The sequence below is a fragment of the Lynx canadensis genome, chromosome B2 (genome assembly GCF_007474595.2).
Source record: "Lynx canadensis isolate LIC74 chromosome B2, mLynCan4.pri.v2, whole genome shotgun sequence".
In the NCBI taxonomy this organism is placed as follows: Eukaryota; Metazoa; Chordata; class Mammalia; order Carnivora; family Felidae; genus Lynx; species Lynx canadensis.
In genome coordinates, this window is record NC_044307.1 from 132,162,585 (window position 1) to 132,306,763 (window position 144,179).

The 144,179-nt window shown below is 37.2% G+C and overlaps 1 protein-coding gene across 3 annotated transcripts; it reads right to left on the reverse strand.

Moving 5' to 3' along the window:
* Positions 1-5,307: 5,307 nt before the first annotated feature.
* On the reverse strand, positions 5,308-102,337 carry SHPRH (SNF2 histone linker PHD RING helicase). Of its 3 annotated transcripts, XM_030316532.1 has the most exons (31): positions 102,144-102,337; positions 94,540-95,210; positions 91,662-91,791; positions 89,064-89,282; positions 86,482-86,560; positions 85,411-85,561; positions 83,776-83,884; positions 82,887-83,143; positions 80,149-80,808; positions 76,115-76,366; positions 75,212-75,290; positions 71,480-71,643; positions 71,113-71,369; positions 69,840-69,961; positions 56,957-57,045; positions 54,790-54,882; positions 52,335-52,442; positions 50,658-50,800; positions 47,231-47,404; positions 46,709-46,771; positions 45,513-45,738; positions 43,563-43,706; positions 42,105-42,206; positions 34,627-34,698; positions 31,168-31,356; positions 14,947-15,039; positions 14,052-14,138; positions 13,122-13,300; positions 8,530-8,610; positions 7,189-7,316; positions 5,309-6,203 (listed from the first exon to the last, which is right to left on the reverse strand). In XM_030316532.1, the coding sequence occupies exons 2-30, from the start codon at positions 95,176-95,178 to the stop codon at positions 7,220-7,222; spliced, it is 5,058 nt and encodes a 1,685-aa protein (XP_030172392.1). In that variant the 5' UTR covers positions 95,179-95,210; positions 102,144-102,337; the 3' UTR covers positions 5,309-6,203; positions 7,189-7,219. The 3 variants fall into 3 exon arrangements, with proteins under 3 accessions (XP_030172390.1, XP_030172391.1, XP_030172392.1); XM_030316530.1 differs by having other exon boundaries at positions 5,308-7,316; XM_030316531.1 differs by lacking the exon at positions 102,144-102,337 and adding an exon at positions 101,934-102,088 and having other exon boundaries at positions 5,308-7,316.
* Positions 102,338-144,179: the final 41,842 nt, after the last annotated feature.

Below are 144,179 nucleotides of genomic sequence, written 5' to 3' on the forward strand. Positions count from 1 at the left end.
AAATCAAGAGTTGGACGCTTAACCGACTGAACCTCTCAGGAGCGCCGAATTTCTCCTTTATAAATAATCCTTCCGCTCAATATAAGTTCCAATACCTTCTTTCCACAGCTTCATGGATCGCATTGCCTGCTCCCGGAATGCGTGCCTGCCACACTGGATGCCGTCGTGGACACCGGTGGTACTCATCTTAAAGGCTCCCCCCCCCCCCCCCCCCGCAAACTTTAATCTATATCAACATTCAGGTCATGTCTAAACATTTTTGGGTATATTTTCTAAGACATATTACAATGTTATTTAAAAATGGCACCCGAGGGTGATGTGTGAAGGTTCGGTCAGAGGAAACAAAACCAGTGGGAGAGACATTAAGGGACCTGTTGCAGGGCATCGGCTTGTGGTTGCGAGGCTGGTTTGGCAAGTCCAAAGTCTGTAGTGCAGGCAGGAACTCTCAGCCATGAATGGAAGCTGCTGTCCACAGATGGAATTTGGGGGGGGGGGGGGGGAAGTTGCATTTATTTTTATTAAAAAAATTTTTTTCTTTACTGTTTATTTTTGAGAGAGACAGAGTGTGGGGGAGGGGCAGCGAGAGCGAGAGGGAGACACAGAATTCGAAGCAGGAAGCAGGATCCAGGCTCTGAGCCATCAGCACAGAGCCGATGCGGGGCTCGAACCCACAAACCGTGTGAGCGGATGTTGGATGCTTAACGGTCTGAGCCACTCAGGCGCCCCTGGAAGTTTCACTTCTTCTCTAAAGGCTCCCTCCTTTTTTGTTAAAATTAAAAAAAAAAAAAAAAATATATATATATATATATATATATATATTTAACGTTTTATTTATTTTTGAGACAGAGAGAGAGACAGAGCATGAATGGGGCAGGGGCAGAGAGAGAGGGAGACACAGAATCGGAAGCAGGCTCCAGGCTCCGAGCCATCAGCCCAGAGCCCGACATGGGGCTGGAACTCACGGACCGCGCGATCGTGACCTGAGCCGAAGTCGGACGCTTAACCGACTGAGCCACCCAGGCGCCCCGATGTTAAAATTTTTAAAAATGTTTTTATTTTTGAGAAGAGAGAGACAGGGCATGTGCGGGGGAGGGGTAGACAGAGGAAGACAGAGAGTCCGAAGCAGGCTCCAGGCTCTGAGCCCTCAGCACAGAGCCAGAGGAGAGGAGGGGCTAGAAGGCACAAGCCGTTAGATCATGACCTGAGCTGAAGTTGGACACCCAAACGACTGAGCCACCCAGGCGCCCCCTCTAAAGGCCCTTTTACTGATGGAATCAAGCCCATCCAAGTCATCCAGAATAATCTCCCTTTAGGTTGGCGAATTATAGACTTTAATCATATCTACAAAATACTTTTGTAGCAACACAGAGATCCATATTTGACTGAATAACAGACGATGGCCTAGCAGAGGTGACTCATAAAGCTCAACATCACAGGTGAGAATTACCTCTGTGATCACAGAGTATCACTGTTTATTTCATATTCATATGGAGACAGCATTTGGCTTAAAAGTCAGCGGCTGTATGCAAATCAACCATTTTTTTTTTTAAACAGTGCATGATGCAAAATTAAATGGAAGACCTTGTTATACAAGGCCCATCAAACTTGCAAACACTGCTGCTGCTGCGGCTGTGGGGGTAGGTCTCTTTACCAGGCACTTTGACTATGCTCCATGAAAAGGTACATACAGCAAACTCACTCCAAGCATGGCTAGAAAAATTTGGCCCATTCCCTGCCTTGTTCTTAACAAGACATTGAAGACATTTTATTTTTTTTAAGCTTATTTATTTTGAGACAGAGAGAGAGAGAGAGAGAAAAGCACGTGCAAGTGGGGGAGGGGTAGAGAGAGAGGAAGACAGAGGATCCGAAGTAGGCTCTGTGCTGACTTGAGAGAGCCGGATGTGGGGCTCGAACCCCCTCATCGTTGAGATCATGACCTGAGCTGAAGTCGGATGCTTAACTGACAGCCACCCAGGCGCCCTGAAGATACTTTAAAAATAGGCTACTGTAGTTCTCAAACTTTTTGGTCTCAGGACCTTCATATGCATCAAAATTACCGAGGACCTTAGGGCTTTTGTTTCTATGGGTTGTGTCTTAGTTTGGGCTGCTATAGGCGCACTGAATTCTCTCCAGGGAGCTGCAGACTGTGTACCATTCGGGGAGGGGCGTTTGCCCTTGGAAGCTCATCTAAGGAGTTTCTCCCACCCCGGAAGTGCACGGACTCCAGCTTAGGAGTGTTTGGGCAGGGGTCTGATCAGTACCCTTTTATGTAGCAGTGGATAAACGGCTTTTCTGATACTAAGACATAAGAACAAAACAGGAAGAAAGGTAGGAACCGTGGAAGGAAGGAAGGAGAGAATTAAAAAGTGGTTTACTTAGTAAAGATCTTCATCTTAATGCTTGAAAGACCAAAACCATTTAAGAGGGAAACTTGCTAATCTTTTGCTGTATGCATAAAGATTGTAAGTAAAAGAATCATCCCTTTAAAAGAACTTATTGCATAAATTAGATGTCTGCAATAGGAAGACAGAAGTGCTATGTATTTATTTGTATTCTATCACGCCGGTAAGCAATCATGTGGGAGCGGGGTGGAAACGGTCACCTGCAGAATAAAAGCAGTAACCTGTTATCAGTTAGAGACTTAAAAAGTGAGAAGCATTGAGGAGTTTTAAGTAAGTACGGCATTCCACAATGATGCTTAACAGTTTATACTAATTGCTGATAAACTTCTGATACAATAAAGTGAGATCAGGCATTGAAGTACATTCTCTTCTTAAACATAGGTTTGCATTTACCAAAGATATCATTTTGTGACAGCCAAAGGAAAATCTTTTCAACACAGTCAACAGGGAACAATGCTCTCATCTTAATCAATGGACATTTTTTTTTAAGTTTATTTATTTTGAGAGAGAGAGAGAGAGAGAGAGAGAGAGGCAGGCAGAGGGGTAGAGAGAGAGGGAGAGAGAAACCCAAGCAGGCCCCATGCTCAGGGCAGAGCCTGATATGGGGCTTGATCCCATGAACTGTGAGACCGCATCCTGAGCCAAGATTGAGTTGGACGTTTAACCGACTGAGCCACCCAGGTGCCCCAGTCAATGGAAATTTTTAAGAAGAGTCTGAAAAGATAACTGGCTGTAGCACTCATTTGATTATAGGAAGCTGGGAAACAGAAGGGGCATAAGGTGCCTTTGTAGTTCCGAGTACAGAATTAGGGAAGTGGTAAATATAAACTAAATGGTCTTGAAGGAAGATAAACACGGATAGTCTCAGTAGACATACTCTAAATAAATTATTAATAAAGCGACGGGGAACTAGATTTCTAAGGAAATTTGGGCATAAATGTTTTCTCCAGAAGGCACCGGAGGGGTTGTCAGTGATCAGTTTTATACTGGCATACGAATCACAGATCTGAAAAGACTTCACACGTACAAAATTGGTCCTTGGACAAAACTGTTCCTTGACCAGGCTCTATCTGGGGTGTGGAGCACAAGTAAGAACACGTTTCCGGGCTTTGGAGAAACAGCCAACGGGCGTTGGAGAAAGACTAAGAAAATACTGAAGGGACGGGTTGGGAGGAAGAAAGAAAAGGTTACTGAACAACTTAATAACAATAGACACCTGTACAAAAGATCATCATACAGATAATGGAGGCTAAATTTTATTTCCAGCTTGCCAGAAAAAGAACCTGCATACATAGGCGGCAGCACAAAGGATTCAGTTTCAATGTAAAAAAGTCTGTTTTGAGTCACTGATACTAAATAATGGGATAGGGTCCGCAGGATGGTGTGGGACCTTCAAAGACAAGATATGTGTGTCCCTGAAAGGCTGGCTGAAGGGAAGACTTAAGTTCCCGTATTTTCTGTATGTGATACTGCGTGTTCTCTAACTCAGACGCAACACCGCACACCTATCATGAGATCCGGAGTTCCCCTGGGGTTATCAATTATCCGCACAGCCCTCCTCTAACGAAAGGCTTGTGACTGGTTCATATTCAACCCTTAATGTGATAGCACTCTTGTGGGCTTCACGATGGAACAGAGGCACATGGGGATTCTCATAAATTTTATAAAATATAGTTAATTGATCCCACTTTGAAGAAATTTTATGAAAGATTAGATTTTCTTTATCAGAATAGATAGGTTCAAGATGCATTTCTTGCACTGCACTGTTTTAATGACATTTCATTTTTATTTGGTATGCCAGTTAAAAATTATGAATTGACATATTACTGGGGGATTTTGTTTAAATTCTAGAAAACCTGGAAGACACTTTTTTTTTTAAAGTAGGCTCCACACCTAATATGGGGCTCAAACTCAAGACCCTAAGATCAAGAGTTGCATGCTCTACTGACTGAACCAGCCAGATGCCCCTGAAAGACACTTTTTATTCGGTTTATTTAAGCCTGAGGTCATTCAGCATAGGTGATTTTTGCATTTCACAAAGGTTATTCTGTAGTTTAATAAACATTAAGAATTCAAGCACACTAAATCTTTAATATACTAAATCTAATAGATGAGAGAAGATTTAAAAGACAATATGTTCCTTTGTCCACTTGAAAGCGTTGCTTAAGTTGATGACTAATTAATCTTGCATTGTTAAATTCCATTCCTAAATATTTTGATGAGTACTGTTAGTTTGATAACTATTTGTAAAGTATTTGTGGTTACGTGTTGAATTCTCATGTCAATAGTTTTTAGTCTGTTATTATTAATATGACATGAAAAGGATGAATTCCTAAAAAACCAAATGGAAGAATCATTCTGCTAAAATCACGTGCAAAGAGAAAAGCTGAAGCTACAATAAACATAGCAAAGCTATCTGGGTTTGAATAAAAGATTATGGAATTAGGCACATGTCTTTTACACTGTATGTAACTCTATCTTTTCAGTCCTAACAAGCTCACTTGGATTCATTCTTCCTCAGATCCAAATACGTTTAAGCTCTTTAAGGATTGGTACTATCTCATTTTTTCTCGCTGGTTCATTAGTACAGCACCCACTAAAGAACAACTACTGTGAGCACAGTGATAGTTTAGAAAATATAAAATGAAAGAGGATGGAAGCAAAAAAGCCCTTTGCTTGCAGCCAAGAAGACGTGGGGATTAAATATGTATTTCTTTTGAACAACTGTCTGGAAGAATTTCCACAACTGTTTTGAAGAAATAAATGTCTATAAAATATGGAATTCTATAGTATAAACAATTTTGACATCTTTTGTTGAGAGACCAAAACAAAAAACATAGTGTATGTTCTGCGGCTCAGAAATTAATAAATCCCCAAGTTTCAATTTCCACTAAAATATTTATTTAATTAATGATATCTTACAGAAATAAATAAGAACGGTTTTTTTTTCTAATACAGATAGGTATATTTATATATATATATTTTTTCTTTTTTTACAAAATTGAAGCATATCAAATTGTTTTCCCTAAAACTTTAGCTCAAAAAGGAATACTAGGAAACAAACAGAAATACTGAAACATGCTCATCATTAAATTACAACCATGGGCCTTCTGAATCTCAGTATGACACAGGATTTACAGAAAGACCATGAGATGTGGAGTAGGGGACCTGGGTTCCACTGCTTCCTTGCTACGTGTCACAAGCATGGCTCTCTGTATTTCTGAACCTTGGTTCTCCAACTTCAAAACAGGAATGATAATAGTTATATCAACTTCACAGGATTATTGGGCAAATTAAAGCTGAATGTGAATGTGTAGGAAAGCTCTTTGTAACAAGAGCTACAAAAATAATAGTTTTGTTTAATTTCATATAAAAGAATTGATGCATATCTTCCTTCAACTGAGGAATAAGCACCAAAAACATGTGTGTGTTTTCTTCAGTTGAATTATGTCACCCTATAAACCTAGAATAAGAAAATGCACCTTAACTAAGCACCAAAGCTTCTTGGACAAATATGATATAAGGGATATTTCTATTACAGTTTTCTGGGCAGCTGAGTAGGAGCTAATGAGTCCTGAGGGTCATTTAAAACTCTGAAGGCTCAAAGAAAACAAAACAAGAACCTCTGTATTACATCAAATGGCTAGGATAAAACAAGCTACTCCTTCTTTAGTGACTTCAAAGTCCATTAATTCTTCACAGAAGAAGAAACACTCAGTTGTTATCAGTTGCAATTATTTGCTTATGTAAATATGACATTCTCTTGTTCCAAAGATCAAATACTAGTCCTTGAGAGAAGTCCTAGTGAAATAAAATAACAAATTATCACAAAGTTAGATACCAGTGGTTAAAAGTCTAGTTTCCCAAGAACACGGGAAAGGAAAAGAACCCAAAACATCAGTATAATAATGATAAAAAACAAAACAAAAAAAAAACCTAAAAAAACCCCACAAAACCCTGCCATAATTTCCATGTTATAATGATTAAGAACTAAAATTATAAAACTTGCAATATTTACAGACACATCGATCTTAAAACAAGTAAAAACTTAACGATAAGAAAAATTAAAAGTAGAGAAAGCAGTTTAGATCATTTTACGGTAAATATGAATATACTTAAAATGCTAAAGTTCACTGCTTACGCTGACACTACCTAACACATCATAGAAATAAGTGTTCAATGTTTCAATTTTTAGTAGCAACACACAGAGAAAGGAATTACTTGCCTAATATTAACTTATTGTTAGGAGTTGTATTACTGTAAAGTTACTATGCATGGAGTTACAGTCTAAAACTACTCAAATAACTAGGAGTTAATATAATTCACCATGTACTTTACATACTACTAGCAAGATATTGGTGAATCATGTGCTAAAGATACCGAAGGCCCTTCCAAAACTGAGATTTATGTGGGTCAGATATACTAGGTCATTATAAAACCAGATCACTTTACTTTTTTCCCTTCCTCCAACTCTTTTTAAGACTGATCTTATAAAAAAAAAAAAAAAAAAAAAAAAAAGTACACGTTACCTCTCTTAATTCCCTCGCCTTATCAGATACAGATATTCTTTGGGGCAAAAAATAAATGTTTTATTAGGAGTGTAAAATTAAAAATCTTTATAGATCTTTTGGAAACAAGATATTGGAAAGGACTCAGTAACTGCTAGGACACTGTACAACTAAAAAAAAGAAAGAAATTCATTCAATGAAGAACAGTGTATTTACTGACATCTACTGGAGTTTTTACTTATAACTTTGCTCTATAAGCTATGAAAAAATTTAAATACATTAAAGTCTGTGGACTGAATCAAGTGTACTTCATTCAAGTTCTTCAGTTTCTTTGGTAAACAGGTCTGCCAGATCAGCCAAGGTTAAGACAGAGGCCTCTGGATGCTTCACCGATGAGTTCGTGTGACTGCAGGATTTTCCAAGTGAGTAGAGTCAGAAAGAAACCAAGGAATAAATGATTATATTTGTCTTATATTTCGCTCTAGTCCTGTAATAATCTAAGACATTATGAGATAAGAATATAATATTCTTATAATGTAAAACCGTTATTTGTTGATAAGTGTTTGTAAGTGAGCCAGAAACTCTGAGTAGAAAGTTGGTGACAGGATCATTATTACTTCTTGTCAAACTTAGGGAAGCCTTCCATACAGTATTTTCAGGCTTTGTTATAAAATGTCTTTTCTCTCCATGATTAATAAAACAAAGAAATAAAACCCATGCCAACAGCTACGAAGGCTCTCACCTTACAATTTACCTTCTTACTATCAAAAGTTAGTGTATTTCAAGAGAATTTCAACAGCTCTTCTAACTGGTATGTCATTTAAGTGGCTTAACTATAATCACTGAATTCTGTTCCACATGGAAACATGAACAAAAAGCCTTCATGTCTGATGCAGACGGCTTTCAAGGCAGACTCTTCCCTTCCCATTAAACCACAGATGGAAGGAAACTTCTGGTTTCAAATGGTTTCTTTGCTATGCACACTACCTCTGTAGAGACACCCCTTCTAGGGCAATTATTCTTTTGTATCTTCCAACCATTACCTATTTCATAAGGATGCAGTAAGCCATTGGTTTATATTTTCAAAATGACTTTATAGGAAATTATAGAATCAATATTAGAAAGTTTTATAATTCTAAAGTTAAGTTTTTAAAATTAAGGCTACTCTGGTCTCTCTGCTTCTGTTGTGCCTTTGGAACTAATCTCACAATTCCCAGCTGAGTTTTAAGTCCAGATCTTCCTCTGTGTATGTAACTAAGTTGTGTGATGTATAAAGAAACACTATAAGTTTCCTTTCACAGATACCAGACTAAGGCTGTCAGGTGGGGCATAAAGATAGATTTCTTTAAAAAGTAATCCAGTACGGCAAAGAAAAGTAGGACGTTTAAATATTTTTACACATTACAATCCCTATTAACAAATTAAATCAAATATAGGATGCCAGAGCATTAACTGGGACATTTTACACGGGGTAAAATGTCCCATCTTGCTTTTAAAAAGTATTTGCACTTAATATTTTTTGGTTGACTAAGTGGTCATCTAAGTGAAGAAGTCCCAAACACTCACACGATGTCATGTAAACAGGAAACGCCCAGGGGCTTGGATAAAGCGTTACCTACCTCTTCTCAGCAGTTTTCAGCATGGCTTGCATCCTTTCTTCTATTGTTGCCTTAATTAAGAATCTGTGTACAATAGTAGGTCTAGAAGGTACATAACAATGATACATTCAAAAACATCTTAAAACTAATTAGGACAAACAAGATTTCACATATTATATGCTACATTCATCAGTCACTTAGTGCCACCTGGCAGGTACTCATCAGTGTGCTGGGGGGGGGGGCGGTCAGCGGTGAATAAAACAAACTAGCCTTAATGAACTGACATTCGAACAAGGGGAGACACACAATAAACACATAAATCAGATGGTACAGATAATGACACAAGGCAGCTGAGACATATGAGTTAAAACATGACCGATGGGAAGGAGGCCACTCAGCAAAGGAGAAGCAGGAAGAGCATCCAAACAGAAGAAACAGTAAGTAAATGCAAGCTCTTGAAACACGCTTGAAACAAGCCTAAAATGTCTGAAGGGCACAAAGAAGGCTGGCGTGGCGGAAGGGTACTGTAATGTAGGGGTAGAGAGTGGAAGTCAGATTGCAGAGGTAGGCAGGGACCAGATCGTGTAGGGTCTGGAGGGACATGGCAGGAATCTGGATTTTTATTGTGGTTATGGGGGGAAGCCATCCATGGGTTTTAGGCGTGATTTCATTTGTACTCGCTTATACTTTAGACATCTCTTTGGCTCCTGCATGGGGGATGAACTATTAGGTAGCAAAGGTTAAGGAGTTCTGTAAGAGTCCAGGTAAGGGGTGGGCTGTACTCTGGTTGGGTCAGTGGCAACAGTACGTAGCAGAAGATTTGGAATATCTGGCAAGATAGAGCTGGCAGGTAGAACTGGCAAGACTTCAGTGATGGTGTGGACGTGTGGACAAAGAGACAAATCTGGAAGAGTCCTAGACCTCTGGTCTGAGAAACTACACACGAGAGAGGCAGACTATAAGATGGGGAGGGCTTGGGGTGGGTGGGAGCGCAGCCTATGGGAAACCAGAGTTTTCCATAAGCTAGGTATCCAAGGGGAGGTGGAGTCCAGATATGTGTGAAGTGGCAGAACTGGGTGTGTGGGTCTGAGACGGGAGCTGAAGGGGCATGTCTGGACCAGGGACATGCGTCTGAGAGTCATCAGCGCATAAGTGCTACTTAGAGCTCTACGACTGGATGAACTCATTTAGGAAGCATAGATGAGAAAAAAAGAGCCCTCAGGGACCACTGGCACGAAGTAGGTCATTAACAGCATTTTGAAACCTTATTTTGGTGGCACGGTGAGGACCAAAACCCCACCAGAAAGGCCGAGAGCGGAGGGGTAAGGAAGTGGATGGAGGTGGAATGCAGGGGAGTGTTTCTACAGATGGGTGATACTAAGACATATTTATGTGGTCATGTGTTACAAGAGGAATGCCCTTGAGAGAGTAGGAGAACGGATGGCACCCATGACAAGTGGAAAGGCTGGCTTTTGAAAGAAAAGGGACACTCCCCCGGCTGTGACAGAAGGGAGGGAACATACTGTGCCTTCCTGCTTTTTGCTACTGAGGAAGCATCCCAATGCCCACCTACGACCAATGCCTACACTTCAGCGTTGTTTTACACTCTCTCCTCTCTTGCTTTACTAGTTGTTCTGTCTTTAATGAACCATTCCTTTATTTCTCCCATATGAAAGGAAAAACAACAAAAAACCCCTCTTGTTCTCATACTCTTCCTTTTCTCTGCTCTTTGCAGCAAAACTGCTCAAAATACGAGTCCTACCAGGGTGCCTGGGTGGCTCAGTCAGTTAAGCTTCCAACTTCAGCTCAGGTCATGATCTCGCAGTTTGTGAGTTCGAGCCCCGCGTCAGGCTCTGTGCTGACAGCTCAGAGCCTGGAGCCTGCTTCAGATTCTGTGTCTCCCTCTCTCTCTCTGTCCCTCCCATGCTCACGCTCTGTCTCTGTCTCTCTAATAAATAAACGTTGCTGCAAGTCCTACCAGCAATGCAGAGGCAGCTGTGTGCTGTGCTTACAAGCACGGACTGGGGAGGCAGAGCAGCTGTTTGAAACCCGCCACCACTTTTGCTAGCTATGTGACCTTGGACAAGTGACTTAACCCCTCTGTGTTAGATAAGTGTTTGTTCATAAATAAATAAAACCCTATTCTCTCTTACCCTCGAATCAGACCATCTCCTCCCCTACCGGCTCTCTGACTTCATCTCCTACTTCTCTCCTCTTTGCTTATTCTACTTTAGCAAACCTGGCTCCTCGCTATTCCTCAAATGTACCCAGCACACCTCTGACTTAGGGTCTTTGCACTGAGTGTGCTTTCTACGTGAATATTACTCTCCATGACACCTGCTGCATGACTTTCACATCTCTTTCAACTCTTTGTTCAGATGTTAACTTCTCCATAAAAATATTGCATGCCATCCTGCCCAGCCAATGCCCTCTTAATCCTCCTTACCCTGCTTTACTTTTCCAGCTCCTAACTTAGTAGATGTTTTACTTCTGCTTATTGTTTACCATCTCTCTACCGGCTGTCTTATAACTAGAATTTAAGTTCCACAAGGGCATCTCAAATACTTAGAACAGTGCCTGGCACACAGAAGGTGCTCAATGACAATTTGCTGAAGGAGGCATGTGGGTACCGATGCAGGCAGACGGCTCAGGTTGGTGATGGAAAGATGAGATGCTTCAAATCTGAGGTATCTGTTTTGCACATGTGAGGCAAGACTGCCATCAGTGGGGAGCAGGAAGATACAGAAGACTTTTAAGACCATCTCTTCAGAAAGTGGAAAAATCTATTTACTAGGGAAGTATAGTAAGATGAGTCAAGTAGTGTTGAACGGTCTTTTTAGACTGTGGTCTTACATATGAGCTGCGTCTAGTCTATGCCTTGGAAAACACTGAAAAGACGAGAGGTCAATGTTTAAAAGTGTAAGAAAAAACAAACCAAAAAAACAACATAATAAGACATAACTGCATTTTAAATGATACTCAACAGGGCTTAGAACAAGCATGCATTTATCAGTTATGTTACCTTGCCATATTTTACTAAGGGTTTATTTGATGAACATGTCTCTTGCCTGCTAAAAGTTAAAAGCCCTCATTTGCTCTCTTGGCTATTGCTTACAAGGCCCTTCAGCGTTTTGTTTTTTTTTTTTTCAACGTTTATCTATTTTTGGGACAGAGAGAGACAGAGCACGAACGGGCAAGGGGCAGAGAGAGAGGGAGACACAGAATCGGAAACAGGCTCCAGGCTCTGAGCCATCAGCCCAGAGCCCGACGCGGGGCTCGAACTCACAGACCGCGAGATCGTGACCTGAAGTCGGACGCTTAACCGACTGCGCCACCCAGGCGCCCCGCCCTTCAGCGTTTTGAGTAGGGCACATAAGATCAGATCCCCTGCCACTCCTCTCCGCAGGCTCTATACCCCAGCAATCCCAAACTCCTTCCAGTTCCTAGGAATATCATGGCGTTTATCTGCTCTGTGTTCCTGCACATGCAACTCTCTTTGGTTGTGAGATCACCCTTTTCTAGCCCAACGTTGAAATAATTATTTCTTCAAGACTCTGAAGCCTTCTGTGACTTTCTAGGCACAACCGATCAGCCCCTTTTGTTACACGGTACTTCTAATGTATTTTTGCACACTCTACTGCAGTATGTCAAATCTTCTGTTTCTGGTACTACACAGTGATTTCCTTGGGGGAGTAGGTTATGTCTTACTCAGTTTGAGTCTTCAGTATCTAGAATAATGCATGACATATAGTTGCTGCTCAATCAACATTTATTTAATGAGTACTCAGTATGGATTTTTTCTAAACATTCAAGGCATCTAATATCTAGGAGGTAATACATCTAAGAGGTCTTATGAAGGATAGTTTTCTATCCTAATATTTGAATAAAAGTAGTAGATATTACATAGTATTCACTATTAGGTTTGCTTTGGGTCTAAACTAAATCTAATTATTTCTCAGAGTGGACCTATGGGACTGTCTTTCCCTAAGGGGAAGAATTTAAAAAAAAAAAACAATTTTTTTTAACATTTATTAATTTTTGAGACAGAGAGAGACAGAGCATGAACGGGGGAAGGTCAGAGAGAGAGGGAGACACAGAATCTGAAACAGGCTCCAGGCTCTGAGCGGTCAGCACAGAGCCCGACGCGGGGCTCGAACTCACAGACGGCAAGATCATGACCTGAGCTGAAGTGGGACGCCCAACCGACTGAGCCACCCAGGCGCCCCATTAAGGGGAAGAATTTAAAAGGGGTCATGAATGAGATCTGCCTTCTTTTAAATACAGGCTACTTTAGACAATCAAAAATCAATTCTTCTCAAAGTCACAACGGATATCTTCAACTCTGCAGCTGTCTTAAATATTTTAAGAAACTGTTTTGGTAAAGTGATCAGGGTAGAGTTTGAAGACAAAAACTGGGAGAATTTGGGATTTGCTCGAGTAGGGAGGGCTGGAAATCGCAAAACGTCTGTTGGTCATATAATGATACTTGGAAAATTTAATACATAAGGAAATAATTAATGATAGGTTTAATGAACATAAATGAAGAGCTTAAACACTGATTTGTATCTTAAAAACTTGAAGCAAAAGTAAGTGATGTTAATTTTAGTCCTTACTTGGTCTGTCCAATTCGGTGCACCCTCCCAATGGCCTGAAGCTCGTGGGCAGGGTTCAAAATGGGCTCCACCAAGAGAACATGAGTTGCTTCAATGATAGTTAATCCGTTAGAACCTGTGTGCAGGGGCAGCAGCAAAATATTGATTTGGGGATCATGTTTAAATGCTGAGAGGTTCTCCTAAAAAAAGAAAGGTACATTTAAATTTTAGCTGCATCATTTAAAAATAAGAGCGGTATATTATAGCTCATATTAAAGAAGACTAGTGGTATCCAGGTCATTGTGAAATGTCATAATTAAGACAAGTAAATGTAAAATTATTAATTTTAGAAAATGTAAACTTGTTGTTTGACTTCATGAAGAAAAGTATCACATAAGCCCTCTTGTTCACTGGGATACGGTGGAGGCAAAAGATACATGTATGTGATGGATACAGATTAAACTACATGAGCTTCCAGGAAAGAGAGAGAGGAGGAATGTGTTAAGAGTGAGGATGAGGTCAGAGGTATGAAATCTGCTACATTTTCACTTGGTCTTTTTGTTTTTTGACTCTCAGGGTGTGTGCCTGTCATGCTGAGTGTCATGTAAGGACTTGGGCCATATAGTTTTGCCTGATGCAGTGTCTTGAGAACTTAATCCTGGCAAGATGGCCCTGTCCATTCAAAAGGTGAATCACAGGCTGTCTCCTCTATTAAAGCCAACACCCTCAGGTCAGAAGATCTTAAAAAAGAAAAAAAATGATCTTGCTATAGGTATAACTGAACAGATAGAAAATTATAGTTTCTCCATTTTGCTTTTGAATGTTAATTTTATAATCAATAACTCAAACCCTTACACAAGACAATAAATGGAAGTAACCTAGTTAGCAGCAGTTTAAATTTGCAACTAAATCCCCACCTCCCCAAACGCAAGTAAAATCTTCTTGACATACCTGAAATGTCTTAACACGGCTGATCTGAGCAAATTCCATGTTGTTGTCAGTGAGGGCTTTTGAAATAATATCTAATACGTCTTGCCACTAGAACACACAAAACAATAAGAAAACAAATATTTACACATAGCTTTCACATAAAAAGGAGTTGAAAAGGGACTAAATGAAAATAACTTTTGCACCTCAGAATTCAGAAAAAAAAATCTTCAAATGTAGTACCATCAATATTATTTAGTTCTATAGTTTTTTTTTTTTTTTTTTTTTTTTTGTTTGAGATCAAATGCTGGTTAAAGACAGGGTAAAAAACATGACTGCCTTTGGGAAATGAAGTTAAGATAAAGAGAAATAATATCAAATAAATAATGGAGTGCTTAACGGATATAGTTGCTTACCTTTTAGAAATGAAAACTAGAATTTTTACTCATATTTTTTTTAATGAGCAGCAGGCAAAAATTTAATTATTAGAATATAAGAACAGAAAGGAAGAATAGTATGAACGCTCTTTTTACAGAGAGGGGACATTCAAAAGTGAACGCCCCTTTACTCAATATTTTATTCAGCAGATTTTTTCTTAAACAACCAATTTCATTTGTGAAATGAGACTTTCGAGGTTATAGGTTCTAATTTTTAACATATTAATACCAGAAAATCCTCATAAACCACAAACAGGACGTGTAGCTGTAGAAATTGCCTTGTGAAGCATCACCAAATTCCTCTAAAAATAATTCTATCCTATGCACATAGGAAAATAAAACATGAACATGGAAAATCTAACAGTAATTCTAAATCTCTACTATATGAGGGTAAACATTAAACATGCATTCTCAGATATAAGCCGATTAGAGCCAGAAAGCCAGTGTGAGCCAAGACGAAGGAAGAGCATGGTTGACTGTACCGTTGAGAAGACCAGTGCTTTAGCGCCCGGGTCTCTGAGCTGGATTCTCATCAGAGTTCTGACCACAGCTTCCACTTTGGTAGAATGGCTGCCCTTTGAACACAAACAAGAACACACGTCACTGCCAAATTAAATCTAGTTTATAATGGAAAGGAAAACCAATATAAGACACTTTTATTACCAAAACTACAGGTGCATCAAAACAAACTATCAGGTACATATGTGTCTACTCTTCTTTATTCTGTATTTGCTGGAAGTTTTCTTTAGCCTCAAATTGTAGAAGTTATAGAATTTACACCCAGAGAAAACTGGAATATGAAACACACCAGGAAGTTACAAGTGATATGATCCTGAAGAGAAGATTCTTAGGTTAAAGTGGTTAGGTTTTGTAGTTGCAAGATTTTGTTATTTTAGATAAGCAGAATTGATATAGAAAACACTCTATATTTATATGGATATAAAGTATATATATAAATATACATATATATATATATATTTTATATAAATATATTTATATATATTTTTATATAAATATATATATTTATACAGATATTACAGCATTAGAAATGTTAAGAATACAATGAATCAAATTCCAATGCAAGCAAACTGCGAAGAATCCTTTCTTGCAAGGGAATTACAAAGGACAGGGACAGAGGTACAAATGACAGCCACCTGGACAGCAGCAGATTTCTACAAAGCTAGATAAACACTCAACGAGTGGTTTTTGCATCTTCTGGAACCATTTCCATCATAAAAGTAGAAAAATGCAAAAATAAAAATGGGGAAATAACAAAATGAGGAAATGAGCCAGTGTTTTTATGGCCTTCATAGAGAAACTTCCTCCTGGAATGCTCTGGGAGATGGCATGACATGAAGAAATTAAGGGCACGGGATTCTGAACGTGATAAATCTAAATTCAACAGCCAGTTCTGCATCTCGCTAGTTATACAGACTACCCTTTCTGAGCCATAGTTTCATCATCTGTCAAGCAGGAATAATTTTACCTACTTCCAAAGATTGCTGTGATGGTTACATGAGAAAATACATGTATAACATTGAACTCAAACCTGGCAAAGAGGACTCAATACCTTATTATCTTTCTAAAACATTACATATGAGCACCATAATGACACAGATAATCCCACAAGGGCGCAGAGCTAACCAAAAAGAGTAAACCGACTCTACTCCGCTTTTACACAGAGACACTCAAAGGTAAAATATATGAACAGATCAAGAAAGAAAGGCATAGCATTTTTAAGTCAGCAAGACAGAATCACAGAAGTTTTAAAATTCTAGTATTAAAATCCCAAGTCTACATATGCAGATTTTCAATTATACTTAAAAGTTTGCAGATTGTCAATTATACTCGAAGGGTTAAAAAATAGAAGGGATCTGTTTCAGTCTAAAAACTGTCTTAAACAAGAGCAAAATTATCTCAAATATGAGAAAACAGGAAATCAGCATAAAGCTTAGACAGAAAAATCCATATCCTTGCAAGGTCTCGTGTTCAAAAATATTTTCAAGTGAAATATCATGATAACTATAAAACCTTCCATCTATTAAGCTGCTTTTTTATGAAAAGTTTAAAAGAAAACATAATAATCTTCTATAAGCAACATTCTAAACCGGAGTGCTAACTCTCTGAAGGAAAAGACCAGAACATTCGCTTTGATCAAAGTTTGGCCAGTTCGGTGGTAGCTCTCAATGAGCCCTTGCAAATGTCACAGCTTGGAACCATTTGGTCCTAGTCCAGTTACTTCCACTATTAAAGAAAAGTAATAAGGAAGTCTAACAAATCCAAAACTCTGCTTGGCAAAAAGCTACATGGGAAGTGAGACTACCTTAATACCCTTTCCTTCCAGATGGATAGAAAGTGGCTACTGAGAATGAGAACAATAGAGGAAGAAGTGGGTGGCCCACATATATTGGCAGGTTTTGGTTTGAGCATGCAGGTCCTGCATAATGAAAAAAACCCAAATCCAATAAATGCAAAATCCTTTCGTGAGGCCAATATGTTAAGGTAGTTTCTGTCAAGATGAAAGATTCATGTTTTAGACTACTTGAAGACATTTATCATAAATGGTCATTGAAAATGTTGCCTCAAGTCACAAGAGGATATGTTGAGTTTATTTCAAGAACAATTCCTAATTTGTTGCTAAATGAAAAGAAAATACTATGAACAATGAAGGATTACTGAGCTAAAAAGTTAACAGAGAAACGCAATAAACTGTAGGAGAAAAACTGAATAGAAGTTAGATAAGGATCTGGTTTCTATCTTACCTACTAGATTTATCACAGGCACATTTTAGATAATTTAGACTTAGGCATTTTAGAAGCCTACATAAAAATGCATACATACTCCAAAATATTTGTAAATATGTTTTATAAAATGGCATTTTCACTTAACATTGTATCTTAGCAATCTATTTACATAGGACCTTTATATTTACCTGACCTCAATGGCTGCACAATATTTAGGGTACAACAATTTATTAAACATTTGCTTATCAGTATACATTTAGGCTTCTTGTTCAGTACACATTAGGCTTCACATTTAATGCATTCTTTCTGGCTATTATAAACAGTACTTTAATGATCCTTGTGCTTACAGCTTTGGGTACATGTGCGAGTACTTTGTTGGATAGGCACTTCAAAGTAGAATTAATTGTTGGTCAGAGGCTCAAAGAACTTTTTTTTTTTTTTTTTTTTTTTTTTCCAACGTTTATTTATTCTTGGGACAGAGAGAGACAGAGCATGAACGGGCGAGGGGCAGAGAGAGAGGGAGACACAGAATCGGAAGCAGGCTCCAGGCTCTGAGCCATCAGCCCAGAGCCCGACGCGGGGCTCGAACTCACGGACCGCGAGATTGTGACCTGGCTGAAGTCGGACGCTTAACCGACTGCGCCACCCAGGCGCCCCTCAAAGAACTTTAATTAGATACTTGGATTTCGGTAGATTTTGGTATATCAAATTGCCCTCTAAAAATGCTGGAAGTTTTAACAACCAACAGTTAAAAATACTTCCTTCTTTGCACGCTTGTTAAAATTTATTTTTTTGCCAGTCTCATAGGTGAGATGAGGGGTCAAATTTTTATTTAGTCTACATTTCCCAAGGGTGAATTTGAATATCATTAATTGGTTATTTAGAACTCCTCTTCTGTGAACTGTACTCATATCCTTTGCCAATTAAAAAAAAACTAAGTTTTCATTTCTTACTGATTTGTACGACCTCTCATATATTGTACATGCTAAATTTATGTTGTGAATGTTTTCCAACCTCTCTGTATGTAGTTCACACAGTTTAGTGTGTTAAATGCACTAATGTCAGCAAAAGTGCTATATTAATACACATTAGTTACAGTAACTCACAAATGTTTGATGAATGACCACTGGATTTAAAAACGAGGTGTTCTTTGATTTATTCTTTTATTAGATTCTTCTATGCTTGACATTTACTTAGTCTTTCATAAGGGAAAGATGAGAGATTTTATTTGGAGAAGAGCAGCTTTTTCCTCAATTAATTGCCCTGCCATGGTTCTTTTTTTATTTTTATTTTAAGTAGGCTCCATGCACAATGTGGGGCTTGAACTAATGACCTTGAGATTATGAGTCACATGCTTACCAGCCAGGTGCCATTGTCATGGTTCTATATAATATGACTTCATATGATATTATATCATATCTCAGAGTATAGGACACTTGTCAGTATCAGTCAATATACTGTTTGAAGACAAGGACCAAATGGCATTTACTTTTATATCACCTAGAGCCTGGCATCATCCTTTGTAAACCGTATACACTCAGTCAGCTTATTTAATGAAAAAAAAAAAAAAAAAAAAAATTACATATAGGCTTCTCAATCCCAAATATGCTGAGTAAAAAAATGAATAAAGGGGCGCCTGGGTGGCGCAGTCGGTTAAGCGTCCGACTTCAGCCAGGTCACGATCTCGCGGTCCGTGAGTTCGAGCCCCGCGTCGGGCTCTGGGCTGATGGCTCAGAGCCTGGAGTCTGTTTCCGATTCTGTGTCTCCCTCTCTCTCTGCCCCTCCCCCGTTCATGCTCTGTCTCTCTCTGTCCCAAAAATAAATAAACGTTGAAAAAAAAAAAAAAAGAATAAATAAAATAAAATTAAAAGGGGGTTAGAATACAATTTAAAACTCCCAATGTAGTTTTTATTGGTTCAGAATGATCAACAATAGGCAAATCAAATCTTGTGATTAATCTCTGGCTTTCCCACCTATACTAGCTAGAGACTCAGACAAGAGCAGTCAAGAAAGACAGGGGGGATTTGATCTAGCACAAAGCAGGCTCTAGGTGGATTCTGTATTAGATACTAGGTAATGAAATCACTGGAACTGGTCTTAAAAGAAGCCTGCAACTGGAGGGTGGTACCATTTCATTATATAGGTTGATAAACACTAAAAAAAAAAATTTTTTTTTTTAACCGAACTATCAGGAGCTACAGGAGAGGTTAATAAAGTTGGCAATCCCAGTAGGCTTTTATTTTCAATCTTTAGAATCTCAGATTCCCATTACATTATGCCCTGATTCATGAACTTTTCTTCTCTTTCCTGCTTGTGCTTTTTACTTCCAAATGAAAAAGCAAGAGTCCCAAAATAATACTGAAAAGACTATGGTTGTTCTTAGAGCAAAGTCAATGGAAGTGAACAAAGAGACAGGGCAGACTTTCTTCTGCATTTTCCTCATAACTCAAGTCCCTCCAACATTTAAAGTCAGTTCATATTGATTATTCAAATCATTCATTTATTTATTCAACAAAAATTCCAAGAACTATATTAGGCACTGGATATACAAAGATCAAAAGATACACTCTGTTACTCTCCCAAATATACAGTCTAATGCAAGTTACAGAATACAGAGGAAAACAAAAAAAGATGGTTTATACTGCTGGTTTGGCCTGGGTGCAATTTAAGTGAATGTTTTATTATACTGTCTTAATGAGTACTACACATATTCTACTACTTATTTATTTATTTGTTTGTTTGTTTATTTATTTAAAATGATTATTTTTTGAGAGAGAGGGACAGAGAATGAGTGGGGAAGGGGCAGAGTGAGAGGGAGACAGAATCTGAAGCAGAGGCTCCCGGCTCTGAGCTATCAGCACAGAGACTGATGCAGAGAGCTCAAACCCATGACTGGATCATGACCTGAGACAAAGTCGGATGCTTACCCGACTGAGCCACCCAGTCGACCCTCTACTAGCTTTTTAATGTTTCTGTCTCAATGCAATAACGAACTTTGGCTCAAACTGTCAGTTTCTGAGAAGACTATTCAATGTTGCCACAGCTACAGAAAAGAAATCTGTTAAAAAAAAAAAAAACAAAAGAAGGGGATGGGTTATATGACAGGCAAGCCTGGAGGGGATCACAGAAGAGGCACACAAAGAGTAAGGATGAGGCGATGTGGACACCAATCTATCCTTACGCAAGGTGTTAACAAAGTATGAATATTCTCGCCAGGTAAAATGGCAGCCTCAATCTAACTTGGCTATTTATTTATTTATTTTTTTTAGCTATATCAGTAATATATACAGATGCAAAGATAGGTTGGAATATGATTTCTTGAGGAGGGTACATGGAGAGAGAAATCCCGCAAGACTACTAGATCACTTAAATATTAGGTTGATAAAGTTGCATTTAATTATAAGCACCTTTGTCCTCTTCTGAAATTTTTGTCCCTTTTCTCATTACCATTCTTTCTTGATAGTCTCTTCGGTTTTTTCCAGATACATATCCACCAAACCTGACTTTGTGATCAATGCTTGGCTTTGATCAGTTTCTGAAACATTAGTGATGAAGGCCCAGCTTTGGAGTAAGATAATCGTCTGTCCCCTGCCTTCCCTTGACCTTATCTTCGTGGTTGCTCTCCCTAACAGCACTAGTTCTAAGATCAACTAGAGAGCCAGGATGGGAGACATACAGAGTACCACCAGTCAGATCAAGTCAGTACCTTTCCTGGTGTTCCACTCAGAGATAAGCAGCCAAGAGTTATAACAGTTAATGAAGAAAAGGATGGAATTTTTCTTCTTTACAGCAAAAGAATCACAAAATGTTCTTTATGAAAATCTTTGCTCCCTTGCTTGTAATTTAATCAACAAAATCAAATAAGGTCTCTAAACTACATATACAGGAGGACTTTCACTTTCTGGAAAATAACTGCAAAGTTAAAAGTTCTAGACTTTGGGTAGGATGTCAAGGCAATGAAAACATAGCAGATACCCATTGCACCAAAGGCCAACAAAGACTATTGCTTATGAAGTCTGGCTTAGAAGTTGTCTAGTAGCATAACTAAAGATCAGAAATGTCATGTACCTTATCTACTCTAAGTAGGTGCAACTAGCTTATTTTCATCACAGAATTAAAATTCAATGGAGTAGGAAGCCCTATAGTCTTAGGTTCCTGTTTTAAAATTCTGAGAACCTAAAGTTTGAATTAAATTGTTTACATGTGTTAAAGGATGGAAACTCACTTTTGTTTCTTATCATATATCAATAGATTGAAAGAATTCTTTTTTTTTTCTTTTTTGATGTGATTTTTGAGAGATAGTGTGAGGAGAGGGGCAGGGAGACAGGGAGACACAGAATCCGGCTCCGAGGTATCAGCAAAGCTGAGGCGTGGCTTGAACTTGCGAACTGTGAGTCATGACCTGAGCTGAACTGGACACTTAATCGACTGAGCCACCCAGGTGCCCTGAAAGAATTCTAATAATAAAGTAACCAAGGAGTATCCGACTTAGACTTTGAGCAACCCTTCCCTCAAGAATGTGATTAAATATCTCACCAAGTCATTCTTAGAGTGAAATACTGCTTTTCATTGTCTGAAGTCTTATTACTGGGGAAAGAGGTGGGAGCAGGTAAAATTCTACAGTATGGTGTAGAACATATGCAGGGTTGGCTTTAGTCTATTCCCTTCACATCCATTTCCTGTTGCTGAGAATCCTTATTTAGGGAAGGTAGGAAAGGAAGGAGAACAGACAGGAGATCTCCCTAGTACAGCAGCAACGTGCTACTTGCACTTGATTTTATAAATAAAACTAGTGTTCTATGACTGGAGGTTATTATTGCTTTGTATTATATTCCTTTGTCATCAGTCTTGCCTTTCTCCCTTGAGCCCTCTATATTCTATTTACGTAATCTCTCCACATTACATCCCACTTTTTCTCTGCAATATCTAGGATTCTCATGGTCATGGTTTGCCATTAGTAGAATTAAGGGCTAAAGTGGCTGCTGGGTCCTGAAGAACATAAGAAAAAGTCGAACAGTGGAGATGATGAATGCACTCAGTCTTATTTTCATCAAACATTAGAGAGAATATTCATGTTTAGAGACTACTTTATGTCAACACACAGGGCATATCTTTAGAGATTTTACATTTAATGTATTCCATATATGTGAAATACATACACACTAGTTTATGGGAAACGTTTGCAATCAGTCTACATCAAAGGGTGCTGTCAGTCACTTATCACTCTATAGTGAAGTCAAATTGAAGTCATTTTTTGAAATTTGCCATTTACACACTCATCCTGCTAAAATTTCTTGAAAGTATAGCACAGTGAAAAAAAGAATATTACAATGATTACAGGATATTGGTGCCAGATGAAGTTGACACAGAAATTAAGGAAGATTCTAAAAAAAGTTCAAAGTTTCATTAGATGGGGTGCTTGGAAGGTTTTTTTTGAAAAGCAAATTTAAATCTACAGGATTAGAATTATATTCCTTTCCACATGTCTTCAATCACTCTACCTGGTTCCACAGTGAAAATACTGTTCACTATTTACTGACTTCTTTGATATGGAAGACATATCTACAATTAGGTAATAAAAGGTGCATGATACTGTAACAGAGATTAGGATGTGGAACAGAGAAGAAACATTGAAAGAGGAAGAGATGCGCTAATTTCCGCATATTGTAAAGTGAGGAGAGAGCATATACTGTCTATGGTCTCTGGCTAGTATTTTAAGTAAGAAAATCTATGTGTGTTACCAGAAGTCATATAGGTGACCTTTACAACGAACAACAGAAATGATCACTGTGGTAAGACAAAGAAGGGAGAAGGGAGGACAGCATTGCTTTTCACCGTGTGCCATTCCACTTGATTCTGAACAGATTTTTCTTTCTTTCCTACCCTTATTTCTTACAGATGGACAAGAGATTTAGGGGGCTGGAGGAAGACCTGTAATTCTGGGACCTTTTTAACTTGTTCGCTCCACAGTACGATCAGCACTGTGCTTATCCAAGCGAACGGGCTCTCTGAACGTGAGTACTCTAGGCGGCGTGCTACTGCACCTGCAGGCCTCTTCCTGCCCGAGGGCCAAATGGATGCCTAGCCTGTGCTGTCTGCCACAGATGAGGGGTTTCAGCTTTGGGAGAGGTGAGACATCACGTCTAAACAGAGCACAGATTTTATTTCATCTTTCAGTTATTAGATGGATTGATTTTTGCAATCTTTACAACATTCTACATGCAAGAGTCAATCTTAAGATTAGAGATTTTTTGGAGATTTCATCTGACTGAAAAACACCACTTTCAAGAAGATAAATTTACACTACTTAGCCAACCCCCACCACCCACGAAAAAGAACTATGTTCTCTAATCAGTAATATGACCAACTAGGATTACAACATGGTTATGGTGACAAATAATACATTTTTTTCTTTAGGTTTCCATGGTGGGCTTGTAACTTGCAAATAACCTGAATATTCAGTACAAAGAAAGTCATTTCTGTCTTGGTATTGCCTGACATTGAGTACTTTTATTCTGGACGTTTCTTTTTAAAAGAGAACTAATTCTTTGAATGCACCTGTGCTGTCCATAGTAGTTTCTGCTGAGTAAGATCAGTTAACATTGTTTTATTTCTGTCTGCACCTGTTCACCATGCTAAAAACCCATGTTGGTAGTGGCAGATATAATTTAGTGCAGTTACACAGCTTGGTCTGATTGGTCTCATGAAGTAGGAGTGTTTCTCAAGCACATGTCTGGGGCAAATGTTGGGTTCTTCAAGCATTCACATATTACAATAAAGTTCAATGGAAACACCACCTATGCTGTGGGAAAGCTTACAAGTGCACTAGGCCACCAAAGTATCATTCTGTCCCTTTAACTACTTTGCATAAGGATTTCAAAGACATAGGTTAGCAACTGCAAAAAAGTTAAAAATTTGGGTGCTCCTGGGTGGCTTAGTCGGTTAAGCATCCGACTTTGGCTCAGGTCATGATCTCACAGTACATGAGTTTGAGCCCCGCATTGGGCTCTCTGTAGTCAGCACAGAGCCTGCTTCAGATCCTCCTCTGTCCTCCTCTCTTTCTGCCCCTCCCCTGCTCATGCTTGCTCACTCACTCTCTGTCTCAAAAAAAAACATTTTTTTTTAAAAAGTTACGAATTTTGTTATATCCAAAGGCTTTTAGGGATATTATATGTAAATACTATTCAACTATTTATGTCCATCTGTCTGTCCATCCATCAGTCTATCCATCCCACTATCCACCTACATACTCAGTACCTGTTAACATACCAGGCATTGTTCTAGATGCTGGGGATACAGTAGCGAATAAACCAAAAGTCCTTACCTCATGAACAGTGTCCTTTCCACATTTTAATGACGTGTATACCCCACAAAGTGTTAAGTTTTTCAGAACAGTAATTTCATAAAGATAATTTATAATTTGTATCTTAGAAGTCTCTATTATGTGCTTGATGTTTGTAAGCTATTGCTAACTTTAACACAAGACTCACTAACAGTTCAGAATTACAAATGCTAACTTGGCCAGTGAATATAAATTGCTTTTTGTGACCATAATTATACTTACTCATGACATTTTCTAACAAAAATAAATTAATGCCTTCTAAAATTATCAGTTAATGTTCATATAAAAGTATCTTATATAAAAGTATTTAGGTAAGTATATTGAAATATAATTGCTTGTGGATTATATTCACCAAATTATTTTAGGATCAGCCAGAATTCTGGAATCAGTTTTTTCCCATCCAGATGTTTAATTATATTAAGAAAGTGTAAGATAGACTTCACAACTCATCCTTGAATCAACTGAACAAAAAGTCAAAAAAAAAAAAAAAAAAAGAAAAGAAAAGAAAAGAGGGGTGCCTGCGTGGCTCAGTCAGCTGGTTAAGTGTCTGATACTTGATTTCGGCTCAGGTCATGATCTTACAGTCATGGGATCAAGCCCCGTGTCAGGTGTCAGGCTGTGTTGGGTATGGAGCCTGCTTAAGATTCTCTCTGTCTCTATCTGCTCCTTCCCTGCTCACGCAGGCTCTCTCTCCCTCAAAAAAGAAAAAAAGAAAGAGAGAGAAAACAAACAACAGAATGCTACACATACAGTTTCACACATGATATCGCTAAAATACTCTGGGAGTCTGAATGTAGAAATATAGTTATTTTTGTTTTCTCTACAAAGAGGCTGTGTAAAGACATCTCTATTATCAATAAATTTACTTGTTAAGGATGCAGATTTCTGGACCAGATTCCAGATCTAATGAGTTAAAATTTAAATGGGAATGGGGCGGGATAAATATGTTTTTTTTTTTTTTTTTTAAGAAGGAGGCCAATTATTAGACACTCAAACGTTCGGGAATCTGAAACGGTTGTGCACCTGTGCAGGACGGTGGGAAGGCTGCCGTTTCACTGTGGCTAATACCCATGTAGTGTATTTTCTCCTGGGTAGAAACTTCGCATGACATAAAAACCTTGCCCATCATAGGGACAGGGTTTCCACTGACAAAAATGCTTTGTATGAAACCTCTCCAAACTTAGAACACAGGGAACATGCCACGTGGGGCATATGTTCTGCCAGGAAGCCTACTTCACCATCCAAAATGCCTGGCAGTTGTCAGAACTTGCAAGGGGAATTTTGTTTACTTTGTGAAATGCCCAGTAGGTTCCAAGGGTCATTTAGGAATACTGTCACAAAGCCGTTAGGGTAGATACAGTCTTTAACTTAAGTGCATCCACTAAAGGGAACACCGATCAGTTGTTTCTATGGTCCATCAAAAGGATTCCTCTATTGTGAAATACCAGTAGAAAACAGGTCTATGTTATTTAATACTATTTTTGTTTGTCAAATATCTCTTACTAAGACCAGCTACATGTTAAGCACTATGTAGGATATACTGTCTACTCTGAGAGTCTTGACATGAATACTTAAGAGTGAAGGTAAACATTTCAAGGTAATACAAAAACTTCAATGAAATAAAAAATTTACTTCTCAGTCTTGTGTAATAAAGGCCAGAGATTGATAATCCACAATAAAATAAAAATCCCTAGGTTTAGCAATAGTTTGATGTAATACTTAACAAAATTTCAAAATAATGCCGTCATTATTTACAGAGTCATCTTTATTTTATATATGAATGCTCCCTCAACTTTACAATTGATGATGTGACTATTCAGTAGGATAGTTTCAGATGCAGGGAGTCTAAAAAAACACTAGGCAGATGCTTCCAAAGAGAAGGTGGCAGACAGTAGGGCAGAAATGTGACAACAGTCAGAAAAAGGGGGCGGGGCCAGCAGAAGGCAGAAGTGGCAGACACAAATGGTGACAGAAAAGGCGGTGAGAAGCAAAAGTAAATGGGGCAAGAAGCAAAACCTGCAAGCCTATCAGGTCCAATATTCATTCAGTCACCGTGTTTAATAAAAAGGGAATACAAGTATTGACGCACCTGTGACAAAAGAAAAGTTAACTTTAGCAAATTCTGTAATCTGACAACTTTTTATGAGATGCTTCAATTAATTCGTGTGTTCATCAGTACCGAGGTAAGACAGGAAGAAGTCAGAGCATAATAAACAGCATTTGTACACCGATATTCCCGTCCCAACAGGACAGCAAATGTAACTGCCTTGATCTCTCTCCTGTGTATCTAGGAAAGGTGCCATAAAACGAACAGGTGTTTGGGTTTGATGGGCTCAGTGACTCAGTTTCATAGAGGCCGTGCTGTTTACTGGTAGCTAGAGCAATCACTTCCTAAACTTTCACGGCATGAAGCCTGACACAGCACTTCTTTCTCACACTCATTCCTATTACTGTGATGAACGCTTTTATCTAATAAGGTCAGCAGCCCTTCTAGCCACGAATGCCATCTGTGGCCTTGGGATGTCTAAGGCCAAAGAAAGAATTAGAAGAGAAACAAGGGCTAAGAAAGACTTTTTTTAAGGGAAGGAGAAGGAAACTGCAGGATTGGAAGAAAGGGAGAGAGGGAAAGTGGGAAGAAAGACTTTTTAAAGAAAAAAAATTTTTTTTTAAATCTTTATTTTTGAGAGAGAGCGAAGCGCGAGCATGGGAGGAACAGACAGAGAGGGAGACACGAATCCGAGGCAGGCTCCAGGCTCCGAGCTGTCGGAACAGAGCCTGACGTGGGGCTCGAACCCACAAACCGCGAGATCATGACCTGAGCTGAAGTCGGACGCTTAACCGGACTGAGCCACCCAGGTGCCCCAGAAAGCGCTTCTTTGGGTGGGGAGGAAGATCAGGTCTAGCCATCAAATGCCTCAGGGCTGGTCAGCAGATTGCACCACAGACCACCTTAGTCTTCCTTCACTCAGTAACCCTTTGGCATGTGGCTTAAAAATACACATTTATCCAGGGGATTCACAAGGATCAGGGCTACATGACCCCTGTAAGTCATGATCCTCTCATCACTCAGTCTGCCCCATTCTGTGACTCCCCCTACTGCTCTGCAGTTCCCTCCCACTCCCCGCCCTGCCTTTTCTCTTTCTACTCCCGAACTCTGGTGGTTCCCCAGGAATGAGGGCTTATGGTCAACAAACTCCTCTACACTTTCAACCTTTTGTGGAAATGCTGCTCTCCACTTCCTTGCTTTAACTAGAACACGGCTGTCCTTGGAGCACACCATTATCTCAGCAGGCCTCTTGATGGAGACATCCACTCTAATATTCCTTACACTATGAGCTCTGGTATCCTCTGGTCCCTGATGCAGGTTTCAGATCATTCTCTCTCACTTTTGTAAAATTTCCATTCTTTTTGGGCCTCACGAAGCCCAGTTTATCCCCTAATTTTACCCTTTGCTGCCATCATTTACCGAACACTATCTCTCATTCACGAAAGGATCGGCGGCCTATCTCAAAATCGTTAACTCTATACCTCAGCTCCTAGATAGGGTACACTGTCCACGTGGACAACCCTTCAACGTTCAAGTTACCTCTTCATTTCTAGCCCCTTTTCTCCTCCACCTCACTTGGGTCACCTACTTCTGCAGCACATCTGGAGTACCGAATACCTGTCCTTCTGAAATGACTAAAATATCCCATCCTCTGACAAGTGCCCTTACAGCTTATTTGCTCAGTAGCCCAACCTCTCTGTATTGATTTCAGTGGGATTTCCACTTTCTCTTTATGTCAACACTGTTCTTTCAAGAAACTTACACTGCAGATATCCCTTCTCTATCTTATATCTTCAAGCTAGCCTTCTTTGCCAGAGATTAAACATACTCCAGAACATTTATCTTAAAAAAAACCCCAAAAAACCCTAAAACAAAACACCCCCCTTTCTGCACTCTGTATCTCCTGCTGGTTATAATTCTCTCTTTTCTACCTCATAGCTAAATTTATTATAAAATATCTGGGCATTTTCTCTATTACTCATTTTTTGTTCACTCCTCATTCCCTCCTAAACTGTTTTCTGCCTCTACGTTTCCAGGGAAAGAGCTCCTTCTGAGGTTGTCAATGCCCTTCATTAGCCAAAATGGTCCCCAGTGGCTGAGCCCCCTTCAACATCACTGAACAGCTGATAGCTGCCTCCTCACTGAAGCAGTCCTCCTGTGGCCTCTGTGGAACAGCATACGCTCCTCAGCTGCCCATGGCCCCAGCTGTTCCTTCTGGTCTCCTTTTCTGCTCCTCCCCTTTTACTCAACTTTCAAACAGCCCTGGAGTCCTACGGGACCTGGTCTGAAGCTAACTTCTGTGTCTCTTCTGGGTAATCTCATCCACTTCCACAGCCTCCAACATCACTATGCCAGTGGCTGTGCTGCACAGCTGTACTTGAGTATCTTAGGCATTTCAAACACAGCATGTTTAATATATCCTTCTTCCAAATACCATCTACTGGCAACTGTACTACTTATTATCCACCTGATTTTTGACTTCAGAAACCAGGGGGTCACCTATCAAAGTCTGCCTCATCAACTCCTCCAGCATTCTACCTTACCATTCACCTTACTTTAAATATCTCATGACTAGATCTGCTTCCTTCTGTCTCCACGACCAGAAACCTAATCAAAGCCACCACGGCTACTGCCGCAGCCTCCTGAACCGGTCTCTCCAAAGTTTTTTTCATTCTTTCTATTCCTGCTAATCTAATTTCCACACTACAAGGAAAGGGATCTTTTTAAAGATTCAAATCTAATCATGATACTTCTCTGCTTTATAACATGTAATGCCTTTCTGTTCATATGAAAAGAAAATTCTCAAATCTTCAGATGGCCCCTCAGCCTCTGGCCCCTTTTTGGTTTCCAGACGCATTTCATTCAATTGTCCCTTGTGCCTTCTACACTGCCAAGCCACTGACTTCCACCGAGTTCCTTCTTGTCTCAGACATTCTATGTATTCTATGTATAGAATTCTGTGTATAGACGTTCTATGTATTGTTTTTTGCTGGTTTCTTTCTGGCTGCAGCCTCCTCCCCACTAATTCACTTCTCTCCTCACCCCAGCTGGGTTCATTCATTCATTCTTTGGACATCTATTTTAACTGTCATTCCCTGAGAGGAGCCAGGTTTGATTTTCTTTTGTAGGGCTGATCATGATTCTAATATATTAATTATCTGTGTACTGTCTGGTGCTTCCTGCTCCAACTCAAATTCCTTCCCCAAACATTGTCAAACTGTAAAATCCCCGGGGGCAGCAATCATGTCTGTTTTATTCAGAAATGTACTTTGTATCAGTGAGGCTCAGTACACTGCCTGGCACACACAATGTATCCAATAACACGTATGGTATGAATGAATGAATCAATGAATGAATGAAAGGAAGTGCATTCTGCTTATCCCAACACACTAGAGAGCAATGTGACGACATTTTCAGGTTTTACTCAAATAATAGTAGGAATAAACAGCAATTACATATTCTTCAATTCAACCACACTTTTTTCACGTGGCAGAATCCTATCACCTGCCTAACTCCTGATAGTTTCAAACTGTAGTTAATTTCTTCAAAAATACAATCCTTAAAAATAAGGATGTTTAACTCTCAACTACTCCTTCAGGCCCCTATTCCCTGCTACAACATATATTGATTTGTTCTTTGTCCTAAGTTGGTTAGGGAGGGAAAAAAAGCATGTTTAAGGAAGACAAAGAACAAAGAATTCTAGTAAAGGTTTGTTACCAAATAGATGCCCCTTAGACAGAAAATCCAAGTACAGATCCTATTTGGATTTCAAATTCTAGTCACTTCTTAAAATTTTTAGATGAAGCATGGGAGAAATTAGAAAATAAAGCCAAGTTTTGGCTATATCATGAAATACCAATCCATGTCATTTGAACGTATACTATCTCCCTTTTGGGTTACCTGAGTGGCTCAGTCGGTTAAACATCTGACTCCTGATTTTGGCTCAAGTCACGACTGAGCCCCCAAGAGGTTTCCATGATCAAGGGTCGTGGGATCAAGCCTGGCATTGGGCTCTGCGCTGAGCAAGGAGCCTGCTTGGGATTCTCTCTCTCCCCCTCTGCCCACCCCTGCCCCCCAGTAAGTAAATAAACATGAAAAAGAAAAAAAAAAGTATACTATCTCCTTCTTGTGACAGTCTTAATTTTAGCAACCACTATATTTTTTCTTCCAATTAGGTTGGGCTCACCCTTTTTCCCTGCTATCTAGGGTAAATGAAAGAATGAGGAAAAAGCTTTCTTTAAGTAAATCTCTAATTTAATCAGAGCTATATTTGTAGTAGACAGAAATATTATTGAAGATGATGGAGAACTGAAATTCTAAAATGTACTTGCTTGCCACAGTGGACCTGACGATGGCTAGCCATGTTTGAAAAGTATTCTTGTGTTTCTCCCACACAGAAAGGAAAGATGGTAAAGCTGAGGCTCTTGGGCAGTGTTCCTACGGACAGGAACAGTGGTTTCCACATAGTCACTGTGCCAGCCTTGTTCTGATTTTGATGCTCTCACTGCTAGTTACGGATTCCTATTACATTGCTCTGACTATGCTTCTACACGTTCTTAACCTACTGTACCTTCACAGGGATGTCCTCTTCCTGGCTGGCTTTCTCTGAGGTGAAGACGTACGAGATTTCTTTGTGAGATGTGGTCTGGCGGCAGATGGCACACTTAATGGAGCTTCTGTGAGACCCTACGCTGTACTGTTCAATAATAATTGAAATGCATTCATTACAGAAGCAGTGTCCACAAGTCAGTACTGCCCACTGGAAAAGAAAACACACAGAATATACCTCAGTGAGATGTTATCAAAGATGCCTTCAATGTATAAACATATTAAAAGGAGAAGGGAGTCATTTCACTTCCTAAATGTTTTATGACATTAATATTCTTAAGTCATAAACGCTAAGTTGTACTTTAAAATTAACTATTTTTTAGTCCAACAAGAGTAAGCTTCCATAGTCTTTAGTTCCACTCACACTAACTGTGAGCATAACAGCCAGTCAACCATTATTTTCTAAGTTGGTGTTCTCATTTCGGTATTAGGAAGAATGCAAATTACTCTTAAAAAATTTTTTTAAATGTTTATTTTTGAGAGAAACAGTGCGGGAGAGGGGCAGAGAGAGAGAGAGGGAGACACAGAACTGGAAGCAGGCTCTAGGCTCTGAGCTGTTAGCACAGAGCCCCATGTGGGGCTTGAACTCACGAGCTGTGAGATTATGACCTGAGCCAAAGTTGGGACGCTTAACCTATCTGAGCCACCCAGGCGCCTCTGCAAATTACTCTTTTAGCACTGTAACAGCAGATATGATGGAAGGACTGAGAACAACATTAATTTGGAGATAATATCATCATCAGTATATTCTATATAACTCATTAAATGGATTTACAACTTCACATGTTACAGTAATCATTATATTGATAATGAGATGGGCTAGTATCTCACATTTATTTTAAAAGTGGTTCTGGGGGGCACCTGGGTGGCTCAGTTGGTGAGCAATCCGACTTTGGCTCAGGTCATGATCTCGCAGCTCGTGAGTTCAAGTCCCAACATGGGGCTCTCTGCTGTCAGTGCATAGCCTACGTCAGATCCTCTGTCCCTTTCTCTCTCTCTCTGCCCCTCCCCACTTGCCACTTTCTCCAAAAATAAAGAAAACATTTAAAAAATAAAATAAAGTGGTTCTGCATACATTAAAAAATGTAATAAATAAATAAAAAGACATTTTTGATACCCCTTTGCCCTATTTCAAGAAAAGTACAATAATTCTGACTCTTGGAATATACCATGGAGACACCTGTGTTAGGCAATGAGGGAGGCAGAAGTCTATTTGCTTTAGGTGAGAGGTCAGTTTCGAAAGCTGTACACCTTATGCAAGTTATTTAACTTTCTCCCCTGGTGAACAACAACAACAACTGAGCAGTGTTATGAGTGACTAGGTCCCTAAGCACTAAGCTGTATTTTTCTAGGGTTTGGACACATATGGACGTGCATGGAAAGAAGGTGCATGGGTGGGTCCACCTGAGGAATTTTGCAGGACAGACTAAGAAGCCCCTTAGGAAAGATTCACAGTCGGGAAGAGAAAAATGAGGCATATCAACTTGTTTTTAAAATAGTTTTTGCCAAGGGGGAGGGGCTGTTTGGGGCTTACTGGCTGATGCTGTTCATGCCGTTGTTTCAGCTGCACACGTGCTCTCAGGGACTCGTGTCATCGTCAGGAGTTGAAGCTGCAGTAAATTAAAGAGCTGTTTCACGCGCATTTCTGTAGACACAGCAGCACTCTGCTGTACCTGTGTGCCTCCACTGCCAGTGGGGGTGAAGGGCACTTCCCTCCAATAAGAGAGCTTTTGTGGCTCATGACAGCTGTTGCATGGACAGCCTGAACAAGATAAATTCACCTATATCTGCAATCAGGAGACACCAGAGACACCTGGCGCTGGGGCCTCAGGGGTGACTGACTGAACCAGCCCAAACCCAAGACAGACAATTGGCAATGGCTGCCGGGATTATCTCTGGATAACCAAAGATATCTGGATAGCCAGTTATCTCTGACCGATTCTCTAAATCAGGAGGGGAACAGGAGAACCAGGAAGCTAATCTAGATTTCCTACAGATTGTGGCTAGGAACAGAGTTAAAAAAGTAAAGTTTTGTTACTCTTATTATAGTCCAGAATGTTTCTCCTAAGTGTAGGAAATACAGCTTATACTACAATATGGGCTGTACTAAAATTAATTGAAATAATGTATATGAAAGAACTTTAAAACTGGAAATGTTAAGACATAAATTAAACAAAATTTCTGATTCATCCAGTTGCATGAATCTCATCAAAACTAAAAGTAAAAAAGATACTTACTTACATCATGATTCTTTCCATTTTTATCACTTTTATCACATTTTCACCAGTGACTCTTTCTCAGAAATCACCAGGGTCTGTACATTTCTAGCCTCAGTTTCCAAAGTAGCATCTATCTAAGATTTATTATCAATAAAATGTCCTTTAAAAATCTCACTTCTGCATACATTGTGTAAACTAAAAGGTACTTTTTTTCCTGATTATTGCTGGTCAGAATGTGGAGCTCATATATTTAACTTTCTACTCTCAGTCATAGAAAAAACAGCCAAGAATACTTTTACTCATTTCAAATTTTGAGGAGCAATTAAAATTAATATTGTATACATTGATTTATCATACAAAGTAGAAATTTATACTTTCAAAAATCACAGTTGGTAGGATAAAAGAATCTGAGGAAAGCTAATACGGTGCCATTAAGTTTATAGACATTTGTACACCAACATTCAAAAAGAAATATTCTTTTTTTTTTTTTTTTTTTAACGTTTATTTATTTTTGAGACAGAGAGAGACAGAGCACGAATGGGGGAGGGTCAGAGAGAAGGAGACACAGAAATCTGAACGGGCTCCAGGCTCCGCGCTGTCAGCACAGAGCCTGACGCGGGGCTCGAACTCACGGACCGCGCGATCGTGACCTGAGCCGAAGTCGGCCGCGCTTAACCGATCGAGCCACCCAGGCGCCCCTCAAAAAGAATATTCTTAACTGACATAATGGGCTTGTAAAAATCACATCTAAATTCCCCCAGGAGAGATATATTTATACTTTAAAGCCTGGTATTACTAGATATTAATAATCCCAAGTAATGCCATGTTACTATACCCTTGTAATACCTTACGTAAATCTATATATGCTATATTTCTGTACGATTACCAAATAAACATGTTAAACTGACAAAGTCAAATTACTTAGACTTGATCTTGTGACTGGAAACAAGCAAAACTATGCACCTTTAATGAAAAACATGGGGTTATTCTAGAAACATGTTTTTACCTATCACTTAAGGAGGAACACTGCTCAAGCATATGTAGCACTAAAGCATATCACCTAACCTTTGGCCCTATCTTAAGATGGAGGGAATTTTTGCCTTGGACGTAAACTGTTATGAGAAAAAAGAGAGATTGTAGGTAAATGCCTTTGAAAGTGTAAAGTGTTTTATAAATGCATATGATATTTATTATTACTTCACCTGTTTTCCCAGCTGCCGAGCACAGATTGGACAAGGTTCTGGATTAATGCCTCCTGATGTTTTATCTTGAGACTGTTCAAAAAAATAAAACTAGGTTAGTTGCATTTTAAAACCTGATATGCATTTTATAACTCATTTATAAAAGTAGATGCTGGCAATTTCTATTTAAATAATCTAGTAATTAAGGTGATTTAATAATATATTATTATAGGTGCCTGGGTGGCTCAGTGACCATGACAGGTCATGATCTCAGGGTTCCTGAGTTCAAACCCCGTGTCAGGCTCTGTGCTGACAGCTTAGAGCCTGGAGACTGCTTCAGATTCTGTCTCTCTCTCTCCCTCTCTGCTCCTCCCTAGCTCACACTCTCTCTCTCAAAAATAAATACACATTAAAAAAAAAAAATACTTAATACTAATATTCCCAGGTTTTACAAATAACATTCAAGGAACAACAACAACAACAAAAAGGAAATAAATTGCATTAAAGTTTGTTAAAAGTTATCATATTACTATATATGTGACTATTATAGCAGGCAAAATGAAAGCACAATGTGATATAAAGGTAAATTCTCGGGGCGCCTGGGTGGCGCAGTCAGTTAAGCGTCCGACTTCAGCCAGGTCACGATCTCACGGTCCGTGAGTTCGAGCCCCGAGTCAGGCTCTGGGCTGATGGCTCGGAGCCTGGAGCCTGTTTCCGATTCTGTGTCTCCCTCTCTCTCTGCCCCTCCCCCGTTCATGCTCTGTCTCTCTCTGTCCCAAAAATAAATAAAAACGTTGGGAAAAAAAAAAAAAAAAAAAAAAAGGTAAATTCTCAAAATTTATTTTCAAGCTAAATTTTGTTATAAATAAATATGTATTATTTTAAAAAATGTAATTTGGAATTCTGAAATAAAGGCTCCTTAAAAACTGGAAAGGTAGTATTTATTCTGTACATCCACTGGGTTTGTGATCATAGACTTGGGAAGAGGCAGCATTTATTTACAGGTCTCCTTAGGTTTCTTTTCAGTATCTTTTCTAATCTCATTAGGGCAAAGCAAAATATCTTTGATTTGAGACTTATTTCGCCTGGAAATTATACTGAAGTATAATAGTTCTCTTCAAAATCTCTTTATAACTATTTCAAAAATTTTTGAGCTTCAAAAAGGTCACCAAATTGTCAGGTTTGAATGCTGAGGAAACCATAAAAGAAAGTAAATGACTCACAGATCATTGAAGTTGTAAGTCTGTGGTTTCACTGACCAAATAAACATTTAAAAAAAAATTATTTTTGATTATCCTTTGACTTTTGCAAGTAGTTAAAAAAAAAAAAGGTAAATTGTGCATAGATTCAGCAACTGAATGTGTTCAAAACAATTCCTTTAACTAAAATATAAGTATTTTTTTAAAAAGCTGAATTATTCTTTTTTTCTATTTGTTGATTTTGGTTTCAGATAACATATAACAAACCACCTAAAATCTGAGTGGCTAAAACAAACATGAACTTCTCATGATTCCATAGGTCACCTGTGTGCTCTGGGACTGGATGGTGCACTATGGCGCCATGTTGATGTCTAGAAGCCAGAAGACTAGCTAGTCTGGAGAGAGGGCTGAGCTGAGGTTTCTGCTCCTCAAGAAAGATAACTTGTGCTGCTTCACATAGATTCAGAGTTCCAAAGAGCAACAAGGTTGGGAAAACTCTAATGTGCACATACTTTGCAAATCTCTACGCTTGTGTCACATGGCCAAAAGTCAGTGCGGGAGTTTATCCACAGGCATGCATATAATAAAGGGCATTATGTAGCATTCTGTAAATAACTTATCATAATTTACAACATCTCTTCTCTTTAGATTTGAAGTATGATTACTATTTTTCCACAAAGGGCCTGGTTGGTTCAGCTGGTTGAGCGTCTGACTCTTGATTTTGGCTTAGGTAATGATCCCAGGGTTGTGGGATTGAGCCCTGCATCACTCTCTGCACTGAGCGTGGAGCCTGCTTAAGATTCTCTCTTTCTCTCTGCCCCTCTCCCCCTCTCATGCATGATCCTTCTCCCTCTAAAAAGAAAAAGGGCCTGGGTGTAAATACTGTAGGCTTTGTGGCCATGTGGTTTCTGTTGCAACTACTCAACTCTGCTATTGTAGCATGAAAGCAGCCATAAACAATATGTAAAGGAATGAGTGTGGCTGGGTTCCAACAAAACTTTATTTACAAAACAGGTAGTGAGCTGGATTTGTCCCACGTATGGTACTTTGCAGATCCTGACTTAAAGTTATAAATTTCCTCTAAGCACACCTTAGCTGCACATTGTCACATAATTTTTTTAAAAAAAAAAATTTTTTTTTTTAACGTTTATTTGTTTTTGGGACAGAGGAGACAGAGCATGAACGGGGGAGGGGCAGAGAGAGAGAGGGAGACACAGAATCGGAAACGGGCTCCAGGCTCTGAGCCATCAGCCCAGAGCCCGACGTGGGGCTCGAACTCACGGACCGTGAGATCGTGACCTGAGCTGAAGTCGGACGCCCAACCGACTGAGCCACCCAGGTGCCCCCATAATTTTTAGTTTTTATTTTTGTTCACAACGTTTTCTAATTTCCATTGTGACTTATTTAACTCACGGGTTATTTAGGAGTGTGTTGTTAATCTCTGAATATTTGGTTCTTTACCTGGTTATCTTTCCATATTGATTTCTAGTTTAATTCCTCTTTAGTTAGAAAACATAATCTTGTATAATCTTAATCCTTTAAGAATCTTAAGAGTTGTTCTTTGAATCAGCTGAAGGTCTATTCTGGTGACTGTTCCATGTACTCCTAAGAAAAGTGTATTTTGTATTTGCTGGGTATAACTGGTCTGTGTCATTTAGGTCATGGTTGTTCAGTGTTCAAATGTTAGATATCCTTACTGACTTTTTTGTCCATTTTTCTAACATATGGAAGAATCTTGTAATAGTTTAGCTCTGCTTACCTTCTTCCTCTGTGTTACAGTTATAGCTTTCAGAGTTCTGTATATGATGTATATCCTATACAACAGTACTATTGCTTTGCAGAGTCAATATTCTTTTTTATTTACCTACATATTTATGCTTTCTCTTAACCTGTGTTCCTTCCTGTAGTTCCCTTCAAACTGGTATAATTTCCCTTCAGTCCAAAGAACTCCCTTTAATATTGGTTGTGGTGTGAGTCTATTGGGAAGGAATTCTTTCAGTCTTTATCTAGAAACATCTTTATTTTACTTTTTGTTTACTTAACATAATTTTTTTTTTTTTTTTTTTTTTACATTTATTTATCTTTGAGAGACAGAGCACAAGTGGGGTAAGGTCAGAGAAAGATGAAGACACAGAATCTGAAGCAGGTTCCAGGCTCCGAGCTGTCAGCACAGAGCCCGACACGGGGCTCAAACTCACAAACCGTGAGATCACGACCTGAGCCGAAGTCGGATGCTTAACCCAATGAGCTACCCAGGCACCCCTTTGTTTCACTTTTTAAAACAGTATTTTAAAGATGTTCTTCCACTGTTATCTGGTTACACAGCAAAGCTATGCAAACGTGGTAACAGTGGAATAACATCTTTAAAATGCTAAAAGAAAACAGTTTCCCTGTGTAGTCAACAAGGAGAAGGTATATAGTCACCATTTTTATGGTGCTACTTTGAAAGTATTATTCTTTTTTTTCTCCCAGTTCTAGTTGCTTAGTTTTTTTTTTTTGTTTTTTTTGTTTTTTTTTTCTTTATTTTTGGTTTCTAGCAGATTGATTAGGATACTCGTAGGTGTTTAAAAAAATTATTTTTTCTGTTTGGGGTTTTCTGAGCTTCTTGAATCTGTAAGATGTTATCATATTACCTTTCCGTTTTGGAAAATTCTTAGCCATTACTTTTTCACGTTGCTCTAGTACCATTTCATCTCTTTCTCTCCTGGAGCTTCAATTACATGTATGCCAATCATATGACTTGTGTCCCACATCTTTCACTTTATGCTGTTCTTTACTTTTATTTATATGCTTCTTCAAACTGGGTATTATTTGTTGAACAATACTTGATTTCACTACTTCTGTCATTTTGTGTCTGGTCACCATCCAATGAGTTTTTAATTTCAGGTACTGGATTTTGCCATTCCAAAATGTCCATTTGATTCTACTGTATATATTCCAGTTCATTTTATCTATGTTGTCTAGCTTTTCCTCTCTTTAATGTATTAATCATAATTACTTTAAAGTCCTTTCCTGCTATGTCCACAATCTGGATTATTTATAGATCTGCTCTGACTGTCCACTTATTACCTTTTAATTACTGGTCACATTCTCCTGCCTTGCACATTTCTTGGAAATTCTTATTGTGTGCTACATTTCCTAGTTTGTTTATATACAACAAACTGACAAAATTAGATGTTATTTTCCTTCACAGGGATTACCCCTCCCCCAGTAGGCAGTTAGGTTAAGGGGTGAGTGGCTACTCAATCCATTAAAAAACTGAGCTGGTTTTGGGGATCTATTTTAAGTTTAGTTAAAAACGCAGGCCACTATGGTTTCAAATGTCTCAGTGGTTAAGACCTGTTATGTTCATTGTTGGCTCCTTGCTCTCTTGGGAATGAACTGTTTCCTGAGTGCTGTGAAACTAAGATTTCACTGTGTATTTCTACTTCAGGCCTAACTGTCAAGTGTCACTTAGCAAATGAGTAAAGTTTGTTGTGCATCTGAGGCTCCTCTAGGTTCAAAATATAATACTAACTCACCTGGCCATCAAAAGTACTACTGATTTCTCTTTCTCCTGTTTGAGTCCCTCTGCAATACTGACCTTAATCTCAGTCTGTACCCAGGTATGGCAAATGTTTTCAGGCAAGACAATGGCCAGCAATCTCAGCTAACCTAGAAAGAGCTCTTCCTTTCCTAGAACGTCATTTCACTTCAACCTTTTTGCTTCTATAGGTCTCTACTGTCTTTAAAAACAAAATGTTACTAAGGTAATGGCAATACATCACTGCTATTCCCATATAGAAGTAGCAGTCCTCAAATAAATAGAGTATTAAAGATATCATGTGGTTGCTTAGTATTCAGAAAATTTCTTCTGAACAACTTATTTTTTTAACTGAGATAATTGACACATATTAATTTCAGGTGTACAACACAGTGACTCAATATTTATGTACTGGAGACCTTCTTTATGCTTTGAAATCTTATTGGAAATTTACCAGTTTTCTCTTACTTGATACTGAAAACTGCTGATCAACAGTGTAACACGTTCATCTTTAAATTTCTTCAGAGCTCTTAAATGTATACCGCTCTGCTTTAAGTGATTAATTTATATTTTATTTCCCAAGTTTAGTTGACTTGCTAACTAACATCTTATTAAATCACTATTTGATCAGTGCTTATGATCTGTCTACATCAAATTACATCAAATCACATTAAGTTCCTTGAGGCCAAGGACCAACTCTATCTCAAACTCCTACTATAATGTATATACGTCAAATGGTGCTCAATAAGTCCCTGCTGACTGCCAGAAAATTTTGAAAATTTGTTTAGTTTACTATTTTTATTTACTTTAACTAAACACAGTCACATAAAATTGGGATTATACTCCATTTATAGTTTTATTTTTTGTTTAATTTTGTTATTTTTTTCTCTCAACTTTCTTATTTTGAGAGAGAGAGCGAGTGTAATGTTGTAATAAATATCCTCATATCTAATTTACCCCCCAAATTTCTGTTTCAGGAAAAGTTCTAAGAATTACTGAGTCAAAAGCTATTAATTATCTAAAATTGTTAATATATGTCCAAGTATTTTCGGGAAAGGGCTATATAAATTTATATTCCCATTGGTAATACACAAAATATCCATTCACTGCCCTTTCACCACTGTGGAGTGTTAAAAATTTTTTTTTGGTTTATTTATTTTTGAGAGATACCAAGAAAGAGCATGAGTGGGGGACAGGCAGAGAGAAAGGGAGACAGAGAATCTCAAGCAGGCTGTGTGCTGGCAGCACAGAGCTCGATGTAGGGCTTGAACTCATGAGTCATGAGATCATGACCTGAGCCAAAACCTAGAGCTGACACTTACCCAACTGAGCCATTCAGGCGCCCCTGTGGAATGTTATTTTAAAAATCTTTCCCTATTTGGTGGCAGGAAATGGTATGAGCTTAATTTGATTTTCCTTCACTTACAAATTAAATGTTTTTTTCTTATATTATTAGCTGAATTGGGTTTTCTAGGCAGATTATATATTCTTACTTAGAACTTTAATTAAAAAAAACCCATTCAACAAATCGATATCCTGATTTATATCCTATAACTAACAATTACCTATTTCTTTGTTTTGACTTTCACATGTAAAGTGTAGAAATCTAACATTAAAAAAACTCACATTTAGGAATAAGAAGAAATTTTTTCCAAATGTTATTTCTCTAGTGCTAGCATTTTGCATGAGACCGACTTTTAAGTTTTCTCCCATCTTTTTTCTCCTGCCAGGATAACAGCAGTCATCATAGTAATATTAGTAATAATATAATAATATTAATAGCAAAGACCTAGTAAGTGCTTAATAAATTAGGAACTGCTCTAGCACTCTTCCTATATTAATTTACACAGTCCTCAAGAAAGTCCTGCAAGATAATGTTATTATTCTCATTTTACGATGGGGCAAAGAAAGGTAAATAACTTAAAGACCTACATGTAGAAAATAGTGGTGTCAAGAACCAAACCTGAACTGTCTGGATCCCAAGACTATCTTCTTAGCCACTGTGCTGTTTTACTTATAATGAATGTTCAACTTTTCATTTTCTCACCACTGGGATTTACAGATCCACTTAAATGTATTTTGTATCAGTTTTCAGGACCAACTCTAGTCTACTGCTTTCCTTTACTTGTCCTATCCAAAAATCTATTGTATCTCTTTCTGGAAGGTACTGTCAAAAGCTATTTATTCTCACAATCAAATGGAATTACATTCATCAATGTCCAACACAGTATGTTGCTCACAACTCAGAAAATGTGTTTTGAATTACATTAAATAATTCATTGTTATATTTTCTGATTTAGTAGCCTTCCAAACATTTTATAATTCCAAATAACAAATTAAAAATCTATTTATGTATTAAGGAATGCGTGTGTGTATATATATCTATATATAGACATATACACACATCTATATATAGATATATATAGAGAGAGAGAGAGGAGAGGGAGAGAGATTATATAATGTAACCTTTGCCTAGAGGTATGTTGTAATACTTCCACTATTCAAGGTTTTGAACTACAATCTGTTTACATTCTTCTATACTCTACAGTACACATCCTTTATAGAATCTGTATAACACAATATCATCTGTTGTGATCTGTGTAGCTAGTGTAGATATAACTTGTGTTCTGACTGATACAATTAACACACACAAAAAAGACTGATTAAAAACAAAACACTGTACCATTAATTGTGGGACTAATAGATTAAAAGGAAAGAGTCACTAAGGTTTACAGATATACAGCATGGGAAAAAGTAGCATCTTTTAAACACAATACCTTCTCCAAGTTAGTTAGGTAAAGAAGCTGCCCAAGTTTCTTCTGAAGTTGTGATGTAGCAACAGCTTTATCATTTAGCAGTTTTATACGATTTTGTTCTACCTAAAAAAAAAAAAAAAAAAAAAAAAACTTCTTTACTGTCTCTTAGAAAGATTTTATTCTATTAAACATGCACAATTCTTCCTCAATAATTTAAGGGTGTCCTATTTAAGCAAATCCATTGACATATGAAAACTCAAATTTGCAAAAACGGATACTAGATATTTCAAAAGGGAATCTCTCTCTCTATATATGTTGCACTACAGAAGACAAACTTTAATAAATACGAAGTTTCCCCATAAACTTGAAGTTGGATAAAAATCAACCCAAATTCTATTTATGTACCATTTTTCAGTAATACTCAGGAGATAAAGAAAAACTAAGTGATTTGCTGCTTTGGTCAGAGCGATTTTATGAAACCCAGGCAGCCTCTCCCTGCACACACACACACTCATATCCCCACCGCCACCCCGTCCTTCTTTTGCCCAGTAGAAAATAGCAGACAGAAGATTATAAAAATAAGAGGAATTTGGTTACACAGGAAAAAATTACAATTCATGGTTTAAAGGCTGACACACAAAAAATGAGTATTTCTAAGTTTAACTAAGGTATAGTCTCCAAGCTTTAGAAAAGCAAAAAGATTTAAAAGATAAAACACATACAAGGAATAAAATTATAAAGGAAATAATATTTTAAATATGGGAGAGAAAAGGTTGGAAGAGTCATTTTTTATTCCTGGGATATAAAGAGAGATTTATTAGAAGATAAGTTATTACTATCTGTTCATCATTAACAAAGGAAAATTGCAAAAAGAGGTTTTTTTTAAATGTTCATTTATTTTTGAGAAAGCGCATATGCATGTGCACACGCCTGCACACATGTGAGCAGGGAAGGGGAAGAGAGAGACAGGCAGACCGAAGATCTGAAGCGGGTTCTGTGCTAACAGCAGAAAGTCTGATGGTGGGCTTGAACTCACGAACCATGATATCAAGACTTAAGCTGAAGCTGCACGCTTAACTGACTGAACCACCCAGGGGCCCCGCAAAAGAAAAGTTTTTGATTGTTCTTACAGAAGCTTTTTCTATTTCTGAAAAAACTGAGGCAAGAACACAGGTCTAAAAACTGACTGAGACCACCTTAAGATTCTGACATACAGAAGGTGCTCAAAAAAACACAAATATGCAATCTGGAGAGAAACAAACCAAAATAGTAAATTCTACGCATATGTTAGATAGGATATTTCTCTCCTTGTCTTTTTTAACCTACAAAACCAATCACTTTTATATGGTTTAAACTAAGAGCAGAGATTAAACGCATTCTTAAAGAAGAGATCACTGCCTTGACTCTCTCTTCTATGGGCCTTGGATTTTTGTGACACTTATTGGCTGTGCTCTTTTCTGTGATTTACTTGCAAATTACCTCATGTGGTTCAATGATATGAAGAACAGGTGGGTTGGGCTTTGGCTCCCTAGGATGACGCACTCTCAGTCGTTCTGTAGCCATTGCAAGTTCATCAATAGCAGATACACGATTCCTTAGAGCCATCCAATATTCATGAAGCAACTGAAAGAAAACATGAAGACAGTGGTATTTAATGCACATAATTAAGATTGGTTAAAACCACCGAAAAGTGCCATGATCAAAAGTCTTCAGTGAAGTCTAAGACATACACATTTTTTCGTTAAGTTGTGTCTAAGACACAAGCAATTTTGGGGCCATTTTTTAAGATGAGGACATATGACGGAATAACCTCCATAGGCCACAGAATAATACGGTGTCTTTAGAATCTTAGAAACAGAACACCCAAAGATATCTTGGTGGCACCATAGATCTTCGTAGGTCATTGTTAGCCTGGTGGAATCTTTATTTTTTTAAGAAATATTTTTATTATAAACTATTTCACATTTTCAAAATCATATATATATATGTATATACATACATATGTGTGTGTGTATGTGTGTGTGTGTATATATACATATATATATATATATATATATGTATATATATATATATGAGATAATGAGACTACTAAAATACACAACTGAGTACTCAACATCCGATTTAAGAAAGAGCAATACCAATGCCTTGGCGAGCCTCTGTGCTCCTCCCCAACTGTATCACTCTTCCCTCACATATTCTTCCCTCATCCCTACAGTGGACTAACCACTGTTCTGAACTGGACTCCCTCTTCTGTACTTTTCACTGGAGCTATACTAATCTACGCATTCTTAATAATTTGGTTATACATTTTTCTCAAATTTATGGAAATGTATCAGTGTAAAATCTTTGATATGCTTTCTTCACTAACATTATGCTTTGAGATAGACCCCAACTGACGTGTATAACAGTAGCTTATTAATTTGCATTGCTGTACGAGAGTTCAGTCTGCAGTGTTACAGAGAAAAAATTCACAAAGATCTGAGAAAACAGACATAGGAGGTCATAAAAACAAGCGCAGAGGAAAAATGCAGGGGCAATTGGATACTGTACAGAGTACTGTCTTCTTCCGATCACTTGCTATAATTAACTATGTTAATGGGCTTTTGCATTTAGAATAGTAATGTGAGAAGAAACAATTTACTATGAATCAATGATTTCAACTATAAAGGTATTATCCCCCAATTTACCAAACATATGAAATGATATTACAGACCACATATTTTCTCTTTCTGGATAGAAATTATTATCTTGCTTTAAAAGTCAAGACCTTCAGATTTTTAAAGAAATATATAAAAGGAATTATAATATTATAAATAAAACTGTTCTTTCATTTCCTCACAGATTTCACCTTCAAAGAAGGATAATGGATAACAAATCCAAATATAAAGAATAATTCAAAATCAATGAATTTTGGAATCTCATTTCAAGCAAAGTTGTAATATGACAAAATTATCAAAATATAAACATAAAGGGTCACTTTCTACTTTATCAACTGCAATGGTTTCCAGTGGTGTAGGGTGAGAAATATTTACTGTGTTCTTCAATCTTCGAAATTATTGGCGTTTGGTTATTACTCACAGAGCAAAAGCAAAACAAAACAGCAAAAACAAACAAAACTCTACTTTCACAGAATTGCAGTGTAAGATCAAGCTAAGAAGAATGAAACACTTTCACAGCTAAATTACAAGGCTTCATATCAATTTCATTTTAATAATGACTTTCTTTTAGTAATTTAATATATAGAAGTTCCTTATTTGTTCAGTACTATTGTATTTATTATTCTTCATAACAACCATTACATTTTAGGGAAAGAGAAATTATGATACCTCAAGTCTCTGAAGCAGATTTTTAAAAACTGAAGAGAGAAAAGTAGTAATAATATAAAGAAGAAAAATTCTTAATATTGGAAAAAATATTAAAATACTATACCTTATATTCCTTCTTCCATGCTTCAAAAAGATCCATTGAAGTACTTCCTTCATCAATGAATTCAACATCAAATCTATGTGATTTTGCAAATGATAGCAATGCTTTCATAGATCGCTCTGTCTCACTTACTGCCCACAAACCCCGGCTGGTGGTGGGTATTCGATCATCCACCAGTCCTTCTTCATCTTCTATCATCTCCTCAAATATTGCAGTCTGGCCTTTCACTCTGAAAACAAACGAGAACAAAACAACAGTAACTACTGTCAGTGGGTAACGAGCATGGTAAAAGTCCTACTGGCAGGGCCAATCGAGTAGCAAGGTCAATAACTTTTCATCAATAACTTTCAATATCATGTCTACAAGATCATGCCTTCAAGTCTTTGGGAAACTGCAGCAATTCTGAAAACACTGGAGGCATAATAATAAATTTGTCCAGTGTCTTGACCAGCAGTCTGACATCATAAAAAATGGCTATAAAGTTCAGGCTAAAATCTAGCTATGAGAATTACCATAATATAAAGCACAAACTACCACCACCACCGACCATGGAAAAACAAACACAACAAAATGATAAGATGATCTCAAAGTACACTGTTGATCTGTTTATTTAAGGAGACCAGAACTTAGCCTTTTCTCAATTTCTGTTTGTAAAATAGGAATAATTTTGCTATACCATAGCTATTATGATTCACTGGGTACCTTAATCCTTGACACGGGATGAAAACTTCAAATTTGTGTTGGAGAAAGTATATTGAAAACTAACCTTTTATAGAACTCTTACCATGTACTATGCTAAGCAATTATGTGCATTTTTAAATTTAATATTCATTAACAACTCAATGAGGTAAGTGTTGTTTTTATTATCATTTCATGAATGAGGATACTGAGGCTTAGAGAGGTAATCCGCCCACAATAGTGGGGAGGGATCTGAGTTACAATGTGTTGGACTTGAGAATCTGTCACTCCTCTAAACTGTCCCTCCATCACACATTATTAGATGACATGAGTATTTGGAAATAACTTTTATATAAGTAAAACTGAGCATGTTAAATGATCACATGCCAAAGTTTACTGAATTGATGTAATTAAAGAAAAAAAAAACACAGGAAGGTTCCATGAGGAAAACACAGTCTTATAAATCAAAACACCAAGTCTTATAATGGTTTCACTTTCCTGATGGTAATCAGAGAACTCACGTGTGGGAAAACAGCTTTGATTCATACTCTGTGAACAATTCATCCGCCTTACAAAAGACACAACTGAAAAAGAAAAAAAATGATCAGAGAAATAACTTGCAAACATAACAACAAGGTAATTTCTAAAAGAGGCTTATTAGTATTTTATATTTCACTTTTTCTTTACAACAAATAGGCCATTTAAGAAAAAAAATTACAGAAGTGCCTGGGTGCCTCAGTCGGTTAAGAGTCATGATCTCGCAGTCATGCTTCAGATTCTGTGTCTCCCTCTCTCTCTGCCCAGGCCCCCCTCCCCCCACCCTGTCTTTCTCTCAAAAATAAACGTTAAAAAATATTACACAGTTTTCAGTATGTGGTTCTTGAGAATTTTTTAAAAAGTACATTAATAATACATCTCTTTCCACTTTTGTCTGAATTTAAATGAAGAAACTTTTATTAGATGAGCCACTGTTCCTTCTCTCAGAAGAATGCTAGCATAATGGAGTGATGCCATTTCACTGCATGACGTCTCCTGTCACCTACCAGTTGAGAGGAAGTCTGGTTGGTCGGAGGTGGCAGATTGTTGCTGATTCAATAACATTACGAGATGGAGGTCCCTCCAGGTTTTTTACAGCCTCTCTTACTAGCTTCTGGAATTTATTCAGCTCTTCCATTTGTGTTGTAAGTAAGAACTGAAGACCTCTGCAGTCATGGAACCTGATTCACATCACCAGCATCACCACACAAGGCAAACAAAAGAACAGTGGGTCAATTTCCTCAAATTCACAAAATGATCGTCAAAGTGTCAAAGAAATTGTGCAACATTCGACATAGCCTACCTCGAGTGAATTTACTTTAGTAGTATGTTCAATCTACTAGGAGACAAGGTATAACAACATTGGGTTATTTACTGTAAAAGATACCAAAATTGCAATAGTCCCTGTCCTCAGGACCTAAAACAGAGTCTGCAAAATCTGTCTCTGCCTCAGGTGTCTTTGAAAGACCAAGATTGCCACATTTTTTCTTTTTTAATGCTGGTTTACTACAAATGTCCCTCCTGAAATTCTTGTTTTATACGGAGAAGGAATTATAGGATGAAAAATAAAGAGAAAAATTGAAAAGAAGAAAAACAGCCAAGAGTTCTATTCCTTGCTACAAAGAGTTTACAAATACGTACACACATATATATGTGATATGTGTATATATGTATGTTATCACATATATTTATATTATTTACATATATATACATTTTATTAAGTATTCACTATATGATGTCAGGCACTTTGCCAAGCTCTTTCCCTATATAATCTCAACAGATACTATTGTGCTCATGTTATGGATGAAGCCTAATGAATCAAAATAATTTAATTAAAGTTAAAAGTTATCATGTAGCAGTTAGGAGTTAAACCCAAACACAATGCTCTTAACTGTTTTTGATAAACTGAGTAAAATGTGCTAAGGAAAGAAATGTATGGGTGTGTATGAATGGGTTTACAAAACAAGAAAGAAAGCCTAGAATAATAAATCAGAAAATGAAAATACAAATTGGATTTGTTGGCTTAAGAGTATATCCTTCTCCTTCCTAAAATGCCATACACATTTTTCTCCAAATTGTTCAAAAGAGTCCACTCTCCTTTCTGAAGGCTTCCTCAGTATTTTACAACACTAATCGATATTTCTTTCTGTCCATGAAGTTTATTGAGAATATCATTCATTTTAGTCCTTTGTCATCTTCAAGTTTTTACACATACTCATATTTCTCAAATTGTTCACGGGTTGGTCTTCTCATTAAGCTAATATTTAGAAGATAAGAATTAGATCATATCTTTAAAAAATATGTAATACTGGGGCGCCTGGGTGGCTCAGTTGGTTAAGAGTCAGACTTCAGCTCAGGTCATGATCTCACAGTTTGTGAGTTTGAGCCCCGCATCAAGCTCTGCATTGACAACTCAGAGCCTGGAGCCTGCTTTGGATGCTGTGTCTCCCTCTCTTTCTGTCCCTCCCCTACTCACACTCTGTCTCACAAAAATGAATGTTAAAAACAAAATAAAAAAAAAATTGTAAAAAATATGTAATAGATACAGAACAGGTGCTCAATAATTTCTAAAAGAATTTGCACAGGGATACAAGAACACAATTAGGTTAGGTATCAGTATTATTCACAAATTATGCAACTAGGGACTAAAAATGATCACAGATCAGCATTTAACAGTGTTAGCTATATTCTCTCTTGTAAATACTTTAAGTTAAAAAGAACACATAATAATAACATTATACTAAATGGTATGCACTATTCTAAGTACGCAAGCACCTTGCAGATATTAATTTACTAATCCTCACGACAATGCTGTGTGGTTTTATAGATGAGGAAAATAAGGCACAAAGAGCTTCAATAACTTTCCCAAGGTCACAGAGCTAGTACGTGGGGGAGTTGGGATATGAACACAGGCACCCTGACTCAAGAATCCACCTGTGCTCTTAATCACTAAAATTTTCCTTTCCTAAGAAGTGTTAAGAAGCAAACATGAATAATTCGACTCTGAGACTCTGATCTCACTGAAAAACACAGCAGCAGTGCTAAAATAATCTTTGAATGTATATTTAATATAGAAAACATTAACTCACCTAGAGGTAATGTAAGTTATACATTTAAAAATTTTTTAATTTTATTTCCAGTATAGTTAGCATACAGCATAAGTTACACATTTGGAAGTGTTTTCTTACTTTCTATTGACATCTAATGTTTCTGAGAAAAATGTGTAATAAATGGTATGTTTTACATTACCTATAGGTCCCATTATAGCCCTGGGACCTACTTTTAACAGGACTATGTTCACATATACAGGAATTTGCAACATTTAAATAGTTTCTATGTGATTTAAGAAAAAAACCTTCAAAATAATTTTAATATTTTCTTATCAGCTAATTCCACAATGCTGGCAGAACACATTAGTATATAGCTCTAAAACTGGATAAAATGAATCACGACTTAAATGACAACTTATCCTGGAATGGTGACTCTTGGGTTTAAGAGAGAAAAACGAAGTGCAGTGAAGAGTATAATGTCCTGCATATATCTCAGAAATGAAGCCGTCAAGTTCTGTATGGTGAAAAAGAGGATGACTGTACCTCTGAATTAGTAATGGCACATGGAAAATGTAGTAGGCATTTGGAAGGGCTTTTAAAAGAGTAAAAGAAAACACTTTAAAACGTTTTAAAGATATTCTTATGCTGAAAACTAACACTAATCCCAAGGCTGACCTTATACTGGGATATGATCTGAGAAGCAATAAAAGATCCTCTCTCTGTCCCCTCCCTAGAATCAACAGTCCTGCCACAACATCTCAATTCCTCACATTAGACCGACATTCCTTTGGGTTAAACCATTGAATTATTTTTGAAAAAAAAAATAACTTTGGTCTTTGGAAATAATTATTCACCATTTCTACATCAAAAGCAATAATGCAACTTACCTACAAAGACTCTGAAGAATGGTGAGCGTTGATGAGAAGAGAGAAAGATGGGGGAGACCGCAGGAAACTCTAGAACACAAAACCTGGGCCCCTGTGGTGCTATGATGGTTATTAGTCTGTGGGGCTGAGTTACACAGTGGAAGCATGAATGCCTTACCTCAATTCTCCAAAACAAAGTCTATTTCAAGACTTTGCTTAGAGTTGGCTTTGGGTGTGTCCAATGAAGATACAAAGAATATACTTTAAGTATATTAAAAAAAAAAAAAAAAGCACTAAAAAGGGAATATTTTAAGATGAGTCATATATAGAAAACAGGTTTCCTTTTTCAGACTTATATCTAATGTTTTAGTTTGAAATCTACTCTTAACAATATGTAAAATCCAGATGTTCGTAACCACAGTATGTTCTGATATTTAATTGCACCTCTTAACATCAAATGATCTGAATATTTGGGGTCACTACTCATAAAGTTATTCTATTCTGTACTATTTCCTTACTTCTCTGACATAGAAAGCTTCCCAGTTTGTTGCTTGTAGTGGCTGGTTATTTCATTTCGCACTCGCTGAACAAGTTCCTCGTCAATAGAGAATTCTATTGCTCTGTGGATCACATTCAGCCACCAAGGAGAATTTGAATAAATCTGTAAAAAAGACAACAGCTGATCAGTTCATGTTATTTCAGTACTATGTTTTTGGTTTTTAAAAAAATTTTTTTTGGGGCGCCTGGGTGGCGCAGTCGGTTAAGCGTCCGACTTCAGCCAGGTCACGATCTCGCGGTCCGTGAGTTCGAGCCCCGCGTTGGGCTCGGGGCTGATGGCTCGGAGCCTGGAGCCTGTTTCCGATTCTGTGTCTCCCTCTCTCTCTGCTCCTCCCCCGTTCATGCTCTGTCTCTCTCTGTCCCAAAAATAAATAAAAACATTGAAAAAAATTTTTTAAAAAAAAAATTTTTTTTAACATTTATTTATTTTGGAAAGACAGAGACAGAGCACTAGTGGGGGAGGGGCAGAGAGAGAGAGCAAGAGCGAGAGAGACACAGAATCTGAAGCAGGCTCCAGGGTCTGAGCTGTTAGCAAAGAGCCTGATGTGGGGCTTGCACCCACAAGCCATGAGATCATGACCTGAACCCAAGTCGGACGCTTAACTGACTGAGCCACCCAGGCATCCCATTACTATGTTTCTGTCACTGGGAAAGGTGCTGTGAAAAAAATCAAAGGAAACAACAGCATGCTACTTTCCAAGGAATTATAAGGAAATATATATAGACTGTATACTCTATATATAATGGGTGTGTACTACCTTTGCATACATAAAGAGAATACCCACCTGTCTCCTGACTACTGTGGATAAATGAGAATTTACTGTATATATATTTGTGTAACAAAGTTGTGCTAACAAAATACATTATCAAAATGAAAACTCAGTATTCACTGTATATATTTGAAAAGGTGGCAGGTCTCTTTCTCAGCATAATAAAGACATCCTGCTAATCCTCAACCAACTGAACTAGATTCTACTCCATAATACTCTGATAACTGGCAAAATTATATGCCTGAATACTAAATAATTAATGCACTAGGAAGAATAAAATGTGGAGTAACTGGTTAGAATAAAAAAGACTGTGTGTTCTGTGTAGCCTCCTCTTCAGGCTTGCTACTGATTTCATAAAAAAAAATTTAGAAATGACAAATGGCACGTGTTCCATAAGAAAAATACCCATGTTTCTAATGTTCTGACATCTTAAAAGAAAAGATTTTGTAAATATACACACTAAGATCAGAAGGAGGTGAGGCAAGTCTTTACTTTCGTGAAAAGACAACTTGTTATCTCACCAGATAAGAGAAAACCCATCAGAACTTAAAAAAAAAAAATGAAAGAGAACAACTTCCAAATGGATGATTTATCTATGCATCTGCTCCCATCCAAGTATTAACCAGGCCTGACCCTGCTTAGCTTCCGAGATCAGAGGAGATCGGGTGCGTTCAGGGTGGTATGGCCGTGGACTCTACGCATCTGCTCAATCAACAAACACTGCTAACAGCAAATATATGTTTATTATGGGATAGGCATCATCCTAGGTGCTAAGAATTCCAAGATGAGTAAGAAAGTTCAAGTTCTTCTCCAAAGCAAGACACAACCCGAAATGCTCAGGTATGGGGAGTCCTTCTGGGGACGCACCTTTCTCTGCAGCTCCCGCACGGTCTGCTGCACCGGCTGCACAGCTTGCTGTGCTTCTGCAACTTCCGTGTTACACTTGCTCATGTAATGCTCTCGCAGCTGTTTGGCCTGTGTTGAAACAGGAAACAAATATAAACTTTCATTCCAGGCCTAGAAAAGAATTCAGTACAATGCTGCAAGAACAATGTGGTTATTTTATATATGTAAAGTTACTTAACACAGTTTAAGCACAAAACTTCCAAGTATGCTGTCAAGGACATAAAAACCATGCTAGTAATTCCTAGGATATATATGAAAGAGATCACATCTACCTGTAAGTCACAAAATTTAAGAAATCCCAAGGTCTGCTTCCCAAATTTCTATCTAAGTTTTTAACCAGAAAAAAAAAGCGGGGGTGGAGGGGGTGGGGGGGAATGGGAAGAACAGCAGTAGTTCAAAATGAGACAAAACAACATTTTAGAATTTGTCTGACTTACTTATTTCAATTTCTTGGAATTACTTCAGCTGAGAAATAACACTTGAGAATATACAGTAACATAGGCGTTGTGGACTAAACTGTGTTCCCTAAAAAACCATACGGTGAAGCCTTAACCCCCAAATTGAAGATAGGGCCCTTTAAGGAGGTAATTAAATTAGTAAATGTAGTTAAATGAGATCATAAAGGTAGAGTCCTAATCCATTATGACTAGTGTCCTTAAGAAAAAAGAAAAAAAAAAAAAGGAGAGACATCAAAGATGCAAGCACACACAGGATATGTCATGTGAGGACACAAATGAAGGCAGCCATCTGCAAGCTGAGGAGAGGGGCCTCAGGAGAAACCACTGCTGCTGACACTTTGGTCTTGGACTCACAGCCTCCACAAGTGTGAGAAATAAATTCTTCTTGTTTAAGCCACCTAGCCTGTGGTATTTTGTTAAGGCAGCCCTAGCTGACTAATACAAAAGGATTTAAAAATTCTTCCCCTTTCAACTTTCCCAGGTAAGAAGGATCACATTACTTGCAAAGCAAAAGAAATACTGAAAACTTTTGTCCTTATTAATTCCCACTAGGAAACTTATACAGTTCTCTACTCTCTTCCATTTAACTGAAATATTTAATTGGTTCTTGAAACTACTTTATGAATAAAGAGAGGGGATCAAAGGTGATATGGGATAGTGGGAGGAAAACCAGAAAGACTACTGAACAGGAAATCCTAACGTTTCCACTTAGAAGTGGGTTGAGCCATGTGAAGTTGTCAACACTAGACCCTTGGACTTACAAAGATGGCAGTTTCATGAGGTTCAACTGAACAGATACATGTCTTTGGATTAGCCACTTCCCTGGGCTTCTGTTATTTCATTTGCAAGAGCTGGAGGTTGAAGTAGATAATTTCTTGGATCTGTGGCTTCACATTCTATAGGAGTCAGGCAAAACTGACACTATGGTCTCCTTGGAAATATATCTATACAGTGCGATACACTTTTCTTCTTCCTTCTCTCATGATGCATTTTTCTTGTTCCTGTCACAACCTTCCAATTAATTTCTGTTAAAATTCCTTGGCTATAATTATTTGATCATCATAGCTATCTACCAACAGACTCGATGGCCTCCCAGAGCTTCCTGTCGCTGAAGGCATTTAAGCAAAGAATTCCTGATGTATGTAAGGTGAGACGCCTGCACAGGGAAGAAGATTTCACTCCAAAATCTCCAACACTTAGATTGCCATCTAACATCAAGAAAGGCCTGTACACACTTCTACAATCTCACTTTGTATTTTAATTCAAATAAAAAAGGTCCCACTTACAGGTTCAATTCATTTCAAAAGTATCTACTACTCTTTTGATTTTAGCTTTGCTATGTCTGACTTTTAAAAAGGTAAAAATCCATGGGGCCACTAGCATATCAGGCTCATTAACAATTTACAGTGAAATAATTTGTACCATTCTTTCCAATGAAGCAAGACTCACTACAGAAGTAACTTCTTTGAGAGGACACAAGAAACACCACCGAAAGATTGAATTTATTTACGCCTAGGTAATACACAGAAAGGTGGAGGAAGTGCAAAGCTTTTTATTTTTACTAAACCACATCTTTTGCAGATCTGTCATGAGATCAACAAGGTCTTCCTTCCTTTCCTTCTTTCTTGCCTTTTTCTTTCCATGTGCTGCTGGCTACCAACAACCATATCTACAAAAGCAGTTACCATATAACTGCAAGTGGATTACAAGAGAAACAACATAATATGGAGTACTGCAACTGTCTACCATCCAAAATCTCTATGCAATTCTCTACCAACCGAGGCAAACTTTGGAACATAAAAGTAGCAGAAAAAAAATATCATTACTTTTATTTAGATGTGGTATGCCCTAGGAAATGTTAATGAGATGGATTATTAACATTACATGAGATGGATAAATGTTGAGATGGATAAAGTCTGAAAAAAATTCTTTTATAGACTGAATAAAAAATTAATTACCTCTTCTTCAAGTCTGCCATCTCGTAAGGTAGGAGGTATTCCTGGGTGCTTAGCTACCAACAATTCCATCAAGTTATGGGTAGCATGAAGTCTCTACAAACACACAAAGGCAGTAATTTTGAGAGCCAATGCAGTGGACTCTAAAGGGCAAATCCACTATTAATACAGCATATAGATTACTAACACATTAAGATCAGATCACTGAAAACTTTTCCTCTAACACAATTTGAGCACCAACTTCCTCAGAGAAAACCAAAATCAGTTTCATAGTAAAGGTCTTAATTCATAATGGCATAAATTTTCTTCATTTAAAAATATGCAGTCTTATGAAATATATCTATGCATTTAGCAGGATGTCTGATACAGGTACATGTCTTCTATTATACGTGCATATGTCTACATATGGAACTACGTATGCTTATGCCAAGTAAGTCCAGTAAAATAGAAAGGCTGACTGCACAGACTTGACTCCTCTTCTGGGAAATGAGTCTGCATGAACCTACCAATTATATTATGATATTATCATAATGAAATCCATAGGAAAACACAGCTGTGACCTAGATCTGTTGAACTGAAGGGCTGGAAAGGGAGAAGCTGGAGGTAAAGACTATTGGAAGAAGGAGAAAACTGTATCTTTTATCTCTGTATTCAGTATAAACCAGGCTTCTCACTATGATACTGAGTTTGCAGCTGGTTAAAGGCTCCCCCTGGAGTCATGCAAGGGCTGTGAGAAGAAATAAAGTGAAAGTAATTTCTATCTGTTAACTTGACTCTTTACTTGGGAAGACAGCTAAGGGCTAAAAAATTATCAGAAAGAGTCCTGGTAACATCTGACTTGGTGCCAGTGATTCGAGACTATAAAGGTTTATTGTGTCTGGCTACAGATTACAGGCCATGGTAGAGATCTTTGTAGAGTTCATCTCTGAAGAGTCACTTCAAACGTCTTAGGTCTTTTCAGCATGGCCACATGAATAATACAATCAGCAACACTATCCGATTTAGTACCAACAACAAACCTGTAAATAACATTACAGAAACAAAGTGGTAGCAACTCAGCTCCTCTTCTCTGTGTGTGTCTGTGGAAGAGGACTTCTACTACTTCCTGAACAAGGTGGAGGAGTGGACTGGGAAGAATACCTCTTTCCACCCCCTTCCACATTTTATCCCAAGGGAGCAGAGTGGCTAATCTGACTGAATAGAGCAAAACATTCAGTGGGCCACGGTTTACCAGTAGATGGGATTATTAAGACCAAAAGGAAGAAACAGGCTGATTGATTACTCTTCACTCTTGAACCATCAGGCACACTGGACTTAACTGTCTTCTTGCCCACTTTTCTACTTTTATTTCCTTTATTCAGGAGCATGTTATCTTTGTATTTCTTCCTTCTTCCACGAGGCGAACACGTTTGCTTCTGACCCAAGGTCTGAATTCTATAATCCTTACCCATACAGAAGGCTTGTATTTAATTTTCTCCTCTTTCCCCCCAAACTCTTCCTAATACTCACTGAGGCACAGGTGAACATGTGGGTCCCAAGGTCTAGATTCTGAATGATAAAGAAATCCCATTAGGGGCTCAAATCTAAACTTACTAAGACTAATAAAAGTAGTCCTTATTTACCATTTAGCTAGAGAGCCTTGTCTATATGACCCACTGGACAGAACTAAGAAAGGGAAGAGATTCAAAATTTAAATAAATGTTGAAATTCAAATATTCAACTCTTCCTAAAAAACCTCTAAAAATTAAATCAGAAGATCAGTGGGAAGGTTTTATTACTAAGTTCCACTGCTTAGTTTACAGCATTTTTCTTCTTTCAGTCAAAACTATGCCACTGTGTTAACATTTATATGCAAAAGTGATAAACCTCACCCCGTTCTTTTAAGCACAAATACTTTAACCTGTTTTTCTAATGTAGGTTAGATTTATCTAGTCAGCCTTGTGCCAATAATGGCCTGAACGTACGGAATAGTAGTGATTTGCAAACTTTCATCTATCTACAAATCACCTTGAGTGCTTATTGTTGAAAGCACTGAATCCAAAACTTCATCCTCAGAGATTATGGCTCAGTCCATCCATTTTGTGACCCTTTATCTTCTTAAATATTCCGAAAAATTATTTTGTAAAAAACAAATGGATGATATACTTGAAATTGTTTAGTTTTTACTCACTTGGAGTGAATCGGTTTTGAGTTTTCCTTTGTGTTCCTCAGATGAACGCAACACTTCTCTGTACAGTTCTGCTGCCACGGCATACTCACCTGATGAATTAAGGTGATTTAAAGCACAAGAAAGTCATCTATTTCGCTCCCAATGTGATCTGGTTATCTAGTATCTGAAAAGATCTACTATAAAAATGTAACAATGATTAAAACTCACTACTTTTTAAAGAAAAGAAACTTCACTTAATATGCACGTCCCAATAAAAAAGCTGACGATAGCTGCTCTTGTTCGCTCCATTGCAGAGAACACCAGATATATTTATGTTTTAAAATTATACTGAAAAACAAACTAAATTAACTTTCAATTTAGACAAATGATTTTCCTCTTACTAAAGTTAAAGGGTGCCAATTAGTAGTCATTTTGATGTTTGAAATTAAGGGTCAATTTATAAATATTCAAAACACTATGATCAACCTACACATAATTCTCAGATAAATCATATATTCTTCTTAATAGGTATTGTTCTTCTTGGTGGCCAAATGATTTGCAATGAAAAACCACATTTCCGAAACTTAGGGATTCTTTCCATTTCTGGTCACATGAATCTCAATCAGTCTGAAATTAATGATTTTTTACATTATTATTCATAACTAGCAACTCACTCAAATAAAGTAACTTAAAAGTATCAAGTAAAGTACAGGCCCATGGGTCATATCTAATCCTCTGCATTTTTGTAGGGTACCGGAACTCAGTCATGCTCATTTGTTTATGTACAGTCCGTAGCAGCATAGCAGCGTTTGCATTACAACAGCAGAGCTGAGAGGTTGCAACAGACCTTCTGGCTCAAAGCCTAAAAGATTTTTTTTTATTAAATTTTTTTTAATGTTTATTTATTTTTCAGAGACAGAGAGGGACAGAGAATGAGCATGGGAGGGACACAGAGAGAGGGAGACACAGAATCCAAAGCAGGCTCCAGGCTCTAAACTGTCAGCACAGAGCCTGATGCGGGGCTTGAACCCAAGAACCGTGAGATCATGACTTGAGCCGAAGTCGGACGCTCAACTGACTGAGCCACCCAGGCGTCCCTAGCCTAAAATATTTATTATCTGGTTCTCTCAGTAAAAATTTTCTGATGCTTCAATAAAAGGAGACAGGAAACATTTTAAATGACTTGAATAATAGAACTTATCCTATTTGCTGCCTGAGGAAAACCTCAAAACTGATTATTGAGAAATATAATTAAAATAAAAATCTAACAGGAAATCACAAGATACAAAAAAAGAGGATTTTGCTTTTGTTTGCTGAGAAAACTTTTTTCATAATCATCACATACATTCTTTTCTTTTCACTTCAAACTAGTTTTATTAATGGATTTAGGACTTTGTTCACAGCCACAGTAAGATATTTATATATATATATATATAAAAATTATTATATATAAATACTATATTTATATTATATTTCATATTATATTTATATTATATATATAAATTATGTTGGTTCTCTTTTTGTTAAATCTGATTATATACATAAATATATATATTTATTATGATAAAATATTCCTAACATAAAACTTACCATATCAACCATTTTTAAGTATGCAGTTTAGTGGCATTAGGTACATTCACATTGTTGTGCAAGACATTTGCTTTTATACCATTGCTTTATATTTAGTTCTACAAGCTACCAAATACAAAGTTTTCTAAAGCATACATTTCACAGTATTTTACAGTCAATTTCTATTGACTTTGATAAAGGAGAATATTATTTTTGCAAAATTACTATCACATTATAATGTAGGAGTAACACTCAATTATCTTCACACAAGAAGCTCTCTCTTTTTAGTTTTTTTTTTTTTAAATTTTTTTTTTTTTTTTCAACGTTTATTTATTTTTGGGACAGAGAGAGACAGAGCATGAACGGGGGAGGGGCAGAGAGAGAGGGAGACACAGAATCGGAAACAAGCTCCAGGCTCTGAGCCATCAGCCCAGAGCCCGACGCGGGGCTCGAACTCCCGGACCGCGAGATCGTGACCTGGCTGAAGTCGGACGCTTAACCGACTGCGCCACCCAGGCGCCCCATCTCTCTTTTTAGTTTTGAAGATTCTTGTGAAGCTTTTCAAAAGACTGCAAAAGATTCTATTAGTATTTATACTATTATTTATAAAGAATAATTCACTTAACAATTCTTTCTTAATTACTATACTTTTTAAAGGTGGCTAGCCTATAATACAAGCAGTTGAATTTTAACTATTCACTATAATACTTTTTAAAATGTTCATTAAAAAAATATATGCTTTCGGGCGCCTGAGTGGCTCAGTCATTAAGTGTCTGCTCTTGGTTTCAGCTCGGGTCATGATCTCATGGTTCATGAGTTCAAGCCCCACAATGGGCTCTGTGCTGGCAGTGCGGAGCCTGGTTGGGATTCTCTCTCTCCCTCTCTCTCTCTCTGCCTCTCTCCTGCTCTCTCTGTCTCAAAATAAATAAACTTAAAAAAAAAATGCTTTCTAGGAAAGACCCAAAAATATGCACGTTCAAGAAGTTATACAAGTTTAAACCAAATTTAGAAATACCCATTCTTTGCCACTTGATGGCACTAACCTTTCTAAGTAAACTAAATAGTACTGAATTTGATACTTGCCAAGCTAATTTTTTCCAAAAAATATGTCCAGAAAACATACTGTACAAAGTTGGAATAACACGTTTTTTAATAGCATGATCAGTGAGGGCCTTAGAATATGCATTGTATATCATACATATTTGTATATAATATAAGCAAATCCCTCAAATTTGCAGTTAATTTCAGATTTCTTTTAGAAGTCAGATCTCCACTGTCTGATTTCTATATTGGAAAATATTAAATCTCTAAGTCAAATATGTAATGTTACCTCCAAAAATGGTTAATATACTACTATTAAGCAACAGAAACTACAAGTAGTAAATGTAATTACTAATTACAATTAAATTAAGAATGGACATAACCTTTATTAATGCACTTTCTGATAGGAATTTCTCTTAATCAACCAAGTTTTCATGCACAGAAAGACAAAGAACTCTAATGGGAATGCAGTCGAAGCTTTTTGAAAAGAGCAGTAAGACACCTCCCGTTAGGCCTCAGCTTGGTATCTTGCCTCACAGCCCACTGCACACTGAGCCTTCCAGAGTGCTACATATAAGTGCTTAGAAACAATCAGATGAATCATTCCTTTTACAATCCTCTACCACACATAACTTCATAGCAGGGAAAAGAAGGTAATAAATCTGAAAAGGAAACTAGAAAAGAGGCCAAGGGAAGAAATCCATTCACTCTCTGAGCTTGAGTCATAAAAAAAAATAGAATAAAATGATGATTGCAGTTTTAGAATCAAGATGGGAAAACAAAATTTATTTTTATTATTGTGATAATCTGCAAGTAATATATTAGTGACTTTAGAAATCTTTGATGAAGAGCTTCAACTTACTGTAGATAGCATAATATTGAGGTCTAAAATGTCCATTTGATAAACAAGCAGACATAGTATAATAAAAAATTAATTTTTAGTCAAAAGATTCAGGGCAAATTCTCTGTCGTTTATTAGCCATAATCTTGAGAAACCACCTAAGCCTTCTGAATACCAGTTTTCTTATGTGAAATGGGAATAATACTTTAATCATTGGGCAATAATGAGGATAAAACAATATATACTTAAAGGTGTTAGGTATAATACAAAATGCTTATAGAAAATGATCATTTCTCAGATATGATGCTAGATTTTAAAGACTTGAAAATATTTTAAATAGTACATTGATTACTCACATATCTCTAAGAAGAGGCCTATGTATTTATCTGTGTCACTCAAGTATTCTGTAGATTTTAGTCACAATTATCCCACTCAAATAATTTGGGACTGTGACAGAATATTATTAGGTAGGACTAATTTCCCAATTTTTGCCTAATTACTTCTAAGCTGAAATAAAGGAAAGTTAAATTTTTTGAAAATTTTTTTTTCTATTAAAAAGTCGTATGGTGACAGATGGTAGCTACACTTGTGATGGTCACAGCATAACATATAGAGCCGTCCTATTACTATGTTATACACCTGAAACTAATGTAACATTGTGTTTCAACTATGGTTCAATTAAAAAAAAACAAAATAAAACAAAAACGCTGCCTGATACTCTTTCACTACGCATTTTAAAGGACTGATCGTTTAAGATTTTAGATCGATTCCAGAAAACTATAATCACAGGCACACTTAGTAATTGAGAGGGCAATGACAATGATGGTGATGATTAATAATTTGAGAAAATCCAGATTTGCAAACACTGCTAGCTAAATTAAGTATTTCTCAGGCAATGTCCTTGAGAGAAGATTTGTACATAAAGTTGCATGTACTATATTTGTACAATTTATAAGAAATATGTAATAATGTCTTTTTCCTGTTATTAGTTATTGATAATAAAAATCTGCATATGAACAGGTTGAGAAGCGGTAAGAATCTGAGGTTACTTCGTATTACCATGGTTACTAACACCACTCTTCATTTATGTTTCTATCGAGTTTCCAATGTACATCAACACTTCACATTAAGAATAATAATACTTCAAGAGGGGCTAAGTGAGTGGCACTATCTGTATTTTATTGATAAGGAAACGGAGATCCATAAACTTTGCACAATACACCTAAGTTCAGAGTGCAAAAACTATAGCAAGTAAGAAGGCCCATCTTTTTCACAGTTCTTGTCTAGAGCTACTTCTACTCATCTTCTGTGAGTCTTCTGAACTCTATGCAAGTATTCAGGACAAGAGACACTTTCTAGTGCTGGTTCTGTTATGCTGAAAAACTAATAACCAAAGACAGACCACTCAGTTCAAAGAGGCTTAGAACATTTCCTTGTATTAGACAGAAACAAATTTCTCTGGGCAACTAATTTCTTTAACGTCTTATTAGGTAAACAAGAAAAATGGTAAAGTCTCTCCATGACTGTGTACCCAAAGAGACTAACCGATTAGCAATCTTTGTGGGAAGGTCAAAAGAATTGGAATTTATTCCAATATGCCTTTTTAGTTCAAACAGTGAAGAGCTATATACATGACTTTTGTGAGGAAGGTAGAAATAAAGAAGCATTTACATATCTTGAATTATAAAAGTGCTTAAAACTATACCTGACCATTATGAAATACTTGTATGATTTTAAGAACTATATTCTACTTAGTTTTGGAGAGAATAAAATCAAATGATCTAAACCAAAGCTATAAGAGAGGTTTTAAAGGTAGTTTTGTAAAAAGGCACATTTACATCAGTAATTTTCTCATTACTTACAAGAAAGCTCTTAAACGTCATGGTATAAAAGCTATAAAACTATGCAATCCTATATTACAAATACAGTAACAGATTAATAACAATAGACTCTGTTGAACAGAATATTCAGTGATTCACTACAGGTGCAAAAAAATAACACTTTAGTTTAGATAGCCAGAAAAATTACCATAAAAATTTAGAATAAATTTCTCAAAGAATGAATGCTTCCAACACAAAGATAGAGGCACTGTGCTTAGTGCAAGTTTAGCAGAAAAGCTGGGGTCATGGAAATGAGGCTAGTGAGTAACTGAAATAGAACGCTGATTTTACAATTTTATATTCTCAAGAGCACTGTATGAATGAGAATTCCACTTGTTTCTACATCCTTGCCAACATGTGATCTGTTTAATTTAAGCCATCTTAATAAAGGCATACAGGGGTGTTCTTGTGGTTTGAATGTGCATATACCTAATGACTAATGATGATGAATATCTACCTTTTCCTATGTTTTATTTGGCATCTCTATATATTCACTGAAGTCTCTGTTCAAACATTTTGTCTATTTTCATTGGGCTGCTTTCTATTATTGGTTTTTAAGAGTTCTTTTCATATTCAGAATAGAAGTCCTTTCTCAGATATGTGATTTGCAAATATTTTCTCTATTCAATGCCTTATCTTTTCTTTCTTTCTTTTTCTTTCTTTCCTTTTTCTTTTTTTTAATCTTTACTTATTTTGATTTATTTTTAGACAGAGAGAGCAAGCACGGGGAAGGGGCAAAGAGAGGGACAGGGACAGATGATCCGAAGCAGATTCTATGCTGACAGCAAAGAGGCCAACGTGGGGCTCTAAATCAGGAACTGAATCATGAGATCATGACGTGAGCCAAAGTCGGTTGCTTAACCAACTGGGCTACCCAGGAGCCCCTATCTTTTTATTTTCTTAAGAATGCCTTTTGTGGGGTGCCTGGGTGGCTCTGTCCATTAAGTGTCCAACTTTGGCTAAGGTCATGATCTCATGGTTCATGGGTTCGAGCCCCGTGTCGGGCTCTGTGCTGACAGTCAGAGCCTGCAACCTACTTCAGATTCTGTCTCTGGCTCTGTCTCTAAAATAAATAAACATTAAAAAAATTTTTTTATATAAAAAAAAGAATGCTTTTTGAGGAGTTGAGTTTATTAATTTTGATGATGATAAATATATCAATGTTTTCTTTTATGGATTGTGCTTTGGTGTCATCCCTCAATCTTTACCTAATCCCAAGTCATAATTTTTTTATCCTTTGTGTTTTTCTCTAAGTTTTATAGTTTGAATTTTTAATTTCAGTTTCATATCTTCTGTATTATGAACTGTTTATACAATGCAACGTTAAAGTTTTATTTTCTGAGTATGGATATCTAATTGTTCTAGCACCATTTACTGAAAATATTAACTTTTCTCCACTGAAATACCTTTGCATCTTTGTGGAAAAATCAAATGAACATAAATAAGTGGGACTATTTCTGGACTCTATTCTGGTCCATTGGTCTACTTGCCTATCTTCATGCCTATGTCACACTGTCTTGATTATTGTAGTTTTAAAATATGTCTTGACTCAGGTAGTATAAATCTTCAAACTTTTTTCTTTTCTAAAGTTGTTCTGGCTACGTGAATTTCAGAATCATCCTGTCACGTACTATAAAAGAGCCTGTTAAAATTTTGACTGGAAAATTCTGATTGCATTAACTATGTATCAATTTAGGATGAATTAGTCTTAACAATGAAGAGTTTTCTGATCCACAAACATGGTATAATTAGGTGTTCCTTAATTTCTCTCAGCAATGTTTGTAATTTTCAGTGTTTTCGTGACTTTTGTAAACATCTTACACATCTCTTTTCAAGCTGATGCTTAAGTACCTCATATTTTTTTGATACTACTATGAACAGTATCATCATAATTTCTAATTATTCATTCCTAGCATATAGGAATAAAATCAGTTTTTATATACTAATCTTGTATAACGCAACTTTGCAGAACTCACTTATTAGTTCTAGTAATTTTCCTACATGGATAATCATATTAGCAAATAAAGACAGTTTGATTTACTTTTCCTATTCAAACTGGTAACTTTTATTTCTTTTGTCTTGCAGCACTGGAGAGAATTCAGGTAATGTGTTGAACAGAAATGGTGATGGGACATTCTTGACTTGCTCATGATCTTAGAAAACATTCAGTTTTCAACCTTTAAGTATAACATTAGCTATAGATTTTTCAGAGATGCCTTTTAACAAAGTGAGAAAGTTAGCTTTGATTTCTAGGTTGCAGAAAGTTTTTTTTCAGGAATGGATGTTGGATTTTATCAAATTCTTTTCCTACATTTATTGAGAGGCTCACAAAGTTTTTCCTTCTCAGTTAATTTCGTGAATCATGTTAATTTTTTTAATTTTTAATTTTTAAAATTTTACATCCAAATTAATTAGCATATAGTGAAACAATGATTTCAGGAGATTCCTTAATGCCCCTTCCCCACTGAGCCCATCCCCCTCCCACAATCCCTCCAGTAACCCTCAGTTTGTTCTCCATGTTTATGAGTCTCTTCTGTTTTGCCCCCCTCCCTGTTTTTATTTTTGTCTCCCTTCCCTTATGTTCATCTGTTTTGTCTCTTAAAGTCCTCATATGAGTAAAGTCATGATTTTTGTCTTTCTCTAATTTCACTTAGCGTAATACCCTCCAGTTCTATCCACGTAGTTGCAAATGGCAAGATTTCATTCCTTTTGATTGCTGAGTAATACTCCATTGTATAGATATACCACATCTTCTTTATCCGTTCATCCATGGATGGACATTTGGGCTCCTTCCATACTTTGGCTATTGATAGTGCTGCAATAAACATGGGGGTGCATGTGTCCCTATGAAACAGCACACCTGTACCCCATGGATAAATGCCTAGCAGTGCAATTGCTGGGTCATAGGGTAGTTCTATTTTTAGATTTTTGAGGAACCTCCATACTATTTTCCAGAGTGGCTGCAGCAGCTTGCATTGCCACCAACAATGCAAAAGAGATCTTCTTTCTCCGCATCCTCGCCAACATCTGTTGTTGCCTGAGTTGTTAATGTTAGCCATTCTGACAGATATAAGGTGGTATCTCATTGTGGATTTGATTTGTATTTCCCTGATGAGTGGTGTTGAGCATTTTTTCATGTGTCAGTTCGCCATCTGGATGTCTTCCTTGGAGAAGTGTCTATTCATGTCTTTTGCCCATTTGTTCACTGGATTATTTGTTTTTTGGGTACTGAGTTTGATAAGTTCTTTATAGATTTTAGATACTAACCCTTTATCTGATATGTCATTTGCAAATATCTTCTCCCATTCTGTGGGTTGCCTTTTAGTTTTGCTAATTGTTTCCTTTGCTGTGCAGAAGCTTATATTGATGAGGTCCCAGTAGTTCATTTTTGCTTTTGTTTCCCTTGCTTACGGAGACATGTTGAGTAAGAAGTTGCTGTGGCCAAGATCAAAGAGGTTTTTGCCTGCTTTCTCAAGGATTTTGATGGCTTTCTGTCTTACACTGAGGTCTTTCATCCATTTTGAGGTTTTTTTTGTGTGTCTGGTGTAAGAAAGTGGTCCAGGTTCATTCTTCTGTATGTCGCTGTCCAGTTTTCCCAGCACCACTTGCTGAAGAGACTGTCTTTATTCCATTGGATATTCTTTCCTGCTTTGTCAAAGATTAGTTGGCCATACGTTTGTGGGTCCATTTCTAGGTTCTCTATTCTGTTCCAATGATCTGAGTGTCTGTTCTTGTGCCAGTATCATACTGTCTTGATTACAGCTTTGTAGTATAGCCTGAAGTCTGGGATTGTGATGCCTCCTGCTTTGGTTTTCCTTTTCAAGATTGCTTTGGCTATTTGGGGTCTTTTCTGGTTCCATACAAATTTTAGGATTATTTGTTCTAGCTCTGTGAAGAATGCTGGTGTTACTTTGATAGGGAACGGTAATTAATTTTTATTTATTTTTTTTATTTTTTAAAAAAAAATTTTTTTTTCAACGTTTATTTATTTTGGGACAGAGAGAGACAGAGCATGAACGGGGGAGGGGCAGAGAGAGAGGGAGACACAGAATCGGAAACAGGCTCCAGGCTCTGAGCCATCAGCCCAGAGCCTGACGCGGGGCTCGAACTCCCGGACCGCGAGATCGTGACCTGGCTGAAGTCGGACGCTTAACCGACTGCGCCACCCAGGCGCCCCTAGGAACGGTAATTAATTAAAAAAAATTTTTTTTTTTCAACGTTTATTTATTTTTGGGACAGAGAGAGACAGAGCATGAACAGGGGAGGGGCAGAGAGAGAGGGAGACACAGAATCGGAAACAGGCTCCAGGCTCCGAGCCATCAGCCCAGAGCCCGACGCGGGGCTCGAACTCACGGACCGCAAGATCGTGACCTGGCTGAAGTCGGGCGCTTAACCGACTGCGCCACCCAGGCGCCCCGTTAATTTTTAAATAGTAAACCAGTCTTGCATTCCCAGAATAAATTCTACTTTGTCATAAAGTATTATTTTTTTTAATATATTGTTAGATTCACTTTGTTAAAAATTTTTAAAGAATTTTCTATCTATGTTCTTGAGTGACACTGGTCTCTAGTTTTGTAATCAGGATACTGGTGCCTCAAAGTAAGTTGAAAATTATTTTTTCCTTTTTAATATTATAGAAGAGCTTATATGGATTTGATATTATTTCTTCCTTAAATGTTTGGTAGAATTCACCAAGGAAGTCACCTGGGCTTCTAGTCATCTAGAATTCACTTTGTGGTTAAGTTTTTTAACAGTAAAATTAATTTCTTGAATAGATACAGGGCTATTCAGGTTATCTAGGTTATCTATTTCTTATTGAGTTGGTTTTGGGAATTTGTGTCTTCTAAAGCATTTGTTCATATATGTAAGTTGTCAAATTTCTGGCATAAAGTTGTACATAAGATTCCTTCACAATTTTTTAAAGATCTATAGACTCTGTAGTGATGTTACCTCTCTCATTCCCGATTCCTACTAACAGTAATCTGTGTCTTTTCTTTTTTCCTAAATAGTTTGACTAGAGGATTATAACTTCTCACTGATCTCAAATAATCAGCTTTTGATTTCATGGTCTCTTTTTACTGGTTTTGTTTTCTTTTTAATTGATTCCTGCATTGATCTTTATTATTTTCTGTCTTTTCCTGACTTGGTATTTCATTTGCTTTTCTTTTTTTAGTTTCTTAATTAGGTATCAGCTGAGGTCAATGACGTACAACTTTTTTCCTAAGTTAGTGTTCAGTCCTATAAATTTCTCTTTAATCACTGATCAAGATTCCACAGCTCTTGATGTTTTCATTTTAATTCACTTGAAAATATTTGCCAGTTTCCCTTTTGATTTATTCTTTAACCCAAGGGTTACTCAGAATTATTTTAATTAGTTTCAAATTATTTGGGGACTTTCCAGTTATCTTTGATACCTAATTTAATTCCATTTATGGTCAGAGAATGTACTTTTTAAGACTTGAATCCTTTTAATTTTTTTTAATGTTTATTTATTTTGAAAGGGAGTGAGAGAGAGAGTGAGCAGGGGAGGGGCAGAGAGAGAAGAGTGGAGAAAGTTAGAGAGTGAGAGTGAGAGTGAGAGAGAGAGAGAGAGAGAAAGAGAAAGAGAAAGAGAGAGAGTCCCAAGAGGGCTCAATGCGGGGCTCAAACTCATGAGCCGTGAGATCATGACCTGAGCCAAAAATCAAGAGATGGATGCTTAACTGACTAAGTCACTCAGGCGCCTCAAGACTTGAATGCTTTTAAATTGACTGAATTGTTTTATAGCCCAGAACATGCTCTGTCTCGGTAAACATACCATGTGCACTTGAAAAGAATGTGTATTCATTGGTGGGGTAAAGTGTTCTAAAACTGTTGACTATGTCAATTAGTTGCTACTGTTGAGTTTTCCATGCCTCTTATTTTCTGTCTTCTTGTTCTATCAATAATTGGAAGAAGGATGTTGAAATCTCGGACTATAGTAATGAATTTGTCTATTTCCAATTATAGTTGTATCAGTTTGTGTTTTATTTATTTTTAAGCCTTGCTTTTTGTTTTCTTAAATAAATTTTTTTTTAAGTTTATTCATTTTTGAGAGAGAGAGAGAGAGAGAGAGAGAGAGAGAGAGAGAGACAGAGCATGAGCAGGGGAGGGGCAGAGAGACAGAGAGGAAGACACAGAATCCGAAGCAGGCTCCAGGCTCTGAGCTGTCAGACAGAGCCCGAAGAGGAGCCTGAACTCATGAACCGTGAGATCATGACCTGAGCCGAAGTCAGATGTTCAATACACTGAGCAACTACCCAGGAGCCCCTAAGCCTTGCTTTTAAGTGCATAAACATTTAGGTTTATTTTCCAGTGATAAAATAACACTATATCCTTGGTAATACTCTTTGCCTGGCAGTAATATAATCACTCCAGCTTTTTTTGATTAGTGTTAATATAGCATATCATTTTTCATCCTGCTACATTTGTATCTTTAAATAAAAAGAGGGTTTCATGTAGATAGTGTATTATTAGATACTGTTTTTTTTAAATATCCATCTTGAAAATCTCTAATTGGGGCATTTACACCACTGCATTTAATGTAACCACTGATATGCTGCTTCTGGCCATTACAAAATGAGAGAATGAATTTACCCTCCTTTCTGAAACGTACAAAATATATGAAATAATAGACTATAAGACACCGGATGTTAGGCAATAAAAAACAGTATCCCTCAGAGATGGGAAATACCAATTAAATATCTTCCCATGAAATAAAAGATTCTTGGGGCGCCTGGGTGGCTCAGTCAGTTGAGCGACCGACTTCGGCTCAGGTCATGATCTCGTGGTCCGTGAGTTCGAGCCCCGCGTTGGGCTCTGTGCTGACAGCTCAGAGCCTGGAGCCTGTTTCAGATTGTGTCTCCCTCTTTCTGACCCTCCCCCGTTCATGCTCTGTCTCTCTCTGTCTCAAAAAAATAAATAAACGTTAAAAAAAAAAATTAAAAAAAAAAGAAATAAAAGATTCTCTATTAATGTGCTTAAATTTTGTGTATAATGTATAACACCATAACTATATCCATACACATTGTGTGTGTGTATTTGTCTATCTCTCCTTGCTAAGAATTTAAGGTCCAAAAGATCAAAGACTTACTTTGCTTTATTATCTTTAGTACTGAGATCATACCTGGTGCAGAGCAGACATGCCAATATTTGATGAAAGAATGAATTTACAAATAATTTTATTTTGTCAATTGATGACTAGCATTCCCTTGAATGTCAGAATTTAACCATTCTTCTATTTCTAGGTATTTTACTCATTTTCAGTTGTTCACTACTATAGACTAAGGTGAATAATTTATTGCCAAATCTTTGTTTACATCCTTTCCCAAACAACAACAAACTTCTACAAGTGGAAATGTATGGTGAAAGCATATGCAAACTTTGAAGGTGTTTCAAATGTTCTGCACAAGTGCTCTCCATTAGATCGAGCCTACCTAAACTAATCAGTAGTGTATAAGAATGCCTTCCTTGGGGGATTTTAATTTCTACTCTACCTAATCTGCCTCATTAAGTATTTAGAAGAATCAGAGATAACAAAACAATCACCTTCTACCTTTAATGATGTGGATGCCTGCTAAGCCATTGAGAGCGCAAACTAGTTGCCGATGTGCTTCTTCACACTCTGTTCCACATTTCTTCTGTAGAGATGTTAGCAGCTCTTCCATTGTCATGGTGCTAAAAGAAAAGGTAGATTGTTCCTGAAGAGAAAATCCTAAGTGCCAATATTACATCACATAAGATCAAGAGTATCAGTCTCTTACAGAGTCTTTGTATATCTTCGGGATCTTTCTTTCCACTTCCATTTTACCACTGTCACTTTCAACTCAATTGCCTCTTACTATTCTGGCAAGCATTCTATTACCTGATCCCATCCTCCTTTACTTTTTCCCAGTTAGGTCAATGGAGAAGGGAAGTAGAAAAATCTTCCCAAAATATGAAGTACCAACACGATATGTCTGAAACAGTATGGGTGTTAGAATATAAGATTAAGTCTGAATCTCTAGCATTATAATTTAATGAATCTCCATAAGCCTGAATTTTTTTTTTATCTGTAAAAAAAATGAGGATTCTTCAAGGATCAGATCAAATGCCATTTCTGCCAAAAGGCTGTCTAACGTTAACCATTTATATAGAAATTATTTCCATATTCTAACTGTCTACAGCCATGTATAAGTACCTCTTATGAAGTAGGTTTGCCTTATTTTATAGGAATCACTAATCTTTGTCATTTTCCTTATTTGTCTATAAACTGCTTAAAGGCAAAGACAAAAATATAATTCCTCTTTCTATACATTTTTAATAACACCTTATCTTTTTAACACCAGGTGCTAAAACAAAACAAAACAAATCAAAACAAAACAAAACAAAACATGCCAGTTGCTGAGTCACAGACTGATGAACAAACAATTTCTGGGATAACAGTGGACTAGATACTGTGGACACAAATTACAAAGAAAATATAGTAATCTAATTCAGTTAAGTCCCTGACGTAGCAACAAAAAATTAGAATAAGAACAAAAGCCTTTCATACCTGAAGTGCAGCAAAAAATACACAAAACAAAACAAAAAAACAGAATAAAACAATAAAACCCCCAAATAGTCCTAACTTTAAAAGAAATGTTTAAAACCATGAAAATAATTTTGAGAATGTGGCTCTCTTTCATAAATGGGGTTCATGCCAAAGGAAAACCGCACTGCTAAAAATAACTGACAACAGCTCATTTATAAGACCCTGAATGAAACTGGGGGCTAGAAAGCTAATAGCTTAAACACTGTCTATCACTAATATAGTGTCAATTGCAGTGTAAGGAAATTGAAAACAAAACCTTTTCTGGAGTGGCAAAAACTCCCCACGAACGGCCTGTGGGTGGCAGCAGGCCTGCCTGAGCCTCAGCAGTGGATACAGAATGGAGGTGACCGTCCTTCGGTCCAGGCTGCTGAGCTTCAGGGCCCAGTCAGAAATCTTCCTGAGCTTTACTACTGCATCCTGGCAGCACACTTCATGCTGGCGGTGATAGAAATGTCTTTCCACTGGAGAAAAGTGAAGCCAGTGGACTTCTTCTGTCTGAGGGGGTATCTGGATCTGTAGGGAGAAGAAAAAAGGGATTTCACCTGAAAATTTAACTTTCCATCCCAGCTCTCGCTTCCCTTTTCTTGTAATGTCCTTAATCAGTAAAAACTTATGCTACTGACTTGGTCAATCACATCTTTCTTTGCAGACCTCCATAGTATCTTGGCAATAAAGCTGTAGAGGAGCTGAGGATTCTTCCTGCAGTAAGGGCGATAGAGAAGTCGAACCCACCAGTGTTTGACACAGTAAGGTTCAATACCAAGAAAGACCACCAACCCAAAAAGATCTGAGAAGAAAAAAAAAAAAACAACACATTGAGAATAACTGTTTCTATATTTCTACATTACTATTTTGAATAACCACTTTCATAGATATTACACAGCACATAGTACTTTCCATGAATTAAAATGCAGATTGTATAGACTCTTGAATCTGAAAGTTAATTCCACTTTGACTTATGTTTGTTGATATTGCACTAGGTTTTGTGCTAGGAGCTAAAATGTGTAACCATTCCACAAACCTCGTATTTAAATTCAAAAGTCTGAAATTTCCATCAGAAGTAAAACTAGAAAATGACTCACTTGTGTGCACCTGATCAAGAGATACATAAGAAGAATCAGGCACTCTCATGAGACTACTGGATTTAAGGCTTGCTGGATTAGGAAAGAAGTCTGAATGACATAGGTGATATGAAGAATATTCACTGATCCAATATTCATTACATTTTTTGGACTAGTAATTCTACTTTTGGGAAATAAGACTAAAACCATAATAAAAAACTAGAGACAAGATTAATCCACACAGTGACATTCATGCCAACAACATATAGAATAAAAATGACTCAAATAAAGAAATGATTAAATAAATCATATAGTACTCCCCATAAGACAAAACCTTTCTTTTCCTTTTTTTTTTTTTCAAATTTTTATTTAAATTCTAGTTAGCAAAAAATACTCGTTTTAGGAGTGGAATTTAGTGATACACTTACGTATAACACCTGGTGTTCATTACAACAAGGGCCCTCCTTAATGTGCATCACTCATCTAGCCCATCTCCTCACCCACCTCCCTCCCTCCCTCGACCCTCAGTTTGTTCTCTATAGTTATGGTTTGCTTCAGCCCTTCCTTAGTTTCCCTCCTTCCCTTATGTTCATCTGTTTTGTTTCTCAAATTCCACATATGAGGGAAATCGTATGGTATTTAAGATAAAACTGATCTTCTTCTAATCCAACAGGCCTTGTGTTTGTTAGATTTACTTCGTTGTACTTGTATGTTTTATGATTGGGGAATCAATATTATAGTCCATGTTTTACTCACTTAACATTATACCTTATAGTGTTTGCATTTATGATGGATTTTTAAAACATGAAAAATTGCTTAGAATATAATGTTAAGTGAAAAAAAAGGTATAAAATTATGCATGCAGTATGAGGACAGACATGCAAACATTTATATAAAAAAGATTGGAATAGTGGTTATGTCTTTAAATGAAGATTATGGCTCAGTGTAATTTTTTAAATATTTTTCTGCATTAAACATGTTCACATTAGGCTATATTCTCTTTAGAAACCATGACTTTTTTTTTTTTTTCCAAAAACGTGATACCCCTACCCACAACATTTATTCTGAAGATGCCTAACAAATATTTAGGTTGAATTAAGTTACTTTTTGACACTTTCTGAGAGTCCATTAACATCTAAAAAGAAATACTGCCTACATGCAGATATCAATGGAGTTGTACTTCTGTTTAAACCAATCCAATTGCCTATGTGCTATCTCTTCTTTGAGGTCCCAAAAGTGCATCAAGCTCAACTTGCCAAAATCAAATTCATACTCTTTTTGCCCAAACATGCTTCTCCTCTAGTGTTATTCACCAGGAAATACAGTCACTGTACATGGAGTTATGCTACTTCGAAGTCCTGGCATCTCCCCATCACTGAATAAGCCTTATTAATTTTTTTCTTATCCACTTTTTTGCATTTCTTCAGGACAATCCTAGTTAAAACTCAGGGTGTCAGTATCAACTTGCCTAGATTCCTTATTGTAGCCAACTGAGATCCTAGTATCCACTCTGTCCCACTTCTAAACCATTCTCTACACTGCAAATAGATTGAATTTTTGAAATCCAAATCTAACCACGAGATGATACCTAACTACTTTGTTTAAATCTTTCTAATAGCTCCTACTATTCTTAAGAAAATAAACAAATAAAATTATTCATCATGGCCTACAGAGTCCTCCATGGTCTGATCTATATCCACCTATTCAATCTACTGGGTTTTCCAGTTTTCCAGCTCTCTGTATTCTAGCCACACTAATACCCTTCCATGCTCCTCCTGCCAGATCATCTTTGTATTTTCTGTTTCCTTTACGATAGAGAATTCTTCCCTATTTACTTAACTCATATTAATATTTCAGATCCTGGCTCAGCTGTCCCTTCCTTCGACATCCCTATTATGTGATGTCACAGAATGAGACATCTTTTCTGAAGCTTATTATAGTTTGAATTTTACATTTCTCTTATACATTAAAGTTACCTTGACTACAGTCTTAACATTTGTCTTAAGTACTTAATAAATACATCTTGCCTTCTAAAATGTAAGCTCAAGAAGGTCAGGAACCGAGTCTTTTTTTTTTTTTTTTTTTTTAATTATACTTCACAAAGAATAAATGAACCAATAAGTGTACTACAAAGTACTTAAGTAATTTAGAGTCAACACTTTCGAAGAAGCTAAAATGAATACACAAACATATAAATGGGAAATAAGAACAACAAAAGCAGCAGTGGAAGCAGCTACCACTCACTGAATATTTAATACCTTCCAGGTACCATGCTAAATGCTTTGCATACTTTATTATAACTAATCTTAAAACATCTTACTTTGCAAATAAGGAAAATAAAAATTTGAATGTTTATGTCATTTCTTTATGGACATACAACTGAAAAGTCAGTATGTCACCATGGTTCGTATATCCTGAAAACCAGTGCTTTGTATACTATACAAAGAAGTATATTACATAGACATGGAGTGGGGAGGATGGGAGGAGAGGGAGGCGTTCTTGCTACCTGGCTTTATTTCAGCCTGCCTGTAGAAACATACTAAAGGCCTCGCAAATTATGGAATGAAAACATCCTAGCCTCATGTCCTTGCTCAGTGTGTAGTCAACCTGGGATTCACAAGATCTCTGGTTGTTGCTAATTAATAAATCATCAAATCTGGTTTATCTCCATCAGTCTAGCACAGTGGTTCTCAATGGAGGTGGAGGTGGAGTGGTATGATTTTGTCCCCCAGGGGATAATAGGCAATGTCTAAAACACATTTGTGGGTGTCACAATTGCAGAAGTGCTACTGCCATCTAGTGGGAGAAGCTAAATATCCCAAGACGCATAGGACAGCTCCCAACAAAAAAGAACTATCCAGGCCCAAATGTCAATGGGGCCAAGGTTGAGTAATCCTGCTCTAACACCAAAAGAAAACCAATGAGACTTTCATTTTCAACTACAACATCGTGACTATGCATCTTTTCCTTCTCCTCTCTCTCTCTTGCTACGTTCTTTCTGTTTTCTACCTACCACTTTGGAGCTCTGAGTTCAGTTTAGACCTGCATCTACACTGCTCAGGAGGGCACAATGACTGTTCACCTTAGGACAATGGGACTACTCACCATCTATCCATTCTCATAAAAACAAAAACCATCCAATTCCATTTAAAAAGATGAATGCTTAAAACTACTAGGAGTGAAATATATGTACAATCACTTACGTAAGGATTTCAACAAAGGCTGAAAATACTTGTTCCTAAAAACAAGCAAGCTTTTCAAATATATGCAAAATGTGAAGAAACCATACATTACCCTCCAATCCTCTCTGTACTGGAGTGCCACTGATACACCAGCGATTAATCCCACTCAAGCGCTGAGCCATTTCTGCAGCCTAATGAGAAAGAAATATGCAATAAAAAGAGAAGGAAAAAAAGGCAGGGGAAATTAGGAATGTTTACTCCTGAGAATAGCCCATGAAAAGCTATGCTTCAGGTGAGGCACACTCTCTCTTATTCACAGTTATCACACTCAAAGTTGAAGGTCATATTCAATAGGCCATCTTCTAGTACAGTGGTTCTCATTAGCAGAAGGCTGCCATGAGCCCTCCCCAAAAGAGGAAGAATAGTTCAGTATGTATAGAATGAAAAGGCTCCCTGAATGACTGAGACATCCCCAACGCCACCCATCCTTAAGATGTGAACCAATACACTAACAGATAAGATTCATAAATTGAGTGCAGATTACAAGCTGGCCAAAGAAAATGGAATAAAGACATATGAACAAAGGCTAAATCAAACTCTATCTTCTAAAGTAGTATTTTCTGTTATGGTATGATCTCTCCAACAAAAAGGTCAACTTTGGCCCAAAGTTATCAGAGCCTACACGATGAACTTTCCACTTAGCAGAAATGCTAGCAGAAGTCCCTAAACAGAGTTTACTTTGATCTGCATCACACATAAATTGCCATCTTATTCAAATACATATGGGCATTGCATATAAAGCAGTAATTCCTACAGTACCAAAATAACTCCTGAGGGTTATGTAGTTCAGAGCACAAGAGAAAAGCAAATTACTATGTTTAACAACAAACTTTTGGCCAATGTCAACACTGTAGGTTAATTACACTTAGATTATTAATATTTTTATGGACAACTTCCTCAATCTCTTTCCTCTTTTTACTCCCCAGCCCTCAGAAGATTCTGCAGAAATTCTCACTTTTACAGCAGGACATTCAACCATCTGGGCTTCATCAAGGCAGATCCTCCACCACTCCACAGCAACTAGGGGGCTGGGAATGGCCATATAGCGCTTCTGGTTCCGTAAACGACGCCCATCCTCACTGTTGCTATGTGGGATATCTACATAGTTAAGTTCTGAACGAAGGACATCATAGGTAATGATAACTATATCCTGTTCAGCCAAAAAGTGAGGCTGTAAAAAACCATCTTTCTTCACTCCTTGATATACCTAGGAAACAATCACAGACACAGTTACTGCAGAAAGGCTCATTAAAGATAATGGAAATATTCATTCTTACACCCTTACTGAGTTCTTTCCATTGTTTAGTTTATAAACTTTTTTTTTTTTTTCAACGTTTATTTATTTTTGGGACAGAGAGAGACAGAGCATGAACGGGGGAGGGGCAGAGAGAGAGGGAGACACAGAATCGGAAACAGGCTCCAGGCTCTGAGCCATTAGCCCAGAGCCTGACGCGGGGCTCGAACTCACGGACCGCGAGATCGTGACCTGGCTGAAGTCGGACGCTTAACCGACTGCGCCACCCAGGCGCCCCTCCATTGTTTAGTTTAGTACAAAACATGCTATGAGATACACTCCATGTGTATCTAGACTCACGTGTCTAGATACGTGTCTAGAGAAAGCCACGTTAGGGTAGAAGACCGGTAACATAAGCATCATGAAGGGAAATGTAAGAGAAGTGAAAATGATAGCACAGTGGAAAGACCAATGCTATGGCTGAGAAGGTAAATTCAGAGGAGTTAAAATTTGAGCTGGCTCTTAAAGAACATTTAGGAGTTCTCACAGGTGGAGAAAGGGGAAAAGGACTTAAGGGTACGTAGGTAGGTAGATACAAAAGCACAGAGGTATGAAGAAGTAGAACAAGAAGAGCTATAATTTCCTGAGAATGCCTTTTATATTTCAGACACTATGCTGCACTTTATCTCCTATCTTCAGCAACAATCTCATTAGTGGTTATTTTTATTCCTATCACACACATAAGAAACATGAAGTGACTTGCTCAGAACTTGCAGAGCCTAGATTCAAATCAAGGTTTATCTACCCAACAAAACTGAGCTCCTCAATGGCCAAGAGGAGGTTTCACTTATTACTGTGTTCTCTCTCCCTGTCTATGGTAGTAGATGAAATATTGAACACCTTAAATAACATTTGTATGGAAAGAAGGAAGGAAGAACAAAGGGAGTGAAGAATACTAACATTACTCAACAAAATGGATTTAGAGGGAACATACCTCAACATAGTAAAGGCCATATATGACAAACCCACAGCTAACATCGTACTCAACAGTGAAAAACTGAAAGCTTTCCCTATAGGGTCAAGAACAAGATAAGGATGTCTACTCTCACCACTTTTATGCAACGTAGTTGAATAGTCCTAGCTGCAACAATCAGATAAGAAAAATAAATAAAAGGTACCCAAATTGGTAAGAAAAACCTGTCACTATTACCAAATGACATAATAGTATATAAAGAAAACCCTAAATATTCTACCTAAAAACTATCAGAATCAGTAGTGAATTTAGTAAAGTTGTAGGACATAACATTAATGTACAGAAATCTGTTATACTTCTATACACTAATAAAAAAGAGAAATTAGGAAAATCATCCCATTTACAGTTATACCAAAAAGAATAAAATACCTAGGAATAAATTTAACCAAGGAAGTGAAAGACCTATACTCTGAAAACTGTAAGAAATTGGTGACAGAAATTGAAGATGACAAATAGAAAGATAAACCATGCTCATGAACTGGAGAAACTAATATTGCTAAAATGTCCATAGAACCCAAAGTAGTCTACAGATTCAATGCAATCCCTATCAATACCATTAGCAATTTTTCATAGAACGAGAACATATATTCCTAAAATTGGTATGGAACCACTGAAGATCTTGAATAGCCAAAGCCATCTTAAGAAGAACAGAACTGGAAATATCACAATCCCAGATATCAAGATACACTACAAAGCCTGTACTAATCAAGTATATGGCACTAGTACAAAAATAGATACACAGATCTATGGAACAGGATAGAGTCCAGAAATAAACCGATGCTTATATAGTTAATTAATCTACGACAAAGAAGGCAAGAATGTACAGTGGAGAAAAGATAACAAATGGTGCTGGGAAAACTGGACAACTATATGCTAAAGAATAAAAATGAGCCACTTTCTTACACCATACAAAAATTAACTCAAAATGGAATAAAAGTCTAAATGTGAGATCCTAAGCCATAAAATTCCTAAAAGAAAACATAGGCAGTCAACTTTCAGATGCTGGCCTTAGCCAAATATTTACAGATATGTCTCCTTGGGCAAAGGAAACAAAAACAGAAGTAAACTGCTAGGACCAGTGAAAATAAAAAGATTTTGCATAGCAAAGAACACCATCAAAATTAAAAGGCCATCTAGTAGATGGGAAAAGATATTTGCAAGTGATCTATCCATTTAGGGGATATTAGCCAATATTCAAAATATATAAAGAACTTACAGAGCTCAACACCAAAAAAAAAAAAAAAAAAAATCGATTAAAAAATGGGGATTTTTTTAAGAAGACAAACAGATGGCCGACAGACACATAAAAAAATGCTCACCAGCACTAATGACAAATGCAAATCAAACCACAGTGATATATCACCTCACACCAGTTAGCATGGCTAGTATCAAAAAGACAAAAACAAGTGTTGGTGAGGATGCGGAAAAAAGGAAACTCTGATGTACCGTTTGTGGGATTGTAAACTGATGCAACCACTGTGGAGAACAGTATGGAAGTTCCCAAAAACATTAAAAATAGAAATACTATATGATCCAATAATTCCACTACTGAGTATTTACCCAAAGAAAATGGAAATGCTAACTCAAAAATATAGTCACCCATTTTTACTGCAGCATTATTTACAACAGCCAAGTTATGGAAGCAACCTGTGTCCACTGATAGATGATGGATAAAAAAAAATGTGGTATATATAAACAGTGGAATATTAGTTCAAAAAAGAATGAGATCTTGTCATTTGTGACAACATGGATGAACCTAGAGGCATTATGCTAAATGAAAGATGTCAGACAGAGAAAGATAAATCCCATATGATTCCACTTATATGTGGAACCCTAAAAAAACCAACCAACCAACCAAACATAAAACATAAAACAGTATCATAAATACAGAGAACAAATGGTGGTTGCCAGAGGGGACAGAATTGAGGGGGTGGGTGCGTGAAATAGGTGAAGGGGATTAAGAAATACAGACTTCTAGTTATAAGATAAATAAGTCACAAGGATGAAAAGTACAGCATAGGTAGTCAATAATACTGTCCTAACATTGCATGATAACAGATGGTAACTACACTTGTCTTGGTGAGCATAGCATGATGTACAGAATTGTCGATTCGTTGTTATACACCTGAAATTAAGATAACATTGTATGCCAACTATACTTCAATTAAAAACAAAATACTAACATTAGTAAGTTACAATGAACTATGTGCCAGCACTTTATCAATTCATTTAACCTTCACAGTAAGTCTATGAAGGGGTATTAATTTTAGAACTTAGCACAGTTCCTGGCACGTTACAGGTGCTCAATAAATATTTGCTGAATGAGTAAATTCTTATTTTACAGATAATGTAACTGAGGCCTCAAAGGATGACTCTGGATCTAAGAGGTAGAGATGAGACAGGCAGCTACTATTACACAATGCTGCCTTTCTGAGAGTGTAAATGTGTATATGAAGTCTTTTTCATTTACATGATGGATTTTTTCAAAAGCTTCCATATCTTTTAACTCAAAGCGCTTTAACTTCTAAACTTCTGATGTCAGAAAAGAATACAGAGTCTACTGTTTCATTTCCCATTCTCAATTTCCTCTTCAAATTCTGATTTCATAACTATCTTATTAATTTTTGGAATAAACAACGAAGTGATAAAGGTTGTAAAAATTAGCACAGGGAAGCAAAAATTGGGATTTTCCTATTCATTTAAAGAGTCCAAACTGCCTTACCAAGACTCGAAGAGATGATGACCTCACATGCCTGTTGATTTCATCCACCCACTGATGACAAATGGAACTGGGCGAGATGATCAGAGTTGCTCGTGTTGATACTGGCTCCATTGCAACAAGGCAATGGGGGCAGTAAAAAGGCTTAATCTTCAGATTCTTCTCTTCATAATTCACACATTTTGCATGTTGCCATAGGTGGCATTTCAGGCACTGAACACGAGGTTTACGGTCTACCTGATCAAGCTCACCACATATGCACTCAAAGCGATAATCTGAGGAATTACAGGGACTCCCGATATTAGATTGTGGCACATCACCGTCGGTAGGGTTTAAAGATTCAGCTTGGTCCTTTGCTCCACGTTCTTCCTTGATTTCAAAGATACATGTACTTTTAGATGTGGTAACATCAGTAATTCCAGAGTCACTGGTAGCTGGACAGTGATCTTGTGAACTGAGATTGATATTAGGCTGACCTTTTCCCTTTTTTGTGGATAGAACAGGCTTTTTCTTGAATTTACTACGATTTTTCCGAGGCTTATAGTAATAATAATAAGGATCATCATCATCATCAGATGTGTTTGATGGCAAGTATTCAGAATCTGTGTCTTTGTTCCCTGATTTTCTGGATTCTTTCTGAATTTTCCTTGGACTCCCTATTGCCTATGAAAAATATTATTTAATTAATTTATATCAATATAATTACAATACTGAAATTAAATCCCCAACCTTATTTATAGCTTTCCATAAAAATCCAATAGCCACTCTTGCTACCATTTTCCCACTAGAAGAATCACTCCTGATCACTGGCTTTCAATCTGCCCTCTGTAAGAAGCCTCTCTGTGGTCTACAGGTCTAAAAAGGAAGGCTCTACTATTGTATAAGTAAAAGCTGAAGAGAATAAAAATTAGATAGGAAGCTCCTAATATTTTGACATTAACCTCTTATAATTCATATTTTGTCTAAATCAATAAAAGACTAATAGTTTATAATACATAAATATACAAACTCGAGCAATTAACATATCAAGTACGAAAATACAGCATTTAAAGAAAGTGAAAATCTACTAGTTACTGCAGTTAGCAAATAAACTCCTTCTTTCTTTCTGCTTTCTACCTGTACCCCTCCTGAAATTATTTACTGGATAACAATTCTGTGCCAGGCATAGTGTTAGATGCTGGCAATACAAATATGAGGAATATTTAGTTCCTGGTCTCCACGAGGTCTATTGGAAAAGAAAGAACAATAAAAAGTGAAACAATGGTACAAGAATGCCTAAGAGGAGAACAAAACAGACAGGGGCTGGGATGGGGAGGTAGGTGCCAGCATGAGCTTCCTAGAAGTGATGTCAGACCTGAGGTTGAACAGAGGAGCTGGGACACTTGCCATGAATGGCACTAATTGAAGATTTTCCTTTTTTGGTGACAGAAGGATTATTAGAAGCATAGAAGTTCATTGCAGCTTTCTACCCTGGCTGGGGAAAAATGTTGGGAGACTCCCTATTCCAGAAAATGAACTTTTTTATCTGTCATTTCCTTCACAGTAGATAAGCTAGTAGCTCCACACTTTGATTTACTGTCATTAGTCTTTACTGGATTAATTGATTGATTTTAAAGTCTATTTATTTATTTTAAGTAATCTCTATACCCAACCTGGGGCTCAAACTCACAACCCGGAGATCAAGAATCTCATCTGACTAAGCCAGTCAGGTGCCCCATTTACCTGATTTATGTTTGCATAGCTATGTAATTATTTTTTTTAAAGCAAGTTTGAAATTAATAGCCCCCCAAAAGCAGTTTTATAACAAAATGTAAAAATTTTATAAGATGACATGGGAAAAATGAGAACTTACATAAAAGATTGAAAATGTATATAAAAAGCTAAGCAAATGTAAGGTATTTCATTAATATTTTTAAACTACAGAACATATTTTTAACTGCTGACAACATTAGGATAAGGAGAGAGTCATTTTATTTTTTTTCTCTCTCCTTTCTTAACGTTTATTTTTTTGAGAGAGAGCAAGACTGCTGGCGCACAAATGGAAGAAGGAAGAGAGAAAGGTGAGAGAGAATCCCAAGTAGGCTTCTGCGCAGAGCCCAATGCAGAGCTGGATCTTTGAGCATGAACTTTGAGATCAAGACCTGAGCCAAAATCAAGAGTAAGGCAGTCAACTGACTAGCCACCCAGGCACCCCTACTTTTTTCTCTTTTTTAAAAAAAGATTTTTTTGTGTGTTATTTTAAACTCTTTAATATGCTTAACCCACCGGGGGGTGCCTGGGTGGCTGTTGGCTAAGCGTCCGACTTTGCCTCAGGTCATGATCTCACAAGTTTGTGAGTTTGATCCCCACATCAGGGTCTGTGCTAACAGCTCAGAGACTGGAGCCTGCTTCAGATTCTGTGTCTCCCTCTCTCTCTGCCCCTCCCATGCTCATGCTCTGTCTCTCTTTCCCAATAATAATAAATAAACATTAAAAAATTAATATGCTTAACCCACCAAAATAATTCATTCAAATATTTATTGAGTACTTGCTATGTGCCAAGCACTCTTCTCCGGGACTAGTAAAATACAGTTTCTACTCTGATGAAACTACTCAGGAGATAGAAAAGAGATGATACAGGCATATGTGATTTTCCCAGTTTGGTTTTTATCTTCAGTCTCCAAAAGCCTTAGTGTCAAGTGGGATCTGTCCACTTCCTCTATAAGGCATCACACAGAGCAACTTAATAAATGTTCTGTTACCTGCTTTTTTGTTTTATCATATGTATCTTCTTCCTTGTAATTCTTCCCCAATGTAAAAGTCCCAGAAAAACCATGCCCTTTGATCTGTTTCACAAGACCTTCAAAAATTAAACATTTCAGCATCCGTTTCAGAAGACTCCTGTTCCGCTGAACATCATATCTATATATAGAACTGACATACTTATAGATGGAAAGGATGGAAACTCCTTTTTTTCCATTCATTTCTTTCACAGCTGTCAGGATCATCACACGTGTAGCTATATGCAAAAGGATATGCTAACTTAGAATAATTGAAATTAGAAAAAAAACAGAAACATATTAAGAATAACATGCACTGAGAACTAAGACAAAAAAAAGATTTTTATTGAAGATATGTTGTCTGTATATCATTTTGAAGAATATGTAATAAAAATTATCTCAATGTATTAATAATATACTATGATGGAAATAACCTAAAGAAGAATTGCTCATTAATTTGTTAATCTACCAAAGCAACTATCATTTAAAATTATATTTGGGGAAAAAAAAACTTATCACAATTGTCCATGTATATGCTACCATCAGTAAAGGAAACATTTGTTGGTTAGCAGAATTTGAAGTGGCTATGCTGGAGAATAAACAAAGCCTGGTGTAAACTGTAAGCTCAAGAAATTTAAATGCAACAGACTGAACAAGATCTATACCAAGAAAGAATGAATCAATCAAATGAAAGAATAAATCTTTACTTTTGTTAAGGTAATATGACTTGTAATTGATCCCATTTATACAAAGTATAAACCATGAAAACAATTATTCATAACAACTACAAGATCTCTCCCTGTAAGAAATGCAAGAACTATGACAAAGATGACTGTACAAAGGTATTTTCTTTCAAAGATTTCATACTTACGGGGACACTGAACTTTTTCTTTTGGTTCAAATTCCGTATTTGGGGTTTCTGTGTTTTTTACTTTTCCTCCAGACTGATGTGATGGAATGAAATAATTCACCACTTTTCCCTGATATGAACAACATTCAACAGTTACCCAGTGCTTTGCTTTCAGTAATTGGAGCTGCTTGTTAAAATTAACCCTTCTATTAGGAGATGCAAAAGAGTTGTAAAAAAATGATGAAAGAAAGAGCTAAATATGCTATTCATATATACAAACCTTATGTTTTATATCAGGGCTACCGCTAGCTATCACTTGAAAACTGTGCATATTATCTTAAATTACCTAAATGTTAAGTGTGAAACTTCTGAAATTAACTTAAAAAAATTTTTTTTTTTAATCTTTATTTATTTTTGAGAGGGAGAGAGAGACAGAGTGTGAGTGGGCAGAGAGACAGGGAGGCACAGAATCTGAAGCAAGCTCCAGGCTCAAAGCTGTCAGCACAGAGCCTGATGGGGGGCTCAAACCCACAAACCGTGAGATCATGACCCAAGCCGAAGTCAGACACTTAACAGACTGAGCCACCCAGGTGCCCCTTCTGAAATTAACTTTTCAAAGGCTTGTTTAAATATGGAATTAACATAGAAGTTACCGAGAGTTAAATCATATAGTTAATATAGAAGTTACTGTAACACTGGGGCACCTGAGTGGCTCAGTTGGTTGAGTGTCCAACTCAGGTCATGAGCTTGCGGTTCATGAGTTCGAGCCCCCCATCATCTGCTGCTGTCAGCATAGACACTGCTTTGGATCCTTTGTTCCCCTCTCTCTGCCCCTGCCTTGCCTGCACTGTTTCTCTCTCAAAAATAAATAAACATTAAAACAAAAAAAGTTACTGTAAAACTATATATTCCAACTCATTTGTTTTTTAACAACGAAATAGATATTTTCTATTCCCTACTCAAATCTACGAGGTTAACTTTGCAAACTTGACCCTATCAGAAGATCACATTATCCCTAAAGTTGTGGGCACAGTGAGCCCTACATGTAATGATACTCTTACCTAGTGTGTTGATTTTAGGTTTTATTACCGGAAATTATGAACTATGAGCTGCACGTGCTTCAGTGGAGCTGTTTCTTTTTTTCCTCCATAAACTCTAAAATTTGTATTTCTAAACACAATTATATATTTTAGAACAAGGACTCAGAGTTTGATTCATTTAGCAATCTAATTACAAAGCTATTTAGCCTTTAACAAAGTTTGAAGTATTAGATTCTATGACTTAAATATCTGAGATTTGTACAATTAAAAAAAGTTACTTTCAAAAATATTTACTGGTAATATGGAGGCTTGTAGTAGTGACAAAACATTTGGGGGAGTAACAGTACTTTCCTATGGGTTTCTCTGCCAACGAGAAGGAATCTTGGTGACAGCGTATCCCCTTTCCTAGTTGGCCAACATCACTTAACAAAAACCCTGCCAGGTCACAAACATCCTATTCTCTGTGCCCACTTGAGGTTAACTAATAACTAGTACAATTAATTAGCCTCAGAGGAGACTAAAAGTGTTGGCTTAAGTGCCAAGCAAATGTTCAATATATGATGCTTTTTGAGAACATATGTCCCCTGCTTTCTTGGCCCTATGGTACTACTCCTACCTCAGGAAGAGTGAGAGCATCTTGTTTGACATCTTGTCGGGTATGTGTCAGAATCAGAGCCAAAACCTCCACTGTCTTTCCAAGACCCATCTCATCTGCTAAGATTCCGCCAAGCAACTGTGGCCCAGCATTTGGGTAATCACGGATGATGCTGAAGGAAAAAACAAGAAAAACATATCACAGGAAGGCAAGTAAAAATTATACTATTCCTAAAGAAAACTGGAAGAAATCCATAAAAGTCAAAGTTTTTTTAAACTACATTTTAGTGTGAAACAATCTGAAATGCTAGGTCACTGAATAAAGAACCATGATAATCAAAAAACTGCCTGAGCTGACAAGTGAGTCTGCAGAAACAGGAGTGGTACTGGTAAATAACATCGTTCTTTTCTCTTCTTTAAATAAAAGGAGGTGTGTCTGCCTTCTTTCTGTGTCCGTGAAGAAAAAAACGAGGATAATAACTACTGATTCACCTATGATGTTGCTATGTTTAATGATTCCTATGACTTTAATAATAGAAATTAACAAATCTAATGAAAATATGAGAACTGGTCCATAGAAAGATGACATTTTTTTTTTTTTTTAAATTTTTTTTTTAACGTTTATTTATTTTTGAGACAGAGAGAGACAGAGCATGAACGGGGGAGGGGCAGAGAGAGAGGGGGACACAGAATCTGAAACAGGCTCCAGGCTCTGAGCCATCAGCCCAGAGCCCGACGCGGGGCTCGAACTCACGGACCGCGAGATCGTGACCTGGCTGAAGTCGGACGCTCAACCGACTGCGCCACCCAGGCGCCCCGAAAGATGACATTTTTATTTAAAATTATAATCTCTTTAAATATGAGTAACTAAGCTTCTTAAATCCATTATTTTCCATTCATTATAGAAAATGACAAGTACTATTAATTTCATATTTGTCTTACCTATAAAAATGATAAAAATATAAAGTCTAGTAAGACTTCGACTTAGTATTCCTTCCTAAGGTACTGCCAAGGCTAAAGACATATGCGACCAATGTCATACAGGTTTTTGTAACATTTACTTTTAACACCTAGCACATAAAGTTTGCCTTACCAGCCTGTGTACGGATTGTAGTAGAGTTTCAAACCCTCAGATGTGACAATCTCTCGCCATAAGAAATGCAGGGTATTTTCTAAAGAAAAATATAACCATAAGAACAAGTTTTTGTTTGTTTTCCTTTCTGCCAGAAAATCACGTTAAAATAAAAATAAGTTAATAGTCAAAATACTCTGGGAAGCCACATACACATGGAAAAAGGCTAGGATCTCATTCTTTTTTTCAGATACTATTCTTGTAATTATTCTTCCTTTGCTTTGGGCACCAATATTTTCCACATAAGTGTTATGCAGAAAAACGAAGTACAGCATATCACAGAGAATTAACAGGAAAAGAAAATGAATACAGAAAAACAACTCCTACCCAATGAAGGAAAATAGCTTATCCTCTATAATTCCTTCAAAAAGTTGCCGAAAATCTTTAAATAACTCAACAGACATATGCTTGTGGGCTAATACATTAACTCAAATCAGACCTAACCTTTTAGAGGGGTCTGATAGCAGGAGGAAAATCTTATTTAACTGAAGAAAAAATATCTTAAACACTGAAGTATTGAGTGTATTTCAACCAGAGTCTTCCATATTTCTTTCCCTTAATATTTTAAGTTGTTTAAGCCAACTTCCAAATTAGGAAGAATGTCTGTATCTACCAGTGAAATGGCAAGTAATTTTGCTGCCTGCTTTAGGGATTAACAGGTGAAGTAGGAATATAGATACGTAGGGTTTATAAGATGAAAAAAAATAAGAGATTAAAAAGCTTCAATTTATGGGAACCACAGGGAACATAACTACTAAATGGCACATAGGATTTAATCAACAAAATCCATTCTGTGGATAAAAAAGAATGAAATACTGCTATATGCGGCATGGATGAATCTCAAAAAACATTATGTTCAAAGAGGCCAACTTCTCCCCCGCCTCAAGTGTCCGCGTTTTGCCATTCTATTAATTGTTTCAAAAACAGGCAAAACTAACTTATGGTGGCAGTAGTTGCCTCCTGAAGGGGTTGAAGTAGGAGAATTGACTGGGCCATGAGGGAACTTTCTGAGGTGAGGGAAATATTTCATGTTAGCACTGTATCATAGATACAAAAAGACAAAATCAATTTTAACAATTTTATTTAGCTTAACATAAACAAAACCTTATCATTTCCATATGTAATCAATATAAAATTATGAATGAGATACTTGGCCTCTTTTTTTGTACTATTTGAAATCTGGTATATATTCTAAACTTACAACACATAATCTGGGCAGTCATTTGAAGTCTCAAGAGGCACGTGTGGCTAGTACCTTCTGAGAAAATCTAGTTCTATGTCTTAATTGGGTCATTGGTAACACAGATGCATAGATTTAGCCTAATATATCAAATCGTGCCCTTAAGAGCTGTGCATTTTACCCTAAGTAAGTTATACCTTAATAGAATTATGTAAAGAAAAGTTACTGCATTTTGGAGAAAAAATAATCCAGTCTGTAAGAAACTACAGAGCTAACAATTTCCTCAATGAATAAATTATAAGAAAAAAAATACAGAATGTGAAGAGATAAAATCTATGGATTAAAGAAACTTAAGTGACAACAATTCCAATGTATGAATGCTATTTGGTTTCAAATCTGAATCAACTGCAAGACAGAAAGAGAAACAGAGAGAGAGAAAGGGAGAAAAAAAGAAGGAAGAGAGGAGAGAGATTTGGCAGTATTAAAGAATTATTGGGTTTAAAAATCCATCATAACATATATATTTTATATCTGTTTAAAGCAACCCTTTCTTTCATTGAAATAAACTGTGACATTACCAGATTAAATTATATGATATGTGAAATTATTACTTCAATATAATTTAGAGTACGGATGAGAAGTAGGAAGAAATAATGTTGGTTATAAATGAATATTTTCTAAAATTAAAAATTAAAAAGTGACGTTTGCTGGATTAAAAAAGTATAAACTGGAATCTATGGGAGAAACAAGTAAGAGCTGTACCTCATTAAAATAAATCTATACGGAATGGAAGAGAAATGGTCAACACTTCACTTCCGAGAATCATGCAAAAATCTCATCTTCTGCCCATTCCTTTAAAGATAGTGATAAAAAGGCATAAATGACTCCGATAAACTTACTTTCACAAAAACACTTAATAGATAACATCTTATTTTATTATTTATTTTGTGGAGTAAAGAAAATAAATGCAAACCTAGGAGAATTAGTCACACACCAGTCTCCCACTTCTGTAAATTTGCTTTCTGTTGCTAATATTCATCATTAAATTGTGAAGCCTCTCGCAGATGATTAGCAAGATTCCCATTTGATCACGTTCCAAAAGCAATTCTTAGTTAGAAAGGCATGTAAAAAATGTATTGGTTTTAAAAAATTCCAATCAAGGCAGTCTTTATTCGGCAGGAAAAATTAGTTTAAACGCTTACAGTTGAGGGAACTTACAAATGAATTTCTCTGCCTTTCAATTTTAAAGAATTTCTTAGACTACCATTGTGTTCACAGGAAAATTCATTCAATTATAATTAATTCCTAATTATCTTTCATGAAATCCCTCAGATCAATTTGTCTTTGAGCATCTTATACTTGCCACTAGCAGGAGCGCTTCTGAAATGCTCTTGTTGTAGCATCCAATTGACAGCCTCTCTTTGGTATGGTCTCAGCACAGGAATCAACGCAGGATGCTGGACATCCACTTGGATGGACTGCGTTTCTTGCTGATGTGTCTGCTTCACAAACTGATAGAGCTCATCGATGTCCTGTCCCTCTGGCTCACTCTCTGAATCTTCTTCATCCTCTTCCAACACATCTGTACATCCAACAACAAATGTACTCAAAACAACCCACTTTTTATAACTATAAGCAATTCTTATTCTAAGAACATACTATGCATTTTCCAAACTCTGGGGTCCTGCTCAGTGTGTTTTGGGACTAGAAGGCCCTATCGTTAATTCTTCACTGATCGAAAACCTACCCATCTATCCTTCAAGATAGTTCAACTTTTTCCATGGCATTTTCTTTTGTTGTCCCTGGTTAGAATTAATGTTTTCCCCTGTGTTCATGTAATACCCTTCTATTTGGATATAGCAATATATTGCAATCTGTCTGGTAGTGCAATCATTTATGTGTATTCTTTCCTTGTGCACTGAACTGTAATGCAAAGGCTGTCTTTTGTTTTTATATCTCCTCAGAGTAGCTGGCATACGCTTTGCTCAGTGCAGATATTTAATAAACATTTGAATGTGAATATCTTTTACAGTTTATAAAAGGATAATCTATTTCACTTTTACATCTTGACATAAAAAAACTCCATATGCAGACATAATTTTTCTGTCTAGTAAGACAAGGGTTCCCATTTTATTTCTTATGCTAAAAAAGGACAGGCATTTGGTAGCAGCAGGAGCCAACTAAGAGAGAAGGGCATAAGCCATTAATACAAATTTGTAATGACATCAGATTCATTTGTTGGGCACAACTGCCCTGTGAGACTTTTGTGCCTACTAGAACATGAAAAAAAGAACCCTCAAAATCTTGAATAAATGTACAAACCCATTTTAGCTTATGATTTATTTCTGAACTCTTTCAAAAAGAGCTATACACTTTTAAAGAACATACCTCATATGCCCTAGAATGAAGATTGTACCACAAAATACTTAATTTACTTTTTTCAATAAAAAATATTCCATGTGAGATTTACTCTTACTATTCTTGTGTAATCTAGTATTGATAACTAAATTGGAAGTTTTCCTTTGAAATCCTTTGATGTTTTCCTTTGAACAGTTCAACTTGTAGTATTTTTAAAAAAGCAGAATAATTCTTACTGTACCCTTAAAAATTCTAGATGTACTTAAAAGCATCCCTTCCAATCATGAAACCAGAGACTGTCCTCCTTTTAAAGTCTTCAACATGCAAAATGATTTACTTTTATTAGTAATTTATTATTTTTTTAATTACGTAGGCTTCACCCCCAACACTGGGCTTGAATTCATGACCCTGAGATCAAGAGTTGCAGGCTCTATTGACTGAGCCAGCCAGGCGCCCCTACTTTCATTAGTATTATGAAGCTTTGCAAAGAATGTACTGCAGAAACAACTCAACAGTCAAGCTTAGAAAGGGATTTCCCAAATATTCCAGTATGTTCTACAATTTGCATCTGAAATAATGCTGACCCACCATGAGCAGGGCTTGGAGAATTTGAGCCGTTTTTCCAGTAGTGTTGATGGGCTGCACCAAGCCATCCACACTCTCCCCTTGGGAACCAATGGCAGACAACTCTGAAGCTGCAGTCCTGACCAAGGATGCAACATCTTGACAAGAAACAGTAGCAAAGTTAACTGGTCTTTATGGGAAGCAGGCTCTTGAGATTATTTGTCAGACTGCAAAGGAGAGGTGGAATAAGGCCAGCCAAGAATCTCTGGCCATAACAAAATAAAAGCACAATAATAATGCAAAAATTCCAATCAGCTCAGATCCCTTTCGACTCTATGGACTCTGCAAACAGTTCTTGAGAACCTAGTCTGGGCTAAGCACGGTATTTAGCAAATAAAGACACAAATTAGTGGTGGCATTTCAGATACGTGTAATTTTGTCACACAGTGATTTTATAGAGGCTGTTTAATTTTATGATGGTTTTATAGTTTTTCTGATTATTATGTATAGGACTTGGGAAAAACCCACAACTCTCAAGTAATGTCAAATTTTTTAAGTTTATTTATTTATTTTGAGAGAGAGAGAAAGAGAGCACGTGTGCACATGCACAAGCATGGGAAGGGTAGAGAGAGAGAGGGAGAGGGAGTCCCAAGCAGGCTCTGCATTGTCAGTGCAGAGCCCTATGGTGGGGTTTGATCTTGAGAACCATGAGATCATGACCTGAGCCAAAATCCAGAGTTGGACACTCAACTGACTGAGCCCCAGGTGTCCTAAGTAATAGCAACTTTTTTTTTTTTTAATTTTTTTTTTTTCAACGTTTATTTATTTTTGGGACAGAGAGAGACAGAGCATGAACGGGGGAGGGGCAGAGAGAGAGGGAGACACAGAATTGGAAACAGGCTCCAGGCTCTGAGCCATCAGCCCAGCGCCCCACGCGGGGCTCGAACTCACGGACCGCGAGATCGTGACCTGGCTGAAGTCGGACGCTTAACCGACTGCGCCACCCAGGCGCCCCAATAATAGCAACTTTTAAGTTTACCTGGAATAATAAAATTGTACAACTTTTCCATCACTCTTTTCATAAGCTGATTAAACTTCTTCATTCTTGAATTTGCATCACTCAAAAAGTCTAGTTTTGCTAGGCCACCTTCCAAAAGATAAATTCCAACCTACAAAGGATTAATCAACACAAAAATAGTGTTAATTGTACTATTACATTCTTCATGAGGACATTAAAAAAGGTTTTTTAATACCTTTTTTTTTTTAAAAAAATTTTTTTTTCAACGTTTATTTTTATTTTTGGGACAGAGAGAGACAGAGCATGAACGGGGGAGGGGCAGAGAGAGAGGGAGACACAGAACCGGAAACAGGCTCCAGGCTCTGAGCCATCAGCCCAGAGCCCGACGCGGGGCTCGAACTCCCGGACCGTGAGATCGTGACCTGGCTGAAGTCGGACGCTTAACCGACTGCGCCACCCAGGCGCCCCTTTAATACTGTTTTTAAAGGTATTCACAGTATATGCCCCAAAATCGTTAAATATATACCCACCAAATCTCCGTCACAAATTTTTACTTTCAATAACAAATTCATTGTACAAATGCAGTGCCTACTATGTATAAGGCACCATTCAAGTTGCTAGAAAAAAATACTTCCCAACCTGGAACCAAACCTGAGATAAGGTGATAAGAACACCAATTCCACCTACCAAGCGAAAGATTTCCAAATTTGATGAGTATCAGAATAATCAGTTACATTGGTTAAAAATGCAGATTGCCCCAGAAGATTCTGATGCACATGCCAGGATTCTTAAGCACAGTTTGGTGTGGGAATTGCCATTACTAGATCAAACACTACAATGTATAGGAAAACAGATCTTGATTGATATAAGATAGCTTAATTCTGGTAAAACAATGCAGCATGAAGTTCCATAGTCAAAAGACTTGAAGTTGAATACTAGCACTGGTATTTAGGAGCTAAAAAAAAACCAGGCAAAGTAATCGATTTATTTTGACCCAAGCACTGTCATTTGCAAAATGGAGAGAAGACTATTATGAGATAGCCTAGGTAATACAGTTTTAAACTTCCTAATGGTATATACTCACTAAATGCATTTTCTTTCTTTTCCCTAAATTATCCTGGACCTGATTCCATAATCATGCAGAGTCTCATATTCTTTTACTAAAGAACAAGAATCCAAACCAGCATTATATGGGAATAAGTAACAAAGAATGTATTTTTGTATATATTTGTACTCTGCCTTGTATACACCTAAAGTTAGCTTACTATAGCAGCAAGAAATGTTTAAATATTTATACAAATTGGGATAAGAAGACAGAAGAGATCAAGTCTATGGGGAACATAGAACACAGATAAACAAGCCATGAATTCTTACATACTTCCTATCACCGAGCCACAATTTGGGCTTTCATGATCAACCAGGAGAGGGAATACGTGGTTGCAAAGTTTCATTGTCCAGGGAAGAATTAATTACAATCTAATGCTTCCAACTTTTTTCCTTTCCTTTTGTCAATTCTGAAACTACAGATAGGGCTACAATACAATTGTTTTTTAATGTGAGAAAGACACAAAAGACACAGTTTTCAATCGAACAAAGGTGAATTTAATAATTTTAATCTTTATGTTCATTTATTTTTGAGAGACAGAGAGAGAGAGAGCAAGCTCATGCAAGTGGGGGAGGAGCAGAGAGAGAGGGAGACACAGAATCCGAAGCAGGCTATAGGTTCTGAGTTGTCAGCGCACAGCCTTACACAGGGCTTGAACACGTGAACCATCAGATCATGATCTGAGCTGAAGTCGGACACTTAACTGACTAAGCCACCCAGGTGTCCCTGAACTTAACATTTTAGAATTTCTTATCCTTTCAAGTTTTGGCATGAAGGCATATTAACCTGCTTCACAGTTTATAAAGTACGTCTACTTACATTGTCTCACCGGATTGCCAACACAACTGTATGAGGTAAAAGGAATGATTATTATTTACATTTTATACAGAAAGATGCTGAAATTAAATGATTCACGTAACGTTACTTGGCTAGTAAATAGAAGAGCCTGAAATGAATTACAAATTTACTCATTCATTTGCTGAAAATCTGTTCAGTATGGGGCATTTTACTAGGCTGTGAAGATAAAATGACTTCATAGTCTACTGAAGGAGAAAAATTTTAAATCTAAGTACACTACAAGTGGCCAAGGCAAAAATAAACATCTGTACAGTGTTGTGGAGGAAGGGCATGTAATACCATCCATGAAGTTTAAGAAAAGATCTCCCTCGAGAAGTAAACTCTGAGCTGAATATTAAAGAATGTCCAGGAGTTATTAGGGAACAGGAAGGGAACAACCCAGGCCGAGGGAAGTGTGAAAGCAAAAGCACAGATGCAGAAATAGAGCCAGAAAATGTGCAGGACACAAATCAATTCGGAATTTCTGGAACAAAATAAAAACCAGAGTGATAAAGGATAAGGCTGGAGAGTACACAAGGGTCTATCAAAGAAAGGAGTTACATACAAGATTACACTTAATTCTGTAGGCAGTAAAGAACAGAGTTTCATTTCATTCATATTATACCATCCCAGAGACAAAGCAGATGGAGTTGAAAAGGCCAGCAGGGCAATCAAGAACGGCTACAGGAAGAGGGAGTGATGAGGAAGACCAAAAGAAGACACTGAGAGTAGAGCTGGAAGGGAGGAATCCGGGATGTCTTGAAGAAGGACAGCCTGGAAACGATCAGCTATAAGTATATATTTCTTATAGCTACTGAAAGCCCAAAATAAAGTACACTTTGAACCTTAATGATGAAAGGCTTATTGCTGGCTTTTTACACCTTCCTTCTACGTTAACTTCAAAATGGGACTGCCCAATGCAGAAGAACCTTAAAAGATACCACAGAAATTGAGTACCTTAATAATGTGATTCCCTTCTGGTTTTTGGTAAAGTTTTATTCTTCTCTTCTTTTGTAGCCACCCCAAATCTTCAAGCATTTCACCACTGAAAGATGATTCCACTCGAATACCCTTATCACAAATACTGACTGGCTCGTTGAGTCCTTTTTCTTGTTTCTCTGCATCTTCGCTTTCTGAATTAACATAAATCAGGAACTGACCGCTTGACTCTGAACTCATCAGTGTAAAACTCCTTTCTGAAAAATCTTCAGTTAAACTCTGTTCGGGAAGGAGCTGAAGAGTGAATTCTCCTAGAAATGCCCTCCAAGAATTATCAAAGTGATAGGGAGAAATCACAATATTCAGCTTTACAGACAGAGGAGAAAGAATGCCACCGGTCTCTTCTTTATCAACCGATTTTGCGATGCTCACTGCTTCCAAACACCTCTTCTTATCTCTGTGAGCCACTTCTTCTTGTAGGCTATCACCGAGGATGATGCAGTCAGCAGAAGAGAAATCTGAACCCGAGCAGGGGTGCTCCTCATCAGTTAGGATGAGAGGCTCATTCCTTCTGTCTTCATGCATATTCCAGCGAAGCTGCTGTTGCTTTGCTTCATCAACTCTCACTGGGGGAGCACGTTTCCGTCGGCTGCTCATTTTCAAGTTTTCTTGGTTGGCAACTGTGAACTCTAGAAGACAAAGGCAACAAGTAAGCATTCCAACAGAGGATTTTAGTAATAAAGTGCTCCCAGATGAAGAATTCACCACAAACTAACAGCCCACATACACAATATGAACTCTTCGGAGAGATAAAGCAATGGATAATTTTTTTTGAAATAAGTCAATTACAGGTAAGGACCACACTGACCATAATCTCACGCATCATAGAAATTCTAATGGTCATAACAGTACTTTAATGAATGCATTTAATAAAGTTAACATGCTGCATAAAATAAAATACATTTAATGAGCAGTAAGACAGTAAGGTAAATCTCTCAAATATCCTGGAAATGCACAGTTGAAGAGTTTTAGTAACATCTGAACTCATAATCATCACAACAAAAGTTCATTTTTGTTTTATAATTCCAAGGAGTTTATAGAATTTTTAAAAATGCCGAAAAAATATTTTCTCTTTTAAAAGAGGAAGATGAAAATCCAGAATGTATTTCTTTTTGTGGATCAGCAGATAAAAAGGTAACAGGAATAGCTGGGAAGGAATAAGGTGGTGATGGCAACCAGGGGAAATGGAGCAGAGACAATAAAGGAAGAAGAGAAAAAAAAATGTAGAAGAAAAAGAAAAAGAAAGCTTTGTCATCTGAGAAGAGGAACTGGTCTGACAGCAGCCTGTATTATGTAGGCCCAAACTAAACTTTTCCCAAAATAATAGCCAATTCCTATATGAAACACAAACCAACTCACAGAGATTAAATCATAAAGTTGTAATGATGGCTGATGCCTATTCCACCTATTCGAACAGTGTAGTTGGGGAAAAAAAAAAAAAAAAAAAGGTTGTATAAACAATTAAAATTTGGCTTCAGGATAGTTTCAGAAACATTTTCAATTTGGAATGCTTATGGACTGGAAGACTCAGGATGTCAATTCCTAAATACTGATCCACAAAGTAATCCCATTCAAAATTCCAATAGGCTTTTTATTTCTTTATTTTTTAATTTTTGCAGAAACTGACAAGTGATTCCAAAATTTATATTAAAATGCCCAAGATTTAGAAAAGTCAAAATAATTTTGAAAAAGAATAAAGTTCAAAGACTTACACTGACTCCAGGACTTACAATGATGGTAATCAAAACAGTGTGGTAACGGTACACAGTCATGGTAATCAAAACAGTATGGTAATAGTATATGATAGATATATAGAGCAATGTAACAAAATAAAGTGTTCTGGAATAGACCGAAACACATACGGTCGATGATTTTTGAAAGAAACTCAAAGGCAGTCAACAGGCAAAAAGTATCCTTTTCAATAAACAGCCATATGCAAAAAAAAAAAAAAAAAAAAAAAAAAAATGAACCTGGACCTTTACCTTATACCACATGTAAAAATTAACTTGAAATACATCAAAAACTGAACTACAAAAGCTAAAACTATAAAACTTCTAGAAGAAAACAGGAGAAAATCTAAGTGACATTAGATTAGGCAAAAAAAAAAATTAATTTAAATAGGTTACAAAAAGCAGAGAATATAAAAAAATTGATAAAGTAAGCTTCAACAAAATTATATACTTTGGCACTTCAAAAGATACTGTTATAAAAATGAGAGGGGAGCCAGACAGGGCACAGTATTTGTAAAACACTATCTGATGAAGGATTTGTATGTGGAATATAAAAAGAACTTTTACAAATCAGCAATAAGACAACCTTATGAAAAAATGACACACACTTCACCAAAGATGATCTACAAGTGGCAAACAAGTACATGAAAACATCTTCACCATCATGTCATTAAGCCAATGCAAATTCAACCTACAAACCACAATAGGAAACTATGTATCCACTAGAATGGTTAAAATTTAAAAGACAGGATGTACAGCAGCCAGAACTGAACTCTCAAACATTCTAAAAGGACAAATTTGTCAATTTCTTATAAAATTAAACACAAACGTTCTGTTCTGCGCAGTCTCGTAATCCTGCCCCTCGATATCTACCAAAGAGAATTAAAAACACAGATTCACAAAAGAGATTTAAATTTGAATGTTAATAGCAGTTAATTATTAGCAGTCAATATTGGAAACGACACAATTGTCCATTACGTGGTAAATGGATAAACCGGTGGAATACTACTCTGTGATCAACTACTGATAAAACATAGATGAATTTTTAAAGCATCATGCTAAGCAAAGGAAGTCAGATGTGTAAGACCATATACTGTAGGATTCTATTTACATGAAATTCTAGAAAAGGCAAACACCTACTGATAGAAAGCAGGTTAGTGGTTACTAGAGGCTAGGAAGTGCCTCAGATCTCTGGTCCCCATCCTGCCACATTAAAGTTGGATTACTGTAATATATAATTTATACTTCTGAGAGCTACCACTCATTGAATATATGCCAAATTTCTGTTAACCATACTATTGCACTTACATTATTTTTATTTTTATTTTTTTTTAAATTTTTTTTTTTCAACGTTTATTTATTTTTGGGACAGAGAGAGACAGAGCATGAACGGGGGAGGGGCAGAGAGAGAGGGAGACACAGAATCGGAAACAGGCTCCAGGCTCTGAGCCGTCAGCCCAGAGCCTGACGCGGGGCTCGAACTCACGGACCGTGAGATCGTGACCTGGCTGAAGTCGGACGCTTAACCGACTGCGCCACCCAGGCGCCCCACATTATTTTTTTTTTAAGTTTATTTATTTTGAGAGAGAGAGAGAGAACGAGAGAGAGAGAAAGAGAAAGAGAGAGAATCCCAAGCAGGCTCTACCTTACCAGTGCAGAGCCTGACTCAGGGCTCAAACTCAGGAAAAACCAAGAGATCATGACCTGAGCCAAAATCAAGAGTCAGAAGTTTAATCAATTAAGCCACCCAGTCACCCCTTAATAAATCTGATTTTAAAAGCACAAAAAGTAAATACAGGAAAGATTTAAAATTATGAGATTATTAAGAACAGCTTTATTCTAATAAACTTGAAAAATCTACATAAAGTGAGCAATTTACTAACAAAATATAAATGAATAAAATTTATTTTCTTAGTAGCCACGCTGCATGTGGCTTTTTAACTTTAAATAAAATTAAGTAATACCATAAACTCAGCTGCTCAGTCTCACCAACCACACTTTAAGTGCTCAATAGCCATATGTGACTAGCGGCTACTACACTGGACAGGGCAAATATAAAACCTTCACAAAACTGCAAAAAGGCTATCAAGTATTGTTGGTCGAAGTCAATCATGAGAATTCCATTTCCTTAGCTAGTGACTGCTTTATGAATGTGCAGGTAATAGACTAAAAATCAGTCTCTTACTATGGTTAACTATAAGCATCATATCTCCTCTATTATCTTGGAAGAACAATACAGGAAGCCCCTAATAACCTATGTGTTTATCTTTGCCCAATTCTCATCAGAACACAGGCTAGAATACTGGAATTTGGTCATTCTCGAACTTTGAAAAGTTCTGCTCATCAGCTTATTAGTTAACGATGACCACAAATATGCTGTATAACACACCATCTCAAAGCTCAATGCTTTGAGAGAGAAATCACTTATTCTCTTAGATTTGCAGGTTAGCTGAGGGTTGGCTGACCTAGGCTAGGTTTCTGGAGGAGCAGTTCAGCTCGGCTTGAATCCTCCTAGGACCAGCAAAGCAACCCACAAATGTGCATAAGGCCACGGGTGAGGTGTAACAGTGTAAATCCAAACACACAAGTACTCTTCAAAGTGTGGTCATAGCAAAAGCACAAGGTTCCACGAGCTAAAGCAAGGCACACGAATGGACCCAAAGTCAAGAGGTGGGGAAACATACCATACTTCTTTACTGGGGAGAACTGGTCATGACAAAGAGTGTGGATACGAGGTAGGGGTTACACAATCTATGACACCAACTCTAATATTAATAACATGGTAATTATGGAATTGTTAACCCTGAAAGCCCCAAAACAAATGGCTATAGAGTCTCACATCTGTAAAACAATGTGGCTTACAGGAGAAGAGAGTCTAATTCTAGCTTTGGCATAGAGTGACTGTGTGGCAGAGGAATAGTTATCTAACCGCTCTGTGCCAGTTTTCTCATTTCTAAAATGGGGATGATAGGACTGTGCTTAGAAATAATATTGGGGTGCCTGGATGGCTTAGTCAGTTAAGCGTCCCACTCTTGATTTTGGCTCAGGTTACGATCTTGTGGTTTGTGAATTTGAGCCCTACACTGGGCTTGGCACTGGCAGTGCAAAGCCTGTTTGCGATTCTCTCTCTCTCAAAATAAATAAATAAATGTAAAAAAAATACTGTAAATGCAACAGTATAGTTAACGGAAATCTGGCATATATTCAGTGAATGGTAGCTGCTATTATCATCACCCTCAGAACTGTAAGCTATATATTACAATAATCCAACTTTAATGTGGCAGGGACCATAGATCTGTGTGTCTCAAACTTTACACGTTAGAATCATTTGGGGAACTTAAAAAAAATACTGATGCCCATGTATACCCCAGCCCGTTAAACCAGAACCCAGCACACATTCATGATTTAAAAAAAAAAAAAAAAAAATGTTTTGGTCGACTCTTTTTCTAAGGGATTTCTATCCAGGGATAATTTCTTGAACCAAAGAAGATATTATTTGATGAAACTACTTACAACCATAATGTTAACTGGAAGCCAAGAAGTCAAATACTGGTAAAATTCTATAAATCTCTAATCATATTCCAAATACTTCTGGTTTTCTTCATACCACACGAATCGCATTTTTGGTCATTGTATTTCTTATCGCTTCCCCTTAAATATCAGTGTTTGGGTAAAACATTATATACAGTTTTTTAAATACGGGCCACGCTTTATACAATAGTCCTGCATTTAAATGTAAAAAGCCTGGGGCCCCTGGGTGGCGCAGTCGGTTAAGCGTCCGACTTCAGCCAGGTCATGATCTCGCGGTCCGTGAGTTCGAGCCCCGCGTCAGGCTCTGGGCTGATGGCTCAGAGACTGGAGCCTGTTTCCGATTCTGTGTCTCCCTCTCTCTCTGCCCCTCCCCCGTTCATGCTCTGTCTCTCTCTGTCCCAAAAATAAATAAAAACGTTGAAAAAAAATTAAAAAAAAATAAATGTAAAAAGCCTGTTACTTGAAATGCCCTTTTACACTTTTCTGTCTGTTGCTGTCCCAATCTTCTCCAGAAAACTTTCCATGAGTAGGCATGCTGAGTTAAGGGCCTCTCCTCCTTGATCCCAACTGCTACAGTGCTCTAGCTTGAAGGACTTGAAAGCTGGGCAGAAACAGTATCCTATTCCCCATTGTACACCCAATGCCAGGTCAGTGCCAGAATGGAAATGATATTCCAACACCAGGTGAAACAAGTTATCTTGAACTCCCTGAATACGAATATCCTCCCTCTTTTTAAAGTGCCATGTTTCTTTTTGGACAAGAGTCTCTTAACCACATTCTAGAAGATTATAGGTAATGTGAAACTATTCTTTACTATTTCTGGCCCTGAATGAGACAGAGAAAACTGACCCATATCTTCGACAGAAAACAAAGACAGCTGTTAGAAAAATAAGCATAAAATGTTAAGTTACTATGACATTGTAACAAACAATTACCAATTAAACTTAAATTCAGATTTTTTTCCTCTCCGAATCATTATCTCTCTATTAAAAGACACCTACAAATCCTAAATTACGACAAATCCGTGGTAGACCCAGGTTTAGGCTATTAGGAGCAAAAAGTATACATCTGTCACCCTGCTGCCCAAGGTAAGCCTTACGTAAGCAAAGCCCAATCATTGCTGATTAGTGAAAAGCTCTTAATGATCTAGCATTACCACGATCCTTCTGTAGTTATAACTCCAACAAGATGAGAGTATTTTAATCTACCAAACCCCAAAATATATGTCACATAAACTTAAAAAATGCCCCGGTAAGAAGCTTTTTCACCAGCACATTCTGTTCCCACAAATCTTTGTAGGCTGAACTCTTAATAAAAGATTTGTTTTAATAATTCTACAAGTGCAGTTCTTTTAGGCTTGGGCAAAAAGAGAACATATACACAATAGCATCTTTCAAAAGTAAACTATTTTATTCTCAACTGTTAGCTTATTGGTTAACTCGACCTGGGAAGCTCTAGAAAGAGCAGGTTATCCAGTACAGGCACACTTATCTCGCTAATGCTCAATAGTACTCAGCTTCCAGCATGGTTTCTGATCATAAACCAACATCTAGGATTTCTAACTCCTGGCTAATGTCCAGTCACTTAGAAAAAAGTCACGAGATTAATGCCATTATTTTAAAACACTGTATATCTGACAATGACAGTCAATCATCAGATAACAAATCTCTGTTCATAAACCTAGCAGCGACCACGGAGCCAAAATGTACAACGTACAAGGGTGGTTGTGAGTGCGAATGTAATTAATCTGACTCTAAAGGTAGCTGAGAACTTTCAGACTAACTTAGAAGCCTCGCCTCCCGTTTACCACATTACAACCCCGCGCCCCTAGAAGCTAGGTAGTCAGCTGCCCAGTTGCAGTCTCCAGGGGCGTTTGTGTTAGGAATGGCGATACCTACTCCGTTTTCCTCCAAAACTCAAAAGCGGTTCAAGGAATCAAAGCTGGGCTGTCAGCGCCAGATCGCTCCCAGCAGGCCCGGCAAACAAGCTTCCGCGAGGCCGAGGAGCGCGACAGCCCCTCGGGCGCTCGATCTAAACACCGCTGGCCCCAGCCCCCGGGGAGAAGCACAGCCTCCTTTCCCACGGCCCTACCTTCTCCCGGGGGGGCCGTGGCGGTCCAGAGGCCCCCAAGTCTGGGATGGGAAAGGGTCGGGGAGACTCGCGCTGCGGTTCTCTCTCAGCCCTTTAGCTTCCTAGACTCCAGACAACCACTTCGTCTCTCCCAGGGACCTCCGTCTTCGTTTGGAGACGTCTTCCGTCCCCAACCTCTGACCCCTGACCCCCCACCACCGAAGAGCCTACCTGGTTCTCCAAGCCTCTTGAGACTCTCTGCACCAAGGCTCGGGGCTCCACTAAAGCCCCCCACAAGTCCCGGGCAAGCATTCACCACCCACCGAACACCCGTCTGAGATGGGCACGCGCGCTTTACGCTGGTTTGTGTTGGGGTTCCCGGGGGGCCCAGAAACCAGAGCTCCCAGCTACCGGGTGCGCGCTGGAGCGTAGGGTCAAGGTGAACGCGCACGTCGGAGCGCCCCGCCCCTTTTCTCCAGCAATAGCTTCATACGTCGCTTCTGCGCAAGTCCACACGGTTAAAGTCTCGCAGAGGGTACGTTGGGATCTCGCGATAGCTTTGCCCCAAGCTATTAGGAGTACAGGATTGGCTGGAACCTCTAAGGAGGAGGCGAGGCTCTAAGCAGATATTAGATGTGGGCGGAGCTCCCCGCTGAAGGGGCGGTACTCCGCTTGAAGCAAGTGATGGGAGTGATTGGTGGATTTAATAGAAAGGCAGAAGAGAGTTCTGCAAGAGCACCTTTGCTATTGCTTCTAGAAAGCAGCTGCTATCTAGGTATGGATGAACCTTATCTCTGTCAGAAAAGTTATTTTAAAAGGCTTCTCAGGAAAAGTGAGTAAATAGTTTAAGAGGAGAGAAAAACTACATGTATTGTACTGAAGCAGGCCTTCCAATATCTTAGTTTTTTTTTTTTCTTTTTTCTTGTTCTTTTTCTCTCCGAGAGGTAGCCTCTTTCTCATGAGTGAAGGCGTACGTTTAACTTTGGAATAACTCTGAGAGGCTTCAGGGCCAAGAGCTTGTAACATGACCGTCAGGAAACATCAGGCACTCAATGACTAGTGAGTACCTAATGAGGATTCAGCATAATGCTCAAAAAGGGGAGTCTCGGCATGTGTGGTCAGAAGCACAGAAGTAAGTGCTTGTCTAAGAAAACATCTGTTGTGGTTGCAGACAGTTCAGAGTGGTTGTATCCTACACAATACAGAACTTCATCACAGACTTCTAAGCCTGAAAGAAGCCATTTACATAAAGTGAACCCGGTAAAATTAGGTAGAAATCAGTTCCCTTCTCCCAGGCTTCATGAGGCAAGTTGAAAAAGGAGTACAAATGCTGGAGCGTTTATACTGGCAAGCAGACTTCTTTGGAGAACCGATCATTTTACTAAATACAAAAAGATGTGCCCTTTCTTTTGGATGTGCAAGCTGAAACTCACGTTTAAATGTATATTGAGCTGTAAAAGGTTATCTTTGGTATTTTTATGTCACTTCTTACCATTGGAGCAGAGAATTAAGCTCATACTTTGGCTAAGTCCAACTGGTGCCAGGCAGAAACATGTGAAAATAAACACAGCATCATTTCATCTTTGTTCACCTTAATTGGGGTAATGAATCTCTACAGACATAATTATTGTTAGCCTGTACAAATATTAAACTACAGAGATTCAGTTGTAAGTGTGCAGAAATGCAGTTTTAACTATAGAGATGGAATCTATGCACTATCACTCAGTAGTTACAGTTAAACAAAATTCTTCCTATTGAATATTCCAATGGTATATTCAATCCTATATTTGCAGAGTGTCCTGTATATTCTTTGAAAAATGTTCTCTATAGAGTAATGTGTTGCAATATCAGAATCACCAGAGCTAATTTTGGAAAACATGGTTCATTTTTGCACTTAGGTATCTGGAAGTTCCCAGCTGTGAAACACCTTTTTACCCCTTACAAAACTGAGTTCATCCACCTTTTAGATACTAATGATCTAATGCCATTTCACAAGTATAACCCAGATACAAACCAATAAATGAACTACCCAGTGTTTGTAGAGTTCAACTACTTCTTCTTAAAACTATAAATGTGATGGCAGACCATTTGCTTCCTGTGTGGTCTCACTAGACCAAAGCTATACATCAAGTTCCTTTTGGGGACAGTAGCTGTATTATAGCCATATCCTTAATTAAAGTCATCTTTTTGGAAATTAATGTTCTTTTTTATTTATTTATTTATTTAAAAAAATTTTTTTTTTTCTTTCCACGTTTTTATTTATTTTTGGGACAGAGAGAGACAGAGCATGAACGGGAGAGGGTCAGAGAGAGAGGGAGACACAGAATCGGAAACAGGCTCCAGGCTCTGAGCCATCAGCCCAGAGCCTGACGCGGGGCTCGAACTCCCGGACCGCGAGATCGTGACCTGGCTGAAGTCGGACGCTTAACCGACTGCGCCACCCAGGCGCCCCTTAATGTTCTTTTTTAAAAAAATGTTTATTTTTGAGAGGGAAAGCACAAGTGGGGGAGGTACAGAGAGAGAGAGGGAGACAGAGGATCCAAAGCTGGCTCTGTGCTGATAGGAGGGAGCCCCAAGTAGGGCTCCAACTTACAAAGGTGAGATCATGACCTGAGCCAAAGTTGGATGCTCAACCAACTGAGCCACCCAGATGCCCCCCCCTTTAAAAAAAAATAAAATGCTAATTTATTTTTGGAGAGAGAGCGAGCGTTTATTTATTTTTGAGAGGGAAAGCACAAGCAGGGGAGATGCAGAGAGAGAGAGAGAGAGAGAGAGGGAGAGAGAGGATCTGAAGCAGGCTCTGTGCTGACAGCTGAGAGCCTTATGCAGGGCTGGAACTCCAATCTTGAGATCATGACCTGAACTGAATTTGGATGCTTAACTGACTGGGCCACCCAGGAGCCCCTGAATAAGTTGCTCTTAAGGAGGATGACTGGTGGAGAGAGAATAGATGAGTTAAAACAAATTTACCTCCCTTTCTGGGTAGAAACAAGGTAACTGATGATTTATGAGTAGAACTTTCTATTTTGCAAAGCTCTTTCATGTTCGTTTTTCTATGAAATACTTAAAATTTCATGAATTTTGAAATATTTAAAATTATTTTAAAATTTAAAATATTTAAAATTCTCATTTTACAGAAGAGGAATCTGAGAGTCAGAGAAATTTGGTGATTTGCCACTGTTTAGCTCTGAGAGACAAGAGGATATAGAGCTCCCTTGACTATTCTGTGTAGGCCGTTGCCTCTTATTACTAAGTCATGTATTTGGCTATCACATAAAAATAAGCAATTATCACCAGACTTCCTGGGTTGGCCTGCAAAAAATGAAGGCAAAAAGTTTGTAATTATTTGCTGACACAGGGCTATGTATATCAACAATAAGGATCATTCGGGTCCAGGACTGTTTCTCCTTAATAGATCACTAATAAATTTGCTTGAGAACTTTATTCCTTATTCTACTTACCGTTGCCTGCTCTCTGGAAGTGAAGATAACGGCCACTCAGTATGACTGAGGCTTGACAAAGATGACTCTTTTTTGCCATTTCCTCCACTACCAGCCTGTCTTCAGACTACTTTTTCTCCTCCTGACCAAATGAAAGTATTAGGGTCAAAGTAACTATTCCAGAGTGAATTGCAAGGGCCGAAGGCCATTGTTAAAAATGTGTGTAGTTTTAACAGAGAGTGAAAGAAACACAGTCTTGCAAAATTGGCTCTGGCAGGGGTGATCAGCTGTGACCAAGGGAGTGATGCCAGGTCAAACAAACAAAAACTGGTATCAGAGGGATTATGCATGCTTTGCTGTAGTGTGAACAGGATATGTTGAAGGGCAGGCGGTGTGTGACCTGAACACAAATCTTCATGTGTAGAACCTCACAGCTTTTCCTCGGGCTGGCTGTGGATAAGTCTAATTATTAACTTTCAATTTAATTTTCCCACGATGATTTGCAGGTTGGATTTATTTCAAACTGCAAAGTTTGTCCTGTCTCCCCTGCTGAAAACTCAACCTGAAAAATGAAAACTCAAGCTGTGTCCCTTCTGCCTCTCATAATTTGTAAAACAAAATTCGTAAACTGTACACAAAAAGCTGCACTGGACATGAACTTGTGACTTAAGGAGAAGGTAATTCATCATTTCTTTCTGTTTGTCTTTGTTGTCAATAAAGCAATACTTATAAATTAAGTGAAAGCAAGGAGCAGTAAAAGCAAGGCTGAAGCTGAGTCTGTTGGGTAAGGAAAGATGTGAGATTATATTCAGTGTTTCTCAATGAGGATGACATAATCAGTACCATTGATCCCTTTCATGGCCCTTTCCACTCTCCATTCCCAACTGTTACTTTTGTTCTAATATTCTTTTCCAATTGATTTTTTTCAATACGGCCTCTAGGCATTAAGCAACAGGAATATTGTAGATGATTCTACTGATGCTTATGACAAGTAATATTTATTATGCAGTTTTGGAAAAATACAAATAAATGTCTTCTGAATATTTCAAGGGTTACTATTAGGTGTCATTGTAAAGTACAAAAATAGTTATGAAACACTTTCAGAATGAATCTAAAATCTCAACCTTGGTCATAGTAGCATAAAATGATACTTAACAGAGAATAGAGTCTTTCCAAAGCTTCCATCCACCAGAAGGGTAGCACCATGCTCAGACCTTACCACTGGTGTATTGTTTAGGTCAGTTCTTGAGGTAATGTCGAAAATAGATCTGAGTTTCACCTCCTTTAAACTCTGTTGAATTTTTTACTTATTCTTTGAGCCCTTAAATAAATTTACATAATTAAGACCTTAAATACTACACAGTAATAGTATATAATGATCAATCATATCCACATGCTGTAACTGTTAACTGTTTGCTCCTATGTTGACTGTTTGCTCCTGAGAATTAATTTTTAAACAACAAACCAATCCATCCAACCATCTCATATAATTCTAGTGAAACTAATTTAAATAAAGAGAGATATTTAGGAACCACTTGAGTAGATAAACTCCAACGTATGACCTAATTGATTTCTGGATGATTAAAAAGCAAGCTCACATAAATCAAACCCTTACTTCCTATAGCCATGATGTTATAAACTGGGACTTGAACCCCAGAAACCCATTTTATACCTTAGAAATACCAAAGTCAGGGTGCCGGGGTGGCTAAGTTGGTTAAGCGTCCGACTTCTGCTCAGGTCACAGTCTCTGGGCTGGGAGTTCCAGCCCTGCGTCGGGCTCTGTGCTAACAGCTCAGAGCCTGGAGCCTGCTTCAGATTCTATGTTCCTCTCTCTGTCCCTTCCCCGCTCATACTCTGTCTCTCTCTCTCTCAAAAATAAATATTAAAAAAAAGAAAATTGAAAAAAAACAAAAAAGAAATACCAAAATTACTTTTATAAAAATTAACTCTCTATGAATCATAGACTTAAATGTAAAATATAAAAGTATAAAACCCCTAGAAGAAAACAGGAGAAAACCTAGATAACGCTGGATATGATGATGACTTTTTAGATTCTACACCAAAGGCACGTACATGAAATAAATAGTTCATAAGCCAGACTTCATTAAAATTAAAACCTTCTGCTCTGCAAAATAACATATCTAGAGAATTAGAAGACAGGCCATAGCTTGGGAAAAAATATTTGCAATAGACCCATCTGGTAAAGTACTGTAACTACAACAATTAGTTAAAGGATGCACAAGATAAAAAGATAGAAGATATGACATCAAAAATGTAAAACATGGGGGGGGCACAGAGTAAAACTAGAACTTTAGAATGTGATCAAACTTAAGTTGTTATCAACTTAAAATAGACTGTTATAGCTGTAAGTTGTTATATATAAGCCTCATGGGAACCACAGAACAAAAACCTATAGTAGGCACACAAGAAATAAGGAGATCACTAAAGAAAGTAATCAAATCACAAACGAAGAAAGCAACTAACAAAATGACAATAAGTACATAGCTGTCAATAATTTCTCTCTCTCTCTCTCTCTCTTTCTCTCTCTCTTTCTTTCTTTTAACATTTATTTATTTTTGAGAGACAGAGAGAGGCAGAGCATGAGCAGGGGAGGGGGAGAGCAAGAGGGAGACACAGAATCTGAAGCAGGCTCAGACTCTGAGTTGTTTGTTAGCACAGAGCCTGTTGCGGGGCTTGAACTCATGAACTGTGAGACCATGACCTGAGCTGAAGTAAGATGCTCAACTGACTGAGCCACCCAGGCACCCCAATAATTACTTTAATTTAAATAAACTAAATTCTCCAATCAAGTCACATAGAGTGACTGAATGGATGAAAACATAAGGTTCATCTATATGCTGCCTACAAGAAAGATTCACTTCAGATGTAAGAACACACACAGACTGAAAGTGAAGGTATGGAAAAAGATCTTATTTGCGGATGGAAACCAAAAAGTTGGGTAGTTATATTTATATCAGACAAAATAGACTTTAAAACAAAGACTGTAATAAGAGACAAGGAAGAGCATTCCATGATGACTGAAGAGGTCAATCCAACAAGAGGATATAAGATTTATAAATATGCACCCAACATAGAAGCACCTAAATATGGAAAGCAAATATTGACAGACCTAAAGGGAGAAATGGTGGTAAAATATAGTAAGGAACTTTAATACCCCACTTACATCAATGAATAGATCATGTAGACAGAAAATCAATAAGAAAATATTGGCCTTAAATGACACCTTATACCAGATGAACTTAAGAGATATATACAGAAACATTCCATCCAAAAGATACCTTCTTCTCAAGTGCTCATGGAACATTCTCCAGGACAGATCATATATTATGCCACAAAAGAAATCTTAATAAATTTAAGAAGATTGAAATCATATCAAACATTTTTTTAACCACGATAGTATAAGAGAAGAAAACCAGAAAATTCACAAATATGTCACATGCTATTGACCACAAATGGTTTAAAGAAGAAATCGAAAGACAAATAAAATATATCTTGAGACATTGACAATGGAAATGCAACAAACCAAAATTTATGGGATGCATCAAGAGCAATTCTAAGAGAGAAGTTCATAGTAATAAGTGCCTACATTAAGAAACAAGAAAATCCTCAAATAAACAACCTAATAATATATAACACTACTGCTAATAATATAATAAATATATAATATAATTTGATGTTCTCAATAGATGCAGAAAAAGCATTTCACAAAGTCAACATCCATTTATGATTAAAGCTCTCAAGGAAATAAATACAGAAGAAATTTACTTCAACACAAAAAGGCCAGCTGAAAAAGCCAATAGTTAACACCATATTTAATAAAGCTTTCCCTTGAAAATCCAGCACAAGGCAAGAATGCCCACTCTCACCACTTCTATTTAATGTAGTATTGGAAATCCTAGCCAGAGCAATGAGACAAGAAAAGAGAAATAAAAGGCATCCAAATTGGAAAGGAATTAGTAAAATGATCTCTCTTTGCAGATGACATGATTCATATATGTAGAAAACCCTAAAGACTCAACAGCAAAAGACTATTAGAACTAGTAAATGAATTTAGTAAAGTGAAGGATACAAAATCAACATACAAAAAGCAATCACATTTCTGTACACAAAATAATAAGCCATCCAAAAAGGAAATGAAAGAATAAATTCCATTTGCAACAGCAAGACGAAGAATAAAATATTTAGGAATAAACTTAATCAAAGAGGTAAAGCCTTGTAAACTGAAAAGTATGAAACACTGATGAAGGAAATTAAAGAAGACACAAGTAAATTGAAAGACATTGTGGGTTCATGGATTGAACTTTGCTAAAATGTCCATTCTACCCAAAGCCATCGATAGATTCAATGTAATCCCTATAAAAATCCCAATGGCATTCTTTACAGAAATAGTAAAAACAATCCTAAAATTCATATGGGACCACAAAACACCCTGGATATCCAAAGCAATCTTGAACAAGAATAACAAAGCTGGAGGCATCACATTTCCTGATTACAAAATATATTACAAAGTTATATTAAAACAGTATAGTACTGGCATAAAAAAGACATATAGACCAATGTAACAGAATAGACAGCCCAAAGTAAATCCATGAATTTATGGTCAACTGATCTTTGACAAAGGTGCTAAGAACGCATAATGATGAAAAGATAGTTTCTTCAATAAATGGTGTTGGGAAAACTGGGTGTTCACATGGAGAAGATCTAAACTGGACCCCTCTCTCACACCATGTAAAAAAAATCAACTTTAGTGGATTAAAGAATTAAACATAGGACCTGAAACTGTAAGACTACTAGATAAAAACATAGGGAAAATTTTTGTTGGTATTGGTCTTGGCAATGACTTTTTTTAAAAATATGGCACCAAAAGCACATGTAACAAAAAAAAAGACAAATAAGATTGCATTAAACTAAGAAGTTTCTGCACAGCAAAGGAAATGATCGAGAGTGGAAAAGAAACCTGCAGAATAGGAGACAATTATTTACATACCATCTATTTGATAAGAGATTAATATCCAAAATATATAAGGAGCTCAAACAACTCAATAGCAAAAAACCCAAATAACCCAATTTAAAATGGGCTAAGGACCTGAATAGGACCTTATTTCTCAAAAGGACATACAAATGTCCAACAGGTATATGAAAAGGTGCTCAACACCACAATTCATAAGATTAATGCAAATTGAACCCACAATAAAATATTATCTTACATTTGTTAGAATGGTTATTATCAAAAAGATAAAAGATAACAAGTGCTGGCAAGGATATGGAGAAAAAGGAACCCTGGTACACTGTTGATGGGAATGTAAATTAGTACAACCGTTATGGAAAACAGTATGGTGGTTGCTCAAAAAATGTAAAACAGAACGACCATATGATCCAGCAATACTATTTCTGGGTATATATCCAAAAGAAATGTAACTAGTGTCTCCAAGAGACATCTGCATCCCTACATTCATTGCACAGTTATGCACAATATTTGATGTACGAAAACAACCTAAGTGTGTATACACAGCTTTAAAATGGAAGATAATCTCGCCATTTGCAACAACATGGGTGAACCTGAAATATATTATGGTAAGTGAAATAAGCCAGACACAGACAAATACTGCATAATCTTACTTATACATAGAATCTAAAACATTTGAACTCTTAAAAGCAGAGAGTAGAAAGGTGTTTTCCAGGAACTGGGGGATGGGGAAAATGGGGAGATGTTCAAAGAGTTTACAGATTCAGTTATGCAGGATGAATAAGTTCTAGAGATCTAGTGCAGAGCATGGTCATTTTAATGAGTAATATATTGTATACTTGAAATTTGCTAAGAAAATTGATCTTAAGTTGTTCTCACTGCCCCCAAATATAGTAACTATGTAACTATGTTAATTAAATTGATTGTAGTAATAATTTTACAATGTATATGTATAGTAAATGATTAGGTTGTACACCTTAAATACATACGTTATATTTGTCAACACTTCATTAAACTGAAGAAAAAGACTGATCATTGAGAAATTTTAACAATTTGAACTGTTCTTATAAAAATGATTCATTTGTAATCAACTAGGTATTATATATTTCATTATATTTTGATCCTTTGAAAGATAATTTTCTATGTAGAAGAAATTTTTAGCCAAACAGTATGACAATAGCAATAATGCATTGCCTGCCCCTAATATTTTGAACAAGAAGCTGTTTTCTATGTGTTGTTTGACAAAGGGATGGGAAGTAGTGTTTTCCCTGTTTTTACAGAAACCAATGAAGGAGTCCTATTACTTTAATGTCTTTTTTCTCCTGTGCAGAATATTTCTTCAATTTCTTTCCAGATGAGTGTGATTTTAATTTTTCATGTTAAAATCAAACTGAAAAGTACAATTTTTTTTATCATTAAGGAGGATAATTTATAATGGATGTGTTCGCAGAAGTGAGATATTTAATCAAGTATTTAAAATAAATTTAAATCATCAGTGCTTATTGCCCTGATTACAAAAGAGGCATCCTCTTATGTAAAATAGAAATTTATGGACGTGTGTTTTCAATCATTTTGAGTACAGATATGCATTTAGAAAACTCTTCAGGTTTATTGAAGTTCCTCTGCTCTAAAGGACCGGTTTTAGTTAATAGGTTTTTCATCGTCTTCATCCTTTTTATGGTGCACACTTACAGGAAATATAATGGAATATTTCTATAGTGACTACTGCCTGTACGGTCATTAGAAAATCCAAGATATGGAAATGAATGTTGGGAAAAAAACTATGTTTGAAGATGTAAATAAACCTTGCTTCTAGATTCTCTGCATCATATGCTTTATTCTCTAATTAGAGATAAATATAACAACATGGAAGCAACACAAAGTGTTTTATTGCGTTATCTCTTTATGGGTTCTTTTGCGGTTTCAGAGTGTTTTTTAAAGGCATTAAAATCATTTGTGGCAGTTATCAAAAAGTCAGTCTCGACAGGTTTTCTAACAGTCTAAATTCCTTACAATTTAATAACTTGAGTGCCTTGCTATTGTGGGATCAAGTCATAGGAAAATTGTCCTCACCCACACTTTGAAGGAAAATGCTGTGGCTTCGTAGAGACCCTGTCTGAAAGTTATAGGAAGCTTTGCTACTTTGAATGAGGTTTCAAATAATCCACAGAAAAGGTCAGAACAGAGGCCAATTTCTGTACAGAGTTGACTTCTCTCGCCTGCCACATTACTGCCAATATAATGTGAAGGAAAATTTATGAAGTCCATGAGGCAGATATATCCTGGGAAGACACAGTAGGAGCACTAGTAATGTGAGAATAACTTAAAGGGTATAGAAATCACCACCTCCCACCCCAACTCCTACATGTCTAAAATATCTTCTCATATCTGTCTTGGTTCTTAAGAGTATATAATTCAGTATTTATTTCTTTGGATAAAGATGCTACATATGCAGGAATCCTCGTTTTTTAAAAATTTTACATATGATAAATTTTGCTTAGTGAAAATTTTACAGAATTTTGTGTCAAAAGATTTTTAAACTGTTGGAAATATAAAAATGAATGACGTAGAATCCTTGGCAATATTCTCACTGTCTAGTAAGAAAAGACAGACATATGTTAAAAATAGTGTGATGAACTTTTGCATGTACTATGATAGAGTGTAGATTATTGTGAGGGCACAAGTGAATGAATGACAAACTTTACTTGTTGGGATGGTTAGAAATTGCTTCATAGAGGAAAGGATAATAGTGTTGAAGAATTAATGGATATGTCCCAGGTAGACAAAGAGATAAAGTATCCTCAAGTAAAAAGAGCCCCTTAAGTATCAAGTCCTGGAAATGTAAAGCAGATTTGGTTATTTGAAGAAATTGCAGATTGTTGGCCATAGATGGGATGAAAAGAGAAAGTGAAGAAGTGATGAGGGAAGAACAAGAAGTGAAATAAAATGGGGGAGTAGCCAAGAGTTTGATTATCGGTAACATTTTGTACCTGGATAAGGCATTTGGAATTTATTACATTATCAACATGGGGGGCATATAATGATTGCAGTCAGGGAAATGATATGGTCAGGTTTGTGTACTGGGTAATTTTAGTCATGCTATTTAGAATGGACTGGATGGGAGACTTGAGGTAGAGAGACCATTAGAACACCACTGCAGCTGGTGAGTTCAGATATGGTAAGGCCTTGGACTAAGGAAGTATCAGTAGGAATGGAGAGGAGGGGAGTATCTGTGAGTTGGGTAGTGTTTTTTTTTTTTTTTTTTTAATTTTTTTTTTCAACGTTTATTTATTTTTGGGACAGAGAGAGACAGAGCATGAACGAGGGAGGGGCAGAGAGAGAGGGAGACACAGAATCGGAAACAGGCTCCAGGCTCTGAGCCATCAGCCCAGAGCCTGACGCGGGGCTCGAACTCACGGACCGCGAGATCGTGACCTGGCTGAAGTCGGACGCTTAACCGACTGCGCCACCCAGGCGCCCCGGGTAGTGTCTTTTATAAAGATAAGGAGTACATCAGCAGGTACAGTTTGAAGAGGAAGATGATTTCAGTTTCAGTTGTTGAGTTTCAGATGCCTGTGGATAGATATGCACATAGGGGGCACTTAATTTAGATGAGTTGAATGATTAAATGAATGGCCACAGGAGCATGGGGCTAGAGAAAAAGTCTGGCCTGGAGACAGAAATGAGCACATAGGTGGTAGATGAAATCAAGGGAAAGGATGGAATCCTCCAAGGTAGCTTGTAAAGGAGGAAGAGATAAGGATCAAGATTAGAACTCTGGGGAACTCCACTGTTTAAAGAGCAAGTGTAGGAGCAAGAGCTGCAAAGGAGACTGAGAATATGTGGGCTGAGTGGTAAGATGGGGAGCCCAGAAAGCTTAAAGTCACAGAAACCAAGGGAGGACAGAGTTTCATTGTTGGGGGAGGAGTTAGCAGCACTGAAATGCTGGAGAGAGATCAAATATGCCGAGAACTAAAAAGATCCCCTGGATCTTTTCAGGGATCTTTAGTGACTTTGCTTGAGGAATTTAAGTAGTGGTGAAAGGGGAACTTGCTCTCAGTGGGCTGAAGAGTTAATACAGTGATGAGAAATGATCATCCAGTGTAATTTATTTTTAGGAGTTGTTTGTAAGTGGAGAGATACACTAAGAGATGGAGGGATTTTTATTTCCTCTTATTGTTTATTTTTAATGGCTTTATTGAGGTATGACTGACATATATGCATTGTGTATATTCAAAGTGTACATCTTGTAATCATTATTGTCTTGCGTTTGGTGCCCATCCCTGCCTTCAGCACCACTGTCTTCCCAAATAGGGATCCATTCTGCACTACTCATTCTGTTCCTCTAACAAATCTACCCAGAACAAGCACTGAACTAGGAACAAGGAGACTTGGGTTCTAGTCTCATGTCTTGTCCCAACAAGTTTTATGAACCTATACAAGTCCCATAATTTGTTTTTCAGGTTACTTATTTTTAAACTATAACAGTTGAGAAGTCCCCTTCCAGTGTTTTTTTTCCCTGTATTTCTTTGATAACTCTTGCATACAAAGCTATAAACATATTTGTTGATTGATAACTTAAATGGCATCTGTCTTTGTGGTCATTTGTGTTGTAATAGTATTCAAAACCTTTAAGAAGGGTTCTAACAGTGTAGATTCCAGATACAAACAATAGGTGGGGGATTTTGGAGGGCACTGTACCTTCCTGTCACTCTAGAAATTATTCCATGTTACATTTTCCACGTGTAGAATTGACTCTTCCATATGTTGTTTGAGATGAGAAGCTAGATAAGAAACAATAGCCAAAAGTTGTTCCAAACCCTGGTAATGAGGCAACTTTTGAAGCCTGCTGGGAGTCACTGTTGATAACAACTCCATCCTTTCAAGAATTGCTTGTCAAGCCAAAAGTCTTAGACTCGTCCTTGATTCTTTTTTTTTTTTTAATTGCACCCTCCATTCATTCCCTCAGAAAATCATATTGCCTCTACATACATTAAGAGGCTGATCATTTCTTGCCATCTCTATTGCTACCAGCCTGGCCTATTCAGCCACCACTGTATTTTGTCTGTATTATTGCAGTAGTCTCTTAGCTAGTCTCACTGCTTCCACTCTTGCCTCCCTACTCCTTCTCAAAGTAGCTACAGTAATCTTATTAAATCATAAGTCGGGTCATGCTACTTCTCTGCTCAAAACTGTTCAATGACTCCCAATTTCATGCAGAATTAAAACCAAATTCCTTATAAGGTCCTCTCAGGCTATATATAAACTGGTTCTCTGTTTGTTCTCTGACCTCATCTGCTACTTATCTCTCCCTCATTCACTTTTTTTCCAGCCTTATGTCCTTATATGTTTTCAATCATACTGAGAACTCTCAAACCTTAGGGCCTTTGCTGGACGTTTCCTCTGCTTGTAATACTCCTATGTATCTTCAGGGCTCATCTCCTTGAAACTTTTGTTTAAATGTCATCTTTACAATGACGCCTGACTATCCCATTTTTTAAAAAAAGTTTACTTATTTTTGAGAGAGAGAGAGAGTGAGAGTGAGAGTGAGAGAGAATCCTAAGCAGTCTCCACCATCAGTGCAGAGCCTGATATGGGGCTCAATCTCATTAACTGTGAGATCGTGACCTGAGCTGAAATCAAGAGTCAGATGCTTTACCAACTGAGCTACCCAGGCACCCCTGACTGTCCCATTTGAAATTAAATCTCACTCTTTATTTTCAGTTTACACTTCTGTTCCCTAATCTGCTGTTCTTATTTTCACCAGGGCACTTGTGATGTGTATAAGTTACTTGCTTATTGTGTTTAATATTTATTTTGTTTCTTCCTGGTAAAAAAAAATCAGATTTAAAAAATTATTTTATTTTATTTTTTTAAATTGAAGTGTAGTTGACACACAATGTTAATTACCTTCTGATGTACGACATAGTGATTCAACGGGTTGATATGTTATACTATGCTTACCACAGGTGTATACCATTCAATGCTATTTCAATATCACTGACTATTCCCGGTGTTGTACCTTTCACCCTTGTGATTTATTCATTCCATAGCTGGAATCTTGTATTTCCCACTCCCTTTCACCCATTTGGCCCATTCCCCCACCCCTCTGGCAGCCATCAGTTTGTTCTCTGTATTTATGGATATGTTTCTATTTTTTACTAGTTTCTTTATTCTTTTGTTTTGTGTTTTAGACTCCACATGTAAGTGAAATCATATAGTACTTGTCTTTCTCTGTCTGACTTATTCAAGGTTCATCCATGTTGTTCCAAAATGTCAAGGTAAAATCAGAGACTTTTGTGAGTAGTTAGTTCACTGACGTATTCTAATCACTTAGAAAAGTGACTGGCACATAGTAGTCACTCAGTAAATACTGATTGTTGTTGAATTAAGAACAACAGTGGCTGCTATGGTCTGAATGTTTGTATGACCTCAAAATTCATGTGTTGAAACCTAACCCCCAAGGTGATGATATTAGGAAGTGGGGCCTTTGGGAGGTGATTAGGTCATGAGGGTGAAGACCTCACGGAGGGATAGATGGGGCTCCACTTAGATCTCTCACTGCTCCTGCCATGTGAGGATACAATCACAAGTCTGTGACCTGGGAGAGGGCCCTCACCTGTCTGTGCTGGCACCCTGATTTTGGAATTCCAGCCTACAGAACTAAGAGAAATAAATTTCTATGGTTCATAGGCTACCTAGTCTCTTGTAGTTTGTTACAGAAAGCCAACAGAATAGGACAATGGCTGCTTATATTTCCATAACAACTTAGAGTTTTTAAAATACACTTACTTTGTTTTTAGGAGGTTCTAATAATATGGAAATGGCCCGGGAGCTCTTCCATAACCAGTGTCAAGAGATTCTCCAGGGACAGTAGAACCCTAAGGGACTGGGAGAGAAGGGATACATATTTGATGATCAGTGACCCTGCAAAATCCATTATACTCAGGTGCGTTTGTGCAAGTGACCAGTTGTATTAGTGATTTGTTGGTTGGGGCTATAGAAAATAGAAAGAATGATTTCAGAGATGAGATAAAGGAGGCATTGAAAAATTAGCATTGCCTTAAGTCACAATTTATGTCTGTTCCTTTTTTGATCATTATAATCAGAGAACATAGTGTTTGATTGGTTAGGCATCACTTAAGGAAGAGAAAAATTGGTTTACTTTTTAAGTCATGCCCAGATTTGTGTATATGAGGTTTATGCATTGAGTGTCCAATAGGGAAAATCCCATGCAAGCAATTTGAGAATTACAATGAATGGGAATAGATATACTGGAAGACTAGGGGCATTTTTTTGGAATGTGCACATTTATCCTGTGATGCACAGCCTAATGATTCCTTAGTGGTAATAGAAGAAAGTACCAAACCAATTTTGTTTTTGAAATATTAGCAAATTTAGCATGAGATTAATAGCATCAAAAATATCTGTCTTATAAATCTGTGGAAATAAAGCTATTTGAACCTGTGTAAGCAAAGAAATATTTTATTTCTCCCTGAATAGATCAAATCTCCCACCATGCAATAACGGTTTACTTTTAGCTACAATAACTAGACTAGACTATGGAGCAACTGAAGGACATAGATAGCTCCCTTGGGCAGAAAGAGAAGAAAGCTGTGTTTTGTAAATTCAGATATGGTCATCTATAACATTTAATCAGCTTAAGAAAATCAAATAAACCTCATTTGTATCTGAAACGTGTGTTGTAAATGGAAGATTAAATATAAAAGAATTAGATTTCAGGCTATAGGAATATGCTCCTCTGTCTCTAAAGTAAATCTGGATATAGAAGATGTATTGTTTGCCAGAAAGATATTAATTATATATTTAAATAATCACTGAGAACATGGAAAATAACATAAGCTGAAAATATATCATCACTATAACCAATTAACAACTCTATTGTTCTCTTCACATATATGACGGACTACATTTATTTTTAAAAAAAGCTTTTCCTTGCACAAGTATACATGGCATGAAACTGTTCTTATAAGCTATTCTAAAAGACTTTGTTGTTAAGTTTACCTGTTCAGCAAATAATAACAGCAATTAATGCCATGTAGCAGTTTCTCCCAAGTTTAATCATCTATATATATCTGCAAGGACAGATGTTCAAATTATAGGATTTTAAAAATGTGATATGTTTATCTAAAAGTTAGTCTAGCTCTGGGGTACCTGACTGGCTCAGGTGGTGGAATGTGTGACTCTTGATCTCAGGATCAAGAGTTGAAGCCCCGTGTTGGGCATGGAGCCTACCTAAAAAAGATGAATGAATGAATGAGTGAATGAATGAATCTATAATGTTTATCTCTAATTTTTCTATTTGTAACACCCTTTAAATTTTGCTTCATTTTTTTCATTGCATATCTAGCTCCAACCATAGGAACTAGATGTCTAATAAGTTGACAAGAAACTGTTTAGTTTGTTTTTTTAAAAATTTTTTAATGTTTATTTTTGAGACAGAGAGAGAGAGAGAGAGAGAGAGAGAGAGGAGGAGTGGGGGCAGAGAGAGAAGGAGACACACAATCTGAAGGAGGCTCCAGGCTCTGAACTGTCAGCACAGAACCTTATGCGGGGCTTGAACTCACAGACCGCGAGATCATGACCTGAGCCGAAGTCAGACGCTCAACTGACTGAGCCACCCAGGTGGCCCTGTTTAGTTTTTTTTTAAAGAAAAATAATACTTTATTCCCAATCTTTTGAAATCATAGCTATTAAAAATAATGAGACCAATGAATAATTATTCTAGAAAGCAGTATTTAAAAGCCCCTCACACTGGTAGAGAGATTGTCGTCAAGACAGACTGTCCTAATATCTGGGAGGAAATTGTCCAGAGGTAAATATAATTTTTTTAATAAAAAATTCATGGCCATTAACAATTTGTACAATTTTAAAATATAAATTTTATCAGATATCAGGGGTTTGATATGCAATTAACAATTCCTGATGGATTGTAGCCTAGGTTAAATAATACAGGCAAGAAATCTGGAAAAGATGATTACAGGTTGGCTATAGCAGCTACAACAGCCCAAGGGTAACCTTGCACTTTGTGAGCATCTCCAGGCTTCCATTGGCCTTCCTTTCATGATCTCAAGATGGTTGCCACTGCTTTAGGAAGCAGGGCCACACAACCAGTATCCTGGGTAGAAAGGAAGGGGCTGGGATGCAAACTTCTTGTAAGGACTATCTTTTCATATGGGAGCAACATTTTTTTTTTTTTTTGAGAGAGAGAGAGAGAAAGAGAGAGAGAGAGAGAGAGAGAGAGACAGAGCTGGGGAGGGCTAGAGAGAGGTGGGGGGGAGAGAGAGAGAATACCAAGCAGGCGCCATGCTGTTAGCACATGGAGCCCAACCCTGGGCTCGATCCCATGAACTGTGAGATCATGACCTTAGCTGAAATAAAGAGTCAGATGCTTAACTGACTGAGCCACCCAGGCACCACTGGGAGCAACATTTTATGTCAAAGCTTTCCAGAAGATTTTATCTTATGCTTCATTAAATATGACTGTTGTCATATGGCCACCTCTATCTCCAAGGAATATAGGGAAGAGTACCCAATGAAGGAGAATGGAATAATGGGATTTCTGTGACAAGTTTATATTAATCATGAGACATTTTCTAAGGTTAGCAAAAAGGCCTATCATTCCTGAAATTAAGGAATCTTAACCAGCTATCTGAATATAACTAAGATTCTGTTAGGGAAGACCTGAGATGATACTGAGAAACATTTTTTTCTGCTGTCCTGGAATTATGGCTAAGACCCAAAGCTGGCAATAAAAACAAAAAGTATTCCACCTATTACAATCCATACTCATCAGCAGTTGGGGCTAGCTGTCGTTCTTTAGGGCTTGTTGATATGTGCCAGTTCTGAGAAGAGGCTCTGATGCCCCCACCTGTCCTATCACTCATAGTCATTATAAGGGAGTAGGTAGTGGGATTTGGAAAAATGCAGTGTTTGTGAAGAAAGGCTGTCCTGCATTCTCCTCAAGGCTAAGAAAAGGTGGGCAGGGGCGGGGGGAGAGAATGCCTGAAGATTGTGATGGCACCAAGAAGGAGCTTGGCATTTGGTTTCCTGAATGATATCCATTCACATCTGCTTCTTTGAATTCTTGAATTATTTGGTAGCATGTGCACAAGTGGTCAGGTGAACTCACAGAAATTACTTGTCATTATTTACTTATTCTCGGCTCTTGTTGCATAGATTCTTATTATGGAGGTCGGTTTTGTAGACTCCTGTACCCAATGGTTCGGAATAGTTGTATGAACATTGTTAGAGGTTAATGGTGCTATTTTGGTGGTCCTTCAGCTAGGAGCCTCAAAAAATCCAGATTATCTCTTCTCACCTCCCCCCCTTCCCTACGTGTCTGTGCAAGTAACAGATACATCTAAGAAACATTAGCAGAATAAGCATCCAAGAACCACATTATCAATGATCATACAGGTTTTCAATAACTCCTGGTAAAGTACAATTGGAACATGTATCTTAGACTCAAGCCCTAAGCAGTGACCCTATGCGATTTGGCTCCACTCCTCACCTAGTTCATGTATATTCAATGATGGAGGAATCAGAATAGTGAAAAGGCCAAGAGAAGTGAGAGGCATGTGAAAAGCAGATACTTCTGCTCCAAATCTAAGCCTCTAGAGTCATAGCTCTAACTTGGGTTAGGATGAGGGTGTAAGAAGGTCTTTGAATCAGATACGTAATTAAAAATTTAAAACTAAGAAGACTAAGTCAACAAAGCTGAGATTAGAGGGGTGCATGGATGGCTTAGTCAATTGAATGTCCCACTCTTGATTTTGGCTCAGGTCATGATCCCAGGATTGTAGGATCAAGCCCTGCATTGGGCTCTGTGCAGAGCACAGAGCCTGCTCAAGATTCTCAATCTCTCTCTCTCCCTCTGATCATCTCCCCCATTTATGTACTCTCTCTTTCTAAAATAAAAAAATAAATAAAATTCAAAAACCCTGAGATTAGACCCTTCTAGTAACTAAAGTAGCTAAAAAATTATATAATCTGGTTATTATGGTGAGGGAGTAGTTCCTCAGAAGAAAAAGGAAGCCTAGAGGGAGAGATTTGGTATAGCTTTTTGGAAAAACAAACAAAACAACTATGTCATCTTGTAACTCAGTGAACTGTCTAATAAACTAGTCTCATAGATATGTTTGTGACTGTATATCAAGTACACAGTTGTCATGTCTGCACTATAGTGTGTGTGTGTGTATTTATGAAAGTATTTAGATACATATGAATTAATTTATTTTTAGCTATGAGCTCAAATAGAAAATAGAAAACTGATAGTAAAGTACAGCAAATTATTTAAAACCAGTAAGGGTCAATGGTAAAAGCAAGGCACCAGAGAATTTAACTATGGAGAATTGATGTAGTTAGTAGGATACCAATGTTTAGCCAAATACTCTAGAACGTTACTCATGAAGTAAGCATTATTCTTATGGAGCATATATTCTCCTTATATACTTGCTATGAGTCAATAACAGATTTAACTTTGAGTTTTCTAGAAGCCAGTGCAAAGCAGAAGCATATTTCTGTTTGTGATTCAAGGAAATATAATACAGGGGTGCCTGGGTGGCTCAGTTGGTTAAGCGTCTAATGCTTAGTATCGGCTTAGGTCTTGATCTCATGGTTCATGGGATTGAGCCCCACATTGGGCTCTGTGCACTAACAACATGGAATCTGCTTGGGATTCTTTCTTATTCTTTATTTGCCCCTCCCCCACTCTCTCTCTCTCTCAAATAATAAACTTTTAAAAAAAAATTTTTTTTTCAACGTTTATTTATTTTTGGGACAGAGAGAGACAGAGCATGAACGGGGGAGGGGCAGAGAGCGAGGGAGACACAGAATCGGAAACAGGCTCCAGGCTCTGAGCCATCAGCCCAGAGCCTGACGCGGGGCTCAAACTCAGGGACCGCGAGATCATGACCTGGCTGAAGTCGGACGCTTAACCGACTGTGCCACCCAGGCGCCCCTCAAATAATAAACTTTAAAGAAAAGGAATTATAATATAGAAGTTAAGTAGTTGCTGAAAAATATGGCCATCACTAATACTAAAACCATAAAGAGATGTCCCCTGAGTGTCTCAAAAGAACACTGTGTACTATAGCAACAATATCCTCAACATCCTTGCTGAAGAGCCAATGATAAGTTTCCTGAGGTTGTATAAAAAATGAAAATTTGGATGAAATAAAGTTACAGTAGCCATGTTGATTACCAAAAGAAGAGTATCATCTATGATAAACATTACACTATTTTTTTACAAAGTACCCTTAGGATTTTTCTCATGGTTCCTAACTTTGTGTTTGAATGTAAGGGTTATCTGAGAATAATGCAATCACAAGTTAAGTTGACATTTCCATTGTAGTTTCCTGTTTTGAAGGGGAATGATGTATGTTGTTAATATAATGTATAACCTAATTTTGAAAAGAGTGAAGATCAACTGGCTTTTAGTCAGAGTTAAATACCCACTTATTTGCTATTTCTAGTTCTTCAAGATCAGCATATTAAAACTGAAAACGTGGTTTGATAGTCAACGATCACTGCCAAAAGTTTTGAATATACGTGTGTGTGTGTGTGTGTAAGTGTGAGTGTGTGTGTTTATGTGTGTGTGTGTGTGTGTGCCTTTAATAAATATTTGCTGAAAGAATAAATGAATGGATAAATATATTCCTTTTAGTCATTTACTGGACTGATTCCTGAAATTTCTGGTGGTATGCCTTATTATGTCTGAGACAAAATTTGAACATTTCCTATTGAAACAGACATTTATAAATATTAGTAGAATGCTTTAAAACATGGCTCATAAAATAACATGATTTTTAATAACTTGGATACAGGATGGATATGTAAGTGCACAGTAATCCTTTTATTTTTAAGCTTAAAAGTGAAATCAATAATTACATTAAGGACCTGACCCAACATTAAGATCTGAAAATACTTAGTAACCAGTCATTAAGAACAACGTATATCCCCAAGCTGTTTTCTTTAGCAGGCTGTTTCTGTGTTGAAATCTGTAATTGGCAAAAACAAAGCAGAACAAAATTACACGTATGGGGGAAAATAGCCAACTGCAACTCCTTTGTACCTCAGAGACATTCACTGCCTTTTTGTTATAAAGCCTGGAGCAGGCTCCTAGCCTATTGTGAAACTTCTGATTTGGAACTCCTAAACAATAAACAAATGAACAATAAACAAACAAAAGCAGTTATGATGATTTAGGTATAAACTTTCTGGGAAGCAATAGAGAGTACTGATGACCTATCCAGTCATACCAACACTTGGTTTTATTCCCAAATATATGTCTTCTTTTTCTTCTGAGCTAATCTTATTTTTCAGCTCTGTAATGCCTCTTTGCCCCCAGATATATTATGGCCCATCTGGAAGGCATTTCTATTATATCCTTTTACTAATTCATGTTCCTTTTATCCTTTCAAACCAAGATCAAATTTTGTTCTCCCTATCAGGAAGTCTCCGACTGACCATAATCCACTCTTAGGTATCATCTCAGTTCTTATTTGTGTAGTTACCCATCATCATTCGTGGTGATGTTCCCTCACATTGTTCTTAAATCTTTCATTCTTAAATTTGGAGTCTTTACTTATTTTTGAATAACAAACCTCGAAAGTTTTAAACAGAGTAATGGTATCACCCTTATATAATTTAGTTTTCTAGGATTATTTTATCATTTGGTTAGCACTAAAATGACTTGATTTTGCAAGGCATACTCCTTAGAGTTTATTAGAGCAGTGGTTCTTGACCAGGGATCCGGGGAACACTAGAAGATCTCAAAGATTATTTCAAGGACTACTAGAAAATTTAATATTTTAAAGGAAGTCTAATGGGATTTTGTTTCCCTATAGTAAGGCCACTTAGGCTAATAAAACCATCATCATTATTATTATTATTTGGTTTTTCCTAGGTTATATCAATTCAACAGCATAATTTTGCATTGTTGTCAATAAAGCATTTCAACTCTTTGCATCCATGAGGAGAATATAAAAGGACTGGTTACCATTCTGGGTTATGAAAGAATTGGTTATGATTTGCATAGACCCTTTTTAGGACTTTGTTAAAGGTAGAAGATACTCTATACTTAGGTATTCCATATGTGATAATTTATATTAAAAAATACTTCAATCTAATTATTGTTTTCTATAAATATAACCATAAGAATAAAATATAACTTTAAACTTTTTCTCTATTATAACAACGATCACATCTTTAGTGCCTTCTATATGACAGGCAGTCTGAGGTACTGTTCGCTCACAGTCTCATTAATGTTGAAAATCATTTCATTCTGTTCTTATTTGTGTTTTAAGGTTGGAGAAATGGATGCATGTAACTTGCTCAACATTACCTAGTAAGTCAGCAGAAAATCTAGGATTCAAAAACAGAACTGCCTAAACACAGAATGCATTCTAATTTGTTCTTTTAAAAAAATTTGTTTTTAACATTTATTTATTTTTAAGAGACAGAAACAGAGCACAAATGGGGGAGGGACAGAGAGAGAGGGAGACACAGAATCTGAAGCAGGCCTCAGGCTCTGAGCTGTCAGCACAGAGCCCAACGTGGGGCTTGAACTCATGAGATCATGACCTGAGCTGGATTTGGATGCTTAACCGACTGAGCCACCAAGGCTCTAATTTGTTTGTTCTATGTTGCCTTTCTTTTTACTGTTTCATTGGCAGACACTGGGTAATTCTTGCTTTTATGTGTGTGTCTAGTAATTTTCTATTGAATACTTGACGTTATAGGTAAAAGAACAGCAGAGACTAAGGTAAGTAATTTTTTACCCAGAACAGGCACACTTATTTTTCTGTCAACAGAAGACTGAGTTAAATTAGTCAGGAGCTAAGCCAGATTTGGGTTTTGTTATTGCCCTAGTTATCTTCAGTGAACTACAGTTTCCATATTGCTCAGGGGGGATTGGTCTTGTGATTGTTGTGAGGCCTGGAATGAGGGAGCATTTTTCTCTGTATTACGGCTGTGCCCTCAGCTTTCAGCAGGCCTGGAACACTTCTGCCTCTGAGGAGGTCACTCTCCATGCTCCCTCCTCAGCAGAACACTGCTGTCTCATTACTCGATGCAAGGCTCTTGGTAGTAGTAACCATTTTTCTTCAGTTCTCCTGGATCATCCTCAGTCTTAGGTTATGTGTACCTAAGCTTCAGGAGTGGGGCTATATTTCCACATGTAACTTTCTTTTAACAGAGTTGGTTTCTTTACAAGTTCTTTCTCCCCCTTTTGAAGCTTTAAATTGTATAAATTATCATAATAAATAATTATATGTGCTTAGCCTTTTTGTCCTTATCAAGAATTTGGAACTAATTTCCAGTCTCATATTTCATATCATTTCAATCATCCTGAGTGGCTTCAGGTACCAAATAAAGTTATTCCTGCGCTTTTTAAAAAAACTCAATTTTATTGATCTTATTCTTCTGGTAAAATTAGACACTAGAAGTCAATTAATTAATTACTTATTGAAATATACTTGACATGTAATGTTATTTTAGTTTCAGGTGTACAACATAGTGATTCAACAATTCTGTACATAACTCGGTGTTCACCATGATCAATGCGGTCACCATCTGTCACCATACAACATTATTACAATATTATTGATTATACTTCCTATGCCCTAATTCCTGTACATTTTAAAGTTCTTCATTTTGCTCCATCTGCCTCTCTAACTATTTTCCTTTTCATCACCTTAACTTAAATTGTTGGCCAATAATAGAGAAAAATATGTCTATTGGTGCCACAAATTTCAAAAATTTTACCCTCAATTGAATCCCCATTTTGTCTTTAAATTCCCCTATCCAGCTCCTTCTCTATTGATCTCAGTGGTATTTCAACTTTACTTATGCTCTACTTCACCATTTCCTCCCAGACATGTTGCTCGAAACGAAGGATGTAATCAGACATAGTGATTGACCTCATAGAATTCTCAGAACAGTGATGGATATTAACTGATCAGATTTAGCAATAGCACCATATGTTTGCCATCCTTCAGTTCAGAATAGTATCTCATACTTGATGTGACTTCACGTGAATCTTCTTGTGTTTGTCTTTCTTGGAATTTATTCAACTTCTTAGATATGTAGGTTTGTGTCTTTTATCAATTAGGGAAAATTTTGACCACTATTTCTTCAAAAATTTTTTCTGGCCCTTCTCTCTTTGTCTCCCTTCTGGGACTCCTATTGTTCATATGACTGTACACTCGATGGTGTTCCACAGGTCTCTGAGGTTCTGTTAATTCTCTTTCCTTCCTTCCTTCCTCCCTTCCTTCCTTCCTTTCTTCCCTCCCTACCTTTTTCCTTCCGTGCTCCTCAGGCTAAATCATTTCAACTGAACTAAGTTTAGATTTGCTGATTCTTTCTTTTGGCTGCTCAAATCTGCTATGGAAACCCTCTTGTGAATTTTTATTTGTTATTGTACTTTTTAGCTTTAGAATTTCTTTGGTTCCTTTTTAGAAAATTTCTATCTCCATTAATACTCTCTATTTGTTGAGACAATGTTATTAAGGTTTCCTTTGGCTTTTTTTCAACTGTTCCTTAGTTCTTTAAAGGTATTTAAGACTACTTGATTTAAAGTTTACTGCATAAGAGACTGTTAAAAACTGAAAACAAACTGAGGGTTGATGGGGGGTGGGAGGGAGGGGAGGGTGGGTGATGGGTATTGAGGAGGGCACCTTTTGGGATGAGCACTGGGTGTTGTATGGAAACCAATTTGTCAATAAATTTCATATATATATATATAAAAAATAAAGTTTTACTGTTGTAAGCCCAATGTCTATACTTCTCAGGGACACTATCAGTTAATTCTTCTTCTGATTAAGTCATGCTTTCTTTTTGTTTTTGCATACGTTGTAATTTTTGTTGCAAACTGGACATTTAAAATATTATAATGTGATACCTCTGGGAATCAGATATTTCCCCTTCCTTAGGGCTTGCTTTTATAGTTTGCCATAGGTTGTAATTGTTCATTTGTTGAATGAATTTTTTTTTTTGGGGGGGGGAATCTTGGATGCAATTTTATCCTGACCTTGTGTTTAGTGCTTACGCTTCCCTGGGGATAGGGGTACAGAGTTCTACCATCAGGTGTCGGACTCTATTCTAACACCCAGCCACTGGGATGTAATACAGCCACCAATCACGTTTTAATGGAAACTGAGCAATCCTGTGTGACTGAAGATTCAGAATGATTCGTGGTCCACCTGCAGCCATACAACCTGCTTCTGCTTTCCTCCTCCATGTTCTTTTTCCCAAATGGTACACCACAGCAGAACATATGTGGGAAAATGGTATTTACACAATATGGCTTTTCTTCCTTTCAAGGTAGCTTTCTTAAGGACTTTCATTGTGTACAGCTGTTCCGTGTCAGACCCCTTGGTCTTCCTCACCAGGAACACCTTTCCATAGGACACTTGTCCTAAAACTTTCAGCAGTTCAAACTGGAAAGGGTCTGCCTTTTCAAACCCTTCTCACATGGTGGCTGACGTCGATTTCCTTGACGGTGCCTTCCTCCTCTAGTGACTTTGTCTCAGGCAAGGCGGAGTCACATTTGCCTTCTTCAACGGTGTCTTATATGGTGGGCTCCGAGTCCAGGTTAAGATCCTCCTCGGTGGTCTCTATTTCCATGGGCTCTACCGCGATCTTCTTCCATAGCTCCAGCAACTGTGCAATCGGCATTTCTTAAAACTTTCCTTTCCCTCTGATCAAGTACTGATGGTAAGGAAGAAGAGAAACAGAGGCACAAGAACAGCGCAGAGAGGTGGGCCGACAGAGTGTTGGCGCCCCAGGTAGAGGCAGGCACCGCGGGGAGAGGGTCCCCAGGTGTGGGCAGAGGTCTGCAATACGGCTCAGCGGCGGGTCTGCTGCCCTCCCAGCCCGGGCTCCGCTGCTGTGCTGGGCTGTACTGGGAGGGGCTGTGCTGGGCTGGGCTAGGCTGCTCTGGGCTGTGCTATGCTGGGCTGGGCCCTGCCGACCACCAGACCAGACAACCTCGAATCTACACTAGCAGCCTCAGATTGGGTCCCCGGCCTCTGTTGAATGAATTTTCTAAAGTATTTTTGTAACATCTGTACTCTTTTATGTGTATAGTCTCTGTACTGTTTAGCTTACATTTAGCCGCTGTGTTGGCAGAATTTTCCTTGAATGCCTGGAGCTAAAAAAAGAAGGAACAAAACAAGAAAAAAAGGGGGGGGAGGAAGGAAGAAAAAAGTAAAAGAAAGAAAGAGTGGAAGAAAAGAATAGAAAGTCTTTGAATCCTTGCAGATTTGCTCTGTGTTGGGGGTACTCCTTCAAGTCAACAAGGCTGTTTACAACTCAGCCTTCACCTTTTCTTCCTGTATGTGCTAAGTCTAAAGATCAGTCAGAGGTGAAGGCCTCAAGTCTTCTTAAGTTTTACTCTAGGTATGTGTGCTGTGCAACTTTCTGTATTCCCTGTTTGCATGGGTGCTTTTCAATGCCCTATTATTTTAAAGAACGTCCCTGCTTTTCTTCCCAGGCATTCAGTAGGTCTATTGTTTGCCTCTCTATTGTAATGTCTTGCTTTTGGTGGCAGTGGGTTGTTCATTTGCCTTGCGGTGTGGTTTTAGCCTCTGAACACAGTGTTTTTCAGCTGAGTGGCTGGCTGCTTTTTCACCTGAAGGAGTTCTGAGTTAAGTGAAACAAAATCAAGCACCTTGCATCACCCCTTCTGGGAGCCCCCAGACAGGTCAAAACAGACAAATGTAATTGTATGAGAGTGAGGTCTTCTTGACTCTTTCACAAACCAGGGGCCAAAGTGCCATAGTGGGGATGCAGGCTATCTTCAATATCACTGTCAAGCTGGGGAGGGGGGACAGGGCAAGAGCATGTATAAATGACATAGAGCTTTCCTACCATTCCAAAGTTCCTTTTTTTCTTGATTCAGTATTACTAGACTGCTATAAATCTTTGATTAATTTTCAGAGTTCTGACAAAATTGATTTGGACAGCTTTTTCTTTTTTTGCTGTTCCTGTGGAAGGATGGGCCCTTGGAGTTACTTATACCACCACTTTTGCTGACATCATCTCTACAAATGGGTTTATATTTTAAAATCCTTTAAAAATCAAAAGAATGCTATTTCATGGCCTATGAAAATTATGTGAAATTCAAATTCAGTGCCCATGAGTATTTATTGGAAGATATCCACGCTTATTCACTCAACTGTTGTCTATGTCTGCTTTCATGCTACATTGGTAGAGTTGAGTAGTTGGGCAGAGATAGTTCTACAGCCTAAAATATTTACAATGGCCCTTTATAGCAAAAACTTGCCTGCTAACCCTGTTTTAAAGTATCCCAGTCTCTAGTTTTCTGTATCTTCTAACCCCTAAGTTGTTACAGAAATCTCATCCAAAGTTGTTTTGATTTGTTTAAAATCTTAATTTGGATTACAAGGTGCTTCTTAATCAGACCTCAACCTACTGTTTAAACCTTATCTCCCATCCCTTCTACAGATTCACCCTAATTATTTTATACTTCTTACTCTTTCCCTTTCATGGTGTTTATGCATTGGCATATACCATTATTTCTAAGTATATTCTTTCAAACTTTTTCACCTGTGAAAATTTGGCTGTCTCTGGAATGGGTTGAATAGTGGCTGTCCAAGAAATATGTTTATCTGGGACTTGTGAAGATGATTTTATTTGGAAAAAGGATCATTGTATATGTACTTAAGATGAGGATTTTGAGATAATATCTGTATGAGAGGAGACCCTCATCTAATGGTGAGTTTCCTTATGCAAAAAGAGAGGAGGGGAAAAGACACACAGAAGAGGTGATGTGAAGACAGAGGCAGAGTTTGGAGCGATGCATCTATAAGCTAGAAGCCATCAGAAACTAGGATTGAGGCATAGAATGTAGTCTCCCTCAGAACCTCTAGAAGGAACTGAGCTTGCCAACACCTTGACTTCAGACTTCTGGTCTCTAAAACTGTGAGAAAATAAACTTCTGTCATTTCTAGCCAACGTTGGAAGTAGTTTGTTAAGGCCGCCCTCATCCTTTAAGACCCTGAATGAAATATCATGTTATGAAAGGTTACCTGATTGCCCTATGCCCAGGCAAAATTATTTGCTCATTCCTCTTTTGTATTATAACATCTACCATGTTACACTTGAACCTGTGTATTTAAATATTTATCTTCTCTAACAGCTGTAAACTTGTCCAGTATAAGAACTTAACACTCTTGTCCTTTGCCCTTAACATATTATCTGGCCTACAGTAGTACTCAGTGTTTATTGAATGAGTGAATCATAGAATATCAAGAGACGTGGCAAGCATTGCTTGGAGTGGGATTATTAACATACTATTTTTGGTTCTGACACATAAAAGCTTTTTCATATGCCACTTTGGTCCTTAGCTTACTCATCAATATACTATAAGAGTGGGATTAAAGCCTTTTCAGCTTTAAAATTTTAAGATGCATTATCTCTTTTGGGTGGTTTCTTTCAGTCATTTTCTGTTCTTATGATTGAATCTGGAAAATAATATCTTTTAGATTTTCAAGGCAAGCTACTACACTATTAACACTGAGGATGTTTAAAAGGACTTTAAAGATTTACCTTCTTTCATTTATTTGTGGGATAAAATTGGAACTAATGTGAAAGGGATATGCAAAAGAATTTATATTGATACTTTCATAGTATACAAATTTTGTTGCCTTAAGAGTTGAATTTTTATGCTTTGATAATGAATGTGCTTCAAGACTAAATTTTTTTCAGAAAATATTTTATGATAGTAGGTATTAATCATTTGAAGTGTTCAGGTTGGTACTTTAAAAATAGATACATATAAAATACATGCAATTTATTATATAAATGACAAACTCAACTGTAATATGCGTAACTAATTTATTATTTGTAATCAACTTTTAAATGGATTTTCTTTTTATATATAGTTCAAATTATTTACTTTCCCCCTCATTGTCTATTTTCAGTATTTCTGTTATGGTAAAATGCTAATACATCAGTCAGTTGACAATATATATACACTTGTGTATCCACATGTTAGGAAAGCAGTTAAAAGCCAACAAAACATATTATTTATACATTATTTGCATCATTGAAGATGCACCTTTATATAGGCCCTTTTTCACAGTGCTATTAGGACTTTGACTCATCAAATCACTTACAAGGTAATTGTTACAAGGTAATTATCCCCACAGAGATAAGAAAATAGAATTGTCAGTATAGTTATAGAATCAGGGCTAAAAGTGAAAATCACTAGCTGAATTTGAGTCAGAAGTTGAGAACCCAATTGCAGAGTAAAGCCAAGTGTTGTTTTGAAAAGAAATTAGGAATCTTTATAAAAGCTGCTTAATTTTGGGAGCACTTAAAAACCACTCCACTAGCTTAAACTGGAAGGAAACCCAGAAATCCCTTGCATTCCACATTTAGGTCTTTTCTCCAATGCCGTTCTCAGAATTTTCTCACTATTTTCAACAAAGCATATTTTTATTAAGAATCTGTTATGAGGCACCTGGCTCGCTCAGTTGGTCAAGCATCCGACTTCCTCTCAGGTCATGATCTCACAGTTTGTGAGTTCGAGCACTGCATTGGGCTCTGTGCTGATGGCTCAGAGCCTGGAGCCTTTGTCAGATGCTGTGTCTCCTCTCTCTGTCCAGCCCCCTCCCCCCGCCCCCCGACTTGTGCTCTGTCTCTGTCTCTCAGAAATAAATAAACATTAAAAAAATCTGTTATATGTATGTATCTGTACCATTGGTCACAAGAATACAATTTGATCTTGGGGCGCCTGGGTGGCGCAGTCGGTTATGCGTCCGACTTCAGCCAGGTCACGATCTCACGGTCCGTGAGTTTGAGCCCCGCGTTGGGCTCTGGGCTGATGGCTCAGAGCCTGGAGCCTGTTTCCGATTCTGTGTCTCCCTCTCTCTCTGCCCCTCCCCCGTTCATGCTCTGTCTCTCTCTGTCCCAAAAATAAATAAACGTTGGAAAAAAAAATTAAAAAAAAAAAAAAAGAATACAATTTGATCTGATTCTTAAATTCATGATCATGTAGTATTCTTCTTGATCATGTAAGACATGTACAATATAGATACTTTCTTGGTGTAAATCTGAGTGATGCAGTTTATAAGAGATGAGAAAAAACAATAATCAGTGCAGATCAATGTTTTGTGAAGGTCTCCAAACAGGAGATAAAACCAGAGCTGGGCCTTCTGGGATGGATAAGATTAGTATGGCAGGGAGAAGACAAGCATGAGATAAAGAGGCAAGAATAAGAGTAGAATTCATGAGGACAGCGGAGAGATACATTGATAAGTGAATATTAACTATAGGGTGTGAGTCAGGCTGGAGAGATCTGCATTTAAATCATCCTGGAAATGCAGTGTTGTATCTTTTGTTTTTATTTATTTATTTTTAAATATAATTTATTGTCAAATTGGCTAACATACAATGTATACAGTGTGCTCTTGGTTTTGGGGGTAGATTCCCATGATTCATCGCTTGCATACAACACCCAGTGCTCATCCCAACAAGTGCCCGTCTTAATGCCTAACACCCATTTTCCCCTCTTCCCCCCCCCATCAACCCTCAGTTTTTTCTCTGTATTTAAGAGTCTCTTATGGTTTGCCTCCCTCTCTCTCTGTTTGTAACTATTTTTCCCCCTTCCTTTCCCCCATGGTCTTCTGTTAAGTTTCTCAAGTTCTGCATATAAGTAAAAATATATGACATCTGTCTTTCTCTGATTTACTTATTTCACTTAGCATAATACCAGCCAGTCCATCCACATTGCTGCAAATGGCAGGGTTTCATTCTTTCTCATTGCCAAGTAGTATTCCATTATATATTTAAACCACATCTTCTTTATCCATTCATCAGTTGATGGACATTTAGGCTCTTTCCATAATTTGGCTATTGTTGAAAGCACTGCTATAAACATTGGGGGTACATGTGGCCCTATGAATCAGCACTCCTGTATCCTTTGGATAAATTCCTAGTAGTGCCACTGCTGGGTCTTAGGGTAGTTCTATTTTTAATTTTTTGAGAAACCTCCACACTGTTTTCCAGAGTGGCTCTACCAGTTTGTATTCCCACCAACATTGCAAGGGGGTTCCCATTTCTCCACATCTTCACCAACATCTGTTATTTCCTGAGTTGTTAACTTTAGCCACTCTGACCAGTGTGAAATGGTATCTCAGTGTGGTTTTGATTTGTATTTCCCTGATGAGGAGTGATGTTGAGCATCTTTTCATGGGTCTGTTGGCCATCTGTATGTCTTCTTTGGAAAAGTGTCTATTCATGTCTTCTTCCCATTTCTTCACTGGATTATTTGTTTTTTAGGTGTTGAGTTTAGTAAGTTCTTTATAGATTTTGGAGACTAACCCTTTATCGATATGTCATTTGCAAATATGTTTTCCCATTTTGTTGGTTGCCTTTTAGTCTTGTTGATTGTTTCCTTTGCAGTGCAGAAGCATTTTATGTTGATGAGGCCCCAGTAGTTCATTTCTGCTTTTAATTCCCTTGCCTTTGCAGACATGTCAAACAAGAAATTGCTTGAACACGACAGGGATGTCCACACACACCACTGTTGTTTAACATAGCGTTGGAAGTCCTAACATCAGCAATGAGACAACAAAAGAAGTAAAAGGCATCAAAATTGGCAAAGAAGAAGTAAAACTTTCACTTTTTGCAGGCGACATGATACTCTACATGGAAAACCTGGAAGACTCCACTAAAAAGCTGCTAGAACTGATACATGGATTCAGCAAAGTCACTGGATACAAGATCAATATACAGAAATCAATTGCATTTCTATGCACCAATAATGAAGCAACAGAAAGAGAAATCAATAAATTAATCACATTTACAGTTGCACCAAGAACCATAAACTACCTAGGAATAAACCTAACCGAAGATGTAAAAGATCTGTATGCTGAAATCTGTAGAAAGCTTATGAAGGAAATTGAAGAAGACAAAGAAATGGAAAAACATTCCATGCTCATGGATTGGAAGAATCAATATTGTTAAAATGTCAGTATTACCCAAAGCAATCTACACATTCAATGCAATCCCAATAAAAATTGCACTGGAATTCTTCTCAAAGCCAGAACAAATAACCCAAAAATTTGTATGGAACCACAAAAGACCCAGAATAGCCAAAATAATGTTGACAAAGAAAACCAAAGCAGGAGGCATCACAATCCCAGAGTTTAGCCTCTACTACAAAGCTGTAATCATCAAGACAGCATAGTATTGGCACAAAAACAGACACATAGACCAATGGAATAGAATAGAGAACCCAGAATTGGGCCCACAGATGTATGGCCAACTAATCTTTGACAAAGCAGGGAAGAGTATCCAATGGAAAAAAAATACAGTCTCTTTAGCAAATGGTGCTGGGAGAACTGGACAGCAACATGCAGAAGAATGAAACTAGACCACTTTCTTACACCATACACAAAAATGAACTCAAACTGGATGAATGACTTAAATGTGAGACAGGAAGCCATCAAAACCCTAGAGGAGAAAACAGGCAACAACATCTTTGACCTCAGTTGTTGTATCTTTTAAAGTCTCAGGGAAGTTTGAGCTCTTTACTAACTGAAATAACTTCATGGTTCTTTGAAACAGGAAATACCTTATGAAACCCAATCCTCAGATTTATAAAATTTTGGGAATAAATTATTAGGCCTACTTAGATTTTTCAGTTGTAGTATGTATATCACAAGTTTCCCCGTACAGGTACTAAGATATCTCATATTGAATTGAGAGTGGCACATTCATTTTTTTTTTTTTTTAATTTTTTTTTTTCAACGTTTATTTATTTTTGGGACAGAGAGAGACAGAGCATGAATGGGGGAGGGGCAGAGAGAGAGGGAGACACAGAATCGGAAACAGGCTCCAGGCTCTGAGCCATCAGCCCAGAGCCCGACGCGGGGCTCGAACTCACGGACCGCGAGATCGTGACCTGGCTGAAGTCGGACGCTTAACCGACTGCGCCACCCAGGCGCCCCTGCACATTCATTTTTGACATTACAGTGCACTCCAAATTCATTTAGTCTCACTCTCTTACAATGTTTAAATTATTTATTTACTTAATTAATTGTGGGTATTTACTTATTAATTATGTACTATACTGTCATTTATATTTTCTTATTCTTTGTGGGAATGTCAATTGATATATTAATCCATTAATTAATTAATTAATTAGTTTCCCGTACACTAACCCACCACAAATCTCCAAAAGGTAGTTGAAGACATTCTTGGATATTGCAGGACCTGAATTGGGAATCATGGCCTCCAAAATTTCTCTGTTAATGTCCCTGGTACATTTCCTTTCAGTGTTTCCTGCTGCAAGGGAGAAATTTTCATCTACAGTTTGAATTGATTCAGGAACATGAGAAGAGTTTGTCTTTTTGACAGTAATTCTAAGGAAGAGTGAGGGACAACTGCTACAGATTTTTTTTTTCTTTCAAAGTAAGGTCACTTTAGAATTTAACCTCATCTCAATCAAAATTTAAAATGTGAATATTCTATGACGTTTGAGGTCTGATAGATTTGAACCAGCAGAAATAAAAATTTGTCAGAAAGCATGGGCCATATTTCTTCAAGGTGATTACTCTCCTGTGAAGATGAATTATGATTTCTCACTGTTACAGTCATGCTGTATATACTGAATTTGATGACATCCACTAAACAGGAGGGAAAAGAGGTCTAGCCTTACCTTGTAATCCTTGGGCCACAGAAGAAGACTGTTAGGTTTGTTACTCTTTCTCCAAACTGTTGTGGAGTAAATTCTGCTTTGCTTCTCTTTTTGGGAGTATTGGTCATTGACAGGTTGACCATGTATTTTATTATTCAAACCAGGATACTTTTAAAGGTAAAAGGGGATGCTAAAAATTAGCAGGCATTAATTAATCTATAAGAAGAATAACCTGGGTCTGTCCTGGGCAAACCAGACATATGGTCACCTTCTGTCTAAAGTGCAAGCCTTTTCTATCATGAATTATTGCTGTGAATATCATCTACACTGTCCCAAACTCCCCCGACCCTCTCAAACTCTTCTAATATACATTTTAGAACTATGAATCCATGATCAATAATTTCCCTCCATCCTTAATCGTTTGAGAGTAGCATAGTGTAGCAGTTAAGAGCATGGTCTAAGGAATCAGAGCCTTAAGTTAAATCCTAGCCATGACAGTTATTAGCTGCATGATGTGGGCAAATTACTTCATCTCCTTATGGCTAAAAGCTAATCAACAGCCTTCGTGCTTCGTGTATTGCAGGGTGCAGGGTGCTTTGCCTTGGCTTCTCTCCTTGGGCCCTTTAACATAAAATTACTTCCCTCTTTCCTTTTGGAGTCATCACTCATAAGATTACCCAGAGAAGCATCCTCTAATTTCCTGCATGGAAGGCATAAGCCTGTATGCCAATTTTCAGACAGATGAGTAGGAGTAGAGGGCAGGGGGAGTGGGTCCTGTCATTCAGATCTCCATTTCCCTTCCTCTCTCCTGTGCAGGATGAGGGAGGATTACGTTAACTGGCTACGTGGAGTCAATGGAGGGGGGGGGGGTCTGAGGATTTTTTGAGTTAAACTTTAACCATTTCTCTTATTTTTAGCCTTACCCTCATCTGTACTTTTAGAGGTAGCTGGAGCCTCCAGTTTCTGGATATGGGTTCTGTGGTATAACTGAAAATTGCCTATGGATTTTCTCACTGTCAATTTAAAATTTAACTTGCTTGAATCTTGTCAATGAGTTGCTTTTTTAGTTTACTTCACCCCTTCCCCCATTTTCTCATTTCCTATTCTCACTGCCTTAAAGATTTATGCCTCAAAAAATCTCTTTATTGTCATTTTACTGAGGTTTATTGAGGGAACAAAAGTAAATGAGTGTGTTCAATTTACCTTCTTTACCCAGATCTAAAGAACATTTTTTAATTAGATTTTTTCTCTTACTTGTTAATATGTAGGAAAGAAGTTGGTTTTGGTGTAACATCTTTGCAGAACTCTGTTATTAATTCTAAAAATGAGTCTGTAAATTCTTTCAAGTAGTTCTATATCTAATTAACCATAGAAATCACTCCAGACTGGTTTCTACTCCCAACACTTGACTAAAATTGCTCTTACTAGGGCCACCAATTTCCTCCCAAGTTGCTAAATCCAGGGGACACTTTTCTGTTCTAATCATAATTTGTGTGTTTCAGCAATATCCCGTACAGCTCACCCATTCCTCCTTGAGGTCCTCTTCTTTCTTAGCTTCTTTAACATCTTATCCTTCCAGGTTTTCTTGTATTTCCCTGGATGCTCTTCCTCTCTGATGGGTTCTGCTCCTTCAGTCACTTGCAGTTTCTTAGCGCTTGTACCCAGGCTCTTTTATGCTGCCTTGTTATCATCACCTTCACTACCAACAACTATTATTGTTTGTATTGAATTGTATTCATTATCACTATATAAATAGTTTTTATAACTCCCACATCTCTTTTAGAATCTCGGACTTTTATGACATAAAGCTTGAAAAGTCAAGACTGTACAAATTTCCTAACTGTTCAAGCAATCAACAAATCCACAGGCATTTCATGACTTCAGGGGTAGGAAAAATGAGATTTAAGCAGGAAAAAATGTTAATTGCAAGAAATGCAGACAACATCTAAAAAATTATGATGTTTCAATCTTCAAAAACTTTGGTTTGGTTTGCTGGGGCCAGCTACCAGAATCAATATGATAGTCCCAATTGTATCAATGATACAGCATGGTGTATTGATTGTTAAGTGCTTCCATGGTGAACTGTATTGGCTGATTTGGCCATGTGAAGGATTTATATATTGGTATAAGTTCAATATATCTGAATGGCTTAAATGAGCTTATTCAAATAGGGGAAACAGCTTTATTATTAAGCATACATAGCAACTCTTTTCATGAAAATTCTGAGCATTGGTACATTACTCATACTCAAAAGATATATCTTTTTCAGCCAGATATGGAGTTATGCACATAGTCTTGGTATATGACCTTTGTCACATACATCTCTATCTCTATGTCTGCCACATATTTACTATCTATAACTTGCATTTTCATTTTCTTACTGATGTCTTTTGAGGAACAGAAGTTTTAAATTTTGATGAAGTCCAATTTCTCAATTTTTTAAGCTTATGGTTATTGCATTTTGTATGTAAGATATCTTTTCATACCGCAAACTTACAAAGATATTCTTCTCTGGTTTCTTCTAAAAAAGAACTTAATTGTCCAGCATCTTTTAAACTGTTCTTTTGGCTTCTCACATTGATGAGGTCTATAATTTCAATTTTATCAGAGTCACTTTTTAAAATCTTAAATATAATGATGTGACTTATCCTTCCTCCACCAATTTCAACCTTATTAGGCCTATTTGCTATCATCTTTCCAAACTCTTAACTTGGTTTACAGATCACTTCATCATGTTTTTCTGTCTCAAAGGAAATTCTTACCTCTATCCTCATACTCTAATACTTTGTATTAGCTTTCCCAAACCATGTATGGTTTCCTCAAATCACCACACTCTCCTTTACTTCTGGACTATTACAGTTTCTCTTTGGGACTATCTTTTTGCCTGTTTATTCCTCTCTTCACCTAGGTAACTGCTACTTGTCTCTCAATCTTTATTTCAATGTCACTTTCCCTGGAAAGCCTTTATGATTTTTGAAGACTGGTGCCTTTCCTGCATGGTTCCATAGTGCTTTAGGATTTCTGTAGTATTCTGTACTGGTTATGTACTAGCTGTGTTTCTCACTCCAAGTTCCTGGAAGGCCAGGGATATGTCTTGTTTACTATGGTGTCTGCAGTGCTCAGAGGAGTTCTTATTACATAGAAGGGGTGATGGAATATCTTAGATGGTGGGTAAGGCAGGTGAAGATAGCAGCTGTGACCAGTAAACTTGGTTCCTTGAACCCACCATCATTTATAGAAGATTTTTGGTAACTGTTTGATTTGCTTTCCATCTTGGTATAACATTAAACTTTTTTTTAATGTTTATTTTTGAGAGAGAGAGAGAGAGAGAGAGAGAGAGAGAGAGAGAGAGAGAGAGAATGAGCAGAGGAGGGGCAGAGAGAGAGGGAGACACAGAATCTGAAGCAGGCTCCAGGCTCCCAGCTGTCAGCACAGAGCCCAACTCGGTGGCTGAACTCAGGAACGGCAAGATCATGACCTGAGCCAAAGTCAGACACTTAACTGACTGAGCCACCCAGGCATTGCTTGGCGTAGCATTTTAATACATGGACACATATTTATTATGGAAATTTTATGAAAGAATACAGAAAAAAATGAAATTATCCATTATACTACATTCTATAGCTAATAACTGTTAATATTTTGTTGTAATTTCCTTCCAGTCATTTTTAGTTGTATATGTGCCTTACATGTTATTTAAAAATAGAACTTAAATTGAATAGCATATACAGTTTTAAATTTTAATCACTGTATCCTAAATAACCCCCCAAATAAATCCATACATGAGATATGACCAAAAACAATGATAATTAAAATACATAAACTCATATTTTTATATCCAAATTATTATTACTCCCCTCAGAAAGCTAATGATTTTGCAGTTGCTGAAACATTTTTGGGCCCACTCTTTGGAATTATTTTCAGAACCAAAGAAATATAATTTATTTAGAATCACACTTCATTTTTGATCCAAAACTTATCCATTTATTCAACAAATACTTGTTGAGTTATAGCTACTATTTAAGGTTCTAGAGAGTCAGTTGTGAACAAGACACAGTTCTCTCTCTTCTTGGTTACTTTTTATTATTTAAGAATTTTGGTAATAATTGTCCACTCTCAGAAAATTAAATCCATACTCAAAGGATGATTATTTGCTATGATTAATGATATTAAAAATAGTACATTACTATTTATTAAATAACTATCATAATCCTTCAAAAATACATTTATTAATGGCATATATATTTATGTATATATGTGTATATATACATATATATATATATATAGTTGGAATAAGTCACTATTTTTAAAGTGACAACAGCGATTGTGAATGAAGCTAAGGAAAACACACAGTTAAGAAAAATAGTAATATTATTTTACAGTGTGATCTCACATAAAAGTGCAAATAAGCACTTTTTTCATGATTTCCTTCAGAACTGAAGCTTTTTTGGATAAGTTGAATTTGAAATGAATTTTGAAGAAGGACAAATATATAGAAAAGAAATGAACGATGGGTAAATTTTTCTTTTTTTTCTTTGTGTGTGTGTGTGTGTGTGTGTGCGCGCGCGCACGCGCGGAGGTGAGAGGTATGAGCTCAAGTGGGAAATGCAAGGCTTATTTGGTTAGCAGAAAGTATGAATAGGAGAATGGGATGAAATTTTATCAGTGGATTTCAATTAAGGGTCACATCAGAATTACCTAGGAAACTTTCAAAAACATGCCTTGGGCTGTTCTGATAACTACTTGGGCCTATTTGATACAAAGTTCTCTTTTTCTGGTCAGCTGCTCACCTCTGACTTTGCTATAGGGAAGAGAAGGGGTGGATACAAGTAGTTACCATGTTTTGCTTGAATGAACCCCCCTCGGCACTCAGTGGACTTTAGTTTCCAGGTTAAGGAATTTCGACATTCTTCTATTAGCAACTGCGATATATTGTAGGTTTTGACCCATGCAGTTGAAAGGAGAAGGGCTGTGTTTTAGGTAGATCAATGTTTTGGTGGTTTATAATCATGTTGTAGCTTTTCTGTTACAGAGAAGGTAGGAATACAATATACTGCTTTTTAAACAGGAATAATCATTTAATTTCTGTGTAAATGAGACTGTAGTAATATAAAGCCTTTTCTAATGAAGGCTTTTATCAGATGTGAAAATTTAGATATGTTTCCTTCTTCATTGTTCAAAAGTTGACTGTGAGCCTGTGCAAGTAGGTTACTGCTGTTATTAGAACTGTTATAAAAGATGGCTATTTTAAGCAAATAGAACAATCACCTGTAATGCTTATGCCCTCAACTGATGAAAGACCCAAAGGAAAGAAATTCAAATTCATTTTCTTTATTACTTAAGCATTTTCTGAGAAGACAGCATCAGTTTAAGGCTTAAGGAAAGAATGAAAAGTAACACTTAGCTCAGTCCATATAATTGGTTTTTATGAACTAATGGATTGGAATAAAGGTAGTATGACGTGGCACTACCCCTGATTTGTTCGTTAAACTTAGGCAAGGAACAGATTCTTGGTGCCTCAATTTTCCAAAACTTCTATAGGACTAGGATAATATGCCATTTTACACTTCTCATATGATGGTTCTGAGAATCCTTTCAAATGGTTATTTTCAAATTATATAGCCACAACAGCGGATAAAGGTGAGCTTCCATTTATGTTTTATCTTCTTTTTACCTTTATAAAAATTTTAAAGTTTCATTTGCTATTGCTGCAAATGCAATACAGCAATGAGAATAGTTTCTTCACATTTGGAACAAATTTCAGGGCTTCAAGTGAAAGAAAGTTTGTTGTATAAATATGTTTCAAATGATTTAATACTAGTTAGGCTAGTTACTTGAACTGAGAAATAGTTGCAAAATAATTACTGTTACATTATATGAAGAATAAATTAGAAATATCTACAAACTACCTGGCTTTGATATTCCTGAAGAAAAGCATAAAAAAAGATGATATTTTTAGTGTTCAGGGAGTACATATCCATTCATTCATTCAACAAATACTTTAGCCCCTATTATGAACCAGACATTGTTTTAGACAATGGGGAACAGCAGGGTATAAAACAGGGAATAATTGTGGCCCACAAATGTGCTTCCAGAATAATCATGTTTGCCTTATTCTCTTTAATTGCATTTTAATATTTTAAAAATAAACGTTTGGACAGTTGTGACAGAACAATATGTGGCAAAATGCATGTTTTCTAGTCAATCTGCAAGGAGTCTGCAAAGCCTTTGATGATTTCTATTTGCTCATGGAAACTGATGCTTTTGGTCCTATGTCTGCATATATAGTTACAGCCTAATTAATCATACCAATAAAACAATTGAATATACATTAAATTTGGCTTATTTTAGTTCTTTTAAAATGTTTTGTTTACTCTGATAATCAATCATGTTTTGTAACAATATTTTGAGTTTTTGAAAGGAAAGAGATTTTATTTTATAATTTTTATTGCCTTTGCTTCAGAGCATAAAGTTCTATGAAGACAGCAATTTCTCTCGATTTAAGCAATGTACAAACAAAATTGGATAAAGAAACTGAAAAATCTCACTGCGACTTGAGTTATCTTGCTGAACCCATGAGTTAAATATAAGAATATAAGAAATGTCACATTAGATTAAATTAATTGCCATGGAACATGCTATTTTATGAAAAAGCATGGAATTCGCTCTCCACAACATTGATCTACTTGAGCATAATTATATTTCCTTAGTAATACATTACATATCAATTTTCCATAAATCAATTTTCTACAAAGGCCTTCTTTGATCCCATTTCTATTTTCAGTCAATGCTATCTCTTCAATTATGAGTCTGTTACCTCTTGTGTATGCCTCACTTCCATATTCCAATGACTGTGTAAACTCTACTTTTCAAAACACCCACTAGAATACACGATAATTTGGAATATGTGCCTGACTTCTCCATCTCTTTCTTTAAAAAAAAAAACAAACCTTATACTTGCTCACTTTGAAAAGTGTGAATTTTTAACTGATTATATGTGGAAAATTTTATAGCCTTTTGCTCATTTAAAATATAGACCAGTTCCTCTATGATGTCCTTTATGATTGGAGAATAATGAAAACTGTGCATACATTCCTAAGAAAAATGATCACAATTTTGTTTATGGATAATACTGTTTTATTGCCATGGGAGAACAATGAGCATTTTGTTGTGTTTATTGTTACAGCAGCACATTAAATCATTGTCTTGAGAGAGTATGTTGAGTATTCTTTTGTGTGATCTCCATTGCATGTTGTATGAAATAGATTTTCCGAACCAAAATGCTCATAACACTTTGTCCCATGCTACAAATCACATGCTGAATGTAATATTCTACACTACCAGCACTGAATAAATATTCATACTGACAGCATTTCTGGATTCATGTACCTTTAACATTCTTTGAACTTGTATAGATTACCATATATGCCTATATCAGTGTGATCACCTATATTTGTTAATTTGTATGTAGCTCATCCTCTTAGTAATTTTTTTAGTCCTACTAATGGAAACTTCCCTTAGATGTCTGTACATGTATTACATCCTCCCTGCCTTGGTAAAGTCTAAATTTCTAGAAAGAGAAAGCATATTTAGCTGATCTTGTTTCTTCTTTCTCAAAGCCTTCCTTTTGCCTTATTTTTGTCTTTGTGCCTTCTAAAGTTGGTCTTAAATAATTATCAATGAATTTAATTGATAATATCTAATTGATATGTTTGAAACTAAAATTTTTTCATAACACCTCTGCTATATATTTTATACATATGTATAGACCTCCTATGTCAAAATCCCCAAGTTTTTCCTCTTTAAAATGATTTGTTTCAGCCAGCCTGAATGCATAGTTTTTACTCAGACTGTATTGAAAACAAATAAATCTGAATGTTTAATTATTCTCTTAGTAGCAGATTCTTTTCCAAGCTATGTCAATATTAAAATGTTATATATTAAAAATATTCAGCTTTGAGCAGTGCACATTGAGGCTAAATGTGGACTTCAGAGACATTTCTTTCTCTAATCCTGCAAATCATGTTTAATGTTTTATATATGCACAGGAATTTTTGTACATTCACCGTATCTATGAAATCTTCCAAGAAAATAATATTTAGGGCTTATCTTACTAGAATAGCATTATCTAAAATGGAACTTAAATG

Bases quoted from the DNA above. Each gene is read 5' to 3' on its own strand.
- SHPRH (XM_030316530.1), bottom strand. From the start codon at position 95,178: ATGAGCAGCCGACGGAAACGTGCTCCCCCAGTGAGAGTTGATGAAGCA. The intron at 76,367-80,148 runs GTAAGGCAGTTT...ATTGTTTCCTAG, and splicing joins CATCATCTCTTCGAGTCTTG to GTATATCAAGGAGTGAAGAA. The intron at 34,699-42,104 runs GTATTGTGTTTA...TTTTTTGAACAG, and splicing joins ACCTAACTAACTTGGAGAAG to TCTCAAGATAAAACATCAGG.